Source organism: Phodopus roborovskii, unplaced genomic scaffold, assembly GCF_943737965.1.
Source record: "Phodopus roborovskii unplaced genomic scaffold, PHOROB, whole genome shotgun sequence".
NCBI lineage: Eukaryota > Metazoa > Chordata > Mammalia > Rodentia > Cricetidae > Phodopus > Phodopus roborovskii.
The window spans coordinates 8497007-8637009 of NW_026126482.1; the positions used below are offsets into that span (position 1 = coordinate 8497007).

Genomic DNA, 140003 nt, shown 5'->3' on the forward strand with positions numbered 1-140003 from the left:
TCCAGAACAGGAGCTCCAAAGCTACAGAGAAACCCTGTCTCTCAAAAACCAAACCAACCAACCAACCAAACAAACAAACAAAAACAACCGGCCAGCTGCCTTTACAAACACCAATGTCCCCAGACACAGAGAAAGGGGAACCCTCGTGATTTGAGGGCGGCGGGATGCTGCACTCGGTCCTGGGCTCTGGTGCACGGACCGGGCACGCAAGCCCTTCCCAGCCTGAGTTCCTCCTCCCACGCAGGAGGACGGTCATGTCACGCCGCTCATAAAATCGGCTCCGGAGAAACTTTCGGTGGATGGCCCCGGAGGCAGCTCGGCGCAGCCCGGGGTCCTGCAGCTGGCCAGGCGGGTCTCTGCCGCGGGGGCCTGCACCGCGGGAGGTGGAGGGGGGCGACCACCGAGCCTCGCGGGCCCCGCCCTCGGCCGCTGACGTCACCACATTCCCGCGGCGACTCCTCCCGCCGCCGCTGCAGCCGCAGTGACAGGCGAGCCGGGCGGGTGACGGGAAGTGCGGGCCGCGGGCGCGGGCGGGAGGTGACAGCAGCCACGCGGGGAAGATGGCTGAGGACTTCGGCTTCTTCTCGTCGTCGGAGAGCGGGGCCCCCGAGGCCGCCGAGGAGGACCCGGCGGCCGCCTTCCTGGCCCAGCAGGAGAGCGAGATTGCTGGCATCGAGAATGACCCGGGTTTCGGGGCACCTGCCGGCAGCCAGGTGGCCTCTGCGCAGCTGGGACTCGCGAGCGGGGGTGAGTCAGCGCAGCGGCCTGGAACCGGGGGCTGCGGCCAGCACCGGGGGCAGGAGGCCCAGTGTCGGTGAGACCCGGCCTGGGTCCCTGCAGTAGTCGTCTGGAGCCCGGCTGGCTATCTGGGGTGACCAGGGGCACCCCGGGGGCTGTGTGTCTCCGTGGGGCCTGGGAAAGCAGGGAGGAGCCGGGAAGTGAGCTGGTGTCTGGGCTGAGGCTGGATCCGCTGACTCTGGGGACAGGAATTTCGTCGTGACATTTTATCCCCAGGCCAGCTCCTCCACTGTGTGGCTCTGGAATCCTCCCCCTGCTCAGTTCTGAGAGTCATTTTCTGTCCCAGTGTCCTAGCTAAGAGGTACAGGTGTGGGACAAACGCAGTCTTCCTGACCCAGGGCTTAGCCTTCACTCTGCTGGGAAGCAGGGGGCACTCCAGGAACTACCGCTCTTCCTTGGGGACCACCTGCTGTCCTGCAGCGCTGGAGGAGACATGTTAATTACATTTAATAATTTCACACACGCGTTACTGAATCCATTTCAGAACTGGCCACAGGAAGCCTCAAAAGGTACACTATTAAAACAACTAGGAGGTATGGATCAAGGATTTAAACCCCTCCTGTCCGATTCTGAGCCCTTCGTGTCCTGACCACACCATTTTCAGTATGTCGGGCTGTAAGTCTGGACAGGCGCACAAAGAGCCATGAGTCCTACCCTTCCTGTTTATAACTGTGTTTGGTGGGTTTACAAAGGTGGTCCAGGACCTTTGTGGATGGCTTCAGACATAAGGGGTCAGGACCTGTTTCCTGCAACGTTATGTTTGTCATTTATACTTCTGCCTCAAGGAAAACTTCTTATAAATATTTAGTGAAAAAACATGGACCTTCCTGGGTACACACCGAATTGACCTTATTTATTTTCTGTTGTAATTTTAGAAAGGTTTAGTGAGCTTCTTGCAAATAAATATTATATGTATATGTTCACGAGGCTCTTTAACAGTCAGATTTCTTTCATTCAACATTTTGCTGTGTTGCCTTCCCCACTGGGGATACAGAACGAAGGAACCGGATCTGTGGCTGAGGGGTTGAATCAATTCTGACATGAGAAATGTAGTAACCCTTTTGTAACACACAAGCAACTGGAGCTTGAGGGGCTATCACAATGGCTCAGTGGGTAAAGGTGAACTGGCCTAATGTACCTGAGTTTGGATCCTGGAACCGCATATAAGAGAGAACTGGCTGCCACAGTTGTCCTCAGTCCTCACATACATGTGCATCACACACACACACACACACACACACACACACACACACACACGTAAATAAAGTGTAAATAATAATAATTAAAAGAAAAAGAAACTGGAGCCGGTCGTTGGTGGTGCATGCTTTTAATACCAGCACTCAGGAGGCAGGGGCAGGTGGATCTCTGTGAGTTCGAGGCCAGCCTGATCTACAGAGCGAGTTCTAAGGGCAGGCTCCGAAGCTACAGAGAAACCCTATCTTGAAAAAACAAAACAAAACTGGAGTTTCAGTGTCTTGCTTAGGGTCACACAGGCATGAGTTATAGTTCCGGGGACTTGTTTTCAAGCCTCCTGGTTCTGTACTATGTTATTCCAAAGACACTGTGTAGGTCTGCCTAGAAGATGGCTGAATGTGGCAAGGGGAAGCAGGGGCCTAACAAAGCCAGCCCTGAGGCCTCTCAGCTCCTCACCATAGGCCCTTTATTTTCCCAGGGAACCTGCCCAGATTCTTCCGTGGAACTTGCCCAGTTCAGGAGGTTCCGGGTCTTTAGGAACTCATGGGAAAGACAGATGGAGTTCAGGCTGAGGATAGCCATAGGGCCTGGGGCTTAGCAAGCTGTGGTTTTCCCAGGACTTACAACTGGACGGGGAGGGCACTGACTGTCCCTAGATTTGATATGAGATGACAAGGAGAGAAACAGTGAGTGATAATCCTTGGGGAAGCTGCCAGGGACACAGCCCTCTGAGAATCTTCCAGACTCCTACATTTGATGTTGCAGGTGCTCAGCTTCCCTCCTGAGTGGCAGTTTGGGGAACAAGAAGGTACTTAAGGAGCGGAGCGAGCAGCGTGGAGCTCAGCAGGTGTTAAGGCACACACAGGATGGACCCGAGGCTCTTAAGTCAGGGTGGCAGCCATCCCTCTCTGAGCTGCAGGGAGCGGTAGGAGCCCAGGGGTCTGAGGGAAATGGCCCGGGCCTCCTGGGAGCTGGGAAGGCAGGCTCCAACAGCAGCCACCAAAGCAAACTCAGAGTCAAACTCAGGTAATGGGGTCTTCTGATGAGCAGCTCCCCTGCTGAGTTCACTAATGCCTGCTCCCAGGAAAGCCCTGTCTGGTGAAAGCCTGAGCCCAGAGCCCCACTGAGCCTACTCTTCGAGCAGATAGATCTGCAGCGGGCTTGGGGCACGGACACTTTGTTTCCATTCATCAGCCTTGGGTAGGGCCCAGATGAGCTACGCTTTCACACCCAGAGTTCCGGGCTCTTGGCCTGACTGACTTATGGGCCAGCTCTGTGTAATCCTGTTGCCCCTGCTGGGCCTCAGTAAGCTCACAGGAATGTTCTGGATTCCCAAACGGGTCAGGCATCTGAAGAGGCCCATGGAACAGCTTATCCTTGGGTCTTGTGTTTGCCTTGCTGTATTTGTTCTGTGGGCTCTGTTGTGGACTTGGGATCATAAGGGTGTGAGAGCCAGAGAACGCTGGAATAGACATTGGTGGTTCTGTGAGAGGGTTTGTGTGTCAGGAGGCTGACAATGCTCCCTCTTCTGGAGGCTGAGTTGGGCACCAGGAAACTCATGTGGCCTTGCCAGGAACAGCTCCCGAGGCTGTTCCCACAGGCACACAGCATCAGGAATACCCGTTTGGACTCACCCTCATTTAGGGAGCTAGCTTCCTGTACAGTAGAAACCCTACCTGAGTGGGTGAGGTGAGAGCTGTCATAGCAGATCAGGACTAATCACTGCTTGACTGACTCTGTGAATAAGTTATGATTTATATCAGTGGCAGATGACTGACATGAACCTTTCAGGCTCAGGCCAGAAGTTCTGTTGTTCTACAGCCCTGTCTAACTTGTTATAGGGCTGATTGTCCTTCTGTGGTGACTGCCAAGGCCTGCTATGGCTCACGCAAGGAGGCATGACAGTTCCAGAGAGGCCTTGCCGATTACAGTGAGCCCCAAAGAGCAATTCAATCCTCATTTGGCCTCTGTTCGCCTATTCTATGCAGGAGCCCTTAGTTGGGGGAAAATATGCTTTCAGAGCCTGGTAAGGAGTACATGCCCCTAGGCATGCCAAGTCATTGCACGAGAGTGGAGCATCCCATGTAGTACCCTGGATATCCCAGAGATGAGACCTCTTTCAGAGCCTCAGGGACGCAGCAGAAGCGGTCTAAGGCCCCCCGTAGGAGGTGACTTGCACACCATTAAAAAATAAAAAGAGCAGGACCATGGTGGCGCACACCTTTCATCCCAGCACTCGGGAGGCAGAGGCAGAGGCAGGAGGAGCTCTGTGAGTTCCAGGCCAGCCTGGTCTACAGGGTGAGTTCCAGGACAGGCTACAAAGCTACATGGAGAAACCCTGTCTCAAAACCAAACAAAACCAAACCAGGATTCATTTGTTTATCTAGTGATAACCTGTACAAAGGCCCAGGCCCCACACATAAGCATGGCTTTGAAGAAGACAGCCATGGTGCTCGTCCAGGTGTTTGCCCTAGCAGGACAGACCACCCAAAGCAGGTGTGTAGGTATGAGATGGTGAGGGCACAGGTTGGGTGGGCATAGGAGTGAGGGGAAGGCAACTTTGAGGGTCACTGTTGCAGCAGAAGCTACAGGTAATTTGTGACTAACTGGATGTTGGACAAGGGGATTGGGAGGAGTCACTGTGAAGGCAAAGTGCTCCTGGGAGGAGCACAGAGGGGAAAATAGGCCAAGTGTTGCCCAGGGGGAGCTGTGTGTCCTGCTCTCCCAGGCAAACAAAGCGGTTGCTCAAGGTTCCACCAGGACATGTAGAGACACAGACCCCTGTCTTCCTCATCCCTGGTGGCCTCTCCCTAAACCTGAAGTACCCCCGTCTACTTACCAGGTCCCAGCTCCACAATTAACTTCATGCAGGTAAGGAACAGTGCACTGGCTAGGTGATCTTGATCAGAGTAGCCTTTCTTGAGTAGCCCTACTTGAGAATCTGTAAAATGGGTCACTAAGTTTTCTTATAGGGCACACAGGGAACAGTCAGGGCCTGGGCCTCAGTTGTTTATAGATCCATTATGTCTGTGGTGGAGGTGTCAGTATACCCACGGGTGTATGCACAGGGGTCACCGTAGGACCATCCTGTGCCTGTCAGCTGGACCCTGAATGACGCTGTCTCCTTGCTCTTTCCAGCTGGCTCCGAGGACATGGGGACCACAGTCAACGGAGATGCGTTTCAGGTAAGCAGAGAGGTGAGACTGCCTGCCTCAGGCTCAGGGTAGCTTCTGTCTCCACTGGAGGTCATTTAGGGCTCACTGTGCGTTCGCTGTCTTCTTGTCATGTTGGAAGGGAGCCTTTGGAGACAGGGACTGATGAGTTGCTCAGGCTGTCCTCTAGCTTCAGGAAGGAGTGGCACAGGATAAAGGAAATTAGAGTTCTGCCCAAAAAGGTATTTCTGGTGGGAGGCTGGCCTGACTGGCTATCTCCACTTTAACTGGGTGGCCTCTTTGACTGGGAGATTAAATTTGGAATTTCTCCTAAGTGGATAATTGGAAAAGGATACTTAGACTCTCTACAGAATGACTTCTAACACAGAGAAACTAGAAATAGCCTAAATGGCCAGAATCAGGGGCCTAATAGATGGGAAATCAGCTCTAGTTACAAAGGGCGGTCAGAGCTTCCTGTCCTTATAGGCATACACGCTCATTAAAGCAGCTTACAGGATGAGTGATGTGCCATCATGACATATCACTTTCAAGTGTTTTGGGTGTTTGCATGAAATATGTGGAAAAGGCTTTCCAATTGTTAACGATGGTAGCCCTGAGAACGAGAGGCCCTGGTCTCCTATTTCCACCACAGGATGGGAAAGGGGCGGATGAGGGTTGAGGGTGTTGCAGTTAAAGATGAGGGATGGAGTTTAGTGGAGAAGCTCCAGGTTAAATCCCCAGCACCACAAAAACACACAGACTGAGAGAGTGCAGATGCTAAATCACCCCCAGAACCCCGAATAGGTATAGAGCCCCAGATGTGTGAGCTTTGGTAAAACACCGATGTCAGGGCCTACAGCTTCCTGATCTCCTGAGCCCCACCCTGTGGAGGAGTTGGCCTCTTGGATCCTGGGAGGATAAACAATACTTTCTTATGTAAGTGGGATGGGCTGGTCCTAACACAGGAAAACTGGCCTTGCCCCATTTCTGAAAAATGACTCAACATCAGGGAGTTAGCAAAGTATCCCTAGGACTCCCCAGCTTCATTCCCAGTTGAGTATAGCAGAACTAAGGGATAAGTGTTACTCTTGTACTGTTAGAACTTTTGACAGGCCAGTTCTGGGCTCCAAGAGACTCATGAGGTCTCTGATGGCTCAAAGGGCCTCTGTTCTAAAGTGGACATGCTGGGGCAGCACTTGGGACCGCAGGAGTATCTAGAACATTCTGAGCAGCAGACTTTCACTTCAGTTGACAGAAGCTTGAGAATCACAGATAGATGTTGAAGAGATTTATATGAAGTCACAGAGTGATGCCAGCTATTGCTGGGGTTTTCCTCACCTGGATGACCTGGCTCTCCTGGCCCCGAACCCCCCCACCCCCCCCCAACATCACTTTCCACTTGGGGCCCTGAAGAGCACAGTCTGGGCAGTGATTTTCATTCTCTGCTCTCAGGAGGCACATTGCTTGCCCGTGAATCCCCCTGGGCAAGGGAGGCTCATGGAAGAGAAGATTCACTTAGTTTAGTAGCAGAGCTGCTTCCTACCTGGATGGGCGTACACTCTGGACTGTGCCGCACTCACACAGAGAACTATCTTTGGGTCGAGCTCAGCAGCATTTGTCATGCACTGTGCGGGTGGGAGCCTTGGCCTGTGCAAACCCAGCCTTTGTGCTGCAGTCTTTCCTGGTAGACGATGTGGGTGACCAGCTACACACCTCACCCCAGCACAGGCTCGGGTTAGCCTACCAGCACCTATTCCATCCAGCTGCTTTGGCCGCATGGGGGACAGGGGCAGGGATGGAGGGCCTTGCAGGGCTCCTCTTCTCCCCCCAGCACCGGTTCTCTCCCCCACCCTTGCATCTCCTCCCCTCTTCTCTCCCTTCCCCTCCCCTCTCCTTCCCTGTGAGCTACTTAAAGGAATCAGCAGCTCAGCCCAGCTTACCCTGAGCTGCTCAATCCTAAGGCGGATATGCCTCATCGTCCTGGCTATCTCTGGGGTTTTAGCATGCGCTTGGCCAGCAAGGACTACCTGGCAGGAGGCTGGGTGGAGATCAGCTGGTTTTCTGCTCCTGGCCATAACCAGTCTTTTCCGCTATGGAGCTTTGGAGGAGTTCAGAGTGCTTCTTCAGCCACTAGTGTGGCCACTATAGCCCTGAGCTGCTACACCTTCTGGAACTGACCCCATGCCCCACCTAGGAGGCTCAAATGGATATGGATGAGCCTCAGTGTGGCCTCTGATGTTTACTGGCACGGACAGGAAAATAAATCCAAAGCAACCAGGAGAAAAGCCAGTGAAGTATTTCTCAGGACCTGCCTGCCAGCAGCCCTGCTGTGCTCACCCTGTCTGGCAGTGAGGGCCCTAGCCACATGGTGACGGTGAGCTTCAGTGGTCATACTTTCTTTATGTGAGTGGCCATGGGGTGATTCTATGGCTCTTGCTGTATACGAGTCTTACTAGGTTCCTTGAGTGGGATACTGTCACTCTTATGTCACAGGTTTGAAATCAAAGTTGCCCAGGGAAGGGATTTTTCTCAACAGTGGCAGAATAGGCACTTTAAGCCAGGCCTCTCTGATACAGTGCCCAGCGTCTCTCCTGGGTCCTCCCCCGTCTTTATAATCAGCTATTTGTTCATTCATTTCTCAGCTCACATTCTTTGTGGGCCAGGCCTGTGCTGTGGTGGTGGATGTGAAGACAGAGCCAATGGAGTGTTTGTCCCCAGAGTTCATTTCTAATGGAGTACAGAAACCGGGGGAGAAGTCACCATAGCCTACGAGCTTGGATTTGAGGGTAATGAGACAGGAGGGTCATAAGTTCAAGGGTAGCGTGAGGCATATTTTGAAGGCCTTAAAAAAAAAATCTTTAAAAAAATCTAACAGCTTGAGTGTTTTTTGTGTCTAAAACCAACTGAAAGCGTTGCAGGATTAACCCACTTAACCCTCCCAATACCTCATTATGCAGTTGCTTTTATTATCCCCATTTTGCTCAAGGAGATTTAATAGCTGTTCTAGTGACAGAGCTTCAGTAACTTCAGAAGCTGAAGTCTGGGAGCCCAGCAGGGAAGTGACACAGGGAGTGGGTTGCAAGGCTGGCTAGAGCCTGGCTGGCCTGGCTAAGGGGGCAGCATGTGTAAATGAACAGAAGGGAAGACATTTGTCTCAGGCAGGGCTCATGCAGAGTGCCTGTGGACTCTACCACATAGAGGGATGTCACACGAGGCCACAGATGCAGGGCTGATTGACTGCTTAAAGAGACACATAACTCCCGACCACAGCACATCAGTGGCCTCTTGTGTGGTGTAGGAGGCCGTCCCAGCTTGGGCAGACTTCATATCCTGGCCCTGGAACAGGCCAAATCTGCCCCCAGGTGTGGGAGGTGCTGTAGAGAGGGGACTGAGCCTCACGTGTCCCGGGTAAAGTAAAACTGTTCCAAGGGCTGCCCAGGCTTCATACCCAGACCACAGACAGCAGTGGATGCCTACAATTCATTTTCTGGGTTTTCCCAGCTGGGGGACCTTGGATTAGTAACTTAACCTTTCTGAGCTCAGTCTCTCCTTTGTAAAATGGGGATTCAAGGCCCTAGCCTGCTGTCCCCACAGGGTTGTTGGGAAAAGTACTCTGTAACCATGAGTTTCTTATAAATTACTGACATGTCCACTAAATGAGCTGAGTAGCCTGGAGGCAGTGGTGTGTGTGTGTGTGTGTGTGTGTGTGTGTGTGTGTGTCTGTGTGTGTGTAGGCAGGGACCACAAGGGACAAAGTGTCTAATCTTGAGAAGGTCACTAAGCAGCAGCCATGTGTTTGTCCAGCATGCACAGGCCCTGACTCAGTCCCCAGCCCCGGGCGATGGTGGGCACGGGACCAATGAGACAAACGGCGGTGTAGGAGTCATGGGACAGAAGGGCAGTGTTCCCGTCAGGCGTTTTGTGACGAGGACGTTCACGCCCAGTTACTCACTTTGAGCCTGGCTCTGTCTCTTGCTTGACAACCTTGGCACTTTGGCACTACGGTCCTCTTACCTATAAAACAAGGGTAGTAAACCCTTCTAAGTGGAGCTGTAAAGACCAAAGCCACCCATTTAGTCACAAGTGCTCTGGGACCCTGACTTTAGGTGAGATTTCTGGAGATGATGGAAGTAATGATACAAAGTAATGATCCAGAACCATCTAAGAATTCAAGTTATTGTAATAAAATGGTAAAGTAGTGGGGTTGTGGTATGGCTTAGTAAAACAATCCCAATTCCAGCAGTGTGTGTGTGTGTGTGTGTGTGTGTGTGTGTGTGTGTGTGAAATAGCATGGTATTTGTATATAACTTATACATATCCTCCCGTGTACTTTAAATTATCTCTGGGTTATGATAATGCTAATACAGTGTAACAGTGTAATTGCTTTGTAAACAGTTGTTACACAGTAATATTTAGGAAATAGAGACAAGCAACAAAACTGAATATCTTCAATACAGAGGCCACCATTGTGGAAAAACTTCAAAGTTCAGAGTCAGTGACTATTTGAGGAAGGCTAACTGGAGAGAGATTGCTTAAAGTGCTATAGCTCATGGCGGTGGCAAATGCCTGGAGTCTCAGTTCCCTGGAGACTGAGGCAGGAGGATCAAGGACATGACCCTCAAATAGGAAAAAGGGAGGGGGGTGGTAAGGAAGCAGGGGTGGGGGGGGGGGAGGGAAGAGAAGTAATACAGCTCACAGGAGGGAACTGTCCTCAACCCTGAGGGCCTACATGGTGGAAGGAGAGAATGGGTTCCTGAAGTTGTCTCTGACTTTAGAGCTACACCATGGTGTGTGCATATACACATAAATTAAATAAGTGTAATTTAAAACGAAAGTGGATGGAGCAGGCCTGAGACACAGGACTGTGGACCTGAGTTTATTCTACTAGTAATAAAACAAAACAAGCCAGGCAGTGGTGGCGCACACCTTTAATCCCAGCACTGAGGAGGCAGAGGCTGGTGGATCCCTGTGAGTTCGAGGCCAGCCTGGACTACAGAGTGAATTCCAGAACTGGCTCCAAAGCTACAGAGAAACCCTGTCTCAAAAAATCAAATCAAGACAAAGCAAAAAAAGAAAACAAAGGAACAATGGTGGCCACGGGAGTGGAGGCCTCTTTCAGAGCACTGGCCTGACTTACACACAGGAAGAGAGTGAGGATGGAAACCCTGGCTCTAAGGGACGGGAGCTCCAGGCCAGCACACTTAGGGGTGGGGAGGAACCACATGAGTTGTTCAAGGACAGTGTGTCAAGGGTGCACTGTCCAAAACAGAAGTCAGGGAACAGGAGAGTGGAGACTGGATTTTTATTCAAATTATAGCGGAAAGACTTTGGGTTTTTGTTGTTGTTGTTGTTGGTGTGTGTGTGTGTGTGTGTGCGCGCGCGCGCAGCGCTTCCTTTGGTTTTTGAGACAGGCTTTCTCTGTGTGTCCCTGGCTGTCCTAGAACTCACTCTGTAGACCAGGCTGGCCTTGGACTCAGAGATCCACCTGCCTCTGCCTCCTGAGTGATGGGATTAAAGGTGTGTGACACCGTGCCTGGCTTTTGGGTCATTTTAAAAGTGGACAGGACATTATTTTAATTAGGCTTTGCATGGGTCATTTTATTTTGTATCTGGGATTGAATCTAGGACAAGGTCATCGGTGGCTGAAAGGGGGAGACATAAACAACAGCAATACTGACAGCTGGGCAAACGATTGGAGGGCAGGGAGCCACGGACTGAGGGAATGTAGGGAGCTGCAATGTAAGTAGGTCCTGCCCTGCCCACTAGGAGCTTTGGGTAGATAGCAGAGGTAGAGAAGACTGTGGCAGGAGGTGCTGGGATGGAGGAGTCTGGGATGGAGGAGTCTGCGATGGAGGAGTCTGCGATGGAGGAGTCTGGGATGGAGGAGTCTGGGATGGAGGAGTCTGGGATGGAGGAGTCTGCGATGGAGGAGTCTGGGATGGAGGAGTCTGCGATGGAGGAGTCTGGGATGGAGGAGTCTGCGATGGAGGAGTCTGCGATGGAGGAGTCTGGGATGGAGGAGTCTGGGATGTGAGGGCCTGGAACATGCTGGGTGGAGGTAGATCCCAAGGTGGACATGTCTGTGGTGGAATAAGGAGACAGGGCACATTGCAGTCGGAGCTCTGTGGGGTCAGTGCCCACAGGAAACAAGGAGGGCAGAGCACCAGCCAAGCATGGTGGCAGGGCCCACTCTCATCTTCCAGGAAGAGTCTCTCAGACTAGAGATGCCCCATCCATACTGACTCCAAGTACACAACCCCCAACATTTCTGTCCCACGCTCTAGCAACTCTGTCACCAGATCTGAATCCCACTACATCTATCCCCCTCTCTTGACCTTGGTTCTCTTCTGTATAATGGGGATGAAAAACGACAGTGATGGCTGGTGAGATGACAAAGTGGCAAGGGCATTTGTTGCCAAACCTGAGGACCTGAGTTCAATCCCAGAACTCACACAGTGGAAGGGGAGGACCAACTCCTTCCAACTGCTCCCTGACCTCCACACTCAGGTCATCTCTGGCACATACAAGTAAGTAAGTAGAGTGATCCTAATACCACCCACTGAGCCATCTCTCTGTAGCAGGGGCTCTGTGCCTTACAAAAGGCTGGGAATGTAACTTTGCTGGAAGAGTGCTTGCTTAGTCTACACAGAGCTTTGAGTTTCATCCACAACACTGAGTACACCTGATTCCTGCACTCACTAAGTTCAAGGTTATCTTCCATTAGACCAAGTTCTAGGCCATTCCTGTTTCTACACAGAGAAATCAATACTTTACAAACACCACTGCATCAGATCTGAGAGGCCATCTTACTATGAGTCCCATTTTCAGTGAGGAAAACAGGCTGGGTATGTTCAGGAACTCACCCAGCCAAACACACATCTTCCAGCTCTCAGCAATGTGATTGTATGTCTTTAGAGTCCAAGTTTACCAGAGCAATGTTTTGTTATTTTATGTATATGGGTATTTTGCCCGTGTCTTCTTACTTTTCTATTGCTGTAATAATATATCACACCAAGGCAACATAGAGAAGAAAGAGTTTATTTGGGGCTTACAGTTTCAGAGGTCAGAGTCCATGACCACGGAAGGTAATGAGCATGGTAGCAGGCAGGCAGGCATGGTGCTGGAGGAGTAGCAGGGAGTTTGCATCCTGGGCCACTAGCGTGAGACACAGAGAGCTAATTAGCAATGGGGTGAGCTCTGAAATGTCCATGCCAGCCCCCAGGGACACAACTCCTCCTAACAAGGCCACACCTTCTAATCCTTCCTATACAGTTCTACCAAATGGGGACCGAGCATTTAAATATATGATAATATGGGGGCTGTTCTCACTCAAACCACCACAGCCTGCATGTATGCCTATGCCTGGAGCCTACAGAGACAAAAAGAGGGTGTCAGAGCCTCTGGAGCTGGAGTGACAGATAGTTGTGAGCTGCCCTGCGGGTGCTGGGAACCAAACCTGGGTCCCCTGAAAAAACAGTCATGCTCCTAACTGTAAGAAGTCTTTCTCTGTTCCGCCAACCAGCTCTCAAATAATGACATGGAGACTTCTTATTAATTACCAAAGCTTGTCCTACAGCTTAGGCTTGTTCCTAACTAGCCCTCATAACTGAAATTAACCTATTTATCTTAACCTGTGTTCTATCACGCGGCGTTACCTATCTTCCATCTTGCAGCTCTTGTCTCCTGGCTCCTGCATGCCTCAGTGCCTCCTCCTCTTCCTTTCTCTCCCTGGAAATCCCACCTATACTTCTTGTGTTGCTACTGGCCGTTCATCTTTGTGTTACAGCACTCACAACAAATACATCCTCACACAGTGTGCACCCTGTACAATGTCCCACAATACTTAACTCCTGTGCAGTCTCTCCAGCTGTTCCCTCCCCCACTGTCATGGCCGAGTTTTAGTCATGGTTGTGCTGCCTGTCTCTGGGCCGCACATTCACTGAGCAAATGTCTGCTGTCTCCTATGTGCCAGGCACTGTGGTGAGCTCTGTACACAAAGCAATGGAACACAACAGACAAGGTCCCTGCTGTCACAAAGGTAACACTCTGGCGGACAAATGAACACATTAGTAATGAGGTCAAGTTAGACTGTGTTAAGTTTTATCATGGAACACAACTGTAACAGCTTTTAATGATGGTAGCACAAGGGACTCCATGTGTGCAAAAACAGATGGCATCTATAGCTTGAAAAAAGATTTATTTTATGTGTATGAGTGTTTTGCTTATATGTATGTATGTATACCAGCAGCATGCACATTCTTTAGAGGCTAGACGTGGGCATCTGGTCTCCTGGAACTGGAGTTAGAGACAGTTGTGAGCCACCACATTGGTGCTGGAAACTGAACTAGGGTCCTCTGCAAGAGCAGCAAGTCTCTTCACCACGGAGCCATCTCTTCAGGCGCAAATTTAATTTTAATTCTCATTTCATTCTGTATCAGCTCTATGGGTTGACTTATCTTGTTTTATAATGAAAGGGTTTATGAGTCAATTGTCTGGGCTTGAGGCAATGGCCAGGCACTGGGAGGTTGAGTGGCCTGCCTGAGGCCACCTGGGAGCAGTCTGCTGTCAGCGGGAACAGAGTGTAAAGGTGTATCACTTGGTGGCAGAGTGGGTTGGGTGGCCTGATTTGAGGGCTGTCTTGGTTGCACTAAGAGCGGCACAAACAGCAGGGCAGGCATGATGGGCCGGGACACTGCTTGTGTTGTAGGAGGCTAATGGGCCTGCCGATGGCTATGCTGCAATTGCCCAGGCGGACAGGCTGACTCAGGAGCCTGAGAGCATCCGGAAGTGGAGAGAGGAACAGAAGAAAAGGCTGCAGGAGCTGGGTGAGCACATGCCAGGGAGAGCTGATCCTGCCCAGGGCTTCTGGGACACGGTGGGTGGGGCGGAGGGAGGCAGCCTTGGAGTCTGCGCAGGCCCACTTGGCTGAGGGTGGGCCCCTGGGCTGCTGGCTGGGGGCCAGGGGTGGGGCATCCAGGGTGGCTGCTCTCCACAGAAAAGTTGTTACTCACTCTCCTGCTGGGCTCCCAGACGCTGCCTCTAAGGTGACTGAACAGGAGTGGAGGGAGAAGGCCAAAAAGGACCTGGAGGAGTGGAACCAGCGCCAAAGCGAGCAAGTCGAGAAGAACAAGATCAACAATAGGCGAGTAAACCTGGGGGTCTGAGGGGAGCCCTGAGGGCGCGAGGGGAGCTGAGGAGCCCTGAAGGGGCTGTGAGGACAGAAAGGGGACCATGGAGGCGATGGAGGGAGTGGTGGTGTCCTAAGGCAGGTGATGTCGCAAGGACATGGAGGAAAGAGCTGCTGGGAGCGCGGGGCCCCTCGTAGCATGCCACCCCCATCCTCCATGGTGACAGGAAGCAGAATGGGAGCCACGGCCTGGAGTGTGCGCAGTCGCTCCGGGACCCTGAGCCCTCTGTAGGTGACTTAGAGGGCCCAGGCATGGCTGGCAGTGAAGAGGCAGCCTGAGAATCTGACTCCATTTCTTATAGAAACGCCAGTACTTCCACCCAGTGTGACTAAGGGATGAGAGGACATTAGCGGCCTGCATATGTGAAAGGGCCCTAGCAGTGGCCCTAGGGCGTAAACGAAGTCAGTGGGCATTCACTCTCCCCGCCACTCAGCTCTGCCTCCCTCTGTTCTGGCTTCCCTATGGGACACACACCCCTGCATGGGAACAGCAGCTTCAGGCTTCTGCTCCTCTCCGATGGCAAGCTCAGTGAGGACAGCAAGTATCTAGTGGCTCCTGCCAGAGTTGGCTTGGGCTATGGGCCCATGCCAGGCCCCTGACCGTAGGCACACGGAGGGCTGCTCCAATGGGACCCAGCCAGGGTCAAGTCCCATTCACTGGAGCAGCCTGTCCCATCTAAACTACAGGGACTGCAGTGGGAGCAGCTGACCCTGTAAGGCACAAGCTGGGCGGGACATGGGTGCAAACCAGGGGACACATTTGTGGAAATGGGTGTTCTCCTGCTCTGGACGCTGTGTCTTCCTGGGAGGGAAAGACAGTCAACATACTGCATGTCACCTGGGCACTGGGTGTCAGATGAGGACCCTTCTGTGTCCTCTAAGAGTTCAGAGGAGAGTATCACACAGGTACAGCTGAACTTGAATCCACTGGGGCCCTATATGTGAAGACCACAGAAGCAAGGAAGCAATTAGCGTGCCAGAGAAGGACCAGTGTCTAGAACAGTGAGTGGTTCTCCGTTTGTGGGTCACAGCCGTTATGAAGTAGCAGCAAACCACAACATGAGGAACTGTGTTCAAGGGTCACAGCGTTAGGAGGGCTGAGGGCCCTGGCCCAGAGCCGTGTGTCTGAGGGTTAGGGTTAGGGTTAGGGTTAGGAGGGCTGAGGGCCCTGGCCCAGAGCCGTGTGTCTGAGGGTTAGGGTTAGGAGGGCTGAGGGCCCTGGCCCAGAGCCGTGTGTCTGAGGGTTAGGGTTAGGGTTAGGGTTAGGAGGGCTGAGGGCCCTGGCCCAGAGCCGTGTGTCTGAGGGTTAGGGTTAGGGTTAGGGTTAGGGTTAGGGTTAGGAGGGCTGAGGGCCCTGGCCCAGAGCCGTGTGTCTGAGGGTTAGGGTTAGGAGGGCTGAGGGCCCTGGCCTAGAGCCGTGTGATGACTTCGGGTCAGGAAGGAACTGGTGTTAGGAGCGCATTTTAGACCTGGTCTGCAGGGAGTCTAAATGCAGAGGGAAGGGTTTTGGGAAATGGGTGGCACATGGGAGTGACACTGGAAGGGCCGTGGGAAGAGACCTCACTGAGCAGTAGGAAGCTGGCAAAGGTGCACAAACCTCTACTGTTAGCATTTAAACTGTACTTCCCTACCGTGTCTCCTGCGGAGTACTAACACTGTTTCTCTTTCTCTTTAACCCTTGCCTGCCTGTCCTGCTGCCTGTCCTCCCCCACCTAACTCCTCCTCCTAACTCTTTCTTCAAGGATTGCTGACAAAGCGTTCTACCAGCAGCCAGATGCTGATATCATTGGCTATGTGTACGTGTCTCCTTTGCTCTCTGCAGGGGCAGCTGTGGAGGGCAGCCCGGCGGTTTTTCAGTCTCTTGTCTGTGGTATAAACGAATGTGGCTGGGCTCAGAGCGATGACCAGAGCGGAGGGCAACTCCAGGACTGGTGCAGCCCTTGCCTCCCATCTTTCCATCTCTGTCCCTCCAGCAAACTGGGGGCAGCTTTGCCCATTAGAGTTCCCTAGTGGGGGTGGAGGAGGGAACGCACCCCCCAGCCTCACAGGGGAGGGGAAAAGGACACAGAGGCCCAGCTCCTCTCTGAGAAGTGTACTTTCATTGGACAGACACCAAGCATAGCTTGCTGAAGGCACAGGCGATAAGAGATGCCTTTATGTGTCTACGCCTGCCCCCGCCCCTAAGTACACCGACCTGACCATGAGCCCATGCCCACTCCGCAGCAGCCCTTCTCCTATGTATCTGGGTTTGGAGTCTGGCTCCATCTGTGCTGCTCTGGATTTGGAATGGCAAGCAGGTTTCTCTTACACCGGCCCCCGGTGACAGTACTATTGGGGAAGCCACAGGGAAGACAGTGACTTCTGAGAACTGTTTACTCATTTCACACATTTCCTTACTGTCCCTGCTGGAGCTGCGCCTTGCTGAACCACATGCCACTGTGGCCATCTGCACTGGCCCTGGCTTACACAGCACAGGCCACAGCAGTAGTCAGCAGCCTTCCCTTCCTTCGGCCCTTCCTTCTCCCATCTGGCCCTCACACAGGTACTGACCCTGTGCCAGTCACTGGTCAAACAGAGCGAAGAGACACATAGCCCTCCCCTGCAAGTTGCTCATGGGTTGGGAATACATTATATTACGAGCTCTGGAAGCCACCTTCTCTGCTGGGGACTCAGTGCATCCACTTATGACCCTTGGCTGCACCTTCAGATTTAAAAATGAATTTCTGGGTAGTAAGGGTGCAGAAGGACACTCTAGGTGGGAGAAGCAGCCGGGGCAGAGGCCTGGAGAGGACTGAAGGCTAAGTTTGTGGGGATGAATGGAAACTGAAGTCGGGAGGTCCCAGCTGGACTCTATTGTGCTAGGCTAAGAGATTTGGCCCTCCAGGCAGTAGGGAGCCATGGAGGCTCCCAACAGGGGAAGAGGAACTACCTGGCAGGTAGAACACTTCTGGGTTCAGTGCTCCTATTGGACCCAAGGAACTGGTCCAGAGAACCCAACAAGGCTCTGAAGGAGACAGAATTGGAACCGAGACTTCTCAGCCTTTCACCTGCCCACGCATATCCAAGGCAGCTTGAGCAAGGCAGACTCTGGTTCCGCAGGACTGAGGTGAGGCTCAGCCTGTTCCTAAGAAGCTCCATGGTGATGCCATGCTGCCGGGCGTGGGGTACTATTGTGGAATAGTAAGAATCGGGGAAAAACAGATAGGCTGAATAGATGTTTATTCAGGGAGAAATAACTTACAACAGAGACAGATGAACGCCAGTAGGTTCCCCTCCCAAGGATGCCTCCGGATGCTCTGTCTCTGTTCAGCAAGCAAGAGAGGGCTCTGGGGTCCCTACCCCAGACCTAGTTCCCTCAGGTCACATCTGCACCTGTCCCCACCCCCAATGGGCATGGTCAGTGTAACAGGTGTGGACAGAGTGGTTTTCTCACTATAGGGTACAGATTAGCAGTAAAGGCAGAGGGGAACCTCTTGACCCTGACAGGAATCGCCAAGGATAAAGCCTTTATCCACACCCACTGTCCAGTCCCACACAGCATAGACCCATCACTACACTGGCTACTCAGCTCAGAGAACAGATCAGAAGAGTAGAAGCCATGCTTCTCTCCTCACAGGTTAGTGGAGCACATGACAGAAAGGCAAGATCATGACAGACAGCCCAGCAGGACCACCTGGAGCTCCCTCCGCCATCACCCGGACCCACCTCCCAACTTCCCGGCAACTTTGTATCCTTTTCCCTCCCAAATAACTGAGTCCAATTTGTTCTGTTCATAAACTCTTCAGTGTGGAATGACTGGGAGCCATACACTTAAACAAGACTGACTTTCCCTTCCCCAGAAGCCATGGGCTGTATGTATACAGCTCCTCAGTCAGAGGGAGGGGCTCCTGAACCCCTCCCACTCCACGCTAGAATGTTGACTGATTTGATCTTGTAGAGGTAACCACAGCTTCTGTGGTTCATGACTGCTAGGGTCCTGTCATGTCCACAAGACGCTGTTTCTCTCCATTCCTCCTGACCTCTGGCTAAAATCTTTCTGCCACCTTTCCTCTATGGTCACTGAACCCTGGTATGTGTTATACATGTCCCATTTATGTCCGAGCACTTTAAATCAGTGACTTCCAAAACTGTCAACACAATTCTGAAGTGTGGTAAGAGTTCTTGCCTGTCATAGCCGACAGAAATTCAACCCAGTGTCATCAAAACAAGTAGATCCCTGAAGCAGAAACCACGCCCCACGTTATCCTAACGTGATTGTAACTGAAGCAATGCCTCCAACAGCCTCCCCAGGCTGTGGCTCCATCCAGATAGGGCTGTTGTGAGCTCGGAAGGTTTCTGGAGTCAGATACGCTTGTAGAGATTCTCCATCCATTCCACAGTTGTTTGGGTGGTTAGTCAGTGTCCTCTCTTGGTCAGGTCTTGGAGATGCTGACAATAGTTGAGGTAGAGACATTGCCCAGTGGTAGACTAACTACTCAGAATGTCTGAGGCCCAGGTTCAATCCCTAGGACTGAAAAAGAAGGAAAGAAAGGAAAAACGATGGAAAGATACAGGTGAGATTACACACCTGTAATCTCAGCAAGATCAGGAGTTCAAGGTCAACCCTGGCTATGCATGTAGCCTGGCGTATGTGAGACCCCGTTTAAACAAATACAAACAAATACACAAAAACAAAAGGGAAGGTAGGAAGGGACAGACTGAGCACAGAGTACCCTGGCTGGGAAGGTCTTTCTGAGGTGGTAAAGCCCATTCTGGGAATGAAATGACAAGCAACAAGCCAGCCAGGTGCAGTGATACACACCTGTAGTCTCAGGACCAGAGAGGCTGAGGCAGGAGGCTCTCCTGAGCTCGAGTTCAATAGCAGCTTGGCCTACATAGTGAGCCACGGGCTCAAACAAAAAGCGCCAGACCATGAGCTGGTGAAAAACCCTCTCAGGAAGAGGTGACAGAAAGTTCAAAAGCCCTGGGTCTAGATGACTTATGTATGCTTCCTCACTTATGTCCAGACCGTTTCTGGTGGCTGAAGCCATAGGGCACAGGGCTGGGAAGACTGGCTAATGTCCTAGAGTAGGCTACACACCACAGACTGATGGGAGCAGAACATTAGTGGCCCAGGAGAAGGCAACCATGAAAACCTTTGTCCTTCCTCCACCTTCAGGGCATCTGAAGAGGCTTTCGTGAAGGAATCCAAGGAGGAGACCCCAGGCACAGAGTGGGAGAAGGTAGCCCAGCTGTGTGACTTCAACCCCAAGAGCAGCAAGCAGTGCAAAGACGTGTCCCGCCTGCGCTCGGTGCTCATGTCACTGAAGCAGACACCACTGTCCCGCTAGGTGCCTGCCCTGAGAATGGCCACAAAGCATGGGCCTTGCTGAGGCGGAGGAGCGGCTGCTTCAGCCAGGGTGGAACTTCCTCTGGCAGCTGCCACACACAGCCTGTTCTGTTCCTCTGCATCTCTGGGAGCTGGGATGTGGGACCCTTACCCCTTTCAACCCCCACTCCCTCCTGGCCCTATGTTCCAGCCCCTCTTGACTCCTCTCAGCCCACTCAATTGTGACTGTCTCTCCTGATGTATTTTTTTTCTTGGCTTAAAGGGTATGTTAACTCTTTTTACACTTATTTATTATTATCCTCATTTCTCTGGAAGCTGCAACTGGTGTCAGGGCTTCATTTTGTGCTTAGAAGTTTTCCTAGTTTCATGCCCTTAAGTGGGGAGGATGTCCTCTTGGAAACTCAGGCGTTCCAAGCTGGAAGCAGGAACCCCAGACTGTGCCTGCTGTCTCGCCCAGTAAGAGGAAAGATGGGCTCTCACAGAACATTCTTGCAACCTTGCTCTCTGTGATTTTTTAAAAAGACTGAAGGTAGGATCTCTGCTAAGAAAACTAAGGCTCCCAGGACAGAATCAGCAGGTGAGGCCGGTGGCCTCTGCGGTGGTGTCTAAGACGGGAGACCTCATCTGCCAGACCTTCTTTCTTGGGAGTGACAGGGACCCTCTAAGATGCATCGCAGATGTGCCTTCCCTTCTCAGCCCTTCCCTCCTGTGGCGTTGGGATAAATTACACCATTTTCTCCTTCAGCAGAGGCTGTGAAACACGACATCTAAGCCATTATACTCTATATATGTTTGAAAAAGATTTGAGTAACTGCCAACATTTGTTCCCTAAGGTTGCCATAACAAAGTACCAAAGCCTGGGTGTCTCAGAGCACCAGAAGCTTATTGTCTCACAGTTTTGGAGGCTAAATTCCCAAATCAGGGACCCCACCAAGCCACACCCTCTGTAGATGGTAAGGCAAGATCTGTGCCTTTTTCTAACTTCCAGTAGCTAAGGCATTCCTTGGCTTGCAGATACAGCCCCCTAATTTTGCCTACATCCGGAAATGGCTGTCTTCTTCTTCCTCCTATGTCTTGTGTGTCCAATTTTTAAAAAACACGGATACTAGTCTTACTGGATTAAAGCCCACCTTAAAGACTTTAATTATTAGTGGCTATAAAGTCCCTATTGCCAAAATAATACCTAAAGAATTGAGAGTTGGAAACCAATTCTCAAATGTATTTTTAAGGGGTGGGCATCTTTTTTTCTTTCATCATCACAAATAACTTTTTATTTGTCACTATTAAAAATCTGGATTTTAAAAAGGGGTGGGCATCTTAACACTAACACAATGGACATGACTTTTAGAAATGGAGCCATCTTCCGCTCTTTATGTCCTGTCCTCACATCCTGTGGGCTTCACATTGCAGTGTTCGATCGACCCTGGCAATCTACCTCACAGCTAAGCTCATCATGGAGGTGCAAACACCTGGCTGTGGTCATGGAACTCTTCCACTCAGATCTAGGACGCGTCAGTCACAAGAAATGTATCTTCACTGTCTTCCCTTTTCCCAGCCGAGTCAGGGTGTTGAGAGGGTCAGAGTCACACATGGGAGGGGCCCGGTTCAAGTCAACAGTGCTGACCACAGACCACAAATGCCTGTTGAGACTTTCCTGTCAAAAGCTGGACGGTATAGATCAGCAGAGCCTGGGGGCTGCAGAGGAGGGAGAACTGGAGTAAGAAGGAGACAAAAACAGATGGTGGTCTGGGAGTTGAACACCTCATTCCACCAGGACCAAGACAAGACTCATCTAAAGGCTACAGAAACTTTAAAATTGCTGGCAAAGATCCCCCTACTCCACCAAACAGAACCAATTCTGGCCCACTGAACCAGAATCCCACGGATGAACATTTCAGGAACTCTATTTTTAATTAGTGAACAAATGACTGTTACCAGCAAAGTTTGGGTGGCACTATGCTCATTATTGGAGATTGAACCTAGGGCCTTACAAGGAACACATGCTATTCCACTAAGCTGTACCCCCAGACCATTTTAAATTTTGATATAGGGTCTCACTAACTTGCTCTCCTAGCTGACCCTGAACTCTTGAACTTACAGGAAAGATTCTTCTCCCCCAACCTTCACAACAGTTGAGGCTATAAGCACTATCAGGCCCGCTGATTTTTCTAAAGGCCAGTCCTACCAACAGCCTGCTCCTTCCTAAAAACATTGACCAGAAATCATGGTTTTGACCATGGGAATGAGACTAAGAAAGACTTCATCACATTACAAGCGTATTAAGGTTTTATTAAGTAGTTAAGGGGACGCATCACGAATTTTTAGTGTGCAACCCAATTGAAGAGAACCAGGGATTTCGGGTAGGGGTTGGAAATCAGTCACAAAAATCGGCCACTTCCTCAACCCGAATGACTACAGGATACTGTCAGAAAAGGAGGGAATAAGTCTGACAGGGCTGTTGGTTGCTCCTGGGTTTTTATAATGATTTCCATGGAGCTTTCAAGGCCCGGCCACACATTCAAGGTCGAGACTTCGTAGCAGATGCCGCTAACCCCAGCAAGATGGCTACGACCGTGAAACCCTGGGCAGCGATCCGGGTGCGCATCATTATCTGGGAGCGGTGGCTCTGGCCGCGGTGGAAGCAGTAAAGGCCATAGGAGAGGGCAGCCGCCGTACCCAGACAGCCTGGGGAGAGGATAACACACGGGGGGAACAGGTTGGGTCCTGCACTTTCCCAGAGCCACGATTTGTAGACCTCAACAGGAGGGCGGGAGTCCGCTTCTTCAGGCCCCGCAACACGTTCCGATCCTTTTCGGTCAACTCCCTTTCCCCTCCCCAAGGCGTGCTTGGTCCTCCCCTGTTTCATTCCCCCACGAAACCACAGTCACCTCGGTCTTCGGTTCCTGAAGCACACACTTACCTATGGGGACCATTGGGTTCTCACGGGTCTTGCGAATAAATTTGTCCTTGAAGCTCTCTGGGTTGCTGTAGACCGAGGGGCTGAAGCCCTCGATGACTGGGGTCTGGGACGGATCGAAAGGTGCCTCTGAACTCACAGGACGGGAAGCCGCCATACCCACCGGCACAGAAACTGGTAGGACAAAAATCCGGTCGCCGAACCACGCCTTCTGGCGATGACGTCACCACGAGGGCGGGGGAAATGCCTTGAGGGTACTACGCAGGCGTCACTGCCGGTTGCATTCTGGGAGTTGTATTAAGTCAATGTAGAGGCGCTGCTAAAAGACTACATTTCCCGAAAATCCCTGCGCGCACTGGGGCACAGAACCTGCTAACACGCGGCTCCGAGAGTGTGGTTCGGAGTTTGAGCTGCAGTTTCGGGAGTCCGCGCGATGCCCAAGGCCAAGGGAAAGACTCGCAGGCAGAAGTTCGGTTACAATGTCAACCGAAAGCGTCTGAATCGGAATGCTCGTCGGAAGGCTGCGCCTCGGATCGAGTGGTGAGATGCCAGTTAGGAGGCAGGGGGCCTCGCTGGGATCGACGACGAGGTGACAGAATCTCCATCTCTTTCTTTGCCGTTAGCTCCCACATCCGACATGCCTGGGACCACACCAAATCCGTGCGGCAGAACCTGGCGGAGATGGGGTTGGCCATGGACCCCAACAAGGCGGTTCCCCTCCGTAAGAGGAAGGTACTAATAATGATAAGCAGGTTCAGGCATTTTGCTCATCTCCACCCACCCCTTCCTTCATTGAGCTGAGTTTCAGAATTTGGTCTCTCCCCTCTCACCCCCCATCCTTCCCATAGTTTTCACAAACTTATTTTGCTTGCACTAATTCTGGTCAAACCCCACTAACGACTCACACACCCTCCGCAGCACACATATGGGCTTGGTTTGAGGTGTCCTTCCTCCTCCACTTAACATTTCTCCTCGGGCCTGTTTGGAAGCTCAGTGGAATTTTCTAGAATGTATCTTTTTTTTTCTGTCCTTAACTGTGCAGGGCTTGAGATCTTTGTTTCTTATACTGCCTTCAGTTATCCTTAACCCGAGACATCTAGTTACTTCCCAACAAATCTGAACCTTTCAAAAATAACGCCTCACTTCACCCACTAGCCTCTTTTCTGCTTTATTTTAATTCATAGTAATTGTAAGTACATGGCAGTATACTATTTATTTGTACATCTATATATTGAATGTGCCTCTTAATCCTTTAACATAATCTTGTGTTTTATTCTCTACTGAGTTCCCACGAAGTGAAAGATGTGACAGGTTAGTTAATAAATGGGCTTGCTGAGTGAATTTAGTCTATTGACTTTAGGCAAGTTTCTCTCTATTCCTTCATGCAAAAAATGAAGGAGGTTTTGGTTTCTCGAGACAGGGTTTCTCTGTGTAATAGTTCTGGCTGTCCTGGAACTTGCTCTGTAGACTAGGCTGTCCTTGAACTAAAGAGATCCGCCTGCCTCTGACTCCAGTGTGGAGTAAGAAAGGCATAGGTAATCACAGAAAGATGAATTGCTTGTTTTTAAAAAAAAAAAAATGGGTGTAATATCTGAGTGTGGGCGTGAGTATACCGTGGTGCTTGCCGTGGGTGGAGGTCCGAGGACCTTTCAGGAGTTGGTTTTCTTTCCACTGTGGGTTCTAGGGATCTAACTCTGCTGGTCCATCTTGATAACCCTGCTGTGTTTCTCTTGGTAAAGTTGCTGGGGCTTCAGGGGTTAGTTCTTGTTACCTAATTCTGCCTGACCTCAGGATTTCCTTATACTGAGTATAGTTGTATTGTGGTGGGCAGTGTTCTTCATTAATCCCAGTCAGACCTCTCTGATCAAAGGTGCTTGTCTACTGGTCTCATAGGCTTTGTTCTGTACAGGTAAAGGCCATGGAGGTAGACATGGTGGAGAGACCCAAGGACCTTGTGCGGAAGCCCTATGTGCTGAATGGTGAGTGTGAACTGTGTTCTAGGCTACTAGACTGCCCTGACAAATCAGAAAAGGGCATTCAGTCTCTTCAATACAAGGAGAGAGACCAAGATTCAGTGAGGAGAAGCAATCTGGTCCAGGACTCAGAAATAGTACCGTGTCATAGCTGAGACATTTTCCAGCTAAAATTAATGACATTTAAATGTATGAACCAAGGTAAGGCAGAGACATTCACAGAAGATAAAATCAGGTGTGTCTGCAAGGATGAAGAAGAAAGCATTAAATTTCAGGTTTGTTCCCAGTTTCTCATGAATTTAAAGATGGTCTGGTTTGTAGCAATTCTGCTGTCATTAATCTCTCCAGTGACTAAAATCTGTTCCCTGTGTTTGACCCTGCAGAAAAAAAGAATATTCTGAAATCCTTTTTTTTTTTGTTTGTTTGTTTGTTTTGGTTTTGGTTTTTTCGAGACAGGGTTTCTCTGGCTTTGCAGGCTGTCCTGGAATTATCTCTTGTAGACCAGGCTGGCCTTGAACTCACAGAGATCCACCTGCCTCTATTTTCTAAGTTCTGGAATTAAAGGCATATGCCACCATGTCTGGTAAGAATTATTATTATTTTTTTTTAAGTTTTAAATTGTAGCTAAAAAATTACATAAAATTCACCTCCTTGGCTGTTGTTCCTTTGATACAGTTATAAGACTAAAAGCTGGAGAAGGGGGAGGGGTGGTCCCGAGTGAGGGTCCCAAGTGAGTGGAGTCCCAAGGTAAGGAACCACGTGGGAGAGCATAGCAGGTTCCATAGCAGGTGAGGGTGACCGAGGTGGTAAGGCGGAGGGAACAACACGCCAGGCAGAGCTTAAATGAGGAGTTTATTGAGAAAGGGGAGTGAGGGAGAAGGGAAGAGACATAGAGGCACCGGAACAGAAGAGGAGGGGGGTGGAGGAGAAGGGGGGGTAACCTGGTGGCAACCGAAAGCAGGAGAGAGAGAGAACGCAAAAGAACATACGTGGGCAGGGGTCTGACTTTTTGTTTTTTCGAGACAGGGTTTCTCTATGGTTTTGGAAGCTGTCCTGGAACTAGCTCTTGTAGATCAGGCTGGCTTGAAACACAGAGATCTGCCTGCCTCTGCCTCCCAAGTGCTGGGATTAAAAGCATGCACCACCTCTGCCCAGCTGGGGTCTGACTTTTAAAGGGGTCCTTTACACCTGCCTGCAGACTAGTTCTCATGGAACCCTGGGCTGACCAGAGCACTGCCTGAGTGCATTCTGCCAGGTGACGGGCAGGCCAGCGTAATGCCTGAATCCCTACATTGGCCTTTTAAAAATGTACAGTTTGGTCAGGCAGTGGTGGCTCATGCCTTTGATCCCAGCACTTGGGAGGCAGAGGCAGGCAGATCTCTGTGTTTGAAGCCAGCCTGGTTTACAGAGTGAGTTCCAGGACAGCCAGAACTACACAGGAAACCCTGTCTTGAAAAACCAAGAAACAGACAAACGAATAAATAAAGTGTACAGTTCAATCATGTTGAATATCTCATACTGCTATATACCAGTTCTCCTGAAGTTTGCTTTTGTGAAGCTGAGGCTGCCTTTGACACCCAGGTCAAAGACGATTTTGACTGTAAGAAATTTCAGTGCCTCACACTTAGATCAGATTTGACTACATCATGTCTATATTTTGCCCCATTTACCTAGCTTTTTTTTCTCCTAGCTGTGCTGAGATTGAATTCAGGGTCTTGTTGTTGCTGGGAAAGCATGCTTTGCTACTGTCTGCAGACAGTATGTCTGACTTTTACTTGTGGGTTTTGTTTGCTTGGACAGAGTCTTGTTATACAGCTGAGGTTAGACATGAACTTGAGACCAAGAGTCTGGTTATTGTAGCCAAGGCTGGCCATGAACTTGAGATTGTTTTGTTTTAGCCTCCTAAGTGATTGGTTCCATGGTCCCGATTTTCCCTTCATATGGAGCAGTGAGGGATCTGGGTCTAGCCGTGTAGCTTTAATGTTCAGCAGTTCTTGCCTTTCCATTGCAAATACACCAAGAGTTCTTCAGGTGGCAGTGGGGCTCGAGGGCAGCCCAGCCTCCCCTCTTTTGGCCCTGGAGCCTGGTATTGGTTAAGACTGGTAAGCTTAGAATATTTCATTTTAAACCATAACTTGAGAATTGCTTTTCAGAGAGTTGCCACATTGATGGATGGGTAGTGGTGGGAGGCAGACTTTGGGATTCTAGGGCCTGAAAAAGAGTTCTGGTTTTGAATATGGGAATGTGCTGTTAGTACAATTCTTGTGTCATGGGTTTGGATGGAGGGGTGTTTGGGCAGCTCAAATAATGCCTTCCGTCATTTCTGGCTTCTTTTACTCCAGACCTGGAGGCAGAAGCCAGCCTCCCAGAGAAGAAAGGAAATACCTTGTCTCGGGACCTCATTGAATATGTTCAATACATGGTGGCAAATCATGGGGAGGACTATAAGGTGAGGCCTGCTGGGAGGAACCGCTTGGACTTAGTGGGAAAGTACAATGCACTGTTTCAGCCGGACCTTCGACTGAATAGCGTGAAAGAGGCGCCTAGGAAAGCGTTGTTTAAAGATTCTTAGTGTATGGCTGCTTTCCCTGTATGTGTGTGCATGCCTGGGACCTGGGGGTGAGGGGTCGGGAAAAAAGGTATTGTAACTAGTTAACAATTATGAGATGCCATGTGAATGAGAACTCCTAACTGCTGAGCTATCTGTCCAGCCCTTTGGGCTGTCTTTGAAGTGTGTGGGTGTGAGGGGTGTGTGTCAGAAGACATCACATTATGGAGGCAGGGTTTCCATTTTTGCTGCTGTGCTTTGTGTAATCCAGGTTAGCTGGCCTTGTAGTGGATTCCCCTCCATCAGCCTCCCATCACACTAAGCGTTCTGGGATTACAGATGCACACCACTGCATTTGACTCTTATATGGGTTCTGGGGGGTGAATTCAGAACATCAGGCTTACATACTGTGCTGACTAGGGTTACGTCAGCTTGACAAAAACTAGAGTCATTGGAGAGGGAGCTGCAATTGAGAAAATGCCTCCATATAATTAGGCTATAGGCAACCTATGGGGCATTCTTTCTCTCTCCATTTCTCTCTCTTTTCCTTGATCTCTCTCTTACTCTATTGGTTTTATTGTCTCTTTTAGACAGGGTTTATCTGTATAGTCGTGGCCTAAAACTTGTTCTGTAGACCAGGCTGGTCTTGAACTCACAGAGATCCACCTGCCTCTGCTTCCTGAGTGCTGGGATTAAAGCCATGTGCTACCACACCAGGATGGGACATTTCTTTCTTTCTTTCTTTGTTATTCTGTGTAGCTCTAGCTGTCCTGGAACAGACCAGGCTGGCCTTGAACTCACAGAGATCTGCCTGCCACAGCCTCCCAAGTGCTGGGATTAAAGGAATGTGCCACCATGCCCAGCTCAAATTTTGTTAGTGATTGAGATCGGGGAGGGCCCAGCCCACTGTGGCCCTGGGTTCTACAAGAAAGCAGGCTGAGCAGGTCAGTAAGCAGCACTCCTGTGTCCTGTGCATTAGCTCCTGCTTGCAAGGACCGTGACTCCAGGACATATAAGCCAAGTGAACTCTTTCCTCCCCAAATTGCTTTTGGTCATGCTGTTTTGTTGCAGTCATAGAAACCATAACCAAGATACTCTAGCAAATGCTTTTCCTTCCTGAGCCATTTCCCTGTTTATTAATGTTAACTGTTGCTCCATTTTGCAAATTTATCCGATTGAATTCCAGCCTCCCGTACAAAGGCACAGTGTTAGGAATTTCCCTGGCATTTTAAAATGATCTGGGTTGCCCAGCCTGCTGGCACACATTTTTTTGTTTGTTTGTTTGTTTTTTTCAAGACAGGGTTTCTCTGTGCGACAGCCTTGGTTGTTCTGGAACTTGCCTTGTAGACAAGGCTGGCCTTGAATTCACAGACATCTGTCTGCCTCTGCTTCCTGAATGGTGGGATTAAAGGCGAATGCCGCAATAGCCAGGGTAGTAGAGAGACCCTGTTTCAAAAAACTCCAATAAATAAAAGATCTGGTTATGCTGGGTCTCTGCATATGGAAATAATTGATTATGATGGAGCACGAACTCCCTGACTGGCCCCAGCTCCTTAAAGGGCCACTGCCTTCTCAGGCTTGCCTGGCCCTTCCTAAGGAGGATGGGCACCCTTTTCCCAGCCCTTCAGTGCAAGAAGGGCTCCGTGTGTCTGGCTGGTTTTTTGTTTGTTTGTTTTGTTTTGAAGACAGGGTCTATCTATGTAGCCCTGGCTGTCTGGAACTCAAAGTGCAGACCAGGCTGGCTTCGAACTCACAGATACCTGCCTGCCTCTGCCTCCCTTCTTTCTTTGTTTCCCCTTTATTATTTTATGTGTGCTTTGCCTGCATGTATTATGTGCACCATATGTGTGTCAGGTATGGAGGTCAGAAGAGGGCATCAGATCCCTTAGGGCCAGAGTTATAGATGGTGTGAGCCATGCTGGGTCCCCTCTAAGAGCACAGTGCTCTTAATCACGGAACCAGTTCTCCAGCCCTTCAGTAGCTTTTGAGGGGAGAAATCTGGACCTCCAGGGTAGGAAGTAGCATGCTCATTTTCAGCAAAGCTAGGAATTAGATTTGGCCCTCCTCATGTTGTCTTTCTTTCTTAATGTAGGCTATGGCCCGGGATGAGAAGAATTACTATCAAGATACTCCAAAACAGATTCGGAATAAGGTCAATGTCTATAAACGCTTTTACCCAACAGAGTGGCAAACCTTCATCGATTCTTTGCAGAATAAGAAGATGGAAGTTGACTGAGTGGTGGGCACCCCATACTCAGGTCTACTGGACTAAAGAAACCAGAGCCAGGTTTTAAGGCAAGGGTTATATTATTTCAGATGATGCTGGCAAAGTTCTATAGAATAAGGTTTTATACACACACACACACACACACACACACTCTTTCTCTCTCTCTCTTTCTCTCTCTCTCTCTCTCCATGAGGAGGAACTTTTTTTTTTGAGAGAGAGAAAGAGGATCTCTCTAATAGCCCTAGATGTTCTGGAACTCAGCTTTGGCCTCAAATCCACAGAGATCCAGCTGTCTTTGCTCCGAGTGCTGGGATTAAGGGGAAGGTGTGCACCCCCACACTGAGCAGGAGCAGGAAATCTTTAGAGGCCATGGCTTATGCTCTCTGGGGCTCACAGAAAAGCCAGCGCTTGCTGTTCAGTGTCCAGAGGTGATGCTTTGTTTGAATATGATCTGTACGTGATAAAAGCATTTTACCTGTGTGACGGGGTTCTTGTTTTGAGACAGGGTTTCTCTGTGTAGGACTGACTGGGATTAAAGGCATGTGCCACTACTTGTGTAAGGGTTCTGTGTTTACTATGCCCAGCTAAACTCTGCTCCATGAAAAACTTTTATTAGGGCAGATGGATCATCAGGCTTAGCAACTACTGCAGTCAGGGGCATTTGTAGGCACCACCTTCTTCCTCTTGAGAGCTCTCAGCCTTGGTTTCCTCCAGGAACTTGCCAGAAGCCTAGGTTGCCTGCAGAAGGGTAAGGAGCCAGGTCCTGTTTGCTCTCTTTTGTTGGTCTAGGGACCTAAAACTGCCTCCGGGACTGGCAGACCACTAGGTACCGCTCCATTGTGTCACCCGCTACCCTCCATGACGTGGCCATTCTCTGCTGCATGCTTTGGCCTGAGAAGGTGACACCTATTTTGCAACAGGATCATGGGCATGGGGTGAGGTGGGCATTTTAAGATCTAACTGCCACCAACTATGAATCATGTAAAAACTTCTTAAATTGCCAAGAACTTTTCTTGGGAATACCTATAGTCTGTCTGTGTTCAGCATACTTGAAAAGCACGTCTTTAAACACTGCCTGTGACATTTGTTAACATGTGCTTCTTTTTAAAAGTTTTATTTATATTTTGAGTGCTCTGCGTGCCAGAAGAGGGCATCAGATATCATTACAGTTGGTTGTGAGCCACCATGTGGTTGTTGCTGGGAATTGAACTCAGGACCTCTGGAAGACTAGCCAGTGCTCTTAGCCTCTGAGCTATCTCTTCCAACCAGTAATCCTGGCTAGCCTGAAAACCCACTCTGTAAACAAGGCTAGCCTTAAACTCATAGATCCGCCAGTCTCTGCTTCCAGAATGCTGGAATTAAAGGCACCACCACTGCCTGGCTAGGATGCACTTTTATCTGTGTTATAGGGAAGGAAACAGGTCAGAGGTATCCAAAGTGGGGGTGGGGTGTGACATCGAGTCTGTTCTGAGGGCAGCAGCTCATCCTTTCCACAGTATCGAGGGCCAAGAATCTCATTTGGTGCCTGCAACAGTGAGTGTACAGGAGCTCCTGTCATCTGACTTTGCATTTCTGACCTCTACAAAATTCAAATTTGTGTCATTGGCTAGCAGGCCTCCTTAACTCTATGTAGTCTGGGTGCCATCTTCCAGAAGCCACCTCCGCGGTGTTCCTTGCTCACAGGGCATGTAAGCTTCCTGCACCCTTTTAACTGTTATGGCCAGAGTTACCTGGTTTGCAGTTGCTGAACATGAAGTCACTGCAAGCTTTGTCTGAGCTGTGCTGTCACTCAGGTTACCTTTAATCTTGCCTGATGTCCATTGCCAAACTGGGCTTCTCACAAGGTCTGTCTGGGACTCCATTGTCTTGCCCAAGGCATGTGCTTGGTACATGTTTCCGGAATGTTCTCTGTGTGTGGCCTCCTGGCCTTGAGTGTGGAGGGAGAACTCTGTCTTGAAACTCTATGTAGACTAGGCTAGCCTCTAACTCACAGGGATCCATCTGTCTCTGCCTCCCCTCTGTTGCCATTAAAGGCCTGCTCCACTATGCCCAGTTGGCAGGAGACTTCTGAGCTGGTTTCTAGCCCCCTCACTCTGGTTCCATCAAGTAGAAAGCTTTAGGTCATTGTCTCAGAGGTCAGGGGGGTAAGGGACTAGAACTTGCTGTCAAATAACTCACTTTCCAGAGCTGCCCTGACAGGAACAAGCAGAAAGCACACCTTCCCTCAGGATGAAGGTTCACTTAACAAAGCCATTTGGGCATCGTGTGCCTCAGAAAGCTGCTGACAGTCCAGTGTACACAGTTGCCCTTTGTGGCCCTGTGTATCTGGGCTGGTGGGTGACAGAAAGACCCTTTCCACACATTGAGGAACTCCACCCCTGGTCCCTTCATGTTCATCTTTAGGTGTAGCAGTGGGGGGAAGGTTGGAGACTCCTTCTCCATAGCAACTAGAAAGGCTGGGAGGTAAGTGTGTGTTCAGCCTGAATCTGAGGTCTGGACCCATGACAGGTAGATGCCATAGACAGTCCATAACTGGCTTGTAATGTCAGTTCCTCCCAAACTATTAAATGAAGAATGCCCAGAAAGTGGTTATTTGATTTGTTGCTTTTTTCCTAGTACTGGGGGTTTGAACCTAGTACATACTAAGGAAGCACTCTATCAAACTCAGATTGTTAGGCTTTCATGGCAAGTTGCCTGCTAAGGCATCTCACAGGCCTGTCTGGCTTTTTATTTTTGAGTCAAGGTCTCACCTAATTGTCCAGGCTGGCGTTGAACTCACTCTGAAAACAAGGCAGACCTTAACTGTGCCTTCTCCCAAGTAGCTGGGATCACAGACCACTAGGCCTGGCTTCACATAAAGCTGCTTCAATAGACACAGTGAAACTCTTTATTCTGAAATCCATCCCTCCACCTGGGGGACTATGACAATTGTACAGGATGATATTCATTAGACAAAGGACTTTAAATCAGAAAAAAGGGTCCCTCTCTGTAACAAGTCTGGTTCCAAGTAAGTTTTAAGCACTGGAGAATAAGGTGGAATCCTTAGAACAATGACACAGGGTTTCTCAACTTCCTAATGACAAGATGAGAAGTTGCCAAACAATTCCAAGTCATTCCTTAAATATTTAGTACAAAAGCAGAAAACTCATTTCTAGTGAGGCTGACTTGTCTTGTGGTGATTCCAAGGACACAGAGGGTCCCTCTTGTGATGACTGCTCACTTCAGCTTGGAAGCTCTCCACTTCCCAGGCGGTATGTTGGGCAATTGGCAAATAGCCTATTCTCAAAATGCAAACCGAGAGCCAGGCATGATGGCTCAATGCTTCCTGTAATCCCAGCACATGGGAGGTCGAGGAAGGACAGCTTCCATAAATTCAAGGCCTGCCTGGGCTAGAGTAACAGCTTGTCTCAAAAAAAAAAAAAAGATAGGGGGTGGGGGCAGGAGTAAAGCCTTAAAGAAAACCAGTCCAAAGATGCTCTCCTTCAGTAGTCCAGGCACACCACAGGCTCTTTGCGTGCATCAGTGTCAAGACGACGACAGTCTGCATTGCCAGTCATGGAATGTCCACTGCAGAGAACAGAGTTTCATTCTGTTTTGCTGACGAATAAATTATCCCAGAGGGCTTGATGTACCCAAAGCCACACTGATGGCTCTTCTACTAGTCCTGTCCTATATCCTGGGCCATACAGTAGAACCAAAGTCCTGGGTTCCCTTGAAGTACTTGTCTCCAGTTACGGTCTCAAGGCTGGGGCAGGGGAAGGGAGAGGGAGCTATAGTTCTGTCTCCAATGATACCCGTAGGTTACTTAAGTGTCCATCATGATTCCAGACAATTTTCAAAGCTTCAAGTTTTCTATGACAATCTAGGGTTTTGATTACAGCACCTATAAACAGAACCTAGAACTTTGGCCTATTCTTTTGATAAATAAATAAATAATGATACCCCTCCCCCCAGCTCCAGTCTTGTTCCAGTACTCAGGTCTCTTCCTTCTCTAGACTTATGTAAACATGGGCATTGGCACAGTTAATACAAAAGCAGCAGGTTGTCCAGACCTGGGGTGAAGCCTCCTTCACCCTGTGTGGTGAACTGCACTTTGTGGTCAATGAAGGCTGGCAGGCTAGGCCTTAACGGCAGGGAGGTGGTCAGAGTATTCTTTGCTAAAGACTTCAGGTTGGTCCTCATTTGGCATCGCTAGGACTGGCATTTAGAAAAAACTAGGAAATCACCTCCCTTTAAAAACCATGGCCCTGGGGCCAGAAAGGCAGAAACACAAGGCTACAGACAAAGCAGGGGTTAGAGGATGATGAGGGCCTGGGAGGAAGGATTTACTGTGCTCCACCCAGAACGTTCCCCCATGGAAGATGCACGATGTCACCAGGAGTACCTGTGATACCCACACCTCGGGGAAGGAGCATTAAGCCAGCTGAGCATCACACTATAGGAAGGCAAGGGGAGCTGGAGCTACACTATGGCCTAAGGTGAAACAGTCACCATCTCTCCTCCTGCCCCAAGTCCGCCTCATCAGGAACGCTTCTGCGTGATTCTGGCCTTGCTCTTGAGGGGACAAAGGAGGTGTTGCTACGGTGCTCCTGCCCAAGGCCTAGGCTGGCAATGAAGATGCAGGAGGAAGCAGAACTGTGGTCTCCAAGGCTGGGCAGCAAGCAGGTGGCTCCAGCTTAGGACAGAAGCTCCAAGAGCAGTTTCCAGATGTGTACAGTGCCAGGTTCCTTGAAGGTAGACCCTGCAGGGGCAATGCTGGCTGCCAAGAGGAAAACCTCCCTCTGGTTGTTACTAGCAAGCAAGCCCAGCTCCTGCTGAAGCTCCACCATAGTCATGGCTCCACTCAGGTCCTGCAGGGACACAAGCATGGCTGTCAGACAATGCTAGCAGTGTGATTCCACCCATGTCATCCTCGAAGCACATAAATGTTCAGCTAGTATTCTGGGAAAAGCAGGACCCTACATCCCAGCAGGCACCTCTACATCTTAGGAATAGACTGAGTGTCAACCTTCATCCTGACTCTTGTGGCACCCTCTTTTCACAGAACCATCCACCAGTGTGGTAAGAAGCAACTCTTCTGCCCTTCCTACGATGGGCATCTGCCTACCAAGTCTCTGATCCTCACAGCCCATGTAAGTGATGAGGAAGTTGGTTCAGTGAAGTCATTTAGCTCCAGTAACAGTGATAAATGGCAGAGCTAGGTTCCAAATTCATGTTGATGGTCAAACTTTTAAACCTTTTGGAATCCCTACTCCATTTCTTCTTTCTCTCTCTCTCTTTTTTTGAGACAGGTTCTGTGTAGCTCTGGCTGTCCTGGAACTCACTCTGTAGCCCAGGCTGGCCTCGAACTCAGTGATCTGCCTGCCTGTGTGTCCTGAGTGCGGGAACTGAAAGTATGTATCACCGGTACCCATTTCTTATACCTACTATGTAAGGTCATACAGTGGGGTAACTTCCAGACAGTCTAGCTAGATACTGTAGCTGGCGATGGTACCTTTAAGTTTTATCAATGACTCACAATTCTTGAAGCAATTCATATGAGGTAAGCCCTCACTTGTTGCCTACTGTGGCGGTCTGAATGAAAACGTCTCTCTTAGGCTCATATATTTGAATGCTTGGTTCAAGGTTAGTAGAAACTGTTTTGGATAGATTAGGAGGCTTTGTAGGAGGAAGTGTGGTGGTAGTAGTCTTCAGAGTTTCAAAAGTGAAATTAAGCAAGCCACCAACATACTCTTAAGTCACCTTGATCATAGTGTCTCTTCATAGAAACATAAAAGGAACTGAAATGCTATAAAATTTATTTTAAAGAAAACAGTATTTCTACGGCTCCAAAACACCATTAACAGTGGCACTAGGGCTGGGCTTGGTAGCACATGCCTTTAATCTCAGCACTTGGGAGACAGAGGCAGGTGGATCTCCATAGGTTTGAGACCAACCTGGTCTACATATCGAGCTCCAGGACAGCCAGGGCCGTCTCAAAAAAAAAAAAAAAAAAAAAAAAAAGGTTAGACTAGAACAGGCATAAATGGAACTGTCCCAGGTAGACCAGGACAAATGGTGGCCGTACAAATCTGAGGTCAGAGGGACAAGTGAGAATGTTGGTACTAGCCCTAAGGTACTCTGACTGTGGCAGTCCTCATGGAGCCGAGGATGACACATAAAGTCTGTCTCTGATCCTGAGGGCTGCTGGGCCCAAGACAGCCCTCTGGACCCAGCAAAGGTATAATGGCAATCTTTCTTTGCAGGGGAGTTGTGGGGGTTGGGAGTTCAGAACCTAGGGCGTCATGCATACGAAACAAGCAACTTACCCCTGAGTTCTACTCCAGCCCTACAACACTAACTCTGAGGAAGATCTCTGGTAACTACAGGCATTTAGAGACAGCAGGCCTTTCATGCACACCAGTCAGACTGCAGTGGAGTGATGGCTGTCACGTGTCCACACTGTGCCCCAATGCTGTGCAATTATTAATGTACCCAACTTGTCACTTCTCAGCTTAGTGCAGGGGTAGAATGGTTCTAGAAGCAGGCATTCCAGCTCCACCACCCTGTCCCTGTGGAGATCATTATCCCACCCTCCCCTGCCCCCACCCCGGCTGCAGGCGTGGTGTTGCACAACTACAATCCCAGCACTCAAGCAGAACAATCACGAATCCAGGCCGGTCTGGGCTGCATAGTGCACCTATATCTAAGTGCTTGAGATTCTGTCTCGAAAATCCAAAAACCCAAAGCATTCAAAAGTATACCTGGCATATAGTAAGTACTTAGTAGCTCCTGGTTACAGAAGGCAACAAGAGAGACGCAAGTTAGGGTGGGAAAGATGACGGGTGGGAGGGGTAGAGGCCATTTCAGGCCCTCTGCACATGGAGCTCAAGCTCTAGTCCTGTGCACCCCCTTCCCCAGGTATTAGTGAGAAGTCCAGCTGGCTGCTGCCCACATTCTCACCTGCTTGTTGGCCACTATAACAACAGGCAGATCAGGGTCCTTGTCCAGCAGTTTCTGTAGCTCCTGCCGAGCCCGGGGCAACCGTAGCCGATCAGATGAGTCCACCATGAACACCAGCACATCTACCTCATTCACAAACTCCTTCCAGTAGAAGCGCAGATTCTGGCTGCCGCCAACTGAAGAGAGAGAGAGGCCGAAGGCCAGGTCAGAGCCCAGAGCTCGCTGTGGCCTGGCTCAACCCACAGCAACCCCTTCCCCCACCTCCAGCTCCTAGGGTTCCACTAGCCAGGGACAAAGAAAGCACCATGGTCCAGTGCCAGTCAGCTTTCTTAAGAGCTACCTTTGTGTGCCAGTCTCTTCTTACTGAGCAAAGAGGTTCCAGCAGACCCCAAAGGCACCATCTACCAGCACACGGTGTGCTATGAGTGGTAGTCATCAGTTGTCTGTCTGGGGCTGCTTTGTCTCTTACCAGTTTCTAGTTTCCTTCCTGGTCAGCGAGAACTACAATCAGAAGTCAGGGGTCGCGATGCCTAGAAAAGCCAGAGTCCCTTGCCTTGCCATTCTCAACTCATTCCCCATTCATTGTCATCCCTCTCTCTTCCCTTGGAAACACTGTGCAGAATCCCCCAAAGCCTCAGCACAATGCCTTGGCACAGAGCAGGCACTCATCAAGTGTTTACTGAGTGCTCACCAGGTGCCAAGCACTGATCTGGGTGCCGGGGACACAGAAACAAGTGGCCTGGAACCCTGCTCTGAGAACTCCCTCCCTTACCAGAATGTGCCAGGCAATCAGATGAGACGTATTCTAGAAAGCAAGGAATCAGAACATAGGAATGTGTAGAGGCTGGGGCTGGTCTTGGATCTGGTGGTCTGCGGATGTCTCTTTAAGGGGGCTGGATGTGAGCTGAGTAGAGGCTGAGGAGGAGCTGGCCACGGAAGAAGCAAAAGAGAGCATTCGGTCAAAGCAAAGAATAAGTCCCATGTATGTGAGCGAAAGAAAGCCATGTGGCAGGGCACCTCCAGACAGCAAGAGAAGGGACAGGGCTGGCCCTTAATGGTCTGGAATAGCAGCTGACACAGGACAGGAGCAGGAAGATCTATATGGAAGCAATTGTAGTCCTGATGGGGGAGGCAGAAGTGGCTTGAACCAGGGAGCAACAGAGGGAGCGGGAGGCAGCCTCTGTCCAAGCTCAGCTGACAGAGCCAGTACACCGCCTTCCACAGGCGAGCTAAGGGAAGTATCGCCAGTATCACATCCCCCTTATCACCTCTGCCCGAAGGGAGCATTCTCAGTAGGACCCCAGGCCAGAATGCTGAGACCATGTGAAGGATGGCTGAGGGGAGGGACGCTCTCTCTAGGACTTAACTGGAAATCTGGGATATTTTGTCGTTGAGTTTTTTGAGATGAGACTAGACCTCATTATATAGACCAGGCTGGACCGAAACGTGTGGCAATCTTCCTGCCATGGTGTGACCATCATACCTGACAGCAATCTGGGTTTGGATCCCAGATGAGACCCCACTGAGCCTGGATTGTTATCCGTCAGAACATAGACACATGAAAACTCCTCACATGGGTGGGGGAGAGGGATACTGTTTCTGTCAGACCCTTGCTGGATTCACATCTCTCACACAAGGAAAGCCACAGAAAACTTGATGGGAGATCCAAAACCCTAAGTAAACATCAGTGTTTGCTCAACCAGGGAGAAAAGGTATGGCCAGGCCTGGCCAGTCCACAATGCCTATGAACAGAAGAATGAAGGCCACTTAGGCCAAGAGCTAGGCTCCCAAAACTCAACCCTCTCACCCAGTATTTAAAACACATCTAGTCCTCACGGTTGTAGTCCTGGGGCTAGAAGCCTTCCACTGTTTCTTCAAGACTGAGGCCACCATCTCCTTATTGTCACCCCTTCCAAAATCCCAAGAAGCCTAGGACAATCCTGTCTCTGATCACTCACTCAGTAAACCCTCTCAGATACCTACTGAAGGTCTGAGCCTTTGGGCAAGAATGGATCCCATCAGCCTGTGACCAAGGTACTCACAGCCTCATCGGGGCAGAGAGGGATGTGACAAATACTGTAGCAGAACAGGGACCAGAGTCAGGAGGAGCCAGGGGACAGCTTCAAAGGATGTCAGTCACAAACTACAACTGAGACTGGTCATGGTGGTATGTATGTTACTGTACCCCAACTCAGAAGGTGGAGCAGGAGGGTTTGTGTTCAAGACCAGCCTCAATGTCATGAGACCATCTCAAAACAAACAACAAAAACCCCAACTAATGGATGAGTTGACAGTAGTTATTAATCATTCCAACAACAACAACAAAAATAAGAAACCCCTAAATAATGGAAGAAAAGAAGCCATTTAAAGGATGAGTAGCAGTAGCATATCTAGCATTCCAAACAAAGGGAACAGTGCATGCCAAGGAGAGACAAGTGCCCTCATAAAGGCCTCGAGACCCTTCTGCAGTAGACAGCGGAAAGCTGGCTCTGTCCGTGATTTACCCATTTCCACAGCTGTCTCATGAGAAGACCGACTGACTGTAATTTTATGGAGTTGTTTGGGATATTTTATCAGCAATGCCTGTCAAGCGCTTGGCATATGAACCCTCAGCTGTGAGTCTGTCAGTACGAGGCATCTGTGAGTCTGTCAGTATGAGGCATGTGTAGTGAAGGGCAGGAAGACCCATTTGCAGACACTTTAAGGAAGAACCCGAAGTGCCAGAATGTCCTCTATCTTGTGCCCTGGAGAGGAGCAAGAAGGATTTCACAAAGGGGAAATGTCCTGCCTAGGTATGCATTTTATAGACTCCGCCAAAGAATCTAGGCCCGGCCAGCGGAGATGATGGGGAGAAGGGGTCCCTTGCTCACTCTCTAACAGGTCCACCTCGAAATTCTTGGTGGGCAGCCGCACAGAGTTGAAGCCCCAGGTGGGGACATGGCCCTCCAGCGGTGGCTTTCCAGACAGCATGCGCAGGAATGTGCTTTTCCCAGAGCCATCCAATCCCAGCACCAGTACTTCGCGCTGCTCCAGCTCCTCCAAAGCCGGCTCATCTTCCTCGTCCTCGGGCTGTGGGACAGAGATTCAAGGCTGCAGTCTCTAACACCCCTTCCGACCCTTCCTTCCCTAGGAACAGCGAAGGCACGGCGGTACCCATGCACGCATCCCAGGGCAGGCAGGAGTCCTGAACTGAAAAAAAACCTCACTTTTCTGTCTGACTCCCAGTGATCTCGGACACAGTCTTCCCCATCGCAGACCACCGGCTTCCTCAGACTATAACCCCAAGCCATTCCCAAGACCTCAGGGTCTGCTGCATCTGGCCTGAGGGATCTACCCGGCATCCCCCGGGGCGGTGCCACTGCGCTCACTGCGCAGGTGCCAGGCTGGCTCCTGCCGCGCCCTCAGGGCTCACGAGCCCCGACGACTGTCTGGCGCGATCCAGACCCTCGCACGAGCACCCTGCGCTGCTGGCATGCCTAGGCCGCCCAGCCCCGGGCGCCGTTCCACACTCACCTCCCATTCGTCCCACTGAGGGAGGCGGGCGGTCTCCGCGCCCCACCAGGCCTCGCCCCGGTCCCAGCGCCGCTCCCGGCCGCGGCCGAAGTAAGCTTTCCAGAGGATAAAGAGCACCGAGCCCAGCACGGCCGCGGCGCCACCCAGAGCCAGCACCAATGGGCCCAGCGGCCGCGGCGCCATCTGGCCAGGGAGGGTCGCTGAGGCCCGCGCAAAGCCAGCCGACCAGCCAGCCGCGGAAGATGGTGCCGTGGCCGCGCCCACCCGCCCGACCCCGCCACACTACAAGCCCCACAATGCACCGCTCCCCGCGACGGCGGCAGGGATGGGGGGCCTCGGGTGGGGGCGGGCCTTCCGGGCAGGGGACGAGGTCTGAGGTTTCTGATAGTGGGCTGGGTCAGGTGTGGATCTTCCGCTCCCTCGGCCAGGGTGCCAGGCGCGAGGCTGTAGAGCCCCGTCAGTTCTTCGAGAACGAAACTCTGAGACTTAGGAGGTGTTAGGGCCGCGCTTACTCCATTCAAAAGCAAGCTGGTATCATTTGCGTGTCTCTCAGAACCACGAAGACGAACACCGAAGAAGCTACTCACGTAGAGCCAAACGCCAGTGGGGTGGCAGAAGGAGCTAGAACCCGAGCTCCAGACTCGACGCGGCTTCTGCCCCTCCTTTGGTGGCCTCCTAGAGGCCGAGGCCTCCGCCAGTGCTCTGCGCTGCTGTGCGCGGCGATGAAGTGCGCAGAGCCAGACAGTTCAGAGCAACCACTCGTCAGCGACTTGTAGAGGCTGCAGGGTTTCCAGGTGCCGCGTTAGGAGGGGAAGCAGACCAAGCTACGGCAGGCGGTCCCTGGCCCTCCGTGTGGCTGCAGGAGGATGGGAAAGAGCCGGCGTCTCAGTGTCCAGCTGTGCCTACCTTTCTCGTTAAGTGTCCCCCCATACACACACACTCCTTACAGTGCTAATTTCTCTGTGTCCTGGGACCTGGGGAATTAGGTTTCACCCACGGTCCGCACCGTAGGAGCGCTGCTCCCTCCCCTCTGCTCCCCCTGCTAGTCCGTGATCGCTAGCAGCCAGCCTCTCTGCCCCCCCCCCCGCACCCCCTCCTCCCGCGGCCCCCCCCCCGTAATTTGCTCATTGCGCTTCTGAGCTGCAGTTTCCCCAGCAGAGGCCTAGCAAGCAAGCTCGCAGGCACTCCAGCTCGCCGGCGCGCGTGCTCGCTCTGCTTCCCTGGCGGTGCTGCTGGCCGCTCGGCACCTGCGGTTTGAGCTCTGATTTCGCTCACGACAGTGGTCTGATCCACCGCTCCGTGGGTGCTAACACGACTGATCTATTCGCACAGTTCCTGGGGCCTGTTGACTCCATGGATCCCTGCGATTCTCATGAGCCTTGCCTTTCTCCTTTTCTGACAAAATTTCATTTGATTTGAATTTGCCGAAAGTTTTGCTTAGAATTTACAGATTCTAACAAATTAGAAACCAGGCGGAGAGCATCTAGCCGCTGTACACGGTTTGGCTGTACACCTCCGCCACCTGCTGGCCAACCATAGTTACTACAAGTTGAGACTCACTCAAAGTAGAACACCAGGTTTCTACTGAAAGTAAGTACTGCATTCTTTGCATATTAACTCGACACCAATGGTGGATAATTGCACAATGTAGGACGTTAGAAATCTTTTTGTTTCTTATATGGATGGGGTTTTAGAAGAGGATTGTTACCTACCCAGAATATAACTACTCTTAATAATGGTGATTAGTCTCATAATCCATGTAATATCCTTAAAGAAAGGGTTTGAAAATAGAGCGAAGAATAAGGAATTTGTACAAACTATACATATTTTACAAGCAAATGAGAAATTAAAAAAATCCAGAATATTGAAAGTGGAAATTTGACAAACAATGCAAAACATGGAACATAAACTAATAGAAACAATGGAACATAACATTAGAATACTAGCAGAAGCAATTCGTTCCGTGTCTGATGACTAGACAAGCAAAATACAAAGACTGGAACATCTGAGTGAAAAATTGGCAGATGGAATTTGTTCCATGTCTGAGGATAATGACAAGCTGGCAGATAGAACATTGTTCCTGGAAGGCAGTTTACATGCAATTTAGATAAGAGGAGATTCTATCAGTTACTTAGGATATAAAATAGGTCTACAGAAAATTAGACCACAAAAAGTACAGATTAGGAGCTACCAGACTCTTAATGATCTTCAAAAATTACTAGGAGAGATTTCTCAACTATAGACCATCATGAAGTAGAAGGACATGATTTGAAAAACTTGGAAATGGTCCTAAAAGGCAACGAGGCCTTAAATAATCCATTAATATTATCAGCTGAAGCTGAAAAGGAATCAGAATGGGTAGAAAAGAGGATACTAGAAGCACATGTGGATCTAAAACTGGAGTGTATTCTGGTTATATTACCATCTAGAGAATATCCTTCAGGGATTTTGATTCAGAGGGGAGATATCACATTAGAATGGATATTTCTACCACATAAACATAATAAAAAACTAAAGACATATATTGAAAAGATCTCTGATTTGATTTTAAAAGGTAAATTAAGACTTCATCAATTGACAGGAAGGGACCCAGCAGAAATTATAGTACCTTTAACAAATGAGGAAATTTCCTCCTTATGGAAAAATAATGAATATTGGCAGAGAGTTGCAGTAACTTTTTTGGGAATATTAGCAACAAATATCCCAAAAGTGAGAGAATCAAATTCATAAAGAAAATAATTTGAATCCTTCCACGCATTGTAAGGCAAGCACCAATCTCTGGAGTCCCCACATTCTGCACTGATGCAAACAAATCAGGTAAGGCAGGATATAAACCAGGAAATATAAGTAAAGTGGTCCAAAGCCCTTATAACTCTGTACAAAAAGGCAGAATTGTATGCCATTCTGTATGGATTTTACAGAACCTCTCAATATAGCTACTGACTCTCAATATACAGAGAGAGTCTTCTTACACATTGAGACTGCAGAATTTATTCCTGATGATACAAAATTAACTTCATTGTTTATACAGTTATAAGAAACAATCAGGAATAGGACTCATCCTAGATATATATAGCACACATCAGATCCCATGTGATCTGTCAGGTCCTCTAGCATGAGGCAATGATGACATTGATCAGTTATTAATACAAACTGTGCTGGAGGCCTAGGAATTTCATAAAAAACACCATGTGAACAGCAAAGGTTTAAAAAAGGATTTTTCTGTCACTTGGAAAGAAGCTAAGGAAATGGTACGGAAATGTCCTACTTGTTCATTCTATAACCAAACCCCTCTACTACCAGGTTGTAACCCTAAAAGTATACATAGGAATGAAATATGGCAAATGGATGTGTTTCACTTTGTAGAATTTGGAAAATTAAAATACGTACATCATACTATAGATACATTTTCAGGGTTTCAATGGGCCACTGCTCTGAGCTCTGAAAAGGCTGATTCTGTTATCACACACCTATTAGAGGTAATGGCCATTATGGGCATTCCTGCACAAATAAAAACTGACAATGCTCCAGCATATGTCTCCAGCAAATTGAAACAGTTTTTAAAATATTATAATATAAAGCACATAACTGGTATACCACACAGTCATATAGGACAAGCAGTAGTTTAGAGATCTAATTGTACTTTAAAGGAAATGCTCTATAAATAGGCAGTAGTTTAGAGATCTAATTGTACTTTAAAGGAAATGCTCTATAAATAGGCAGGGGGAGCCAAGACACCCAAACACAGATTACATAATGCTGTATTAACATTAAACTTCTTTCCTTCCTTCCTTCCTTCCTTCCTTCCTTCCTTCCTTCCTTCCTTCCTTCCTTCCTTCTTTTGGAACCTGTACTGGAACTAGCTGTGTAGACCAGACTGGCCTTGAACTCACAGAGATCTGCCTGCCTCTGCCTCCCAAATGCTGGGAATAAATGTGTGGGCCACCAATGCCCAGCCATTAAACTTTCTTAATGCTAATGGGAAAGGAAAAACAGCTGCAGAAAGACACCGAATAATAGAAAAACCTGAACTAAACCAGCCGGTGTACTTCAAAGACTATTGACTTCAGTATGGAAACCAAGACATATGTTATGTTGGGGTAGGAGTTTCGCCTTTGTTTCTACAGGAGAAGAAAAGCTTTGGATACCATCAAAGTTGATCAGGATCCTATTTGAACAAGAGAAACCTCTTGATGAGGAGAAATGATGGGTCATCCACCAAGGTATTTCTCACGAGTTGTATGGAGACCACTCAAAGGTAGGGGAAGTGTTCTGTTCTTGTCTTTACAGGAAAACAGAAAACACCCATCTTCAAATAGCCAAAAGACAATGAACATGTAAGTACCTAGAAAAGATAGCTCTCCAGAAAGAACCATCAAACTAACAAGAATCTGATATATGGTACCAATACCTAATTCTGGTGAACTATTTCTGTACAAAAATCTATTTCTTTACTTTCTAGTACACTTTTAGTCCCAATTCATGTAAACCAATGCTGGCGTTGGAGCTGGATTTGGCTTTCCTCCTCTAAATTCAAGCATGTTGCTAAAATAAAATTCAGAGTTTCTGTCTTACAAGAAGCCAATTGGTGTGAGACAGAAGAAAACAAAACCTAGGGACTGTCGTTTGTCTGAATTCGGTTCTCTCTTTGAAATCCTAATTCCCTCATACTTATCTTCATCCTTGCTGTTGCCTTTTCCAGTATGCATAGCTATAAAAGCTGAAGTTTCTGTGTTGATATTAATGTTTACGTTTCCACAAGGAACAGTAACAATTCCTAACAGCAATCTTTGAACTCTCTGGAAAGAAGATGGGGCCCCACGTCATCATTTCCACTTGATTCAACCTGATGCATCTGGACTACAAACATCACCATGAAACCAGTTGGGACTGTCATGCTGGAAACAGCTGCAGACTGGCTAGCTGAAATAGTGCACCTTCTTATTACACTCTGGCCAGAGTTTCAGATAGAACTTCAGTCAAGCATTTCCTGTCACAAGTGTTATAGCTACTCCCCTCGAGAAATTTGTTGCCTTAATTTTTTTTCCCTACAGGATCCCATGGAAGTCATTGTCATGCCATTTCAGCAGGAAGTAATCCTAAGAAAACAATGTCCCCTTTCCCTACTGTTGGCCTTAAGGGATGATATACACCTGCATGAGGTTGGTTTTTAATTGCTTAGGGTTGGGTATGGAAGGTGATGTTCAGACTCAGGTATCTCTTTTAGATAAGTTTAGGGTATGGTTGGAAAAGGTATGGTTAGGATGGGATATAGGTAGATTTTTTTTATAATTTCTAGTATACTAATTTTAGCAACTGTTAGCTATAGATAAGTTAAATTGCTAGATTCTTATATGTTGAATGTTTAGGGTCTTCTTTCTGTTTATTATGTTTTGTACACAAATATAAAACTATTTTGATGTATATACATTTTGTATATTGATACAACTTAGGATATTTTATCATATTGCATTTTACAGTTCTACCTCTAGCTTTATCTCTGTTAGTGAGGAATATAGATATGTATATAGTTACATTTTTTTTGAAGTCTTTGTCCTTGCTAAATTTATTTTGGGAAGCTTCAGCTATTGAACAACTAGATCTCTGAGAATTGCAGATATTTTTACCCACATTTCTTATACCTATGAGATTAGTCAGACACAGATTTTGGTTTTCAAACACTTCATAGACCTGCAGAATATGGCATTTAAATGTTTTAATATTAATACTCCGCTGACATGAGACACAATTGCTCCTGACAGCACCAAGCTATTCCTGAAAAAATGTTGGGCACTAAAGTCACCCCTTCTGGAGTCCATACTTGCTTCAGCTATGGCCTCTTGGGCAAAGAACTGCCCCTACCCTGACCGCTGACTTTGGACATGCTGTCCTACTGTGCTTGCAGGAGACAAACATAGAAGACTGCTGAGCCTTGCCAAGTCAGGGTAAGGCAGCTTTTCTACCTCCCTGCTTCTGTGTTGGTCTGTCAGATACTCTAGGCCTTAGCCAAAGCTGGCTGCCCCTGCTGCTGTGAGACTCTGGGTGACTGTCCAGGTAGCCTGCTGTTTCTGTCTTCGCTGCACCTTTTGGAAGCTGCTCGCCTGTACTTCCTGGCTACCCTAGTATTGTCATCTTCCTTCTCAGGTCTTTGATGAGATTGAAGATTAGACTGTCAAAATTATTGTTCTCTCTTTTTAGGTAGAAATTTTAGATACAAGACTTAAACTTTTCCAGCTTAGGACAACTCTATAGTGATCTCTGTTATTCCTTCACCTGGGATTGGATATGTAGTTCTTGCCATTTGCTCTTGTTGCTTCACTGGCAATAGGTCTTTAGTGTGTGTGTTCTGACATTTTCTTCTCCTAAAGCACACTTGATATTTGCTATCTTTGTATATAGTCTTGTATTAAGCCTAAATCTTTTCTTTAGACTAAAAGGGGAATTGTAGTGAGCTATCCACCCTGCCCACACCTGTAGCATTGACCACACCCATTTGGGTGTGGGCACAGGTGCAGACATGACTGGGAAGATGAGGTCTGGGGTCCCAGACCCCAGCTTGCTCTCTTGCTTCCTGGTTGGGTTGCAGAGAGCAACTGGATGACATCCGTGGTGTGGGAACCCGTGGTGGTCATCTGTTTCATGTGTAAATGAATTCTCCCTGAATAAACCATGCTTTATCCTAAAGTGAGCCCAGTGAACCTTATTGCCCACACTTTCCCCCTCTGCAGAAACTGAAGCAGGAAACAGAGAAATTAGTCAGTTAGACTGGTCCCAGTAACACCTGACTGCTATATTCTGTTCAGATGCTCTTGACTTGGGTTGAAAACAGCCAGTGGATCAAAGGCCTTTGCTTGATGGCCTTTAGATAATGGTGCTACCTCAGGAGAGAACTCTGGTCCTGGGGTGGGAGAGTCATCACTTTGTATACCAGGAACAGATGAGCTATCTCTTTGCCTCCTACCCCTATTGTTTGCTTTGTTCCGTAATCATTTTAAACACCTCACCCTTGCCACTTTAAGCATGCCCTCTCATGGAAGCCCTCCAACTTTGATGAAAGTTTCTCTGTCTTTAAAAAAAATATGCATCAGGGCAGGAGAGATGATGGCTCAGCAGTTAAGAGCACTGGCTGCTCCTCCAGAAGACCTGGTTTCAATTCCCAACACCCACATGGCAGCTCTCAACTGTAACTCCAGTTTTAGGGACCCAACGCTTCCACACAGACACATGCAGACATAATATGAATGTACAAAAAATAAAAATAACTTTTAAAAATGATCACATTTACCAGGCAGTGGTGGCGCATGCCTTTAATCCCAGCAGTCGGGAAGCAGGGGCAGGATGTATGTATATTTTGCATGCCTGGTACCTGCAAAGACCAGAACAGGGTGTGGGAACTGGGGTTACAGAGGGTTGGAGCTGGCATGTGGGTACATCACTGGATATGGAACCCGAGTCCTCTGGAAAAGGATTCCCAACACTGAGCCATCTCTCCAACTCCTCTTTTCTCATTCTAATAGATGGTGTTAAAGCACTGGACTCTTGACTCATTCCTTCTCTACAGACCAATACCCTGGAGCTACAGCGGTTTGCAGCAGTAACCACTGGTACCGCCTATTCCCTCATGTTCAGTGAAGAAAAGATGGAAACCCAGTGCTATAAGCTTGCAACTTTTCCAGACCTCCTCAGAGGGGACAGTACTGTAGCTAAAATGAAGCTTCACTTGATGGGTGGGACTATATTTGACCAGACTATTTTACCACTTTTCTTTGTCTTTTAGAGTCTGGGTCTTACTCTATGACCTTGGTTGGCCTGGAGCTTGCTCTGTAGACTAGGCTGTTCTCAAACTCAGGAAGATGGTCCTGCCTCTGCCTCCTTGGTGCTGGGATTAAAGGCGTGCACGTCTTCCCAGGATCCTGAAGATGTACTCCAGGGGGTCATTATGAAGCAGAATAAAGGAGAAGAGATTGATTGTTAGGAACAAGAATGAGCTGAAGAAATAACTAAAACACAGTAAGTTGTTGCCCATGGTAACATAACAACAAAGCTTAGACCTGTCAATGTAACACATGCCTTGGAAACCCAAAAGCCCCCAAAGCTAACTGACACCTTGTAGTCAAACTTCTTTGTTGGGACTGTCAGTTCCCCAGTAATGACACGGAGACTTATTAATTATAAAAGCTCTTCCTTCGGACTGTCAGCTCCCCAGTAATGACACGGAGACTTATTAATTATGAAAGCTCTTCCTTCGGACTGTCAGCTCCCCAATAATGACTTGGAGACTTATTATTAATTATGAAAGCTCAGCCCATAACTTAAAATTGCCCACTAGCTCTTATAAAATTAACCCATTTCTACTCATCTATACGTTGCTATGTGACTTGTGGCTTTTACCTCTCCTACAGCATGTCTTGCTCTCTGTGTCCAGCTGGTGACTCTGCCTTTCTTCTTCCCAGAACTCTCTGTCCCCACAAGTCCCACCTAACCTCGTCCTACCTAGCTAATGGCCATTCCACTCTTTATTAAACCAACCACAGTGAAACCAATCACTGTGGTGATATCTTGCTCTTAGACATAAAACATGTCTGAAGGTCAAAGAATGGAGCTTGCCGCTAGCTTACCATAGAGGCCTGAAGGATCACACAGACAGACAGATGTCTGGGTAGAGAGAGGATCTAAGCGGGAAGGAACAGGAGCTCACACACCAGTCTGCTGAGAGGCTATTGAGGTAAAGGTGGCTGTGGCTCGCTCCTTCTCTCTCTGACCTCAGCATTTTCCTCTGTATCTGACTCCGGGTTTTTATTATTCAGAATAATTAAGATCTTCTTTTACATCACAGTGATATATCTTCACAGAGTGTAAAGGAATATCCCACAACACCACCTTATGCTTCTGTCTGCTTGCCTGCCTGCCCCCACCTTGTGATTTCATAGTATAAAATGAGAATGTAAACTGGCCCTGAAGCTGGGCTGTGGTGGTGTGAGCTTTAATCCCAGCACTGGGAGCCAGAGGCAGGCAGATCTCTGAGTTCAAGGCCAGGGCTACACAGAGAACTCAAAAAACCCAAACCCAAACCCAAATAGAAAAAAAAATAAACAAACAAAAAAACAAAACACAAAACTGTCCCTGAGACTAAAGACTTTCAGGGGTTATCATGTCTTCCATCCACTGATGACATCTCTCGGATCTCACCTTATTATGGCTAAAGAAACTCCATTTTTATGCTAGGCATCCATCTTGGTACCCAGCAGCTTTTTGTCACTGACTCCAGTCCCTGGAAGATAAGTTCCTAGTAACCCTGACTCAGTGACCCCCCCAATGTAAATCCATGGTTATCTACTTGCTATGATTTGACTTTTTTCGCTTCTGTAACTTGCTTACACAGATACCCAAAGATGGTTTTGAGTTGCCTTAGCTACTTAACTTGGCAGAACAGAACAGTTTTTACTTGCTTACAAAGATACTGAAGGTCTTCATGTGGTGTCCCCTTCTAAAGTCCTCCTCCAAACCCTTCCTGCATAGAAATCTCAAATTTGACGCAGAACATGTTTGTCCTGCTGGCAGTTAATCAATACATCTTCTAATTATAATCGTATTGACTCTGTGCCCAGGGGTCACAAACTCCACAACAGCCTCACTGACAAGACAGGCATAAGGCTTCAAAAAGAAGATGGCCAGCATATGTAGTTTTTCTTTTCTTTCTTTCTTTCTTTTTTCTTTTTTTGCTTGTTTGTTTACTCTTTCTTTTGGGGGCCCACCACCCAGCTTTCAAATAAATACACAGAGACTTATTCTTACTTATGAATGCCTGGCCTTAGCTTGGCTTGTTTCTAGTCAGCTTTTCTTAACTTAAAATGCCCATTTACCGTTTGCTTCTGGACTTTACCTTTCTCTATTCTATATGTATTTCTTTACTCCTTACTCCCCCTTGCTGGCTGTGTGGCTGTGTGGCTGGCCCCTGGCATCCCCCTCTCCTCCTGTTCTTTATCCTCTCTGCCTGCTGGATCCACCTATTTCTCTCTCCTGCCTAGCTATTGACGATTCAGCTCTTCATTAAATCAATCAGGTGTTTTAGGCAGGCAGAGTTACTCAGCTTCACCGAGTTGAACAAATGCAACATGAAGAATGCAACACATCTTTATAGCATTAAATATTCCACAGCATAAAGAATGTAACACTCTTAACTAATGTTCCACAACAAGCACCATTACCTAAAGAGGCTGGAAAAGGGCACTGCATTCTCTAGGATTGGAGTCACAGAGGCTGTGAGCTGCCATGTGGGTGCTGGGAACCAAACCTGTGTCCTCTGCGACAGCAACAGATGCTCCCCTGTTCTCCAGCCCCCTGAACTACCTTAAAAAATCTCTCTCTCTCTCTGTTTGTTTTAGGGAACAAGTTTGGCTGTGCAGCCTGACCTGGAACTCAGTATGTAGATCACATTGGCCTCAAATCACAAAGATCCTCCTTCCTTTACTGGGATTAAAAGTGTGTGCAACTTTTTAACAAGCTTGTCTGGCAAAAAAAGTTGTGTTTTACCTGGGTGTAGTAGAGTAGGACTTTAGCCCATCCTTGGTAAATTGCTGTAAGTTAGAGGCCAACCTGGTCTACATAGTGAGACCCTGCCTCAGGACAAAAATAAACAAAAACTTACATTTTATTTAGTTATTTTGTATTTGTGCGGGTGCACATGTGGTCAGAGGGATAAAACTCAGTGCTCTTCTAGGGGTATCAAACCCAAGAGGACAGCCAGTGCTCTTAACTGTTGAGCCATCTCTCCAGCCCTCATCTGCTATTTCTGTAGGTAAGCATGTTAACCACTCAAAGAAAACGAAGCACAGAAATATGAAGGCAGGGTTTAAATGAGTTCACCAGACCCAAGATAAATGATAAATATGTGTTTATTAGAAAGGACTTACACAGATAAGAGTAAAAAATCCCCGAGGTCTTCCTGCTCCAGAGGATACATTCTCTGCTCTTCTGATGCTCTCTGTAACCCAAGAGATCGAGAGCCAGCCCCTCCTTTATGTTATAATGGGTCAATTCTGCACCTGAAACCACACCCAAAGGGTGTGGCCACCACTACAAATGCAAGGCAAGATGCCACTACTGAGATAAGTCGTTTTCTTAATCCTGCATTCAGACTAGAGTCCAGACAGTCCCTATATGAGAGAGATTACCATGGCAGTAAGGTTGCACCCTGTAGCCTCAGCAGCCCTGTCCTGAGAAGCAGCTCCTTTGCCCAGAAACATGGACTTTTGGTCCCTCTTGAAGAGCCAGGCCTAAGGTAATGATCAACTAGCTGATCTGGACCAAGATTACTCAGCTATGAATGCTTCTTGTCCTCTACTTTAATTATCTTTTGAAAAGATTTGTTTTACAGGGCTAGAGAGATGGTTCACCACTAAGAGCATCTGAAGCTCTTCCGGTTGACCCAGTTTGACCTGGAAGCGGCTTGCACTTGTCTGTAACTCCACTTTCAGGGATTCCAATGCCCTCTTCTGGCCGCCATGGGTACAATACACACATGTGGTACAAGACATATAAAATAAAACAAATAAAATGTTAAAATAGCATGCCGGTCAGTGGTATCGCACGTCTTTAATCCCAGCACTTGGGAGGAAGAGGCAGTCAGATCTCTGTGAGTTCTAGGCCAGCCTGGTCTACAGCACGAGTTCCAGGATAGCCAAGGCTACCCTGAGAAACCCTGTCTTGAAAAACAAAAACAAAGTAATTATTTATTGGGGGGGTTGGAGAGATGACTAAGCCATCAGCCAAACAGTTTATAATTGTAGAATCTTCTGTGTGTTTATTTGGGACTGAATGGCTGCGAGACCAGGCAGGATAGAAATTGCTGTCCACAAATGACTATCTGTTCAGTGGGTTTCCTAGGGGCAAGGCACCCATGGAAAAGGACTCCCAGTAGACTGAGGGACAGTGTAAGGATTTGCAAAATTCGTGCAGCTTGCAAGCTCTTTTCTCTGTCATTATATTGTTGCTTCTTTTGTTGGTTTTAGTTTTATTTTGTCATCACACATGCAACAGCTATAACTTTACCTGGAAATTCTGTCCTTTCTTGAATATTTTCCCCTTAGTTTCAGCAGGGGGCTGACGCTTCTCAAATCTTTTCTCTGGAATTACTAACTACAGCTCCCAATTCTGGAACTTTTCTGACTCAATAGAGACAGGTAGGTACATATGAGAAAACGACACGTGGAGCATTAGCCATGTCTCACAGTTCTGGAAAGGAGAATAAGGCATGCGCACACAGAACAGGGAAAAGGCCTCAGGAACACACGTAGTGCCAACTGTTGAGAGTAAGTGCCCTGGACACCAAGCATATGAAATCCACGACAGGATCTAGTATGATCCAATGGGGAGAAACGCGATGTAAAATACGGAACGGATAGATCCATCTTTACACAGGAGCGTATGTTGGTGGATGAAGTGTGGTATAGTGGGCTGGGGAGAGAGTGCCTTATGAAGGTCTGCCTTTTACAGAGAGATTGTGACACGGGACCCTCACGTAGAAAAGGGAACGGTATAAAAGCGTATCTTGCAGGCGTTGGGGTTCGAGTATTGTTGTCTTTTAAGCATTGAACCCATTCTATTACTGTTTAACCTCGTAGCTGCCAGCTGACGTAAGCGCTGCAAGAACAGGATGTGTCTGGCTCGATATTAGTGAAGCCTGCAAAAATGGTGGATTGTATGTCTAGAATAAGGTGATGTAGGGGATGCGAAAGTGTATTTGGGGGAGCATAAAAGGGAACAAAGGGGGCTTTTATAGTGATTATGATATATTTCTTCTTTTTTTTCCTCCCTTCCTCCCTCCCTCTTTCTTTCTTTCTTTTTTCATGACAAGGTTTCTTCCTCTGTGTAACAGCCCTAGCTGTCCTGGAACTCTGTCCACCAGGCTGGCCTCTGTTTCCTGAGTGGTGGGACTAAAGGTGTTTGCTATCACCATTCGGGTATGATGTATTTCTTAAAAGTAAAAAATAGGAGCCAGTAATAAAGCTGTTTATGTAAACCTGGTAGAAAAAACTCTGTTAAAGTATAAATAAAGGGGGATGGGGAGATGCTCAGTGGTTAAGAGCACTGCTGCTCTTCCAGAGGACCTGGGTTCAATCCCCAGCACCCACATTGAAAGTGGGGTTTAAATGAGTCCACCAGACCCAAGGGAAATGATAAGTAGGTGTTTCCTAGGGAAGCACTTACACAGATGAGAGGAAATAACCGCCGAGGTCTCCTGCTCCAGAAGATGCAGTGCCTGCCCTTCCCATGCTCTCTGCAACCCAAGAGAGCACAGCCAGCCCCTCCTCTACCTTAATGGTCACATCTGCACCCGAAACCACGCCCAAAGGGTGTGGCCACTGCTACAAGTTCATGGCAAGGCAAGATGCCAGTGCACCTCAAGGCAGCTCACAACTGTCTGTAACTCCTGTTCCAGGGGACCCAATTCCCTCATACAGACATGGATGCAGGCAAAACACCCATATAGATACAATAAAAATAAATAATTTAAAAAGTATAAATAAAGATAGCTCAAGCTGTTGGGGCCACTTGAGTGCAATCTACCTGGTGACCAGCAGTTTTCCTTGTACAGGCATTCCTTCTCTGTCTCAGGACCTGAACCTGAGCCAGGGCTGGACCCCAGCACTGGCTGCTGTTCCTAAGGACCCAGGTTCAATTCCTAACACCCACATGGCGGCTCACAACTGCTTGTACTCCAGTTTCAAGGGATCCAATGCCCTCTATGGCCTCTTGGGACCCCAGGCCTTCATGTGCTGCACATACATTTGTGCAGACACTCACACATACACATAAAACAATAAAGCTGGGTGAGTGCGCATCTTTAACACTGGCATTTGGGAGGCAATAGCAGAGAGATCTCTGAGTTGGAGGCCAGCAAAGTATACACAGAATTCCAGGCCAGGCAGGTTTACATTGCAAGACACTGTCTTAGAAAAAAGTTTATAAAATTTCAGAAAATTGTGTGTATTGTATGGATATGTACACTCGAATGCAGGTGTTTGCAAAGTTCAGAAGAGGACATCAGATTCTCTAGGGCTAGCTAGAGTTTGCAGCCTGACGTTGGTGCTGGGCTCTGAACTGCTGCTGTATCTGTAGGCTGCATTTGAATTTTGTGTTAAAATTTAAAGTTCATGTCAGAGCTCTGCAGATGACCCTGGTCAGACTTTTGTTTGCTAAGTTTGTTCCCCTTAACGGAGCTACCCTGAGCAGGTTCTCCTAGTTTCACTACGGTCTCTTTAAAGAGTATATCCAGACGGGTGGCTGAGCAAAGTTTATTGGGGTTGTGAAAGCCAGGACTTTCGCTTTGAAATTCCTATTGTAGTGTGAAGTGAACGGAGTCAGGACGAACTTAACGCCTTCAGTTTATGTGAGCACTAACTTATAAGACAGTTTGGTACCATATACAGGACACGGCAAATGATCATGCATGTAGACAATGCATGAACACCTGCAGACTACACGAAGTTGGGCCAAATGGTTTGCAGTCTTTTGTTTAGTGTTCATTGGTTAATTTTAAGTTGTTTCTATTGATCTGATTATTTTCTCTACAGCATTAAGTAACACTTATTTTAAAATCTGCATGTCCAAAGCTATGACTGTTAGAGATAAGGTATATTTTAGAACATTTTAAAATTAAAAAAAGATTTATTTTTTAAATGTGTGTGGGTGTTTTGCCTGAATGTGTATCTGTATGCTATTTGCATGCTGAGGCCATACGATAGAGTTGGATCCTCTTGAAATGGAGTTACAGTTGTGAACTGCCATGTGGGTGCTGAGAATTGAACCCAGGTCCTCTGGAAGGACTCTTAATCTTCGGTGCTCTTAATTGCAGAGCTTTTTCCCCAGTCCCTGTTTTAACTTGTCTGTGCTTTGTGATTGAATGAAAACAAAGGAAAGGAAAAGAAAGGAAAGGAAAGGGAAGGGAAGGAATGTGCTGTTCCTAGGTATGGTGGAGGAGAAAGTCTATTGTAGATAAAAGGCAGAGCCTAGCCAGAGGTACCTGGGAGAGTCCAGAGTGGACACGGCCAGGCTGAGCCGGGCTGCGTGGAGTGAGGGGTCGTGGAAGGGGGAAAGGAGAGAGGGGAACAAGGTGCAGCAGTCAGGAGGCCAAAGGTACAAAAGGGGTGCGCGGCCAAAATATCTGGATTTTTAAAGGAAGAACCTCTGCGGGAAAGGCAGACCAGCCCTTGGGCTGGAGAGTTCAGGGTAGAGGCCAGCCATACCCTGCAATAGGCAGTGACTGAGGGATGCTGGGAGAACCTGGAGGCTAGGTCCATTTGCTATGTTAAAGAGGTACCTCCACCTTTTGTTTCTGGCTTGAAACTCAATAGTGATATGTACTCCTTCCCAACAGTAGAAGCAGGCAAGAGTTTAAACATTTACAAGAGTTAAACAGGGCAGTGGTTCAAACTTTTAATTCCAGCACTTGGGAGGCAGAGTCAGGTGGATCTCTCTAAGTTCAAGGCCAGCCTGGTCTACAGAGTTCCAGGACAGTCAGGACTGATGGGGTATGTTCTTCTGTATATATGTTTCTCTTATTGGTGATGAATAAAACACCAATTGGCCAGGAGAGGCAGGAAGATAGATGGGACTAGGAGAGGAGGAGAATTCTGGAAAAAGGAAGGTAGATGAGATCATGAAAGAGACACATGTAGAGACTGGGAAGATAGGACGCACCATGTATTCCCTGGAAAGATAAGGCCATGTAGAAATACATAGACCAGTAGTTATGGGTTAAATGAGAGCTAGCCAGTAAGAAGCCCTAACCATCAGCCGACAGTGTTATAATTAATATAGCATTCCTGTGTTTATTTGGGACAAAGAGCCTTGGGACCAGGCAGGACAGAAACCTCGATCTTCACAGGACTGTTACAAAGAGAAAAACCCTGTCTTGAAAAGCCAAATCAATCATCAATCAATCAATCAATCAATCCAAATAAAAACAATTTACAAGAGTTAAAAAGTTGGGCATATTTTCTCAAAAGTCGCACTGAAACTCAGTTGTGCTATTCACAAACCAAGTACAGAATTTATAGAAGACCTTAATTCCTCGAGCATACATGGCCCTAACAGAAGGCCGCCAAAGTCCAATGCTGAGTTCTGGATATAAGTTTAAGATTCCCCTCCTTTCAACAACCACTACTCTCCCCTGAGGTGACTGCAAGCCTTGGACTTGGAGCAGAATTGAAGGCAGGTGTTCTCAGCTTTTTTTTTTTTTTTTTTTTCCAGGAGCTTAGAAGGTCTTTTGAGACATCTGTGTGACTACCTCTCCAGCTCCATTTTCTTCAGTTACCTTCCCCCTGCGCTGGGGAGGCAAGGTGGTGGTGTGCTCCTGTGTGGTCCAGGGCTGCTGCTGGTGTGTGTGTGTGTGTGTGTGTGTGTGGTGTGCTCCTGTGTGGTCCAGGGCTGCTGGAGTGTGTGTGTGGTGTGCTCCTGTGTGGTCCAGGGCTGCTGCTGGTGTGTGTGTGTGTGTGTGTGTGTGTGTGGTGTGCTCCTGTGTGGTCCAGGGCTGCTGGAGTGTGTGTGTGTGTGTGTGTGTGTGTGTGTGTGTGTGTGTGTGGTGTGCTCCTGTGTGGTTCAGGGCTGCTGGTGTGTGTGTGTGTGTGAAGTCCGCAGTGAGATTTTTGGCTTTGATTTCAAGGTGTATTTACTATGCCATCTCCGTGTTCTTTTTAACAAAGACTGACTTTATTTTTATATGTATTACGTGTGTGGGGATGTGCGTGTGTATGTAGTGTCCTCGGAAGCCAGAAGAGGGAGGCAGATCGTGTGGGGCTGCAGTTACAGGCGGCAGTGAGATACTGAAAGCGGGTGCTAGGAACAAGCTCAGCTCCTCTCCAAGTGCGGATCATCTCCATCTATCTTCATTCTTTCCCCCTCCTCCCTCTCACCACGTTCCTGTCTCGTCTCAGCCTTCCAGTGTTGGGAGTAGGGGAGCAGAGGAATCGCTGGTAACAGGTGACCCTCCCTCCGGGAAGCCGGAGAGATTTCCGATGAGTCCAACCTGCGGGGCAGGTGAAGATGGTGAGGCTCCCCGATCGTGGACTACAGCTCCCGGCACGCCCCGCAAATCTCCGAGTCAAGTCTCGCGAGACGCGCTGTGCCGCGGCCTCGGGTTGGGCTGTGGTTCGGCTGCCGGCAGTTCTCCGTCGGGGAGCGTGAGTCGCGCTCTCACGATGGCTCTGCTCTGCTCATCTCCGCAGCCCCGTGAGCCGTCGGGAGCCTCGGAGCCTCTTTAGTGTCGGAGTTCGGGCCGCAGGCGGCGGGCGAGCAGGTGACGGACCGCGGCCTGGCGCTGCTGGGTTTGCAGCCCGAGCCCGGGGCGCCGCGGCCTGGGGGCCGGGTGGGGGCCTCGAACCCCTCCGAGATCGCCAGCGGGCCTCCGCCACCGGCGGGCGGGCGGGCGGGCGCGGGCTCGAGGGGTGGGGCCGTGAGGGTCTGGCCAGGCCGCACACACCCCAGCGGCTTTGTTTGGTGCCTCTGGAAGGAGAGGCGAGGGCGTGCGTCTGTGCGCGGACGCTCCCTCCGGGCTGCGGTCAGCGGCCCCTGGGAACTTGAACAAAATCGGGGTCAGTGATGCCCGCCGCGCAGTGCGGCGCTAGGGCTGCAGAGACACGCTTTGTGTGAAGGCGGTCACTGTTACCGGCGTTAGGTTGGTCTGCTCTGTTGCACAGCCGGTTTCTGTCAAGGGGAAGTGCTATGTAATGCTTGGTGTGAGGCTGACAAGTGGGGAATGAGCGAATGTACAGGGCTTCGCTTGGTTGGACTTGGGAGCGCTGTGCCGTGCCAACCCTGGGTGTTTATTACTAGAACGTCTGGATGGACTCTTCCTCGGAAGCTTTGCTAATTTGCAGCAGCGGGGCAATGCTCCTCACTACCATCTGTCCGTCATCGTAGTCCCGCGTCATTTCACTGTGGTAAGGTGTCTTCACCGTGTCTTGTCTCTACCCTCTCAGTTGTTAAGATGAGCCACCGTTGAACTTTATCCTTTAGGGGTGTGTTTGTCACACATTGGGTCTAGTGGATGTACGTTTCAGCCTTGTTAACGAGCCATACATAAATCGCTGTGTCTCAAAAGAGCTGCATTGGAGTCCTCCTCTGCTGTTCAGCATAAGAAAATGCCCTTTGTTATTTTCATTAGGTGGCAGGGACTGAGCTCCGCGTTCTGTATAGGAAAAGCACCCGGATCCCAGTCTTTCAATGGCTTCGAGACAACCAGAAGTGCCTGGTAAACTGAGTTCTTTTTGGTTAAGTCTGTTTTGCCCTTACTGATCAAAACTTAATTTTCTCCAAATCATATATTGGTGTTTCCTTTTTGCCACTAGGGAAGCAGTTAGTTTGGCATCATTTTAGTGTTATCTCATTACCCTCCTAGCCATGGTAGAAATCCAGATCTTAACTTAAAGCCACTGCCCTTAAGTGTAGGTACGGCAAATACATTATTTATACCAAAGGAGAAGAATTAAAAGTGTGTTTGTAGGGTGAGTCAGTGTGATTAGATTACCCTGTTCAGAGCGTGGTTAGTGTAGGATGGAGATCTGGGCAGAAGGTACAGTCACTGTTAAATCTAACTTAGTTGTAAAAATGTTTGAATCAACATTTAGTGTGTTTTTGGTTGCATTGCACCGTAGTTTCTGAGTTGCTGAAGTCGTTGATTCCCGCAGAAAGGAAGGTGAGTTTTAAGTCAGTCTGAATCACCTCGTCTCTGATTCTCAGAAGTGGAGATGGTGTTGCTTGTTCATCTAGTGTGAAGATTAAATGTTTTGTTTGTTTGAGTTTTCAGGGATAGGGCTCTCTGTGTAGCTTGTAGTTCTGGCTGTCTTGGAACTCTTTATATAGACCAGAAGGGCCTTAAACTCACAGAGATTCTCCTGTCTCTGCCTCCCAAGCGCTGAGATTAAAGGCATGAGCCACTACACCATCTTAAATAAAACAAGTTTTGCAAATGGAGTTAAAAGTTGCTGCTAAATCTGTATTTACTTCTCAAAAAAAGTGTTTTTTGCTTTGCAACAGTCTCACTTTGTAGATCTGGCTGTCCTGGAACTCACAGGAATCCTCCTGCCTCTGCCTCCTGAGTGCTAGGATTAAAACGTTTGTGATGTCTTTGTAGGAACATGTGTCGTAGAAGAGGTTAGCTGGCTTTAGTGTCATGTTTTTATAAAGCCATTGGGAGAAATTGCTCCCCAGTTAGGTAGGTTCCTGATGTGTCTACCATTATTGTCTGTGTGTCTGTCTGCCATTATGTGTGTCTGTCATTCATACAGCATTGCCAAACACTCACTGTGACCATGTAGAGCTGTGGTGTTGCACTCCTTGGGCTAATGCTTTGTGGCATGGGAACATGGCGTGGGCGTGGTGGGCATAAGGTGGGCCGAAGCCTGGCTTCCGGTGTCTGCTGTACGTTTGCTGCTGTGTGAAACTGCCCATGTTTTCTACCAGGCCCTGATCTGGGAAGTGGGGAGAGAATTTGTTTAGTGAGGGCTAGATACAAGAAAGGATATAAGTGCCTGATAGTGTTTATTTGTGTGTCTATTTTAGTTGAGACACAATGCACATACTGTATATAAATGGTTGTGGTCATAAGGCTGTGCGTCCATCAAATTAATCTCCTTACAGAGCATTTTCATTCTCTCAGAAAGACTTTGTTCCCATTAGGAGCTACATCTCATTGCCCTCTCTCCCTGGCCCCTGGTTTTGTTAGTGGTTGTTAATATTTGTAATAATCACATGGTAGCTCTGGGTCCCCTTGCTGTTAAGTGAAACTTCCCGGGGTTTGAGACTTGCTGCCAGGCAGGTTGATGTCTTGAAGGAAGGTATCACCTTGAAAGCAGGTTCTGGATCAGTGAACCAAACAGATGAACCTTGCTCCCTGCTCTGGCACAGCTGAGAGTGCCCTTGGGGCGTGGTGCTTGCGTCACAGCTGGGCAGTCACTTCCGTGGACAGGAGTGGAGGATTGAGCTGGCAGTGTTGAAGAGAGGCTGTCAGTACTGTCTGATGGATGCGTTTAGTCCTCACAACACTAGGAGTTAGAGGTGTGCTCTGCTGCTTGTAGTTTCTCTGTGGGGAGACACAGGCGTAGGGCTTCTCATAGGCTTGCTCAGAGCTCAGCACACGTTTGCTCTATGAACTGAGGCAAATGCGTTCATCACTAGGGTTTAGTTCTTCATCAAATGAGACAGTGACCAGCTAGAGTGGGGGGGGGGAAGAGAGACGATTCCCTCCGTCTCTTTATGTCCACCTTAGTCTTGCATGACTGACAGTTTAGTGTATGGAGTTTTGAAATGAGATAGGTTTGAGTTTTGACTGGAATTTGTTTTTTGAAGTTGAGACTTTGCCTAGGTAAATTTCAATTGAGCTTAAGGTTCTTTAGTCTATAATGTGGATTAGGGGCTGGGGTGGTGTGTGCTGTAGTCCCAGCACTTGGGAAGAGCTGAGGCAGGAGGACTGACAGAATTTGAGTCCAGCTGTGTAAGGTACATAGTGAGTGCCAGCCAGGCAGGGCTACATACCCAGGGCCTGTCTTAAAGAGGAGGGATGAAACAGGGTAGTGTGGCTCAGTGGGCATAGTGGAGACTCAAGAAGGCAATTACACTGCAACTACCCTCCCTTGAGTGGATTAGGTGTCACAGAAAAACTGTTCCTAAGTAAGTTTCACAGCTTTCTTGTCTACAGACTAACTTAAAGCCACTAGTATGTTCAGTTAATGTCCCATATTGACAGGTGTCTCTGTTCTTAGCTCTTACGCCCAGTGGGCCTCTAGACAAGATGTCCCTGCCCATCGGGATGTGCCGCCGGGCATTCAGCTATGATGATGCCCTGGAGGACCCTGCACCCATGACTCCTCCCCCATCGGACATGGGCAGCATCCCCTGGAAGCCAGTGATCCCAGAGCGCAAGTATCAGCATCTTGACAAGGTACCTTACCCTGCTGACAGCTCCCGGCAAACCCACCCCCTTTGTTCTCCTGCTCCAGAAGCCTTCAGTGATCCTCTGTCCCCGCAAGATAGGGTGCAATTGTTCCCTTTGCATATCTTTTGTACTTTTTAAAAGTTCAAAATGTGAACAGAGTGTCATCTGCCTGAGAGTCTACTTCCCCAACTAGAGAGCCAGACTCCAGAAGCCCTCAATACCTGAGTCCTGATGAGTCCTGCTCGGCTTTGTAGCTTCTCTGTTATCGAGCCAGAGAATCATTGGAATATTTGTATAAACACAATGAGCTAGTGGGGTATAGGACCCAAACCTAAATATGAAATTACCTATGTTGTATACATCCTTCTCCTCATAGCCTGTTATGTACAAAATGAGGTTTTACATTGTGGGATGTTTTATCTCCTCCTGTGTCATGGCAGCGTGCGAAAGGCTTCAGGGAATGTTCTGCTCAGGCTGAATAAGGCTCAGTGCGTGGCACATGGTCAGTGCTTTGTAAGAGGTGTCTCTTCCATTTTATCTCTGTTCTCCCTGTTTGTCCTTTCTTTCCTCTGTCCCTCATTAGTTTTTCCTCACTTCTGGAGACAGGATTTTGGTAGGTAGTCCATCCTTGCCTCGAATTCACTGGTAGCCCAGACTAGAATTGAGTCACACTGACACCCCTGCCTCAGCCTCTCTAGCACTGGGATTACACGTGTGTGCCACCAAGCCCAGTTTTGCATCTGTAGTCTTACAGGCAGACAGGTCGAAAGTTAGGCCTCAGGGCTCCAAACCCTGCCTTTCCTTTGGTGATTCCAGGCTCTTCCCATAAAGTACTTTCCTGTTGTCACCATGGGCTAGTGGATCTTACCACTGTCCCTTTCTAGTATTTCTTCACTGTCTGTCTCAGATTCTTGTAACTCTTGTCTAAAGAGGTAAGTGTAGGTGTGCAGCTCCCTGCCCTGCTCACGTGCTTCCTTACCTCTCTTGGACAGACAGAGGAAGGACCGACCAGTGTCTCTTCCCTTGCTGTGACGCCAGCGACAGCTACTGACAGTTCAGACAAGGCCCCTGTGGTGAAGGCTAAAGCTACCCATGTCATCATGAATTCCCTGATCACAAGTAAGCACCCTTCAGTCTCAGCAGAGTAAAGCCAGTGAGGGAGAGCTTGAGCCTCGGCTGCTCGGTTGTCAGATCTGCTTTTGTGGGGCCCCACGTTCGACTGGCTGCTGAATCTCATCAAGGAGGTCGATTTGCTGCCTGTTAAGGATCTTATTGGCTTAGATATAGTCCTGCTGTTGCTTGATACAGTCTGTCATTTTCCTGTATTGACAAGTGTGGTGATGTTGGGCAAGTTACTTAATATTAGATATGGCACCCCATTTTCTGAAATAGGGGCTCTAGCTGGCAGGTTGATGTTAGGGTTGAACAGTTCATTAGCAGGAACTTTGGGTCTGCCGCCGTTACTGGCCGAGGTGTGCTGCTAGAGAAGATGGCCCTGGTGGGCAGCCCTCTGGCCTTGCACTATTAACACGTTTGGTTTGTTTGGAGACAGGGTCTTGCTGTGTGCTCATTAGCTTCAAACTCAAAGCAGTCCTTCCTCCTGCCTTAGTGTTCAGAGGGCTGGTATTGCTCATGCACTACCATCCCCAGCTACTTTAAAAAATTTACATATGCATTTATAAATAATTTATATATATTTTCACAAATTTTGCGTAGTGCTGTCCAAGGCCATGTACATGTTGATCCACCAAGACGATGACCAAGTTTGGTGCTTCAGTTTCTTTAGTTTTTAAAATGTGTCATTGATGGTCTAATGAGGCTTGATATGAGAGCTTTTTAAAATTTTTTTAAATTATGTATACACTATGTTTGCTGGGGAGTATTTGGAGGTGGTGAGGAGGCCAGAAGGTGACATCAGATCCCTTGGAGCTAGAGTTACAGACAGTTGTGAGCCATCCAGTGTGGATGCTGAGATCTGAACTTGGGTCCTCTGGAAGAGGAGGAAGTGCTTTTAACCACTGAGCCATCTCTCCAGCTCTTTTTAAACTTCTACCACGGCCCCCTAGCTTCTTCCTTCTCAAGGCCATTCTAGTTGGTGCGGGAAGTTAATTATTCAGTATGCACTCTGCATGTCAGCAGTAATACCATCCCAGGGCTGAGGTGCCAGACGTTCTTCTTGGTCGGCTCTTTTTCTGTCAAGCTCTTTACTTTCTCCTCCAGGAGGGCATTAGTTTGTCATGGCGCTTCTGGAAAGTTGACTGAGAAAGCCACAGTCCAGACCCACTGTTTCTCTGTGACTACATCGTTGGAAGCAGCAGCTACTGCTTTTATTCTGTAGCTTGACAATTATGTCGTTAAAGAACACAGCTGTGTGGCTTCTGAGGGCATCAGGCGTGCATGTGGTGTACAGTATACATGCAGGCAACACACACGTAACATGAAAACGGACGTGGACTGTCTAGATCCCAAAGTCTACCTGGTGTGGGAACTGTTCACACTACCATGATGTGTGTAGTGTGCCAAGTTTGTAGTTTAAGAAAAAAAATTATCTCTCGTTCATTCCATAGTGACTTGTGAAATACTAAACTAAGTTGAAAGAACATTAGCTAGGCCAGGAACAGCAACAGGCACATTATACCTAAGAAAAGTGGCGTCTATAGGCCTGGGCTAGTTCAGGGCCGGTGGCTGTGTGGTGACTGGGTTAGTTCAGGGCAGGTGACTGGGCTAGTTCAGGGCCGGTGGCTGTGTGGTGACTGGTCCTTGGTGCCAGCGGGCAGGAACGTGACCTGCTTGTGTGCAAGTGGGAAGTCTCTTAGGGAATTTCCTGTGTCTGGATGCCAGGTGCCTTCCGTTTGCTGTTGCTGTGAGAGGAGGTGAGGCATCCATCGTCCCTGTAGGGCAGGGACTTCTAGTGTGCTGTGAGGGAGGTGCTTCTGAGGGAACCTGTGTGTCCAGTCGCCATGCCCGTGCCCATCTGAGGCACCCTTGCTCTCCATGAGTCGGTGTGGCCTCTGGCTTCGGGGAAGAACAGCAGGCACTTCCTTGTCCTGGCTGGTTTTTGACTGATTAGAGCATGACTGTTCTCTCTTTTCAGAACAGACCCAGGAGAGCATCCAGCGTTTTGAGCAACAGGCAGGACTAAGAGATGCTGGCTACACACCCCACAAGGGCCTCACCACCGAGGAGACCAAGTACCTCCGCGTGGCAGAAGCACTCCATGTAAGCAACCAGAATCATTCATGGCTTCAATTATGGCTGTAGTTTAGACGTTTACAGCTTAGGTGTCTGACAGCTGTGAAGAGTTACAAGAAGATAATGGGCAAAGGGACCAGGACTGTCCTGCTAAAGTGGCATTCCTAGATGAAGGCCTGAAGGTCTTAGCTGCAGACACTTTGCTTGCTTGTATATAAAGTGAGAGCACGTTTTGTTTATGTGTGATGTGTATGAGAGCTCTGCTTTGTGAATTTTTATATGCCAGCATGCTTGGCTATTGTTTATGTGTGATGTGTATGAGAGGTCTGCTTTGTGAATTTTTATATGCCAGCATGGTTGGCTATTGTTTATGTGTGATATGTATGAGAGCTCTGCTTTGTGAATTTTTATATGCCAGCATGGTTGGCTATTGTTTATGTGTGATGTGTATGAGAGCTCTGCTTTGTGAATTTTTATATGCCAGCATGCTTGGCTACGAGGAGTAAGAGGGGGATCCCACAGTTCAGCTGGGTAACATCATTCTCTGTTTACGCAGAGGAAGGGTCTTTGTATATAAACCCAGGCTAGCACATTCTTTTAATCACAGTGTGTATTAGAGCATGGGGGTTTCCAGGCTAGCCAGGGCTACATGCTCAGACCATTTCAAACAGAGCACTCAGGCTAGCCTGAACTTGTGACCCTTGTGCTCCTGGCTCCCATGTGTTGGGGTGATGGGTGTGCACTGCTATGCCCAGCTTATACTTAACTTTTGAAAATTAAACTCAGGGGCCTGCTTTGGCAGCACATATGCTACAATTGGAACGACACAGAGAAGATGGGCGTGGCCCCTGTGTAAGGGTGACACAAAAATTCGTGAAGCGCTTCATATCTTTAAAGAAATTAAGTTCAGGAGCTGTGTTTGGTGGCGTACATCTTTAATTCCAGCATTTGGGAGGCAGAGGCTGTAAGGAGTACGGTTTTTTCTCCCGCCGCTGGTCTTGTCCCACTGCTGTGCCAGCCCCAATTAACACACAGAGACTCTGTATTTGATACAATGCTGTTGGCCCGGTTACTTGTTTCTTATCGGCTAGCTCTGTCTTAAGTATTAACCCATTTCTGCTGATCTATGTATATTTCTCTTACCGGGGAGCCGGCGGCATACTGCTTTCTCCAGATTCTCCATCTTGACTCCTCCTTACTACTTCCTATTTCCTCCTTGTCTCCTAGTCCCTCCTATCTTCCTTTCCTATTGGCCAACAGTGCTTTATTCATTAACCAGTATGAAAAACATATACAGAATGACATCTCCCATCAAGAGACAGGCAGATCTTTGTGGGTTTGAGGCCAGCCTGGTCTGCATAGTGAGTTCCAGGCCAGCCAGTACTACATTGAGAGACCCTGTCTTGGGGGTTCGGAGATTATTTTGGTGAGGTTTTATTTAATGATGGTTAAAATTTGTACTTTGTGGCCATATGTAGTGTCACACACCTTTAATCCCAGCACTCAGGAGGCAGAGGCGGGTGGATGTCTGTGAGTTTGAGGCCAGTCTGGTCCACAAAATGAGGTTCAGGACAGGCAGGGATGTTACATAGAGAAACCATGTCTGGAAAACCAGAACCAAGCAAATCAACAAACAAAGTTGTTTTCCTTTGTGCTGCCAGTTACTGAACCCAGAGCTTCAAGCGTAGTGGGAAGTGTTCTACCACGGAGCTAATCTCCAGCCCCTCCCTCTCTCCCTTGTTTTTGTTTTATGTGTGTCTACATGTATGACAGAATGCCACTTTTGAACCTGGTACCTGCAGAGGCTAAAAGAGGGCATCTGATGGGGAACTGGGGTTTCAGATGGTTGTGAGCTTCCTACCGTGTGGGTGCTGGGAACCAAACTGGGGTCCTCTGGAAGAGCGAGCGCTCTTAACTGTTGAGCCAGTTTTCTAGCCCCCACCCTCTACCTTTTTTGAGATGCATCTTTCTGTGCAGTTAAGGCTGTTCTCAAAGTCCTGTCTTGAAAAAATCAAAACCAATCAACCAACAACAAAACCCAAGTAGCCATGACAAGTTCCTTTGGGCATAGGGAGAAGACAACAAGCAGGAGGAGATGGTGCTGTCTGTGTGTGTGTGTGTGTGTGTGTGTGTGTGTGTGTGTGTGTGTGTGTGTGTGTGTGGCGGTGAGGGAGATACAGGACACCATGGATGAGGGTTCCAGGTGAATCTGCAGGCTACATTTAGAAGCTACTGCTGTGAGAAATGAGTGTTGAGCTTAGACAAGACACATACTTCTTGAGGGGGTGCTCTGTTTTGCCCTTCATCTTGTAACGATTGTCAACTTACACAAATTGATGTGTAGAGAGAAAGTCAGCTTAGATCCAGCAGAGGCATGTCCCTTATGGAGGACAGACATACTACTCTGGAGCTAGAGCGCTGACTCTCCCCGCTAGACTGCCAGCATGTTGGCAGTGTTTTAACAATGCTGTGGAGGTGGTTGGTTATGGGAGAGGCGGGAGAAGGAGGTACATTTCTTAGAGGAAACATTCGAGGAGGGCAGACAGCAAGCCCGAGTCTTAGCTTTGAAAGCCTGAGCATGGCAGGGGTTGTGCTGAATGTCGAGCAGAACTGAAGGCAGGGCTAAGGGGTTTGTAACTTGGTGCCTCTTCCACTAAATAACTTTTTCAGACACATGAGTTGTTGTGCATAGCTTGTATCACAAGAGTGTGAGGTGCTGTAGGAGCACAGCTCTATAATCACGGAGTCCATCCGGTATGAGAGAAACAAGCCCATTCCCGCCTGGTTGGGATGTGCATCAGAGTGCTTGTGCCAGACTGCATTGCTCTGTGCTGTCCTCTCAAAGTCTCTTGTCACCCATGAGCAGAAACTAAAGCTGCAGAGTGGAGAGACAACCAGAGAAGAGAAGCCTCCTGCATCGGAGCAGTCTACCCCGAGCAGCACCCCTCACTCCTCCCCCAGGCAGAAGTCCAGGTGAGTCCTTCCTTCAGGGAAGCTGGTACTGAGGTGGTACTGGCTTCCAGCCTGTGGAAGACACTTCTTACGACACAGGAAAAGGACATTCAGAAATATCTATATACTGCTATGTTCCAGAGGCTGGTTCCCCTCTGGCTCCTCCACAGCCCTACCTGGCTCAAATCCTCACACCATGGATCCTGGGAGTGGAAATGACAAGGACTCATCAGACAAGTGGACCCTCTTTGGAGCTCGGCCCCTGCAGAGGTCTGACTCTGGTAAGGCAGTGCCTTCAGAAAGCACAGTGAGGCTCTGGCTACTGTTGGGGTGGGGGGCTGTAATCGTTTGTATTTCCTTGGTAGGTTTTGCTGTCCAGGCTTACAAAGGTGCCCCGAAACCCTCTCCTATGGAGCTAATGCGTGCCCAGGCCACAAGAGGGGGTAAAGACTCAGCAACCTTCAAGCCGCCTAAGATGGATGTCCCAGTGGTAGAAGGGAAGAAACCACCACCTCGAACCCATAATCTCAAACCCCGTGACCTGAATGTGCTCACACCCACTGGCTTCTAGAATGCTTTCTGCCCAGGGTCTGCAACTTTCCCTGGGCTCTGACATAGGAGTGATGTAGTTAATTGGAAGCCTGAGTGACCTTGTGCAGCTTGTCCTTGTGTGAGAAACCATTTTGCATTGCTTTCAGGTTGGTAGAAAATGTCAGTGGTGCTGAGTGGGGACCTCTTGCTTTTAATAATTTTCCTAGAGAAGGACTTTGACCCTTGCTCTCCTAGGTAAATAGTGCTGCTGTGCTTCCAAAACTAAGTCCTCTTGGTTCTTTTTCCTTGATCAACATGAACAGTTACAAATCATGATAGAGGTGCCCACCAATTCGTTTGGACAGCCATGGCTGCCTGATGTGCATGTGTTAGCCTTATGGGTGGGCCTGGACTTGTCTGAGAACTGGTCAGCTCATGAGCACAGTTGGCAGGACCCTGGCTCTCTAAGCTGGACCCCGGGTTCTTTTCATCATTTGTCCAGGGCAGTTTGCCCGGGCCCTGCAGTTGGAGGGCTGCTTATCTACTGTGTCACAGAGCAAACACTAGTCTCCCACTGCCTCTCTTGCACTTTACGTAAACTTAATTGAACTCCTAATTGAGTCTACTGGTCTCGTACTGATAATGATTCCTTTTCCTCCCCTTCCCTTACTGGGGTGAAGCCAGGTTTTGCTCATGCTAGGCAAGTGCTCCACCACTGAGCTTCATCCCTGGTTCCTGGATCTTTTTTCAGTTGTGTGTGTTTTGTTTTTTTGAGACAGGGTCTCACTATGTAGTCTTGGCTAGGCTGGAACTTGCTCAGTACTCACAGAGAAGATCTGCCTGCCCCTGCCTCCCAGTGCTGGGATTAAAGGCATACACAACCACTCCCAGCTTAAGCTTTTGTCAGAGTAAAGAAGATGATAGTTACAATTGGATTATAGTCTTGAGATTCACCCGAACTTGGTATCACCTTATTCTGATAACTTTGAGGCCATTTCCCACCAAGTTAGCCTCATACGTTCAATAACACATCTTATTGAGCAAAGGAAGCAAGAAAATGCCCTTGTTCACAGGTCTGTTGGTCTTGCACACTGTCACATACGCTTGCTAGATCATTTTAGATAGTCTGTTTACATAATGAGATAACCTTGTCACAGAGAAGCTCTGGAGTCTTAAGATTGTTGTAAAAATTAATTTATTTGTGTTATCTTGTATTGACAATAAAAATCTTTACTACTTTCTCAAACCTGGGTCTCTCTTGTCCATTCTGCCTGCCCTCTAGTGGAGCTGGAACTTTGTAAACTTAGTTCCTTTTGTTGTATCTTTTTGACATTAGATGCTTCATTAACAGGCTCTAGTATTTGTTTCTTTACCTGCTTTGTTTTATTAGCTTTAATTAACTGGCCACAGAGTCATTCATATTTATAGGCAATATGAAAAGTCTAATATAGAATGTGCTCTATTCAGGAAAAACTCTTTCCAGAAACAGGCCGTCAGTATCTTGACAGACGTAACACTGATGGAGATGGTTTAGCAGAAGGGGTCTTTCACATCTTGAATGGAAATGTTGGACATATAGTGCAATATCGTATTGCCTGTTTCAAAAGCATAGATAAATAATTTAATAAAAAATATATACACCTTGTATATTTAAGCCACGTTTGAATAGGTGAGGATAAGGATTATAAAAAAAGATAGACTGAAGAGTTACAAAGTTATTAGAGCCTACAGATAAATAAGATATGTTTGGTCCTATGGTATTCCACTCAGAGCTTCTGTGTAGCTGGCAACAGTCAGGAGGTATTCTCGGTACTCAGTGCTTACAAGTGTGGCTGCCTCAATGCTGTGAGGCAGCCTCTGTGTCGGGGTTCAAGTCCGCAGCATAGAAGAGCAGCAGCTTCAACAAGTGCACTTTGTCTTGGAGCTGGGGGACTAGAGGTTCCCCCAATATGTGGGTCAGGCGGCTGCGGAAGGCCTCTATCTGCTTCTCCACGTCCACCACTGTGATGTCGTCTCCTTGCTGGGGCTTGGGTTTGATTCTTTTGATGATCAAGTCTTTTCGATCAATCACTGAGCTCCGTAGGTGCTCTGCAAGAGGGAAGGAAGCAAATGAAGTCAAATTTAAAAGTAAGGCCTGGGTCTGGCTACTAGACAACAAGTCAAAAGTTACTGTGGGAACCCTGCTTCCTAAAGGTTTGTGTTCTTGCCTCAACACTGACTGTCAAGAAAAACCATTCCTGGGCAAGGCAGTCATGACTAAATAGACCCTGTCTCAAAACAAAACAAGAAAATGCACACAGTGTGTACTGTGGCCCGACAACACACCCTTTGACATCTAGTAACAAGGACTGGAGTACAGTTAAGTGGAAAGTGCTTGTCTAGCATGCAGGAGGCTTGGGTTCACTCCCTAGCACCACAACCCCAGACCTCTGAAGTTTTAGTGGTAAGAATATGAAACAGGAAAGACCGGTCTGCCCTGACCAGGCAGACAGGCAGGCTGAAATTAAGATATCGGTGATGGAAGATTTACTACTTTTTCTCATACAAGATCAATCAGTTCTAAGTTATGTATCAGCAGCATTGTAGAGAAGTGGACCTAGAAGTCTATGTGTAGCTCACTCTATAGTCTAGGACTTAGGAGGCCAAGGCAGGAGGATAGCCACGAGTTCGGGGCCAGCCTGGGAGAGGGGGGAGAGGGAAAGAGTGAAAGGCAGAGATTTTATTTTAGTGCTAGTATTAAAAAAAAAAAAAAAAAAAAAAAAAAAAAAAAAAGTCCTGTGCAGCATTCTGGACCCAGAGCTGAGCAGGTCTATGAGGTCTCTTTACTTTCTATGTAACATCACTGAGTTAAAATCAACCTCAACATAAGCATGGGCAGGTAAAATTTCCTCATTACTACGGAGGCTAATCTACAGACACCATGATCAATAATGCAGCAAAGATTTCCTAAGATCAAGGACATTTACTATTGTAAACTGGTGTAATTAATACAAATAAACAACATTAACACAACATAAATGGTCTCTGTCCCAGCAAGTTTAGAGTCAACTTGACACTACAGTCATTTGGGAGGAGAAAATGCCTCTAACATCGGTCTGTGGGGCATTTTCTTTAGTGATCATTGTGGGTGATGCCATCCCTGGGCAGATGGTCCTGGGTGTTGTAAGAAAGCAGGCTGAAGCAGGTTGTGGTGGCGCACACCTTTAGTCCCATCACTTGGGGAGGCAGAGGCAGGCGGATCTCTGTAAGTTTGAGGCCATCCTGGTCTACAGTCAAGTTCCAGGACAGCCTGGGCTGCGGTAATCATTCCATGGATTCTGCTTCAGTGCCTGTTTCCAGGTTCCTCTGGATGATGGGCTGTGATACAATGTGTAAGTCAAATAAGCCCTTCCTCCACAAGCTGCTATTGGTCATGGAGTTGTAGCCCAGCAATAGAAACCCTGACTAGGGCAGCCATCATTCTGGGTTTGTGGGGTGTTTCCTTGAGGTCAGAACAAGGTCACAGGCTGTGGGAAGAACAGCATTTGAGGCTGTGTTCTCCATCTAACATGTCCAGGGGAAATGCCCCATTTCTCTCTGTGATGTTACTATTTTTGTCAGTCGTGGTGTATTCCTGTAAAACTAGCACCTGGGAGCTGAGGCAGAAGAATAAATTCAGGCCAATCTGGGATACATAGTAGGTTTCAGACCATCTTGAATTACAAAACTAAGTCCAATCTCAAAACGGGAAAATAAAAAACAAAAAAACTCAAAAACCTATACACTTAGTGCTTCGACTTAAACTTTTTCAGTGACAAGATCTCCTGTACTGCTGGATGGCTATTGCTTAAGTAGCCAAGGGAGCCTTCACCTGAGAGCTCAACCAGCTGAGCTATAGCCCAGCCTTTCTAGGTATTTATTAATCTGCCAGTTCTTCAGCTTAATGAGGTCCTCAATAATCTCTGCCTAATAGTCATTCTCACTATGAAGTTATGACTATGATCCTTGCCAAAACGTGTGGCCTGATACTACCCAGTCTAACTCCACCAGCAACTCTGAACAGCACTATTTCAGACTTTAAAGTTTCCCTTGCCACAGTCCTGGGGACCAGACATTCAAGGCAAATGCTCTGACCGAGAGCTACAACCCCATCCATTTTAAGGTCCTTGGAATCTTCTTCAGGATGCGTGTCCATCTTGCTGCAGGTGTACTCTACCTACAGCTGTACTTCATTGACAGCTGATGATAATGGGGCCAGTCTGTGAACAATTGCCTCAGCAAAGGTGCTATGAGAAGCCAGGGCTCGCGATGGGGCTTTTGCTTATCTACACAACCTCCTAACTAGGGAGACCCCTGTATCATTACCAGCTGTAACAAAATAACAAGGTTTGCACATCACCACAGTGATTCCAGCTATGTTCCTAGTAGTTGTCATTAAAGAACAGTGCTCCAGAGTTTTTATTTTGTTGTTATTTTTATTACTGGTTTTTGAGACAAGGCTTCACTGTGTAGCCCAGGTTGCCCAAGAACTTGCTCTGTAGACCAGGCTAGCCTCTAATTCAGAGATCCCCCTGCCTCTGCCTCCTGAGTTTGGGATTAAAGGTGTGTACCACCACCACCTGGCTCCTATTTTTAAAAATTAAAAAAAATATATACTTGCCGGCGTTGGTGGCGCATGCCTTTAATCCCAGCACTGGGGAGGCAAAGGCAGGAGGATCTCTGTGAGTTTGAGACCAGGACAGGCTCCAAAGCAATACAGAGAAACAAAAACAAAGAAAAAACAAACAAACAAAAAGCCCCAAAACATACGTGTGCTTATTTTTGTGTGTGAAAACATATGTGTGCTTATTTTTGTGTGTGGGTGTTTTGCTTTCATCTCTATTTACCACATGTGTGCAGTGCCCATGGAGGACTGAAGAGGGTCCCCTGAAACTGGGGTTACAGTTGTTAGTTACCATGTGGGTGCTGGGAATCGAACTTGGGTCCTCTATAGGAGCAGCAAGTGCTCTTAATTATTAAGCCACCTTTTTGTTTGTTTGGTTTGTTTTTTGAGAAATGGTTTCTCTGTATTACTTTGGAGCCTGTCCTGGAACTCTCTTTGTAAACCAGGCTGGCCTTGAACTCAGAGATCCACCTGCCTCTGCCTCCCAAGTGCCACATTAAAGGTGTGTGCCACCAATGCTCGGCCTCATTAAGCCATCTTTCCAGCTTGTATTATTATTATTTTTGATACACAGTGTTACTATACAGCCTTCAGCTCTTCATCCTTCTGCCTCAGTTTCCTGGGTTACACCTGCCTAGAACAGGGCTTTACGTAGGTAACAAGTGAGAATGGGCTGAGAGACTGTGCTTTGTGTAACGTCCACTGGGAGACCTCTCACTGGACCTGCTTGTGAGTAAGCGCACCTTACCTCTCAGCACATGCTGGTAACTGGACAACAGGAACTGCAGATGCTCAACCAGCTCATCCCATGTCTGCCACTGGGTTTTATCTGACTGCAGAGATAGTAAAAGCAGCAGGTAATGAATGCTTGCCATGATGCTCAGACAGCAGGGTTGGGGGAAGAGCTCTGGTCCAGGAACTGAATGAGAAAGGGAAGTACCTGACACTTGAGCAGTGACGTGGAGTTGTTCAGGAAGTAGAGGGCCTGGGCCAGAGACAAGGGAAGGCGGGTGGGTGTCTCACAACTGTGCAGGAATATGATCTCTAACACTTTGCAGCGCAGAAGGTGGCTTTCCATAGTAGTGAAGAACATCTCCCTGTGTGGAGAAGAGGGAATTAGGCAGGACATTCACAGGCATGTTTCTCCTGAGTGTTCTGACATAACGGAGGTCTACACAACCACATGCCGTAACACAAGTGACTTACAGGACGAGGAACAGCCTGACACTAGAAAAAGACAAATCCAGGGAGGAGGCAGGAGGCCGGAGCTTGAGGCTGGCCATCCTAGCACTTGAGTCAGTCTACACAGAAAGCCAGGCTACACAGAAAAACCCTGTCTCAATCCTCCCAACCCTGCAAACATCAACAACAATCAGGCGTAAGTGCTGAGATCAAAGGCCTCAAACACCAGGCCTGACTCTCATTTACTTTTTGATACACACTATATCTTGGAAATCAGTTAATTAATAGAAATTTTGTTATTTATATAGCTACATAATATTCCATCATGTACAGGCATCATGTTGTAGGTATTTATTCATATTCCATGTATGGACATTTGTAAACACCATTGTAGTGAATATCTTCAAGCACAAGTTTCAATATTATCCTAGCACTCAGAAGGCAGAAGCCAGCAGATCTGAGTTTGAGTCCAGCCTTGTCTCTAGGGACACAGAGAAACCAAAAACAAAGGCATTCTCTAGAATGCACATGTAATTCTGTTAGACACTGTCAAATACCCTTACAGTTTTAAGGCTCTTATCATTTTTTGCCTTTTTATATTCTCATTAGCAATGAATAAGCACCTGTTTTCTCATAACCTTTTTTTTGGAGACAGGGTTTCTCTGTGTAACAGTCCTGGCTGTCCTGTACACCAGGCTGGCCTGTGACTCACAGAGATCCACCTGCTTCTGCCTCCCAAGTGCCTCCTGCCAAGGCTGCAATATTTTAGATACTATCAACAAGCCACTGGAAAATGACAAGGCAGGCATTTGTCAGGACTTGTGAATACTACCCTATGTAAAACTGTATAGTTTAACAGTAAAAAAATCCCACAAAACTACAAACTGTATCCGAATTAATAATGAATAAAAGTAAAGGGTACTTCATATATCTTCTGGTATAATTTGGGTGGGTGGCTAATTTACCCCTTTTGAGAAAATATTAATGTTAGCTTTTATTTAGTTATTTTTGTCTATTCCAAGTCTAAGCCTGAAGGATGACCTGTTAATCAAATCAGTATGATGGCGAGACTCAGGGTACCCTGCCAGTGTCCCTGCTTCTTCCCAAGGGACTGTGCCTCGACCGCCCTGATTGTTTGGGAACCCCCTCCTTTCATCTCAAAGGCATGAGTAGTCCCCTTACTCCTTTCTCCCTGTTTCAACTAGTCTGTGGTCTTTCTCTTGTGAAATTCTGTTTCTGTCAGGTAGAGATAAAAAGAAATTAATAAGAAATGACTTGTTAGTACTCCGTATAGTGGAGAAACCAACAAACCAAAGCAAACTGCTCCAACTAGACTTACCTCTGACTCCTCTCAGGGATGTCCAGCACAAACCCAAACATCATCTCAGCTATTTTATTAGAGCTGCAGGTAGGAGTCCTGTCCACCTCTACAGCGATGGACAACATCCTCTGAAGTTGACACACGATCCTGGAGCCAGAACACAGGACACCAGTGAGTGACTTGGTGAGAGGCTTCCTGAAGCTGGAGGTCCCTACCCACCAATGTATACCACGAACAGACTGCTGGGTATGGAGGTGCACTCAGAAAGCAGAGGCAGGCAGGCCTCTGTGAGTTCAAAGCTAGCCTCATCTACATAGTGAATTTCAGGCTAGCCAGAGTTACATGGTGAGACTCTGACACAAACAAAATAAAACAACTCCAAGCAAACAGCAACAACAATACAACAAAAGAACAGACTATTAGAGGGTTGGCAAAACACACAACAGGCCAAGGAGGCTAATCAAGTTATTAGCTTGTTCTCATTGAACAATTCATCTACCTGAAACCTTTCAGAATGTGAGGGTGCATTGAATAAGAAAGATGCTTTCAAATTAAAAGCAGAGCCACACAATCTGAAGGGTCAAGAGAACTTCAAAGACATAGTAACTTCCCTTATTTTGTAAATGAAGAAACAGGTCCAAAGTGACCAACTTCATCTCTTTGTTTTGGAAGAAGGCATGCATCTGCCATTTAATTTTTTAAAAATTAAGTTTACTTAATTACTTTTACATATGAATATTTTTTTTGGGCAAGTAGGTCTATGTACTGTGTGCATGCCTGGCTAGGCAGTTAAGAGCACTGGCTGCTCTTCCGAAGGACCCAGGTTCAATTCCAGGCACCCACATGGCGGTTCAAAACCACCTGTAACTCCAGTTGCAAGGGATCTAGAACCAATTCTGTGTCCCTACCAGGAGAATGTTCTAGCAGTTCTAGTATCTGATTTCAGAATGTCCCCTTACTGGACCTTCACCTTCTTTCCCACCAGACGAAAATATAGGAGAAAGGCAGAGACACAGCTGGGAAACTGGGCAACACTTCAGAAGGGTGAGTCTGGTTTGACACCAGTCATTAACACATACAATTTGATGTAAGGACATTGTTTTCAGAAAAAAGAAAAAAAAAAAAACCCAAAATAACAGTAAAACAGAACTGCAGGCAGCGACAAAATAATGGACAAGGGTAGGCCACACTGGCTGCCCAGATCTAATCATGAGGACAACTTTATCTTATTAGAGTTTGAGAGAAAACAGGGCATGCGAGCTAGAGTTCTTGGCAGCTGGCCAGCTGGGAGTAGGAGACGGATCAGAGTTAGAAGGCTCATCGAGGAAAGGGAGCTGCTGCCCTGAGGGTCGGCAAAGCAGGCTTAGGACTTGGGTTAGTACCCACAAAAGGGAGCTGGAAAGAGGGGAGGTGACACTCTGAATGACAACTGGAAGGCTCACAAGGTTCCACCATAATTACACTCCTAGTCTGTACTAACACAATTAGTCTGCTACAAGAGTAGGTAATCTGGAGCAGGCTGCTCTGTGGGACCAGTCTTAATCTTTAAATACCAAATCCTCAGAGCCCTGGAAGACAACTCTTTGCTTGCTCCTTACAGCTGATTGGTGTTCCTGGTCAGGTTAGGCTGGGGAGACAGATGGTCACTGCCAGCTTTCAAGACTCCTGTTCCTGAAGAAGACTGAGTACCATCTGGGAGCTTCGCTGATTCGTTTTCGGTCACCGCTTTGACCAGCCACTTGATAACATCTCTGGAACACAGAAGAGGTAAGAAAGGAAATGTACGCACTGCTGTTGTATCTATAATGTTCAGACCTGCATAATTATACTGGGCTCCCAGACTAGGAGACTCCTCAAAGGCAGCCAAGGACATACATACTAATATGTATGTCCTTGGTTTCTCTGTGTAGCCCTGGCTGTCCAGCAGCTCATTTTGTAGATGAGGTTGGACTCAAACTCATAGAGGTCTGCCTCTGCCTCCCAAGTGCTAGGATTAAAGGAGTGCACCATCACTGCTCAGCTATTGTCAGTGTTTAAATAAGTCTAATGAAAATCACACACTTAATTAATTACAGCCTGGTTATAAAAGCAAACTGAAATATAAACCTTCTTTTTCTTCTTCTGTGGTCCTGGGGACTGAGCCTAGGGCCTTGTGCGTGCAGGTTCGCCGAGCACTCTACCCCTGGGCTGTATCTCCAGCCCTCAACACTTTCCTAGAAGTTATATATTAGTTATGTTTACCATTGTGTGGCAAATCCCTGACAGAAATACCTCACGGAAGAAGGGGATTATTTCAGCTCCCAGTTTTAGAGGGTTAGTCAATGGGTGCTTGGACATGTGCAGTCAGGCAGAGCATCCTGGGAAGGGACATGTGGCAGAGGCTGTTCTTCACTTCTTAGTAGAAACAAAACAAACAAACAAATGGAGAAAAGGGGAATGTAGCGAGTAGCCAGTATGAGTGTAATGTCCAGGACAGCTCCACCCCATGACCTACTTCCCCCAATTAGGCCAACACTTCTAAATAATACCAGTGTACTGTGAATTCATAAAAGCATTAACACATTCATTAGGGCAGAACCCCCAAGATCGATCTCTGGAAATACCTTCACAGACCACGGAGGTGTGCTTTACATATCCCTTCAAACGAACAATCAAAAGTGGCTACGTAAATTTTAACTACAGAGAAGCACCTCTGGGGTAAAGACGATGTTCCAACCAGCAATACTATCTAACTAGGTGGAAAGCAGGACCTGATGACCAGAGAGGTCTTCACCAGCTCTCTACTACCACGTATCATCTACAAAGGTAAGGACTAGGACTGGAGGTTGTGCAAACTCGCTTTATATAGATAGGGCTTAGGCTCTATCAGTAAGGCAAAAAAAAAAAAAAAAAGATTATTTTGTTGTTTTGTTGTTTTTTTCTGTGTAACAGCACTGGCTGTCCTGGAACTTGCTTTGTAGATCAGGCTGACCTCAATTCATTGAGATTTGCTTTTGTTTGCCTCTGCCTCCCAAGTGCTCAAAATTTATTTTGATGATTACTGATGACTTAAGTAACCAAGATAAAATAGTTGTATTGGATACACATAATTGTTTTCCTCTTAAAACCACAGTAACTCTAGAGAAAATAAAATTATAAAGTATTGAGCTGGGTGCAGTGGCATACACCTTTAATCCCAGAACTCAGGAGGCAGAGGCAGGCAGATGTTATCAGTTTGAAGCCAGCCCGGTCTACACTGTGAGTTCCAGGCCAGTCAGGGCTACACAGAGAGACCATGTCTCAAAAACAAAAAACAAAAAAAAGGAACCAGAGACCCAAATAACCAAAATAACCCCACTCCCCTGCCAAAGGCAACCAACTTGGGGAAAACAGATGTCATGTACAAAACAGAGAACAATTATCAAAGATAAGACGTGTGAGCTGTGGCCCCTTTCTTTTGTTTTTCTCTATACATTATTACTGATGGAATTTATTTTTTAATCTTATGTGTATGCTTATTTTACCTACATGTGTGTCTGTTCACCACATATGTATGGGCCTGGTGCCCACAAAGGCTAGAAGGTGGTGTCCTATCTTCTAGAACTGGAATTATTTATGGTTGTAAGCTGCCGTGTAGATGATGGGAATTGAACCCAGGTCCTCTAGAAGAGCAGTCAGTGCTCTTAACTGCTGAACCATCTCTCCAGCCCTGCTTCTGATTTCTAAAGATATATTTATTTACATGTATGAGTACTCTATTTGCATGTATGCCTGCATAACAGAAGAGAGCATCAGATCATCAGATCCCAATTTGGATGGTTGTGAGCCACAATGTGGATGCTGGGAATTGAACTCAGGACCTCTAGAAGAGCAGCCAGTGCTCTTAACCTCTGCTCCATCTCTCCAGGCCTGCTTCTGATTTCTTACCAGCACTTCTGACAGCTAGAAGGCAATTTCTTTAAAGTTCTTCACAAAACTTAATTCTAACTATGTAAACTAAACTAAAATAATTAAGCCTACTTATTAATCAATGCATAAGCAAAAAGATACTTCCAGACATATGAGATCTCAAAACTAACTTTCCATAGACTCTTCAGAACAAGGGAGTAACCCTGCCACTTAGCCACACGGTCAGTTCAGTTCTACTGATTTCTCAGCGTTTTGGTATTGAGCAATGAGGACACTCTCATTCCCTCATAGTCTCTGGGCTTGCAGTGAGTGACTGGGGACTGTAGTGAGATATTCACACAGAGAAAAGTAACTGACACACTGCCAATGCAGGCGGACAGTTTAAAGTTCCCTGTTTTGCTGAGGAGGAGTCTGCCAGACACACTAAGGCCTATGGCTGAAGACAGAACATTACAGAAGAACTTTGGGTGACTGACCAGGAGAGTTGTCTCTGTCATTTCTAGAGTTTATATATTATCCTTCTGTGACCTTTGATGGAGTTGAAGACAGATAGTTATGGTTATAGTTTTCCTTAGTTAGGATTAAAGATAAGTTACATATAGGACTTTAGACTCACAAAGATAGGATAGATGATAGGACATTTTCTTTAAATCTTGCTAAATGTTAATGGAATAAATATTGTTAACTGTGGTCCTTATTTGATAACTGTTTTGTTACATATTTTGCTATGTTAAGGTTAAAAACCCTTTTCACTTAGAAAAGAGGAGATGATGGGAGATGTCATTCTATAAATATGTTTCTCTTATTGGTTAATGAATAAAGCACTGTTGGCCAATAGGAAAGCAAGATAGGCGGGACTAGGAGACTAGGGAGGAAGTAGTTGGGTGGAGTTCAAAGATGGTGGACTGAGAGAGCAGAATGTCAGCCCCTCTCTCTGGTAAGATGAGACCACGTGGAAATACTTAGATTAATAGAAATGGGTTAATAATTAAGACAGAGCTAGCCGATAAGAAACTAGTACCTGGCCAACAGCATTATATCAAATACAGAGTCTCTGTGTATTATTTGGGGCTGGCGTGGTGGTGAGTCCAGACCGGCAAGGAAAAAACCTACTCATAACGGGACACCCAGCACATTAAAGAGTGTCTGTGAGAGAACTTCCTAAAACAATTAGGCTTCAAAATCAGGAAGGCCCTTCTCTAATGAATGGCCAACCTCCTGATGAACTCATATCTGAGTAGACTCAGTTGAGAGATGGTGAAGCTGTGGACGGGAACCCTGGTTGGAAAAGCAGATCACTGGGGAGAGGCCCTGGGGCTGCATTCTGCTTCGGCCCCTTCCTTTACTGGGCCCCTTGGCTTCCTGGCTGCCACACGTCAAATAGCTCTGCTCCTGCCATGACAGTTTGAACACCTCTGAAACTATGAGCTTAAATAAATCCTCTTTCCTCAAATTGTCTTTTCTCATGGTTGTCAGTAATGAAATGACTAGCACGCTGCCTTTGTTACTCACAACAGTCCCTATTCTTGTCATACCAGAGTCTAGTATCTGATTACCTGACATTGTGAGGCTGTTTGTCACATGACAGAACAGTGTTTGCAATGGATTGCTGTAGGTGCTGCCGCTGTCTCCTCAAGATCTGCTGGAAGTCATCTTCCAGCGTCTGCACTACGTAACGTAGAAAGAGGACTCGTCCAGGCAGAGTCTGTCCCTGTGGAAGAATAAGAAGTCAGGTTGGTTTCTCAGTTTCTTGGATGTCAGGAAACCATAGGCTGTCATAAACAAAAGTCTAAGAAAATGCCACGAGTCAGCAAGTTTATCTGTATCACGGGGAGATTTGTGGGAGACAGCAGGAATTCTGAGTCATGGCCACAGAAACTACCAACTGTTTTCCAAAGTCTGTGCCATTTGCATTCTCACTGGCAATGACAACCTTACTCATTCTTCACATTCTTGCCTAAAAAATGTGTGGTAAATTGATATGATATTAAATTTCTATCTTAGCCCTTTTAATAGTGTTACACTTTGAATGTGTGTCCTCTATCGACTGGTATTCTGGAGGATAACACCTCAGCGGGTATTATTTTAAGAGCTTTGGTACCTTAGGAGGCGGGGCCTAGGTGGATGAAACAGGTCACCGGGAGCCCACTTTTCTCCCTGCTTTCTGAATGCTATAGAGAAGGGAGTTTTCTTCACCCACATACCTTCTAGTGGGATGTTTGACTCATTACAGTTTGGAATAGAGCCAGCCAGCCATGGACTGGAATCTCCGAAATCAAGAGCCCAAATAAATCTGTCCTTTCAAATTCCTTCAAGTATTCTTCACCGTGAGGAAGTCAGCTTATTCACAGTCACCACACCCTGCCAAACGTATTAAAGACTCTGCGCCTCTCATTTCTCCCACCCTCTGCCAATTACTGTTTCCTTTCTTCTCATTTCTCTTGGCTTTTGCTCCTTGGCAAGGAAGAAGATCATGGCCAACATGATCCATGGCCAAACAGAGATCCAGGGAGAATATAACATCCTTGAGTGCTTCTAGGAGTCAGCTGCCTCCATCCAGTACCAACCTCTCTAATGCCATCAACCATGAAACCACCAACGGACTAGCGCCCTCATTCAGTCACACTCCACCTTTTTTGAGACAGGGTATCTGTGTAACCCAGATTGGCTTTGAACTCAGACATCTGTCTGCTTCTGCCCCCTCCCCAGATGCTGGGATTAAAGGTGTGCACCACCTCTGCCCTCTATTTAGTAACCTTTTATCAACTAAATCTATATGCTGGGGACAAAGACAGTTTACAGTACATGAGCATTTATAGAAGCACAGGAGGTAGTGTATATATATACATATATATATATATATATATATATTTTATATATGTGTATAATTTTTTTGTGATTTACTCATGGTAAGATATACATGTTTAGAAATTTATCCATTTCTTCTATATTATTATTTTTTTGGCATGCATTTCTTTAATCTCTAATTTTTCCTTTTCTTTCTTTTTCTTTTTTCTTTTTTTAAGACAGGGTTCCTGTGTTTTCTTTGTAACAGCCCCGGAACTCACTCTGTAGACCAGGCTGGCTTCAAACTCACAGAGATCCGCCTGCCTCTGCCTCTGCCTCCCGAGTGCTGGGGTTAAAGGAGTATGCCACCACTCCTAGCTTCTCCAATGATCTCTTATGTTTATCTTCTTTAACATCTCTTGTTTATTTAAATACTGTCCTTCTTCTTAAGTCTAGCTAACAGCTTTATTTATATTTTTTGGAGAATAAACTCAGGTTGTAATTTTTTTCTGAGAATTAGGTATTTGAAGAAAGTACCTTTTCTAGTATGTACAGATTGGATTTATTTAGGGCAAGCCATTTAGCAAACAGCGTGGCTTAAAATTCTGGACCTGTCCGTTTTCTACTAATGCCTACTTTAGGTATGTACATACACTGTCCTTATTCTGTTGTTTTGTGTGTGTCAGTACACACGTGCATATACACAGTAAGTTCTGGGTTGGTTTGGTTTTGTTGAGACAGGGTTTCTCTGTGTACCACTGTCTGTCCTGGAACTCACTCTGTAGACCAGGCTGACCTCAAACTCAGAAATCTGCTTGCCTCTGCCTCCTGAGTACTTGGATTAAAGGTGTGTACCATTACGGCCCAGCAGCCACCACTGACCATAATAAAAAGTTTTCTTTTCTGTTCTTTTTCTTTTTTTTTTTCTCTTGGTTATTTTGAGCATGGTAAATACTACAAAATTGCTACCTCTACTGATGGAGCACATTCATGGTCATGAGGTAGACTGTTTCTGCAGCTACTCTGGTCTCTGGCGTTCTCACAAATCTTGTGGTCCCTATATTGTCTGGTGGTTTGAATAAGATGCTCTCCCACATAAGTCTCAGGCATTTGAATACTTGGTGTTTGTTTGGGAAGGATTGGGAGGTGTTGCCCTCTTAGAGGGGGTGTGTCACTGGGGGTGGATTCAGGTTTCAAAGTTTCCCATCATCCCCATTCTGTGCCTCCTGCTTTTGGATCAAGATGTGAACTATCAGGTGTTCCTGCTGTCAGCTCGGACTCTCTGGAACCGAAAGTCACTCTATAAGGAGTGTTGATGTGGTCATGTTTTAGCTTTGTTGTGTATATGGGACTGAGTTAATTATCACCAGGAAACTTTTCCCCAAATTGTGCTTCATTTAAATTTGCCTAAAATAAATTACCAAGTGTCGGACTCTCAAAGTTGTTGAACCAAATATTCTCCTTGCCTGCTCTGGATCTATATTCTGTTGGCCTTGGTGCACCCAGAAACCCTCTCCCTCAGTCTGACAGAGACCCACATTCTGCTGGCCTTGGTGCATGCAGAGATCCCTCAGCCACTATGACTCTGTGGTGTTTTGGATGAATGTGGATGACTTTGGAACTTTGAACTAAAAGAGTGATTAAATGCTGTAAGAGTTTAATGGGCCAATGCAGACAGCCATGTGGACTTTGGAGGCCCATTCAGAGATTTCAAAAGGGAACATATTTCCAACTGGGCTTGAGACTGTTCTTATGATATTTTGGCAAAGAACATGGCTGCTTTTTGACCTTGTCCTAAGAATCTGCCTGAGGCCACCTTGTGAAGTATTAGGTTAGTTTCCTTGGAAGAGATCCGTAAACCGCCCCTTACACACTCTGTACTGTGGCTATTAGTGGTCACTCTTTCTCAGGTCTACAATGTTGTGAGACAGGGTGGGGCAGCAGGAAGAAATACAAATGTGCAGCTGAACAAGAGGCCCAGCCCAGGAAACTGAAGCGCTGGAGCTAGCTTGGGCCATAAATACACCCTTCCTTCTTTTACTGTTCTTTTTCAAGACAAGGCTTTTCTGTATAACAGCCTTGGCTGTCCTGGAACTTACTTTGTAGAGCAGGCTGGCCTCTGCCTCCCAAAAGGCATATGCCATCATGCCCTAAACTCTCTTTCTTCTAAGTTGTCGTTGGTTATGGTGTTTCATCACAGCAACAGAACAGTAACTAATATGTGTTGTTGATACAGTGTGTACTGGACAGCAAGAGTCTGGAGCATCTTAGCTTGCCATCTCTCTGGTGTCCCTATTACTGTCACAATGCTTTGTTACTCCACTCCATTCTGGAATTACTGTTCCCTTGGTTTTCTAGTCATTGTCACTTTAGAATTTCTCTTTAATATTCTTTTGGATTCCATCTTATGTTCCTAGGATTGCATACTTCCCTTTTTCGTTGGTACTCAATCTCCTGAGAAACATGAGCTATACTTTCAAGTTCCTACATATCTGGAAATTTATTTAATGTGTATGGATATTTTGCCTGCATGTATGTGTGTCCCTCATATGTTCCTGTTGCCCCCAGAGGGCAGAAGAGAGAGCCAGATCCCTTGGAACTGGAGTCACAGATGGATATGAGCTACTATGTACCCACATTGGAAATTGAACCTGGATCCTCCACCAGACCAGCCAGTGCTCTTAACCACTGAGCCATCTTTCTAGCCCACATCTTTATTTCATCCTCATACCTAACTCATACTTTGTCTGAGTATAGAATTTTAAGTAAAGAAAAAAAAATCACTTGTTTGATTACTGTAGGGTGAGCAGATAGAGTAACTCCAGCAGTTAAAGTTGGAGGTCACTAAAGGCAGAATATGGAAAGTATTTTTTCTGGATTACTAACTTTATAGCATCTGCTTTTGTTTATTACAGATGGTTCATGCCATTTCTTTAGACTTTTTGCCTACTGTGTTCCAGAATGTAGGAGTTAGCATCTCCATATAATGATTTTCAGCAGATACTCATCATCCATGCTAGACTCATCCATCCTGTCAGCATATACCCTGCCTTTCCGAGTGGAGAACTTACTGGTGCTCTAATGCGAAGATTTCCGTCCCTGGCTGTGGCCCCCTCCGCGTGTGCTCTAGCTCACTGCTGTCTCTGCCCAGCTTCACTGCTCATCACTTCCATGTTTTCCTTGGACTTTGCATCTTGACTCACACACATCGTCCTTCCCTTTACTTTCATAGCTATGGAGTATAACTGCATTTACTATTTATTCATTTGCAGTACTAGGGACTGAATTCAGGATCTCATGCAGGGTTGGTAAGTGCCCCACCCCTGAACTGTATCACTAACCCTTTTACTAATCTTTTTAGTTTGATCTCAAGGAGAGAAGACATGAGTATATTAGTATTTGAGTTGGAGATGGCATTTTTTTAAAGTCAGTTTTTGGTGAGGTAGGACTGTCAGCAGGGAACAATGGCTTGGTGGTAAAGGTGCTTGCTGACAAGCCTGACAACATGAGTCAGTCCCCAAGACCCACAGGATGGATGGGAGAACCAACTCCTGCAAGTTGTTTTCACTTCACACAACATGGTGCCTTCACATATGCAACCATACTCACAACCATACCCACACCCACACCCGCACACAAATAAATGTAATTTAAAATTCCTCTGCAAAAGATCTATCCTCACAATTTATGTTACCTCTTCCTCCATGACATAGGTGAGCAGTTTCCAGTCCCACTCCACTGTCTTGGCATTGGCTGGATGCAGCCTGAAAGTCAAGTGACATCAATCAGAACTGTGGAGAATTTAGAGGCAGAAGGGATAGGGTCTGTAAGGTGACAGGAGACAAAGCATCTTCTTACCCTGAGCACTCTGCCCTGCCCTCCAGTGCCACACCATGCCAGTCTCTGGCACCATAGTTATTGAGCTTTACCTACCAGGACTACATGATTTGAGTTAACTATAATATCCTATCATTCAATTCTTTGTGTTTATCTCAAAAATGGATTCATGTCATGTCGAGTTACAATTTGACTCAGTTTCAGAATGGTTGTGTAATTATGGAAGTTGATTTTCTAACTCAAAGTACCATAAAAATCTGAAGCTGAAGACTACAGTGTAGAGCCCCAAAGCCAGAACTAAGGCAGAGTTGAACACTGGGTCCCAGTAGCCACTTATGAAAACAGCATCAAATAACATTTTATTCCCAGTCTCTAGTAAAAATAAGTCACTAAATTATTTTACCAGCAATTGAAGCCAGTTTTGATTGGGTTTCCTGCAGTTGCAGTCAACATTGCTAAGAAACCCCCAAGTCAGCTTAATAAAGCTTAGACAAGGAAAGCTGTGCCCTGAGTCTACATTCCCTACAAGACTTGGTCAACCAGCAATAATGACTCCTACTGTTGAATTTTCATGAGAAGCATGTAGGCCTCCTTGAGGACATCCACAGTCTCAGAGCCACTGAGCAGGATTTTCTGGATGATGTGAGCCACAATTTCTCTGGGTGGGTAATGTTGGGGTGAAACAAAGTCCATTAAAAACTGCACAGTCCCCAAAGGAAAGTTTTCTTCAATAGTGTTTGTCACCATTCTTAGTCTTCGATGAGGGATGGGTTCTAATTTCTGACCCTTGCTCTGTAGAGACAAAGAGATAGACAGACATCAGGATGGGTTCTATAGTTCCTACAAGCAAGAGGTTTAGCAATAGGTTGAAAACAGCAAAGTTTTCTATGCATTTGAAATATTTTATTAAAGAGAGAAAGAAAGCCCTACTTAAAAAAAAAGAAAAAAGAACTCTTAATGATGGTTGGATGTAGGGAAGTTAAAAGACAAGAATTCTAAATTTTATATACAACATGATTTCATCTATATTAAAATATAACAAAATTGGGTACCCCAGCACTTGGGAGGCAGAGGCAGGTGGTTCTCTGTGAGTTCGAGGCCAGCTTGGTCTACAGAGTGAGTTCCAGGACAGACAAGGTTACATGGAGAAACCATGTCTCAAAAAACAAACAACAGAAAAGTAACAGAAAGGCAAATACCAAAGAGCCAAGAACAGTCAGAGAGGGCTTTGAGTTCTTGATCTTCCTGCTTCTACCTTCTAAGTGCTAGGATTATGAGGGCAGTATAGTAGACATTTTTAGATATACGAAGACTTGAGTTGGGCTGCAGAGATAGCTCAGCAGTTAAAAGCAGTGGCTGCTCTTCCAGAGGTCTTGAGTTCAATTCCCAGCAACTACTTGGTGGCTCACAACCTTCAATAGTGGGATCTGACTCCCTCTTCGGGCATGAAGTTGTACATGCACATAGAGCATTCATATACATTAAAAAACAAAACAAAAACTAGGACTTTGTGTTGCTAGAAGAATGAATACCATTTCTTCCCCCTCCTTTTCTCCCAATCTTTCTCTTTTGATTTTGAGAGGGTACCACATAGCCCAGGTTGATAGGGAATTTACTATGTTTACAGCAGACACTGGCCTTGAACTCCCGATCCTTCTGCCTCCAGCTCCTAAGCACTAGCATTACAGGCACGTGCCATCATGCATGGTTTTTAAGCGTTATAGTCTATAAACAAAAAAACCAATAACAAATACATGTTAAAAAACACCAATTAATAAAAATTAAAATGGTTATGTATAAAAGGCAATTGGAAAGGGACTACATAGAATTACAGCAATGTTGTCTGATAGCACTATAGGTGACTTTAAATACATTAAATTTTTTTTTTTTTTAAGAAAGCACTTTTTACAAAAATCTAGTTCAACTCTGTGTATGCATGTGTGGGTCTGTGCATGTGAGGGTGGGTGCTGCAAGTCCAGGAGGTTCTGCCCCACCCTATATGGGTGCTAGAAACTAAACCATGTTCCTCTGGAAAAGTAGCAGACAAGCACTGAGTTGTCTTCCAGCCCTGCCCTTTTGACTTTTAAAATTACATTTTGTTTAATTTTTCACTTTATTTGTTTGTATGTGTCTATGCCATGGTGCAAATATGAGGGTTCGAGGACGTTTGTATGAGTCAGTCCTCTACTCCCACCATGTGGGCTCAGTCTACCGAGTACAGGTTGCCAGACTTGGCAGCAAGTGCCTTTACCTACTGAGCCATTTTGCCAGCCTGCCTACCTTATGACCTTTGCTTGTTGGGTTTTTTTTTTTTTTTTTTGCGACAGCGTTTCTCTGTGTAGCCCTGTCTGTCCTGGAAAACTCTGTAGTTCAGGCTGGCCTTGAACTCAGAGATCCACCTGCCTCCTCTGCCTCTGAAGTGCTGGAACCTTCTTAAGGTTGAGGGTGCAGTTTGGGATAACCAAAAAAGCTTCATACTATGAGACTGTCACAACATTTTTATCCATATATATCTAATTTAGTTCTCATAGGTCAATGAAGACAAATGGAAAATGGTATCTACATCAAAGTTTTTAAATTGAATTTCTACATCCAAATTCTAAGCAATTTTTTGAGGCACTGAAGTGACAAGTCTCTCTGTGACATAGAAACTGTATGGGTACCAAGAAGAGAAGGATAAAGGGATGGAAAACAAGAATTTAATGAACATTTACATTTTACACACATCTCATTCATCGGCCCTCTGAGGTGTGTTTTAACCTCTGCTTTACAGACAGGGAGACTAAGGCTCACAAAGGAAAGTTGACATGAGCAGGGCATGTGTGGGCTGAGATCTGAACACAGACCTAACTTCAACTTTAAGTGGGGGAAAGAGAAAAATATCATTTCTATTGGCCCATTCTCTAATGCATGGATTCTAGTCATAGTAACTTTATCTAGGGCCTATAGGAAGGAGATACACTCCCCAAGGGGAGTGAGTATGCTACCTTACCTCCCGTGTGTCTTTATCTGGTATTAATGTCTGGAAGAAGAGATGATGTACTGGAGGTCGTAAGAAGTATTTCAGTCTATGCAGGCAAGGTCTATTGTATACCCCAACTTGTGGTATTTGTCCTTGTATCTGGGCAGATCCAGGGTTGGCAAGCTGTGGCAACGATCTCTCTTTTCTGGCTAAGCTGTCTGTGACAGACAGCCAAGGGACTTTTTCTAAGGAAAATTCAGACTGTGGAGACAGTGGGCTCGCAGAGCAATTTGGAGAGGATGGAGCAGAGATATCCATAGGAGTGTCATGATTCTGAACTTCATCCGGAGAAGACTTTGGCTTGTCTCTGGCTAAGTTCAATAACCCTTGTGGTGAGTGCGACGCATCTCCTGGTAAGGGTGGTGTATCTTCAGCTGATTGCGGTACATCTCCTGGTGACGGCATCACATCTCCTGATGACCGTGATGTACCTTCTGGTGATTTTATCACATCTCCAGCTGACTGTGGCACACTTGGTGACGACATCACATCTCCTGATGATTGTGGCATACCTCCTGGTGATTGCATCACATCTGATGACTGTGACATACTTCCTGGTGACTGCATCACATCTCCTGATGACTGCGACACACCTCCTGGGGACTGTGACACCCCTGATAGCTTTATCACACCTCCTAGTGACTGCGGTACACCTCCTAGTGATTGTGTCACACCTCCTGATGACCGCAGCACATTTCCTAGTGACTGTGTTATACCTGTTGATGACTTCATCATACCTCCTGATGAGTGTGTCACAGCTCCTGATGAGTGTGTCACAGCTCCTGATGAGGGTGTCACACCTCCTGATACCCGAATCACATTTCCTGATGAGTGTGTCACATTTCCTGATGAGTGAGTCACATTTCCTGATGAGTGTGTCACATTTCCTGACGAGTGTGTCACATTTCCTGACGAGTGTGTCACATTTCCTGACGAGTGTGTCACAGCTCCTGATGAGTGTGTCACAGCTCCTGATGAGTGTGTCACAGCTCCTGGTACCCGCATCACATTTCCTGATGAGTGTGTCACAGCTCCTGATGAGTGTGTCACAGCTCCTGATGAGTGTGTCACATACCCTGGTAACTGCATCACGTCTGGTGACTGTGGCACATCTCCCAGCAGTGGCGGCACATCTTGCAGTGACTGCAGCACATCTTGTAGTGACAGTGGCATGTCTTGTAGCGACCATGCCATGTCTTGCAGTTGCGTTATATCTTGTGGATAAGACAGGTTTTGAGATTGGCCTGGAACATCTTGAGGTAGGCCCAGAGTGTCTTGGGGTGGGTATAGTGGGTGTTGAGGATGCCACGATAAGTTTTGACGTGTGCTTGACATATTCTGCTGAGGGCATGGCACTTCTTGAGGAGGGCATGGCACTTCTTGAGGAGGATGAGGCAAAGCTTGGAGTTGGCACTGCACAGTTTGTGATGGGCATGACAAGGCTTGTGGTGGACATGACAAGGCTTGTGGTGGACACGAGGAAGCTCGTGGTGGACATGGTGAAGCTCTTAGTGGGCATGATAAGGCTTGTAGTGGACACAGTAAGCCTTGTGGTTGGCAAGGCATATCTTGCTGTGGGCATGGCAAAGAGGCCCTCTGATTGCTGCTGCTACTGTTATTGCTTGTCGAGGAGAAGGAGCTAACATCTGAAGAGAGCTGTAGGCTTGTCAAGAAGCTGAGGTCACCTTTGTATGTGATCGAGCTACAGTTTGGTTCTGATGGATACACAGAGTTCTGGTTGATAGATGTAGGAGGCCGAGAACCTTCCAACATGTTTTCCTCCAACAAATCCAAATCTACAGGATCACTGTTGACGATTCTCGGTGCTGCAGGCTGAGAGCCTCTGTCTCCATGGGCTTCTACCACCTCTTTGCCTGAAAGACTGGGACACGTCTGAAGACTGGGTGCCTCCTTCTGAGAGGAACCTACAGGTTCTAAAGTCAAATCAAGAGTGGCAATAGGTCTATTTTCTTCCTCATTTCTTGTCAGGTCAATCACACAGAGTCCATTACGATCTTTTGCCCTTGTTCTGGTCTCTCTAGTTAGGTCAATGAAGTCCTGTTAAAGATCGTGAGAGAAGGGCACATTAACTTCACGTGAGAAGACTGAGGTTTTAGCTTTCAACAATGGACATCACTTTACTTTCTCATTTCATTGATATTTTTTTCTTTCCTTTTTTTTTTTTGAAGCTGATTTTTTTAAATTATTTTTTTCCTTATTTTACATATCGATCGCAGTTCCTTCTCCCTCCTATGCCCCCTGACTGCTACTCCCCTCCCATTCCCCCCCCCCACTCCACAGGGAGGGTGATGCCTTCAGGAGGGATCATCAAAATCTGTCAAGTCATTTGGAGTAGGGTCTAGACCCTCCCTCCTGTCTCTAGCCTAAGGGAGTGTCCCTCCAAGGGGAATGTGCTCCCAAAGTCCTTTTGTGCACCAGGGATACATCCTGGTTCCACTGTCAGAGGTCCCTTAGACTGCTCAGGCCTTCTAACTGAGACCCATGTTCAGGGCGTCTGAGTTGGTCTAATGCTGGTTTCCCAGCTATCAGTCTGGGGGGTCCATGAGCTCCCCTTGTTCAGGTAAGCTGTCTCTGTGGGTTTCTGTAGCCTGGCCTTGACCCCTTTGCTTATCACTCCTCCCTCTCTGCAACTGGATTCCAGGAGTTTGGCTCAGTGTTTAGCTGTGGGTGTCTGCTTCTGTTTCCAAAAGCTACTAGACAAAGGTTTTAGGATAGCATATAACTTAGTTATCAATTTCATTATCAGGGATGGGCATTTAAGGTAGCCTCTCCACACTGTTGCTTAGATTGTTAGTTGGGGTCATCCTTGTAGGTCTCTGGACATTTTTCTAGAGTCAGTTTTCTCTTCAAACCTATAATGGTTTCATACACACACACACTGCTAGTGATTGAACTCAGGGCCTTGTGCATGCTAGATAAATATTCTACCTCTGAGCTAATTCTCAAGCTTCCTATACATCTGTAAGTATTAGTTTTTTTTCCCTTTACATAACATTTTGGTAGTATGTTATGGGATATTATTTTAACTAGGTAATCATGTGTTAACATTTGTTTATGCTGCATTTGTTTAATGATGAAAGGATGTGTTAAATTTGTGCTTGTGCTGCATGTTTTATTATGTTTTACCTTGCCTGCCTAAGGCACCTGATTGATCTAATAAAAAGCTGAACAGCCAACAGGTAGGCAGGAGAGGGATAAATGGGGCTGGTGGGCAGAGAGAATGACTAGGAGAAGAAACCCAGGCTCCGGAGAGAAGAAGGGGAAGAGAACAAGGGAGAAAGAGAAGGCCAGGTAACAGACAGCCAGACATGGAGACAGCAGGAAAGTAAGATAAGATATACAGAAAGCCCGGAGGCAAAAGGTAGATAAGAGAAATGACTTAAAATAAGAGCTAAGATAAGGCTGAACATTCATAACTAGTTAGTCTCTGTGTCATGATTTAGGAGCTGGTTGGTAGCCCCAAAAGAAAGCCTAGTACACTAATGTCAAACCTGTCAACTTCTTCTGTACAAATTCATAAATTATTTAAATGGCAGATGTATGTGAGAATGAGATTTTTTTTTCCTGATCCAAGAAAGACAGGTAAATAGTAGAGAATAGTCTATTCTTCACAAACAAAAAGCAACCTTTGCTTGAAAAGCAAATTTCCAGGATAATTTGCAACAGGAGTTAAGCAAGATGATAAGTTAATATGAGGACCTACATACTAAGAACACATTGAGTGTTTGTCACAGGATCCAGGAGTCCCAAAGATTCCTAGTTTCACCAGAGAAGGCTCTCAAAGGACACTCCTAAAAGGGAGAGAGACGTAGGTAACTTAGCTGGATAATTGAATTTTTAGGGGCTAGAGAAAAATATCCCATTAATTCTATGCATATGTAAGTGTAAATTTTTCTGGAGACTGGGAGGACATTGATAATCAGAGGAGAGGTTTGACTAAATACAAAATGTTTAGAGCCAAAGGCAGCATTTGTGTGAAAGTACAGCTATAATGAAATGCTAAAGTTGACAGGCTTTTAGGTCTCTGAGTCTTCTATAGAGCACACAGTTAAGAGCACTGGCTATGCTTCCAGAGGACTAGGTTAGACTCCCAGCATCCATAGGGTGGTTAAAAACATCTGTAGCTCCAGTTCCAAGGGACTGGATATCCTTTTCTGGTCTCCATGGACATAAGACACATAGCTGATACACAGACACAGGCAAACACCCATACATATAAAATAAAATTAAAAATATTTACATCCTGTTATCTTGTCTCCACAATTACTCATGCAATTTTTCTATGATTTCTTAAATTTTCACAATGGTGCTGCAGGATAGTATTGCCATATCCATTATATACAGGTAAAAATTAGTTTTGAGGGGCCAGGGTGCTTACCTAAGGATTAAACAGCTAAATAGCAGGGGCAGAGATTAAAATTCAACTGTCTGTCTTTCCTGTTGGGGGCCTAGGTAGGGATGCACAACTTTTTCCAGTATGTAATCAGCTTTATGTCTTTTTTTTTCTTTTTAAATTATTTATTTATTTTCATTTTATGTGCATTGGTGTTTGGCCTGTACACCTGTCTGTGAGGGTGTCAAATCCCTTGGGGCTGGAGTTACAGATAGGTGTGAGCTGCCATATAGGTGCTGGGAATTGAACCTGGGTCCTCTGTAAGAGCAGCCAGTGATCTTAACCACTGAACCATCTCTCCAGCTCCCTGCCTTTGTTTGAGACAGGAACCTTGTAGTTCTGGCTGGCCTGGAACTCACTATGTAGACTAGTCTGGCCTTGAACTAACCGACATCCTCTTGCTTCAGCCTCCTGAGTACGAGGATTAAAGGCATGCACCACCACATCTAGCCTGCAATCAGCTTTAAAAGAGATTGTTTCTAAAACAATAAAAGCAATGGTCTGAGTTTCAACTAATGGAAAACCACTAATCTTCATTCCCATTGCTCAGCAGGTTGAGCAAACAAATTGTAAAGCTTGATGATGCCAGCCAGAGGTGTTGTCAACACCTGTTGTGCCAGGAACCTGGAATAATAATACTGTGTTGGTCTCCAGGTGTCTTCTCACTGGGCTGGTTATGGTATATTATGGTCTGGCAACACTAACTATTGCCACCATAGCCAACATGCAATTTCTCTCACTTTTAAATGTTTTAAATATTTTAGTTAGCATACAAAGTGTTTCACTATGATGCTTTTATACAAATTTTTGCCTCTTGGTGGTCATGAACTGCTTTCTTCATCTCCCGCACTACTTTCTCTCTGCATGGATGCTGTTTCTCAATAGAGGTGAAAGTCACCACTGTCAACAGGTTCAAAGACATGGGGCTCTGAGTGGGTCAAGTACAAATCTGGTATGTACCTAGTCCTAGACTAGGAATTGTTCGGCAAATCAAAGGCCTCAGTTTCTAGGAAAGAACCAGACAGCATTGGTGACTTTGATGATACTCACTCAACAGCCAGCTGAACATATGGAGCTGAATGTCTACTCCAAAGGTCTGAATTTAACTCACCTCCTATAGCCAACTGTTAGAATGCAACATCACCAGGTTGGGGGTATAGCTCAGTGTTAGAGTACTTCTTTAGCTTGCAAAAGACCCTGGACTCAATTCCCAGCAACAGATGCACACATACACACATATACACACACACACATAAGCATATACATATCATATGTCACTCCTGTTTTCAACCGTTCCCAGTTTGATATGAATTTTAGGATTGAAGTTAAATGCCTTGGCAAGATTCATAAAGGTTCTTCATAAGCCTGGTACTTACTTCTAGTCTATCCATTCCTTATTACATGATGTATCCCCCAATGTGCTAAATTTCTCAAGAATCTTTTACATTGCTTCTGTTCTCTCTTTCTTTCACCTGTTATGGTCACTTTATTGATTTTCTAACTATCTCCTTTGAATTCCTCTTGTTTTTCTAGTTATACATCTTTTAATTCTATTTTCAGTGGCTGACCTGGGGATTATAGTCTAGAAATTCAGATGTTCTATTATGCTTGGGAAAAAATGCATTATTTAGGGTAAAAATATAGGTACCTTAAGAGATGTTCTTTATTTTGTTCCTCACCTATATTTTTATGGTAAATATTTGTAAACACTTTTATACTAATTTTATACTAATTTATGTATGTACATATGCAAGCTCCTCAATTTCTTACTCTGTATGGGGCACAGAGGTCTTTGTGCTCATAGACATGCAGTAGGGGAATCTGGAATGTTAAGCACACAAGGTTGCTCTTTCAAGGGAATATAGACAAAACCTATTTTCCACCCAGAAGGCTGGAGTGGATGTGCTTTCTAGTCTGATGACCTTTGCACTATCTGTGTGAACCAGGACTTCCTGGCACTGGACCCTCAAGACCCTTCTAATAGACTTGTCTTCTCAGTCAATCAATAGCATTTCTTTATGGAAGGTGGCACATGTACAGAGTTTTGATGTAATCACGTCTGATCTGTATTTAGTTTACTTTTCTTCAAAGAGATTTTAGATACATGGGATTGAGAAAGTTATCACAAGACCAGTTTTCACCAGACTATGCTATGCTTAAGTGAACCTCTTGGGCCAGACTCCCAAAGTTTGAATCATGTTACATTGAAGCCTCTTTCCTTCCACAGTTTGTCACTCTGCTGCCCAAGAAAGTCACAGAGATCACCACATTACTCCTGCTCATTTCTGTTCCTGCTTTTTTGAGACAGGTTCTAAAGCCAAAGCTAGCCTCAAATTTGTGGCAATCCTGTCTTAACCCTCCTGTAAGAAATAAAGATATTTATTATTATACTTTTCAAGCAAATTATTGTTAAAGAAACTATTTCTTTTCTTTTTTTTAAAGAAAGTATTTATGTGTGTGAGTGTTCTGTATGCATGTGTGTCCTGCTGCCTTCAGATCCCCAGGACTGGGGTTACAGATGGTTGTAAGCTACCAGGTGGGTACTGGGAATTGAACCCAAGACCTCTGGAAAAGCAGGCAGTGCTCTTAACCACAGAGCCATCTCTCCAGCTCCTATTTCTTAAAGTGTTAGTTTCTAAGCCTATATTTAGAATTTCTGATGCTCTCCATTTCTTTGTGACAATACATATTTCCACTTGATGTCATTTTTTTTTTGACCTAAATATCTTGCAATGCAGGAGTTCTAGTGAAAAGTTCAGTTTATATTTAAAAATGTTTTTAGTAGCCAGGTGGTGGTGGCCCGAGGGCCTTTAATCCCAGCACTCAGGAGGCAGAGGCAGGCTGATCTCTTGTGAGTTCAAGGCCAGTCTGGTCTTCAAAGAGAGTTCCAAGACCTACAGAGAAACACTGTCTTGAAAAAAAAAAGTTTTTAGTTTGCCCTTATTCTTTTTTAAAATTAATTTTTATTTAAATTAAAAACAATCTTATTTTACATACCAATCCCAGTTCCCTCTCCCTCCTGTCCTCACACCCCCTCCACCATCTCCTCATCCCAACCCGTCCACTCCCTAGGAAGGGTGAGGCCTCCCATGTGGGATCATCAAAATCTGTCACATCATTTGGGGCAGAATCTAGGCCTCCCCGTGTATCTAGGACGAGAGAATATCCGTCCATAGGGAATGGGCTCCCAAAGCTCATTCAAGCACTAAGGATAAAAATACTGGTTCCAGAGCCAGTGTGTCCCATCGACTGCCCAAGCCCCCCAACTGACTCCCACTTTCAGGGGGCCTGGTTTGGTCTCATACAGGTTCCCTTGATGTCAATCGACACAGAATTCTTAACTGAAAAGTTTCTTCCTTCCATTATTTGAACATGTCAACCCGCGTCTTTTGACCTCCATAATTATGTTAGCTGTTAACTGTATAGCTGTTTTCTATGTGTAACATATAAGTTTTCTCTGTGTAGATGAAAAAGGAGTTTTCTTTGTTTATTCTTCCATGTATCTTATTTTTGGGGTCTGTACGTTAGTTAATTCTCCGGCAGTCAAATCTGATATATATCATCAATTGTTTTTTCAAAAACATTTCTTTCTTCTACTTCTGCTCTGGTATTTTGAGACAGGGTTTCTTTGTGTAACAGTCCTTGGCTGTCCTGGAACTCACTCTGTAGACCAGGCTGGCCCCTAACTCCCTGAGACCCGCCTGCCTCTGCCTCTGCCTCCCGAGTGCTAGGGTTGGGGTGTGCGCCACCGCCTGGCGGTCCCTGCTCTTCAAGACTCCACAGCTCGCACTTTCGATTGCTTCATATTGCCCTATATAACTATGTGCTCATTCAGTTTATTTAATCTCCCTGCCCATTCTGTTTTTGAACTTGGTGATTTCTATTGATTTGCTGTGAGCTTCCATGCTTGCTCTGTTACTGTCTCTCACTTTTCTGATGAGCTCACTTAGTATATTTTAAAAAAACATTCAGTTATGGCAGATCTTCACCTCTCCCTCCTCCAAATCCAGTTGTCCTGTTTTTCAGCAGACAATCTGCTTCGGCTTCTCATCCACCACACTCCCATCTCCAGTGGATCACGCTGACCTTCCCCTCCTAACCTTCCTCCCATCACTCATTGCTTTATCCCAGCCCCCAACTCCAGCAGACAATCCCTGGGAACCTGAATGTGTCTCCAGCCAGAGAAGCAGTCCCCACCTCCAACAGGGTGTCAGAAGATTTTCAGCAGATGGAAAGATCTCCCATGCTCATGGATCAACAGGATTCATATAGTAAAAATTGGGCATCCTACCAAAAGCAATTTACAGATTCAGTGCAATTCCCATGAAAATTCTAACACAGTTCTTTACATATCTTGAAAGGACAATTCTCAATTTCATATGGAAAAACAACAACCCAGGATAGCTAAAACAATCCTGAACAAAACAAACAAACAAAAAACTGCTGAGGCATCACCATCCCTGATTTCAAGTTGTAGTCCAGAGCAATAGTAATAAAACCACACAGCACTGACACAAAACCAGGCACATACTGCTCAATGGGACTGAACTGAAGACCCACCCAGACATACATCACACACCTAACTTTTGATAAGGAAACCAGAAACACACACTGGAAAAAAGCCTCTTCGACATCGGTGTTGGTCTAACTGGATGATTGCAATGTGGAAGAATGCAAATAGATCGACTCACACTTACCACCCTGCACAAAACTGGCCTCCACATGGATTAAAGATCCCAATACAAAGCCAGACACATTGACCCTGACAGAAGGGAATGGCCTTGAACTCATTGGCACAAGGAGACTCTGAACAGAACACCATTAGCACAGGCACTAAGATAAACAATTAATAAATGGGACCTTATGAGACTGAGGAGCTTCTACACAGCAAAGAACACCATCATTCAGACAAAGTGGCAGCCTACAGAATGGGAAAAGATTTTTTTTTTTTTTACCAACTACACATCCAATAGAGGGTTAATTCCATGATACATTAAAAAAACAAAAAAACAAAAAACCCAACAACAACAACAACAAAACCCCACAAGAAACTAGTTATCAAGAAAATAAAAAAATCTGGTAGCACATATTTCATTGTAAAAAACTTGTCCTACAAATATCCCATCATAGTCTTCAATAGCAAAAGCAAAGCTGAATCATTTTTTAATGTTAAAATAACATAAAACTGATAAATTACTGTGTACCAGAATCCATACTATATATAGGGAATAACAATAACAACAAAATAGACTATAATCTGAATGAGGTAGAGATGTTTAATTTAAATGCCCAAAGTTATTATGGGAGTTTAAAAAGTCACTACAATTTCAAGGCTGGGGATATATCCCAGTTTGAATCATGCCTGCCTAAGAGACATGAGGCCCTAGGTTTGATCCCCAGCACCCCATACACCAAGTATGGCTGTACACACCTGCAATCTCAACACTCAGTAGGTGGATGAAGGGGAAATCAGAAGTCATGGTCATCGTGAGCTACCCAGCAAATCTGAGGCTAGTCTGAGCTACAGGAGACCCAGCCTCAAAAGATAAAGTCAGTACAACCCCATTAGAAAAGAATTAGATACTTACAAACATTTGTGCATACATATAGGGAGAGTTTTCTATAGCAATACACACAATAAGCTATAGCTTTCCAGTGGAGATAGGCAAGTTATAATCCAAAGTGGTGAAAATTCACTTCCCCAAACAGCGTTGTGGGCCTAAAGAAAAGCAACAAGGTATCCTTATGGTAAAGTAAATGATTTTATTAGCTGCCATGGCTGTACAATCAATCCAAGGTATTGTATGGATGAGTTTTATTATATGGAATCATACCATAATAAAGGTACTGAAAAGATCTATTAGAATAAAGATATATTTACAAGCTGGACAAAACAAAAATATAAAATTAAGTTCCTTTCTTAGACAGAATACCTACTGTGCAGGCTAGTCTCATGTCAACTTGTCACAGGCTAGAGTGGTCTGAGAAAAAGGAATCTCAATTGAGAAAATGCCTCCATAAGATGGGCTGTAGGCAATCACGAATCTCTTAATTCGTGATTGATGGGGGAAGGCCCTGCCCATTGTGGGTGGAGCCGCCCCTGGGCTGATGGTCCTGGGTTCTGTAAGAAAGCAGGCCGAGCAAGCCAGAGGGAGCAAGGCAGTATGCATCACTCCTCCATGGCCCCTGCATCAGCTCCTGCCTCCGGGATCCTGCGCCATTTGAGTTCCTGTCCAGTCTTCTTTCGACGTGTATGCTAAATAAGCCCTTTTCTCCACAGGTTGCTTTTGGTTATGGGCTTCATCACAGCAATGGCATCCCTAACTCAGACACCTATCGTTGGGTATAGGAAGACCCTCCACCTTCCCAAAGGTAACCTAGAATGAATGAACACTTCAAAAGTGATGTACAGGCTTATGCAGTAGCTGACTTTGATTTAGGACATATATTAGGAAGAACAGAGAATGACTCCTGGACTAACCGAAGCCACAGTATCTGGAGAACGGTAGGGCTTCACTAGATTTCTGTGGAGGGTGCCAGAAAGGCAGAGACCACAAATATTTTTATTCACCACTTCAGGAGCAAGGATAAAGCTAAAGGATACGCAGGAAAAACAAAGGTGCAAGTGCCCCGCCCTCGGGCTTTGTACGTGATTCGCATTTGCAAAGCAAAATAAACCGTCCTTCTCCACAACTCAAAAATCGGGCCCCTGTCTCAGGAACTAGGCCCTGGAGCGCAGTCGCCACCGTGCCAAGGGCGGCGCTTCCCTCGCTCGCAGTCGGGGCTCCTGTTACCTCCCTGCACACATCTGTGCCCATTACACGCCAAACAATTGCGCGCTCCCGCGCGCCCGCCTCGAGGTCCGGTGGCGGCTGCGGCCTGGCCAGGACCCCCACCTCCTCCCGCTGCCAAAGCTCTGGGGCCACCCCGGGCCGGAGGCCACCTCCGGCCACTGCACGGCAGCCCGCGCGGCTGCTCAGTGCGTCGCCCATGTGCTCGGCCCGCTCGCCCTGTAGGCTCTGCGCTGGCCAGCCCGAGGCCTGCCGTCCCGGCGGCGCCGCAGCGCTCCTCGAGGCCCGAGGCCGCCGAAGGCGGGAAGACGCGGCGGCGGGGAACCAGGGTCGCAGCGCCAAGGCCCCGAGGAGGCGACGCTCGGGTCCCGTGGGGCGTGGCGAGCGGCAGCGGGCTCACTCACCACGGTTCGGCGGGGCAGCGCGCCGGGGGTCCGGGACAGGGCCCGGCGCAGCCTCCGCGCCCTGCCCGAGCGGGTCCCGGCCGAGCTCTCGGAACCACTGTCGTCGGAGATCACGATGAAGTCCTCCATGGCTACGGGCCCGCCTGAGCCACGCGCGAGCAGCCAGCGCCCCCGGCGACTGCGACCTGGGTTCCAGCTGCTGAAGCGACTGCAGAGACTGCGTCGCCCACACCGGGGTTAGTAGCCCGCCTGCCCCGCCCCCTCCATTGCCCCGCCCCCGCCGCCCCGCCCCGCCCCGCCCCGAGCCCCGCCCACCGCGGGGCAGCGGCGCCCGGGCAAGGGCAGAGCCCGGGAGGCGCGGGTCTCCTTTTCCCTCAGAGAAAGAAAGGGAGGGAGGAGAGGGAGGGGGCAGGGGAAGGAAGGGAGGGAGAGAACTGAGAGGCTGGGCCGTGCGGTTTGCGGGCGTGAAAAAACGTTGATGTTGACGGGGTCACCGCGGCTCTCAACTGACCGCGGTGTGCGGGGCTGGCGCCTCGCCCCCGGCTGCAGGTGTGAGGAGGTGTGACTAGCCAGCTTGATGCTCACCGAGAGGGCTCACCTTAGGTGGGCTGACCTGGCCCCCCGACAGAACCTCTCATTGATGGGGTACCGGGGCCTCCAACCGACAGACAGTGGGTGATGGGGTCAGGAGGCCGCGAGTGGCCGAGAAGGGCGACCTGAATTTGGGTAGAAAGTGACCTGACTTCCGACCGAGGTAGGGCAGAGACCCCGCTTCTTCGTATGTGCAGGCAGATGGATCCGTAGGATAAATTCCCAGAAGTGGGATTATTGGATCAAATCTCCGTTTTTATTGTTATTTTGGCAAATGGTGCCAAATTACCCTAAGCTGTACCGATTTGCAGTCTCACCAACAACATGCATGTGTCTCAGGAACTTAAGCTGTCAGATGTAAGAGTCACTGAGTTGCTGCTAGTTGAATGAAAAGCGGAAAAGACACACAGTAGAGCTATGAGGTCCCAGAGTGCATGTCTACTCTGATGCTGTGAACAAGCAGAAAGTGTAAGGATAAAACTGTATCCCCAGCAGAGGGAAATGTGGGTAAGTAGTGAATTCTTTGGTTTGTTTGTTATAGGGCAGGGGCATTAAAATCAAAATAGGACCCATGGTTATTTTTTTAAAATGTGGGATATTGACAAAATTCTGCTGTTTGGGCTCAAATAACTTTGAAAAATAGAGTAATTGATTCAAATTAAAATGGCTTTAGAAAAAAGAGGTTTTTTTTTTTCTTACAGGAATAGCTGTTGGGTGCTATCTAAGCATTGTCTAGTACAGAGTTTTTTAATCTTTAATAAACTTCTGAATCAGCCAGAGAGTGTATAATAAAGATTGCAAGACCACACAGCAGCATTTTTGATTGAGAAACTGAATTTTGTGAGCGAGGCCCCCAAGTTGGCATTTCTTTCAGGTTCCTAGGTGGTTCTAGCAATGCCTGAAGTCTGGAGAGCACACTTTAAGGCTCACTGGCCTGAGCCAGGCATAGTGAGTGTGCACACCTTTAATCCTAGTACTTGGAAGGCTGAGGCCAGCCAGGTGAGAGAAAAAGAGAAAAGGAGAAGGAGGAAGAAGAAGAAAGAGGGGTGGGGGGAGGAAGGAGAGAGAACAGGCCACTGGCCTGCTGCTGGGCAGGGAGTTTATGACCCACAGACTTCAGATGTTTTGGTCCAGTTGGTGAATTGTTATAAAGGGATTCAGTAAGTTGAGATTCCTGTAATGCTATGAAACATTCATTTCAACGCGCACATGCTTGAGCACTAGGGATTGAATCTAGGATGCCATACAGGCTAAGCTAAATCCCTGGCTTTTTGGCCCAAAGTCGTCCTTTAAAAAACAAACCAAAACATTGTATTTCCTAGGCTTTGTGACTACCTTTCTCTCATCAGTTCTTTCTAGTCTCTAGCTGACTCCTGTCCCTCTAGGCAATCCTTGATTTTTTTTTTTCTCTTTTGGTTTTTCAAGACAGGGTTTTTCTGTGTATAGCCTTGGCTCTTCTGGCATTCTCTCTGTAGATCAGACTGGCCTCAAACTCAGAGATCTGCCTGCCTCTGCCTCCCATGCTGGGATCAAAGGCATTTCATACCACTGCCCAGTGAAAAATTTCCTTGTTTTTTAAAAATCTTTTTTAGATTTTTAAGTTTTATCTTATATGAATGAGTGCTTTGCTTACATGTATGTACGTGTGTGCACTACACAGATGCCTGGTGGCTTCAGAGGTCAGAAGAGTGCATTGAATCTCATGGAGTTAGAGTCAAGGGTGGTTGTGAGTCAACCGCTCAGCCATCTCTCCAGCTCCCAGGCCTTAAATCCTAATGTCCTTCAGCATTTTGACATGGGTCACTTTCGAATGTTACTTTCTCCTCATATAATTGTAGCTGTTCTGGTGGCTTCCGTGACCATCTTAATGCTAACAGCACGTGACACGTTTATCTCTAGTCCAGCCTGCCCTTAAATCTCCATTTGGAAATCTCAAAATGGAATTGACATTTCTAGGCATCTGGACTCACCTCTGTTTTCCCCAAAGAAACTCTTTTCTCTTTCAAACGAACAAACAAACAAACAAACAAACAAAAACCCCAAACAAAAACCAAACAAACAAAAAACCCCTAATTGCTTTCTTTTAGTATTTGCTGGCATTTTAGTACTTTCTAAATATTAGTATTTAGTATTAGTAAATGGTGGTATCATTAGCTAGCAACTGTTCACATGAACAACCTGCTTGATGTCTACTTCAAGTCCCATTTTACCTCCTATCTTTTGTATCCATTCACTTTTTTTGTTGTTGTTGTTTTGCTTTTGCTAATAGCCAAGTTACTGTCCCCTCTGTCCCAATCCTCCCGGAAGTACTTGGCCTCCACTCCTTTTTTTTTGCTCACTTTGCCAAAGGGGTCTTACAGAAAGTGTGTAATCGTAGCTGGTGGCATATGCCTGAAGTCCCAGCACTAGGGAAACAGAGGCAGGAAAATCAAGAGTTTGAGGCCAGTTTGGGCTCCACAGCAAGACCCTATCTTAAACAAAGTATGAATGCATCATTTTCCCTTCAGCCATTTCCTGTCAACTTCGTCTTAATTCTATCTGCCATAATGAAACAGCTCCTACTGTGTGGTTTAAACATCTGTTTCTCCAAGTCTTAGAAGGCTGGAATGCTGGTCCTGCTAGTGCCTGGTGAGGATTCTCTCTCGTTGCACGTGCTGAACTTCTCTGGCCTATCTGGGACACCTGGGAGGAGAGAGAGCTCCCCCTCTTCCTCTTGCCAAGCCACCAATCCCACTAAATCAGTTGCCCTGGACCCCTGTGCAGCTCAGTTTTTGACAGCTGGATACAAGCTAGAGTCACAGAGGAATTGTCTCTACCTGTCGGCGCATCCGTGGGGACATTTTCTTGTTTAATGATTGCTGTAGGTGGGTCCACCTTAAAATGGGCAGTGCTACCTCTGGGTGGGCTGTAAAGGAAAGCAGTTTGAACAAGCCATGGAGAGCAAGCCAGTAAGAGCATCCCTCCTTCCGTGGCCTCTGCTTCAGTCCCCGACTTCTTGATTCCCTGCCCTAAATTCCCTCAGCGATGAACTGTTACCTGGAAGTTATAAGATGAAATAAACCCTCTCCTCCCCCAGGTTGCTTTGGGTTATGATATTTACCAAAGCAGCAGAAAGCAAACTGGGTCACCTCCCAGGTGCTCTGTCTTCAAAGACCATCACATTGAAGGTTAGGGATTTAACATATGCATTTGGGGAAAATGCCAACACTCAGCCCCCAAACACACTCTGAACTAAATATTAAGATGAACATAGCTTACTATGTGCTTTTAGATCATATAAATGTTTAGCTGCTTCTAAATCTAGATATAGAGTAAATACATTTACTCACTCAAGGGCTATGCCAATGGAGCTGATTACCTTGGCCCTGGTCTCACAGTACTTATACTTTAAGGGGAACAGATTAGGGAATCCTGGTAAGTCTACCATCAGGGTGAGAGGTGTCAACCTGTGAATCATAAATATAAATCAGTTTTATCCCCCCTCAGTAACCACCACCACTGTCTCTAGAAACCCTTTTGTTTTCTGGGTATCGACTTCCCCAAGGACAGTCTACTGTAGCTACTTTCAAAAGAGTCATTCATGAGGTCTCCTTCCAGGTTTTAAAACTTCAGCCTGGCCCCTTAAATTTTTTCATCTCCTATTTAACACATGGCTTTTCCTGTTCTAGTACAGGTAAATTTGTGCCTACAATTGCTCTCAACGGAAGGGCTGATGATGTGTCCTCCCTTGCTCTTCCCTTTCTCTTCTCAAGAAAAACAAAGAAGAAAGAATGTTCTTTGCAAGGCTGTCCTTGACAGAGTGGCAGCTGCAGCTCTGCCTTCTTGAGTAACAGTTACTCCCTTGAGTAACAGTGTCCATGATGGCTCTCTCGCCTGCACTCTGCCCACGCAGGGCTGGGCTGCTTTCTGAGTCTCCCAAGTTAAGACACTGCAGGCTCAGCCTCCTTCCCCTGGATTCTCTCACCCATGTCTTCCAGGGACACGGAACAATCTTTCATTGTTGAGGGATCCAGAGGAGTGTCTTGAGAAATGCCAGCCACCTGCTGAGATATGCCAGGGGCTCACAAACTTGGAGAAGGGAACACAATTCAAGGAGGAGGGGAATGCAGGAAGCTCCCATCTTAGTGGGCTCTTTCCTTCCAGCCCTCTACTCCTGTGAGTATCGGGCACTCACTCGAGTCAATGAGTTCAGACAAGCTCTTAGCTTGGGGAGAGAAGAGAGGAAACACCTTGCTTAACCTTACTCTGTGTGAAGGGAACAGAAAAGGCAGAGCAGTCCCCGGTTCCCTTCAGCCGGGAGAAAGTAATGGCTGGTTGTCATCTGGTATGGAACAGTCACCCATAGATATATTAGCTAATAGTAAATTTTCAAATGTAATGGCTGGTTGTCATCTGGTATGGAACAGTAACCATAGATATATTAGCTAATTGGAAATTTTCAAATGCTCACTGTTTTGCTAAAGAGTTTATGATAAAATGATCAATATTAATAAATGACTTTGAAGCATGAAATGGGTCATATAACTGTAGTGGTACAGCAATGTTCTGATTGTATACATCTTTCTCTTCAACAATCCTGCCTAAAACTTGGGAAGCACAGAGTCCCTGACTGCATCATCTGAGAATTCTGCAGAAGACTTTGTCACCCAGCTGGGATGGATGCCGGCCTTGGAGTTCCTTCCCTTAACTGTAAGTCATATCACTAATGGTTTCTTGGTCATCCTGGGTTTGTCCTGAAACAACTTGTTAAACTAAGACTTCCAAATGATGTCTTTTTTCTGAAGTGTGTATTTTGTAAGGTGTTACTTCAATATAAATATAGATTTACTCCCCTTAAATAGTAAAATAATCTCATATCAACTGAGAGGCCAGTGTAGTCTTTTGTACTTAGTAAGAGTATTTATATATCCTTTCTGTTGTTGTTTGCTGTTGTTTTGTTTTTCTTTTATAAAAATTTATTTATTTATGCTTATTTATTATGTATACAATGTTCTGCCTACATGTATTCCTGCAGGCCAGAAGAGGGCACCAGATCTCATTACTGGTGGCTGTGAGCCTCCATATGGTTGCTGGGACTTGAACTCAGGACCTCTGGAAGAGCAGCCAGAGCTCTTAACCTCTGAGCCATCTCTCCAGCCCTTGTTTTGTTTTTCAAGACAGAGTTTCTCTGTGTAGCCCTGCTGTCCTTGAACTCTCTCTGTAGACCAGGCTGGCCTTGAGTTCACAGATCCGCCTGCCTCTGCCTCCTGATGTGGGACTAAAGGTGTGTGCCACCATTACCTGCATTATTTGTTTCTTCTTTATTGAGTGCCTGTTGTGTACCAGGTACCATGGAAGAAGCCAGGGCCAAAGCCATGAGCAGTCTGGGTGTAATGGTGAAAACGGTAGTGCCAGAGCTCGGGTGGCTGGGGTAGGAAGGCCACTGTAAATCTGAGGGCATCCTGGCCTACAAGGCAGGTGTCAAGCCAGGCAGTGCTGCCCAGTGATTCCCTGTTTCAACAAGCAAACAAAACAAATTGAAAAAATGAAAGCAGTAAGGCAGCTATTGCCTTCATCCAGAGCTCTGCAGCTGAGGAGTTGTCCCTGGTTTGTGATGAAGGAAAGAAAGCTCCCACCACCCCCAAAAATGCTAGACAGAGGTGGTGCACTCCTCAATCCCAGCAGAGGCAGGCAGGTCTCTGTGAGTTCGAGGCCAGCCTGGTCTACAGAGCTAGTTCCAGGACAGCCAGCGCTACATAGAGAAACCTGTCTTGAACCCAAGCCCCCACCCCTCAAAAAAGTTCCATTCCTGTACTTCTGTACTTTAAAAATAACAATAAATCTTAACTAAGTTAAAAATTACACTTGGGAAAACTATAAAATTCAAACTGAAGCCATACTTAGTTACTATTGCATACCCTTATGATTACTGGGTTTTTTTTTTTTGTTGTTGTTGTTGATGATATTTGTTTGTTTTTAGACAGGGCTTCTCTATGTAACAGCCCTGGCTGTCCTGGAATTCAGTCTGTAGGCCAGGCTGGCCTTGAATTCAGAGAGATCTGCCTGCCTCTGCCTCCCCAGTGCTGGGATCAAAGTTGTATGCCACCATCACCCTAAGATTTTTTTTGAGAGGTATTATTCCTTCATAGACTAAGCTGACCTTGAACTTGCTATGTAGCCCAGAATGGCCTCCAGCTTATAACAAACCTGTCTTAATCCTAGGAGTATCGGTATTGCAGATCTGCATATAACAGATAATTCAGCCATAAAAGGAATAAAGTTCTGATGTATGCAATAACACGGATGAACTTTAAAGTCACTGTGCCAAGCGAAATAAGACACACACACACACACACACACACACAATCTCACCAATGAGCACATCGCCCATCTTCCATATCTGAAATTGAACAGTGTTGTAGAACTCTGTTGTCTGGTTTGGGCTGCTGATTTTTTGCTTCATGGATGCTGATTTTTTGCTTCAGAGTGCTTACAAGATTGGCCCGCTAACATTCCCACACAGAAGATGGGGAGGTGTGGGCTACCTGGGCTAACGAGTCCAGCCCCTCCCCAGAACACGTAAGCCTGTAGCTATTGCTGGTGGGGAGACGCTTCAGTGGCATAGCTAGCTGCTCTTAAGTTGCCCATATTCTGTAGGTGACCCCAGCGACACTCATTGCTCACCCGAAGTTGGACTTTGAAGGACTGTTGTTCACTACCTGGTAGGAAGTGATATGTGTCCTCCCAGGACAGTCATGCAACAGGCTCTAAAGTTAAAAGAAACATGTCTCTGAGAGCAGGAAAGCTTTGCTTCACAAAGTTAGCAAAGTGAAAGACTAGCAGTTAAAAGCTGTAAATATTTGTCTGTCAAGCAACGGAAATGCCATTCTGTAGATGAAAGGGAAAACTTTATCCCAAACAGCCAAGGCTGACTGTTTATCTTGGAGGGGTGGGAGGAGCAGAGGGGAGCACAGCAGGGGGGAGGGGTCCCCAGGATTATAAGGGAGTGGGTACCTGGGAGGAAAGGAGCCTGTGAGTTGGGGTCAGGCCTTTGAGGTGGATAGCAGGTACTCGTGAGTCGGACCTGAGAGAGCCTGAAGGCTGTCATGGACCTAGACATGCCAATATGCACCACAGGTACATGTTAATGGGGGAGCCATATGTCCCTTTTGCTACGGATAAGGAGAATGACTCCTTCTGGCAAGTGGATACTAGCTTTCCAAGTCCCTGAGCAAAGCTGGTTTTGTTAATTGCCAGAGTCTGGGAAAAGGAGTTTCTATGGACCTGACAGACACAGGTCTTCACTATGTAGTCCTGGATAAGAACTCACTACATAGGCCAGACTTGCCTGGAACTCATTGTGTGGACCAGACTGGCCTGGAACTCACTATATAGAGTCTACATTGTAGATCAATATGCATTCAAATTTATAGAGATCTGCTTGCCTCTGTCTACTGAGTGTGGCCCAGCAAATAAATACATAAATTAATGAATTTAAAAAAAAGCTGTGCTTTTCTTACTTGGTGTTGTTGGTGCATCCGGGAAGTTCCTACACCTTGGCAACCAGGCTACAGGATATGTGTATGCCATCCTCACTGATAGAAATTCCAAATTGTCATCCAGAAAGTCTGTGCCAAATAGTATTTCAACAAAAAGTTTGAGGAAAATGCTTGTTCTCTAGCTCCTGAGCACTGGTTAGCTCATTCTCCAGGTGTTGCAGTCAAGAGATGTAAGACTGGCGCCTCGTTCTTACTAACATTTGCTTTGTTATGGAGGAAGACAAAGTACTTTTTAAATGTACACTGTCATTTGTAGTTTTGTTCTTTGAAGCTTTCATACATATTACCTCCCTCCCCCAGGCTAATCACCTTCTTCAACAGCAATCTATGGAATTCATGTGAATAGCTAGCATGTATTAAATAAAGTATTATGCTGCTTAGATAATTTATTCAACAGTCACCAAGTAGCAAACACTGGGAACACAGGATTACTGTGCCGCTGTAGGTGTACTGAGCTGTCTTTCCGTCATAGGCGGATACTTCAAATTAAATTTTTGAGGTGGAAATAAGCTAATTTGAAGTTGAATTATTTATCAAAATGTTTAATGTTTAAAATAGGATTATGTGATGGAGTAATGGTTCAAATTTGGGCATAGCCAACAATAAAGAGGAAGTAAACAGTTCCTTCTAACCGCAAAGTTAATCATGTCTGAGTGGGAGACCTAGCAGGCTGACTGATGATGAAGTTCCAAATTACCTTCTCTGTTTGAGTGTCAGACCCCGCTCTCCCCGGTCCCCTTGCTCAGAGTCTGTAAACTATAGGCTTAATAGAGAAAGACAATTTCAAGAGGATGATGGTATTAAAAAAATGATAAACCTATTCTGAATCATTTAAGTATATTGGTCTCTCCTGCCTTCAAATTGGATTCTTAGAGGTAGAAACAAATACTAATTTGAAGTTGAATTATTTATGTAAATGTTTAAAATAGTATTATATGATGGAGTACTGGTCCAAATTGGGGGGCATTTGGTGGCCATGCAATTCCAGCATGGAGCCACTTAGGTGCTGTTGGACTTAAGTCATGAGCAGAGCGCTAAAGAACCTGCACACAGACAACACATTGAACTAAAGGAATACAGGACTGGTTTGAAGAAGGCTAGACTGCCCACATTCTTTGTATATAAGTTCAGTATGGACTATAGAGTGAAATAATTTTGCATTTCTGATCTGAATGCTAATTGAACTGGGATGCCAACTCAGGGCCAATTGCACTAATGACCACAGAGCCAACCTTTTTGTTTGGCATGATTTATTGAGAACTGGACATTTCAAGAATACCAGGACAGTTTTGAGTAGCATGAGGTGTGCCTTGAGTTAACTGAGGATTGAAGTTACTAACACCATCTTGCAAACATAATTACCCAAATGGATATTTCCTGCATCTACATTACTGACAGGCCAAATGAATAGGACAAACACTTGTTTGTCAGCTGTCTTGTTACAGATACATGTTGTCAATTGATTTTTTTTCCTTCCTTCCAAAACAAAAATCTACTTCACTGTGTGAATATTAGTCATATATTTGCAATAATAGTATGGCTAGATGTCTGATCTTTTAATATTCATTTCACTTAACATATGTGGTGGGTTTTTTTTTGGGAGGGGGTTGAGACACAGTCTCACTATTTGCCTTGGCTGTCCTGGAACTCACTCTGTAGACCAGGCTGGCCTTTACACTCACAGAGATCGACCTGCCTCTACCTCCTGAGTGCTGGAATTAAATTAAAGGCATGAGCCACCACCACCTGATTCCCCATAGTCTTTATAAACCAGTGTATTACTTCCAGGTCAGGGATACAAGACTGAGAATTCCCATTCATTAGATCACACAAGCTTTGATGGTATTAGGAAGAGGGATTTACTAACTTGCCAGCACTGCCAAGGCTCCTGGGCGTTGAGGTGGGGTGGGGATGCATGGTTTCTGAGCTAATAGACACTGAGGGAGGAAATCCCTTTAATGTACTTTCTAAGTTTGTTATTTCAACTCTGATGTAAAATATAAAAAAATTCCAATAACTGTTTGTCCATTGTTTTATTGATAGGAAAGTATCACTTTTAGTACTCTTCCCCCTGAGTTCTGTTGGTTTCATTGATATTTCAATACAGGTGAAATGATCCTTTGTTTGGTGTGCTGACTTTGAAGGTCGAGTGTCTTTACCAGTGTATAACTGTTGTTCTACTCAGAATTAAGCTGTGAGTCATTCTGTGCCTTGAGGCTGCTGTGGCAGAACCAGAGCACCATGGAGGCGAGCTCTGGGGCTGAGGTTTCCCCCTGGCCCAGGCCTCAGAGCTCTGGAGCTGAGGTTTCCTCTGGCCCTGGCCACAGAGCTCTGGAGCTGAGGTTTCCCCTGGCCCAGGCCTCAGAGCTCTGGAGCTGAGGTTTCCCCTGGCCCAGGCCTCAGAGCTCTGGAGCTGAGGTTTCCCCTGGCCCAGGCCTCAGAGCTCTGGAGCTGAGGTTTCCCCCTGGCCCAGGCCTCAGAGCTCTGGAGCTGAGGTTTCCCCCTGGCCCAGGCCTCAGAGCTCTGGAGCTGAGGTTTCCCCAGGCCCAGGCCACAGAAGAGCCAGCTGTATTGTTTGCCCTTGTGGTGCCTCATCCTTAGATGCTGCTTCATTCCTTTTGGGGGCTTGGGGTTTATCATGACTGTGAGCGCTGGATTTGTTTCTCACACGCTGTGGCCAGTGGCTTAGGGGACTTTGTGTTCACTGCTGGATGAGGTATGCTAGTTCTGTCTGCCAGGACCATGAGCCTCATCCTTGCCAGAGTGCTGCGATGACTACTCTCCAGGCTTATCTGGAGGCAGAAACTTCTGCTGCTGTGTTGTAGATGAAGGCTGGGACGATACTCTGTTCACTGCTTCCGGGCTCTCTTACTTCCCGTGTCCACTGCTCTGAGATTGGAGAACCCCGAGGTTGCCTTCAGCCTTCATTTTTGCTCTCTCCCCTGAATATTTTGGGTAAGGATTTTTTTTTTCACCCTGATGACATTCAGCTTCTAAGTCTGGGTCATCAAAGACATCATGGCTTCAGCCTCTGCTTGGATTGCTCACTGTGGGGGAAAGTAGCTGTGCATGGGCCATCTTGATGAAGGGCCTCTTAGTTCCACAGCCATTCCGATGACCACAGCCTTGGTTGGCAACTTCAGCCCCTTCAGCCATTCTGAAGACTGAAGTCTTGGCTGGCTCTTGTGAGAGACATGGAGCCAAAACCACCCAACTCCTGGATTCCTTACATTAAAAATTACACGACACAATAACTACTTATTGTTCTAAGTTGTTAACAGATTAATATTTGACACAGGGTTAGCTACTGGGCATTTTCCAAATTGTCTTCTTCTTGTTACTTCAGCTAAATCTCTTAGAAGAAACTTATAAAGAACCAGCCAAGGTCACCAAACCACTCTGGCTAATTCTTTTAGGTGACTTAGAGTAAACACAACCATTATAACACCGAACTGAGCACGCACAGAAGCATTTGTTTCTCATGACTGACAGTGAATACAACCTCCAGTCACTTAATATAGAGGACAGTCTGATCAGCAGCATGTTCTGAGAAACACTCTGCCTTTGGGTATGGCATCAACATCTACCTACCGACCCCTCCTTCCTAGATTCCTCCGTAGATCCTTTCTTCAGTCTGGGCCATTAAATGTTGGGACCCTCCAGGTCCAGTCAGAGGCTTTTGTAATCTACTCTCTTTTCTGAAGAATTCTCACTCATCCTCTTGAGGGATAAGCAGCTGATGCCCAAACGAGTTCATCCAGCCCAGGCCTCTTTCTTGAGTTTCATCCATATTGCAGCACTTACCAGTGCTCTGTTCCTTTTATTGCTTAACGGTGTCACATTTTACGGACAGAGTATATCTTATCTGTCTGCAAACTGATGGATATTTGGTTTTGTGTACTTTTTTTTAGCAGTTATGAATAATGCTACTGTAACCATCTTCTTATAAGCCACGTGATCTGTCACTCCATTTTTCTTGGGTATGCACCTAGCAACGGAATGGCTGGACCAAATTCTGTGTATGTGAACGAAGTAAAGTGAGGACACGATGCTCTTTGGCATGGGTTGAGGAGGTTTGTTGTAGATGTGGGGGAAAGCACAGCCAGACTGAACTGGGCCGCAGATGGAGGGTGGGGAGAGAAGGGAGCACCTGGGCACCGAGGTCAAGAGCACACAGCCAAACTGGCTGAGGCTATACAGGGACCCGAGCCTGGGCAACGGGTGAAGCTCAGGGGCTGGAGAGGTTCAGGTAGGACCCAGGTATGCAGCAGGATGACCCTGTAAAGGGCACTTACTGAGAACCTGCAGGTCAGTGTCTGCTCTGATAAGTTAAAGGGGCACCTCATCTGTCCTGGGTTCGATACCCAACAGTGTATATACATAGAGGGAGAGACAGAGACAGAAAGATGACCAGTCATGGGGTGGTGATACTCTATCTTCAGCCACCGTCAAGTTCTGGAGGGTCTCTATTTCTAGTTTTTACATTTGGTTATTATTTTGTGTGTGGGGACATGTACACACACATGTAGAGACCAAGGAACGACTCTTGGGAGTCTGTTCTGTCCCCCGACTGTGTGGTCTCCAGGGATCATTTTATTCAGGTGTGCAGGCTGGGCACATGCTGGCCTGTGATGGCCCTGCACTCCAGGGCTCATGGGATAATAGCTGTACCCGTCCTTCCCGGTTATTAAGCAGATTGACTAAGTTAATGTAGGCAAGAACTTTATGAATAATCTCTCTTACTAGTAACACCACTTATTGATTCTTTTATACAGTATAATGATAGAGCAACGTGCCTTTGGAATGAAACTGTCATGTGACCATCACAGAGCCTACACGTAATAGTGTGTTCCTATGCTATGCAGCAGCCACCATTGTGTAAGGGTCTCACCACCGAAAGCAGTGTCATCATGCCACGGATGACAGCGTTGGTTTCTGTGAAGACAACCTGGAGAGACGTATAGTGAGTCCCTGACCTTAGCATGAGTTGTCACATCCTAAGGCTTCTCCTGGCCAAGATGGCAATAAGATAATGATGGTAAGCAGGGACTGTGAGGGTGTTGAGAGGCAGACCTAATGGAGGGAGAAGAGGCCCTGGCAGAAGCCCAGCTTCCTATGATTACTGAGGTCTATTTTCTGGGAGTTGGTAAGCATCATGGAGATTTGTAAACTGACTGCTTGGCCACGATTTCCAACAGCAGGAAATCATAGTCTTCCATTCCCCCAGGGCTGAGGAATTCCTGTTCCATCTGTGTCTCCCCAACCCCCCTTGGGAATGCAAAATAAATCTACTGCAGCTTCAGCAATTGCTTCTCTAGCTGCTCCAGGGCCTTTGAGGTTTTGCCCAGGGCTCTGTGAGACTGGTTTTGTTGGTTCCTCTAATCTCTTCCCACAGGAATTTATGATCTGTATAAAGCTTTGCGGTCCCATTTGCTTTCCAGAGAGTCCATATCACAACTAAAGAGTCCCTGGCAACATAAGAAGCCACTGTGTGGGTAATGTCAGTCACACGCCTTTGCCTCTGGGGTCTCTGACAAGCTTTGTTGGTCCTACTGATGCACTATCAGAATTCAGCAGATCAGTTAAAAAGGGCAGAGAGGGCAGAGCCTTTTATTCAGCTTTGTTTAGTCCATGTGCATGAGTGCTTTGCCTGCATGTTCATGCACAGCACTGGTGCAGGGCTCTCAGAGCTCCTGAAGCCAGGAGAGGGTGTTGTTGCGTGAAAAATAAATGACCCAGAGACTGATATTGGGGTTCAAGCTTCAAGCTGAAGATCAGAGAAGCAAAGCGGCTGAGCACTAGCTCTCACTCTACCTCAGACTGAAATGTGATCCTGGCTCCACCAAACCTCAGACTGTAACCTCAGCGTGGCTAGAGAATCCTGAGACTTCAATGTCTTCCTATCCTCAATGTGGCTGGAGAATGAATGCCTGATACTGACTCCTGAAGAGCCTGCTCCTATCTTTTATACCTTCTAGTGTTGGGATTAAAGGCGTGTGATCCCAGGTGCTGAGATCATCTTTGTGTGAGCTGTTTCTCTTTAGGACAGGATCAATCTTGTGTAGATCTGGGTGGCTTTGAACTCACAGAGCTCCGCCTACCTCTTAATCCTGAGTCCTAAAATTAAAGGTGTGCATCACTACTGCCTTATCTCTATAGCTTGAGGGTGACTTTGCTTTCTGAATCCTCAGGCAAGCTTTAATAAATTATAAATAACATATAACCATAGGGTGTCAGGTCCTCTGGAGCTGGAGTTGTGAGTTATGATCTGGGTGCTGGGACTCTATAACCTGGGTTCTTTGTAAGAGCAGTCAGCATCTCTCCAGCCCTAAGATAGTGGAGGTTTCTCCTCCTCCTCTTCTTCTTTTTCTTTGCTTTTGTTTTTTGAGACAGGGTCTCTTTGTGTAGCTTTGGAGCCTGTCCTGTAACTTGCTTTGTAGATCAGTCTGGCTTTGAACTCACAGAGATCTGCCTGACTCTGCCTCCTGAGGACTGGGATGAAAGGCGTGTGCCACCACCACCTGTCGAGATTTTTTTAAAGATTTACTTTATGTATGAATATTTTATCTGAATGTATGACTTTATGCCAAAAGAAGGCACCAGATCTCATTATAGGTGGTTGTGAGCCACCATGTGATTGCTGGGAATTGAACTCAAGACCTCTGGAAGAAGAGCCAGTGCTCTTAATCCCTAAGCCATCTCTCCAGCCCCTGATGGTAGAGATTTTTGTTTATTGTTGTTGTTTGTTTGTATGCTTTTTGTTTTTCAAGGCAAGGTTTCTCTGTTAGCTTTGTAGACCAGGCTGGCCTCAAACTCAGAGATTCCCCCTGCCTCTGCCTCCTGAGTGCTGGGATTAAAGGCATGCACCACCACTGTCTGACGAGGTTTTAATAATTAAAATGTATATAATTGTATGGCCAGGTGTGCACACTTTTAATCCTAGCACGCAGGAGGCAGAGGCAGGAAAATCTCTGTGAGTTTGAGGCCAGCCTTGTCTATATGATGAGTTCCAGGATAACCAGACCTATGTAGAGAGACCCTGTGTCAACAAACAAAAAATATATAATTGTGATACACACACACTCTCTCTCTCTCTCTCTCTCTCACACACACACACACACAAAAGAGAAGAGAGAGAACACTTCCAACTCTTACCAGAATAATTCCGCCTTCCCAAAAGCTTCTATTTATTTGTCCCATGTGCCATTTGGGTAATGGCCAGTTTTATCTGTGCTTTGTGTTATCTGAGCCTGTTGTCGCCCTGGCTGCTGTAATACCAGGCTGTGTTCTTAAACCAGCTTTACATCAAGTCTGTTGTAGATGTAGGGCCATGCAAATAGGAGCTTGTGCTATGTGGCAAAAATTTTCCTGGGGAGACTCAGCACACATGTTTACTCACCCCAGATGGGGACCCTTTGACAAACCACAGTATGGATACTACCAAAGTACAATTTGGTGAGCCAGTGAGTTTTATGGGTGAGGGGTTACTTACAGGAGCAGAAATGACTCAAAGACAGCTGCATCATCAAGGCCCATTCCAGCACGGTGACAGCTCCCAAAAGCTGGGAACTTGGACCACACTGCAGGCTGCTGGCAGATTAACAGTTGGAGAGTGTCCTTTCTGAGTGGTTTCTGCTTCTTCCAGGCCACTGGTCAGCTCTAAGTCTTCTGTGTAGCTCTGCTCTGTCGTCCTGAGAGACACTGAGATTTTCTGCTTACTCTCACGGGGAGGCCCTGGTAAGTCTGCTCAATTTCAGGGACTTTATAAAGTTATTTTGAGTCACTTACCTTCCCATTCACTGACTCAAAGGAAACTGCAATGGCTTTTCTTGGTTGTCAACTTCACTACGTCTGAAATTAACTAAAACCCAAATGACTGCAAACACCTATGAGAGATTTTTCTTAAATAATTTCTAAGTGGGAAGACCCACTATTTTGTTTTAATGTCTTTTTGAGACAGGGTTTCTCTGCATAACAGTCCTGACTGTCCTGGCATTCGCTCTATAGACTAGGCTGGTCTTGAACTCACTGAGGTCCACCTGTTTCTGCTTCCTGAGTTCTGGGTGTGTGCCACCAACACCTAGCTGGAATACCCACTTCTAAACTGGATCTTTGGTGTGGGAAGAGCCACCTTTAGTCTGGACCATACCTTCTGCTGGTAGCCTTTGTAAAAGACATGGAAGAAGGAAGCTTGTTCTGTCTTTGCCTGTTTGATCTCTCTCTACAAGCAAATCCATCCTTCACTGGCATGAGAGCCTGTTTCTTTGGGAGTCTGGAGTATACTGAAGACCAGCTGAGACATCCAGCCCTGTGCATTGAGCAAAATTACTGGATTCTTGAACTTTATGGTAGTAGATAGCCATTGCTGGACCAGCTGGAGCACAGCCTGTAAGCCAGTCTAATAAAACACACACACATACACACACGCACACACACACACACGCTTTTATAAGTTTTGTTTCTGTAGAGAACTTTGACTAATACAGCATTACAAAACAGCCGGGTAGGCAGAAGGTTAGTGATTTTTGGGAAAATGCAAGTGGTTATAGTTTTCCAGGATCCATAAGGATACCTAAGAAGTTCACTTTACTCACCAAGATGAACTTGAATAAGCTATTCTTTTGGCCATTGGTACCATCCCAGAAATGGAGCTGATGTTAGTTTTATGTATCTGACCAAATTTATACAATTATCATCTATCTATCTATCTATCTATCTATCTATCTATCTATCTATCCATCCATCCATCTATGGAGAGGGGCTATCTATCTATCTATCCATCCATCTATGGAGAGGGGGATGGAGGGAGAGAGAGAAGAGAGATAATTAGAAGGAGATATTGTCTTTTTACATGGAAAAAATCTCGTCAATATAAAGATTCTGTAATCCTTCCTTCCTTCCTTCCTTCCTCTCTCTCTCTCTCTTGTTTTTTTTGAGACAGGGTTTCTCTGTGTAGCTTTGGAACCTTCCTGATATTCACTCTGTAGGCCAGCCAGGCTAGCCTTAAACTCACCAGAGATCTGTCTGCCTCTGCCTCCCGAGTGCTGGCTTAAAGGTGTTTGGGTGCATCACTGCCTGACAAGATTCTATAATTCTATCATCCACATAGTAATCAAGAACTCTTTGAAATATATATATATGTCAAGACCAGATAAACATGAATTAGAGACTCAGAACCAGCACCAGAAACGAGACTGAAGAGACCTCTGCAAGACTTAAGGCATAATTCAATGCTTGGACTGAAATTTTGGCTTTGAAAGCCTCTTGGTGGCAAAGTGAAGACAGAGACAAGTCAGCTAATTCTTAAAAGGCAAACACAGGCTGGGAACTAGCTCCGTGGGTAAGAGTGCTTGCAGCACAGGCAGGGGCGCCTGAGTTCAGATCCCTACTACCCACATAAAGGCTGAGCATGGCACGGCATGCCTGAATTCTGGGGAGCAAGAACTGAGGAGGAAGAACCCCTGGGATGCTGGCCAGTCAGCATGGCTGGAAAATGAGCTTTGAAGGCTTGCCAGGGAAGTGACACGTGGCGGCGGAGACTTAACTGCTCCATTGCTTGGTCAGTTATTAATTTGTCAGTGCAGATGCCTCATGCAGTTCTTAACTGGCAGTAAGCAAGGCAGGATGGAGAGGTGAGTTATTGGCCAGTAACTGAGTTAGAATGGCCAAAGCCTAGGCTGTGCCAAGCTGTATCACTGTTGATTGTAGGGAGATCTGTATCAGCACATTTTCCATTGCTATAATGGAATCATGGACTTACAAAGTAACTTATAAAGAGGAGGGGTTTTAGCTCACACTTGTGCTGTGGAGAGCCCAAACTGCACGGCACAGCACTAGCTGCAGAGAAGAACCCCGTGCCCACATCGCACCACTGCAGAGGCAACATGAAGGCAGGGTGCATTTAAGCCCTATGGAGATTAAGCTCTCTTCAGACTGAGTTGTGAACACCAGAGAGGAAGTAGGAAAGGCCGACTCCAGAAAGTGGGCACATGTGAGTCCATTAAGAGATGACAGAAGTGTGATGTGTGAATAGACACAGTTTAAAAAGTAGTTAGGGGAGCCTGGCTGGGTTGGCGCACACCTTTAATGCCAGCACTTAGGAGCAGAGGCAGGTGGATCTCTGAGTTTGAGGCCAGCCTGGTCTACAGTGTGAATTCAGGACAGTCAGGAATATACAGAGAAACACTGCCTCAATTTTTTCTTTTTACAAAAAATAATAGTAATAAAAAAAGTGGTAGGTTTGTCCTGGAGTTTCCTAACAGTCTGAAAAACAAATTCTATTGCCAAAGGCATATTCTTTTAGTCAGTGGATGCTGATCCTCTGTGGAAGAAAGAAACCCTCACAGAGTAGAAAGGTTCGCCCTGTCTAAAGATCAGGGAGGGGGCTATCACACACATGCACACACACACATGTGTGCACACACACACGCACACGTACACACACACACGCACACGTACACACACACACACACACACACACACACACACACACACGAGCGCACTGCCGACTCGGCACACCTGTGTGGAGGAGAGCCCTTGCCTTTTCTCCCCTGACACTGGCACTGTCCAAATGACACCTCTCACTCTGAACCTGCCGGAAGTGACGGACCAGAGCCACTCTGCTGATGAAGCTGTGAGAGCACGGGCTGGCCGCAGAGACCTGCCATTTGTCCCCCCCTGTCCCTCAGCTTGTTGGTCCTTCCTCTCCCGACCCCACAGCTGAATGGGCCACATTAGTCCCCCGGGGTAGGTGCTGCGGAGAAGGCTCAGCCGGCACACCTGGCGCAGTGGCCATCTGTCCTGTGGTGGAGAAGGTGGTCAGGTGGGGAAGAGGGGACAGGAGGGGGAGGGGAGGGGAGTGTCAGGCCCTGGGTATGCAGGGTGCTGGCTGGGTAGGGAGAGATGGGACCTGGGCTCAAATCCTCTTTCTGGAGGGATCTGGACAAGCCACCTTCATGACTTTTAAACATTTTGAATTTTGTTTTGTAGTACTGGAGATCAAAGCCAGAGCCTCCCATACACTGGCAAGTGCTCTCCCACTGAGCCCATGGTGGTCTTCAAAGTGTGAATGATAGCAGAGTAACTGGGGAAGGGTTTGTGTTGTTAAAATGCCAGGCGCAGTGCTGATGTTTGGTAAAAAGCTCTTTCAGTCACTGAGATGCAGCGCGGGCAGCAGCAGCGTGGGCAGGAGCAGGAGCAGTGCGGGCAGAAGCAGCAGCAGGAGCAGGAGCAGCAGCAGCAGCAGGAGCAGCGATGGTGTGGAGTGGGAAGGGGTTTGTAAATGAACATTTAGTGTTTCTGTTTTAGTTACTGTCTAGTGCTCTGAAGAGACACCATGAGCAAGAGACATTATAGAAGAAAAAATTTAAGTGGTGCTGGCTTACAGAGTCCACCGCCATCATGGTGGGGAGCATGGCAGCACACAGGCAGGCAAGAGTCACACCCTGCCTGAAAGCAGCAGGGGGAGAAGGGGTGTGTGCTTGGCACAGGCTTTTGGAACTCCATAGTCCACTCCCAATGACAGGCCACGGATAACAAGGCCACACCTCCTCATCCTTCCTAAATAGTCCACCAACAGGAAACTGAATATTGGGGCCGTTCCTATCCAAACTGCCACATTCCACTTACTGCCCCCACAGGCTTATAGCTACACCATAATGTAAGACTCCCCAATCTATCACAGTCTCAAAAGTTTAGACGTCCAAAGTTTCTTCAGAGACCCAAGGCAATCTTGTAACTGTAACCCCCTTAAAAAAAAAACCAAAACTTACTGTGCATACCTTCAATACACAATGGCACAGTATATGTATATATATTCCCAAAGAGAGCAAAGGAAGCATAATTAGGAAATACTGGACCAAAGCAAGACCAAAACCCAGCAGGGCAAACTCAGATCTCCAATTCCATCCAGCTTTGCTCACTCAACAACACTCTCCCTCAGGTTGGCTCTACACCCTGTTTGCAGCTCTCCTTGGCAGATTTCCCACAGCTCTGGCATCTCCAAAATCTTTAAATTCTAAAATTACCATGGGTAAACTGGTCCTGTAGACCAGCCGTACGTTTCTATACAGTGTCTCTGACTTTGAGGTTATGAGAACAGCTTGACTCTAAATGGCTGCCTTTCTGCTTCTGTACCAGCGCTTGCTTGCTTCCTGCAGATTTCACAGCCACCTTTCTGAATATGACACAATTATGGCCTTTGTCTGTAAAAGCTCAAGCAAATTGGAGGCCAGCTGCTTTCCTGCACTCTGTAGGGGACATCCCTGCTTTCCTGCACTCTGTAAGGGACAGCCCTGCAGTAGTAAATAAAGGTCCCATATCACCCGACTAATTCAGGCCTCTCGGGTGCTCTCTCTTCAGCATCCTGTAACATCTGGAGGTCCCACTGAGATCTCTGAGGTGGAGCCTTTCCTAGGCAAGGGTAAAGATCCAAGTAGAGACCACTGAGAACATTACTCAGCTCCAGGAAGAGACTACCCCCTCACCAACTTGCCCCCTAAAACTTCTGGAAGAAGTCCACATGTGTACTTGTACTTGGAACCTCTGGAGGTAAGATTAACCTGGGTTTACTTGGAACCTCTAGATGTAAGATTAACCTGGGTTTCTGGCCAATCTGGGGCACCAGCTGGTGGCATGGGGGGAGGGTGTGTGTGTGTGGTGGGCTTGTGGGGAAACTGAGTCTTGGATGTGGCTGGTATACTTCCATCACATTCTCAGGTGATGGAGTTGAAGACAGATAGGGTTATAGTTTCCCTTAGTTAGGATTAAAGATAAGTTACATATAAGACTTTAGACTCATAAAGATAGATAGGTGATGGAATATTTTCTTTAATTCCTGATAACATTAATGGACTAAATATTAACTATAGTTCTTATTTGATAACTGTTCTGTTATATATTTTACTATGTTAAAGTTAAAGTCCTTTTTATTTGGACAGAAAAGAGGAGATGATGCAGAGATGTCATTCTGTAAATATGTTTCTCTTATTGGTTGATGAATAAAGCACTGTTGACCAATAGGGAAGCAAGATGGGTGGGACTAGGAGAGGTGGAGGATTCTGGGAAATGTAGGAGGAGTCGTGATGTGATCTTGGGAAGAGAGGATGCATGAGTCTGGTGTTCTCGGTAAGACAGGACCATAAAGAAATACATATATTAGTAATTATGGGTTAATAATTTAGACAGAGCTAGCCAATAAGAAACTCTAGTAACTAGCCAACAGTTTCATAATTAATACAGTGTCTCTGTGTGTTATTTGTGGCAGATGCGGCTGTGGGACCAGGCTGGCAGGAATGTGCTTGTAACACTCAGGACCTGATTTGTCTTCGTGTTCACCAATCTGTGTCTTGTGTCCATAGGTTTCAGGTTTGTTTTTTCCAAGATTAGGTTTCTCTGTGTAGCCCTGGCTATTCTGGAATTTGCTCTGTAGATCAGGCTGTCGTCAAACTCAGAGATCTGCCTGCCTCTGCCTCTCGAGTGCTGGGATTAAAGCCTGCACACCACCTGACATGTAGGCTCTCTTTGTCTCTGTCCCTTGTCTGTGCTTGTGCATTCTCTTTACTTTTATAGGCAGACATGGGAAACTGAACCTCATTGATGCTTTCCACCAAACTTTAAATTAGGCTTTAAAACAGGGGACTCTGAGTTTGAGTCCACCTCTTCAAGGGTACTCCATTGGCCAGCTTTCAGTGTGTGTTGGCTAGACACCTGGTTACTCAACATCAAAGCTGTTGCCAGGGGTTAGTCTACGTTTTCAGAATGACCTGGGCACCTGGATCAGTTTCCCTACATTTGAGCGTGGCTAGACATTCTGGGAACATGACCTTTCTGGCTGCTGGAGACCATAAACACGGTATCCAGAAGGTTTTAGCAATGTGGGAGAAAAAAGTCTTTGGTGCTTCTAGAGAACTCTGACTCTGAGTTTCTGCTGCCACCTATGCTCTGCCTGTGACCCCGAAACTACTGCCCCTGACTCTGCCCTTAGCCCTTCCCACACCCACAGTGGGCCTCCTGTGCCCTACCTCCCTGCCCTTGCTTGTATCCAAGGCTTCTCTCCTCTGACTTGTCCTCACAGGACCCTCTGGGTCCTTGGTCCCCTCCCCCAAGGGAAGCCACAGGTTATGATGACGCCTCTTCTGCAGCTAGCTCCTTTTATGGCTATGTCCCCATTTCCACCACCAATCTTCATAACTGGGGAATCAAACCCCTCCCTCTCTGACAAACCCCAAAGCTGAATGTCTATTCCAGAGACAGCGTTTTACAGATACCAGCCTACCTGGGATATCTGCTCTTAGCAGCCTCTGAGGAACCCCTGGCTCTGGGAACCATCTCTCCTCCCAGATCTGTCACTGAACAAAGTAAGGGAGCTCTAGATACCTACCACCAGACTCTACTGAGTGGTCTCCTCAAAGGTGAACCGAAGGCCACAGATTTTCTAAAGTTAGTGAAGTTTTGCAAGGCTGAAATCCCTGCCAAGTCTGTAAAGGCTGCTGGATGCCTCTCTGACTTATATACCCACTGATCTGAAAGCTCCAGAGAACAGCGGGTGATTAACATAGCCTCTGCCACCCCATTGGCCCTGAGTAGTAGTAGGAGTCTCCAGAGGCTAGAGTGATTTGAAGGAGAGGTGTTGTCGGAATTGGCTAGATTAGCTCAGAAAGTCTTTAATAACCAAGACTTGCCAGAAGATAGACAGGAAGAAGGCTTAGAAAAGGCAGCCGTGTTAGCACTGAGAAACAGGGATGGATGATCTTCCAGAGATAGTGAAGCCTACAGAGGTGACCAGGGAATATACCAAGACCACTCAGACCCCCTCTATTTAAAAATCAATGTGCATACTGTAAAAGAGAAGGGCATTGGGAAAATGTCCAAACCAGCAGGTTGGAATACCCAAGGCAAAGGTGCTCCAATTACAAACTGAAACCACCTGACAGCCAGGGCTTGATTCCATTAAGCATTACGCCCCCATGACCCAGGGCTACCTGAGAGTGGGCAGAGGGGTGTGGAGGGGTTGGGGGGCAATCCACTCAGCTTCCTGGTGGACACTGGGATGATTTTGTTAGTCCTAAATTACCTGATGGACCCCTGGCAAAAAGAAATTCAAGTCCAAGGTATAATGGGATAATCCTGGACAGCTGATCAGGTTGTGGACTTAGGAAGAAGCAACGTCACCCATATGTTTCTGGTTATCTGGGATGCCTCTACCCCCTACTGGACCAAGACCTGTCACACAAACGACAGGCTACTATCACCCTTAAGGAAGACAAGACAGAATTAGACTACAAACTCCCCACTGAAATCCTAGTTACTTGTCCAAATGTAGAAGAATACCTGTTACTGTCTGAGCTATCCCTAGCCCAGCTGGGATCCATCTCACATCTGGCTGAATTACAGGCCAAGATTCCAGGGGTGTGGGCAGAAACAGATCTACCAGGGCCAGCAAAACATCAAGCCCCAACAGCAGTTCAGCTGACTACTACCCAACCTCGGTCAGAGAGAAACAATATCCTATTGGGAGGGAAGCAAAACTGGACTGCAATTCACACCCAGAGACTCAGGGAGGCTGACATTTTAGTGCTTGCCAGCCGGTCACCTTGGAACACTCCCTCCTCCAGTCCATAAGCCCAGCACTAATAATCTCAGGCCTATACACCGTCATCAGATGGTGTACAAGTTGTGCCCAGACGACCCCTGAGCCACCATCTGCAGTACCCACAGGGTGAGGACCCAAGGTGAGATGCCTGGAGAACATTGGGAGGTGGACTTCACTGAGATAAACCAGGTCAACATGAGTAAGTACGTCCTTGTATTTGTAGATTCAGTCTAGTGTTGGGTAGAGGCTTTCCCCATCAGATTGGAAATGGCACGGGTTACTGTAAAGAAGCTGTTAGAGGAATTAGCGCCCCCCCCCAATTGGTGCCCATTGTCAATGGGGTCAGACAATGGCCTGGCTTTCCTAGCTGGAATCTCTCAATTACTGACTAAGGTCTTAGGTATAACATGGCAATTACACTGTGCCTGCAGACCTCAAAGCTCAGCACCATTTCCTTTTCTAGTCCCTGAAACTGGGTTCTTCAGCATGTCTCAAGCCAAAGGACTCTGAACTCACTCCCCATCCTTACCAGGCCAATGATGTTTTCTCCTTCTGGGTTATGAGTCATCGTCCGAAGACACTTGTGTCTCGATGGACCATATCTCATGGTCCACCCCACACCCACAGCTGTTGAGGTGGCTGGGACCCCTCCCTGGATTCATCACACCCAGCTCAAGTGGGCAACAGACACACTTGCCCTGTGGACCATCACTTGTTCAGAGGAACCTTTAAAGGTTAAACTCACCTGGCATGTTTCCAGAGGTGGATCCAGGTCCACAATGTCCAGATAAAACACAAAAATTCCTGAGTAGTATCAAAGCTGCCTTCCCTTTCCACTGTGTCTTCTCTGTATCCAATACTACACTGGATAGCTTTGTGTCAACTTGAAACAAGCTAAAGTCATCTGAGAGGAAGGAACCTCAATTAAGAAAATGCCTCCCTAAGATCAGGCTACAGTGGTTTGGTGGCACATGCCTTTGATCCCAGCACTTGGGAGGCAGAGGCAGGTGGATCTCTGAGTTCAAGGCCAGCCTGGTCTAGTTTCAGTATAGCCAGGGATACATAGAGAAAACCTCTTGACAAAAAAAAAAAAAAAAAAAAAAAAAAAAAAAAAAAAAAAAAAAAAAAAAAAAAAAAAAAAAAAAAAAAAACAGGTGTAGGCAAGCCCTGAGGGGCATTTTATTTTCTTAATTAGTGATTGATTGAGGAGGGCCTGGTCTATGTGGGTGTTTCCATCCCTGGGCTCGTGGTCTTGGTTTTATAAGAAAGCAGGCTGAACAAGCCATGGGGAGCTGCAAGCCAGTAAGCAGCACCCTCCATGGCTTCTACATCAGCTCCTGCCTCCAGTCGGTGTCATTTGAGATTCTGTCCCCCCAGGTCTTCCCCAAGGGACAATTAAATTGTTCCCATACTAAGGCTATCCTCTATCTGATGGCCATATTCCTTTACCTGAAGAATGTTTTTACACTTGTGAACAATACAGCTATATTATATTCTTGCTAACTTGTCCCACATTACCCGCTGTTGTTTAGGCAGAAAGCCCTGCTAGGCAGGTGGTGGTGCACGACTTTAATCCCAGCACTTGGGAGGCAGAGGCACAAGGATCTCTGTGAGTGTGAGTCTGAGGTCAGCCTGGCTTACAGAGTGAGTTCTAGGACAACTGGGCCTACACAGAGAAACCCTGTCTAGAAAAACTGAATACTTTGCTCTGTCGTGTTAGTCCTGTGACTTGGGATAGACCACTTTGCCTCTAACACAAGGAGGTATAAGTTCTCAGTGCATGTAAAAATATGTAACCACATAAAATATTTGAAAAAGAAATGTGAGGAGGGAAAATTAGATAGCAAATAGCTTTCTACCCAAAAGATTCCAGTGATTTCATTGACACTTTTAATATAAAATCTTCGTAGTTTCCAAAAATGCCTGATTGCAGTGAGATCAGAAAGAGACTGTAGAAGCAGGAGCTACATGCACATGTGGCTTCATTTATTACTTAGGACTTATATTCCTCACATGGCTAGATGCAGATTCTTAGAAACTCCTCATTAACTGTTTTGGCAGAATTACCTGAATAAAGTGTGACACTCATAATGAAGTTTGTATAGAAATTTTTCAAATTTTTTTTTTTAATTTTACATATGGATCCCAGTTCCCTCTCCCTCTCCTCCCTTCCCCCCTCTCCTCCCTCCCTCCCATGCCCCTCACCACTCTCCCATCCCATTCCCCCCTCCACTCCACAGGGAGGGTGATGCCTTCCAGGAGGGATCAACAAAATCTGCCAAGTCATTTGGAGTAGGGATTATATATAGAAATTTTTACTGCAACATTGTTAAGAGAATAACATTAGGAAATATTAGGGAAACAAAAGAATGAATGGTTATACATCTCTACAATTTGAAAGTGCACCCACCCTTGAAGAAGAGACATCTGTATATCCCAGCAGGAAATGCCCTTCTGTCTGGGTGTAGTAATACATGCTCAGAATCCAGCACTGGGAGTTCAAGGCCAGTTTGGACTATCTCGTTAGTCTCAAACCAGCCTGAGCTACATTGCAAGTCTCTTTCTCAAGGAAAAAAGAAAGGCAAAAAGCAATCCCCAAACAATTAGAAGTCTGTGTCTATGAGTTACAAGCCTGTGATACCACAGTTGGCTTCATATGGACATTTCACACAAGTATATATTATATGGTGAGCATTCCTTCTGTGATCCCTATCCCAAGCTCACAGCTCTTCTACAGTGCCTGAGCTCATCCTGGAAGCTCACCATTGATTCTTATCCAGCTGGATACTCTTGTTCTAAGAGAGATGTAAGAAGTGGGAGGATCTGAGATGTGAGTGGCATACACAAATGGTCATTTTACTTTGCACTTTTTAAAAATTTACTGTCATGCTTATGCAGTATATTCTAAAAACCAAGGTCAAAAGACAAAACAAAAAACCCAAACCAAACCCCAAATCAACCAAGCAACCTTGCTCAACCCAAATCCACACCTGTTATCAACCAACTCCTTATTTCCACAAACAGCTGACCTTACTTCTGGAGTGATTCTGCTTTAAGGGGAGCAGGTGGTGGGTGGGTGGGGGGTAAGGGCCTTGTAGTGAAAAAACAACTCTAGAAAAAGGGTATTTTTAGCCTGGCAATGGTGTACACGCCTTTAATCCCGCCACTGGGGAAACAAGAGCAGGAGTATCCAAGTTCAAGGCCAGCCTGGTCTACAACGTGAGTTGCAGGGCAGCCAGTGCTGCACAGAGAAACCCTATCTCCAGGGGGAAAAAGATAATAAAAGATATTTTACTGGTTAAGTAAACGAGAGGCTTCATCTTGGTCTTCGAATAAGCGAGGCTATCAAGAAACTGGTAAGAAGACCATTAAAAAAGTCGAACTCTTGCAAAACGCTACTCGAAAAGTTAGAGGTGGATACGCGTTGCATGTCGGGATTTGCAGTCCCTTGGGGCAGGTGAGACGCGCGCGCCTGCGCAGAGTGACGCGGCGCCGTTCCCGGCGCATGCGCGCCGCAGCGGCGCCAGGCCCAGTTGTCGCTAGCAGCCGGTACGCGGTCTCTGCTGAGAGAGAGAGAGAGAGAGAGAAAGAGAGACAGGCATGGCGGTGCCCACGTCGATCCTGGGGCCCCCGCCGGTCAGCCAGAGCGGCCCCGGCTCGATGGCGCCCTGGTGCTCTATGAGCAGTGGCCCGTCTCGCTACGTGCTCGGGATGCAGGAGCTGTTCCGAGGCCACAGCAAGACGCGCGAGTTCCCGGCGCACAGTGCCAAGGTGCACTCGGTGGCCTGGAGCTGCGACGGCCGTCGCTTGGCCTCGGGGTCCTTCGACAAGACTGCCAGCGTGTTCCTGCTGGAGAAGGACCGGCTGGTGAGCTTGCAGGGCTTAGCCCTGGCCGGGAAGAGGGATGTGTGTGGAGGAAGAGGGGGCCGGGGTGGGGGTGGGGACGAATGGATCGGAGCGTGACCCGTTGGTGGTGATGAGGAAGGGTGCGGTGGGGCTGCCTGGAGGACGGCGGATGTGAACCTGGTGGCAGGAAAGAGGTGTGGCGAAGGGGCTGCGGGACAGGGGCGGTGAATCAGGTGGCCTGGAGCGGCGAGAGTCTGGAAGCCCTGGGAAGGACTCCCCGGCGGGGAGTGAGTAGGAACTGATGGGGTGAGTGGTAGCGTGCCCATGGTGTCGAGGAGGTTTTATTTGAAAATGATGGCACATCCTTTGGGAGTGGAGAGGTGGACTGGGATGACGGTGGTGGTAAAAGAGAAAAGAAGGAAAGGAAGGCAGGAAGGGCAAGCGTAAGAGCCAGGGTCGAAGCTCAGAGCAATTCACAGGGGCTGACGTTTTGGAAAGGACTGGATTGTTTTGAATTGTCCAGATCTTTGCTGGTTCCAGGGTACGAAGTTGCCGGTGGAGGCAGGTGCATCTGTGTGAAGTGTCATCTGGATTCTGTTCTTTTTAAGGTCAAAGAAAACAACTACCGGGGGCACGGAGATAGTGTGGATCAGCTTTGCTGGCATCCAAGCAACCCTGACCTCTTTGTCACCGCGTCTGGCGATAAAACCATTCGCATCTGGGATGTGAGGACTACAAAGTGCATTGCCACTGTGAACACTAAAGGTAACTTGAGAGGGGAACCTTAGGTGGAAAAGCTAATGTAATTTCCAGCATACGTATGTCCGTCTGGAGGAGACAAGGAAGAGAGAATTTGAACACTTTTTTTTTTAATCATCTATAGTAGTTTCTGTCCAGAGTGAGTGGGTGAGCATTGGAAACAATACAAAGAGGAATAGTGTGTGTGAAGGCATGGAGAATTTGGGAGATTCTGACAGGCTAGAATGGCTGAAACTTGGATTGACTTTGGTTTCAGAGAAATGATTGGGAAGTTGTGTATTAAGTTCAAATGCTGTGTTTGTGTTATATAGTACCCTGTAAATCTTGAGTCTAGCATTATTGACTCTAAGAGGTCATTTACAACTTTTTTTAAGAAGCATTTTTGGTTTTAGATTTTTAAATTTTCCTTTTTATATAATTTATTTGCTTTTATTTTAATTTCATTTGCATTGGTATTTTGCCGGCATGTATGTCTGTGTGAGGGTGCCAGATCTTGGAGTTAGAGACAGTTGTGAGTTGCCACATGGGTGTTGGGAATTGAACCCCTGTCCTCTGGAAGAGCAGTCAGTGTTCTTAACTGCTGAGCTATCTCTCCAGCCCCACCACAACAAAATTCTTTTTATTTTATTTTTTTAAACAAAGCTTTTTTGTTTTGGTTTTTTTGAGACAGGGTTTCTCAGTGTAGCCCTGGATGTTCTAGAACTCTCTCTATAAACTAGGCTGACCTCTCAGAGATCCGACTCTCTCTCTTTGCCTCTGCCTCCTGGCTGCTGGAGTTAAAGGTGTGTGCCATCACCACCCAGCTCCTGCAACAAATTCTGATAGATTTTAAAATGCAGTATAGATATTGTAGTATAAAATGCAGTATAGATAGTAAAGTGAAAAGGCGGTGTTTTTGATTCAATGGAGTTGAAGATTTTAATTTAATGTGTGTAACGTGGACTCCTGGACTTTGGTGACAAGACTGGTACCCGGAAGTGGATGGCGTGGTGCTTTTCGACAAAGGTTTAGACTCGAGATTACTGCTTGGCCGGTGGCGGCAACAGCATCCTTCCATTGACTTGGTGATTTGAGCGCTGAAGAGAGCTCTGATCTTCTTTCTAGGATAGCACAATGAGCTTCTGGAGGAGGATGGGCAAGGATGATGTTGCTGATGGCTTGTATCTGGGTTCCCAGGGGAGAACATTAATATCTGCTGGAGTCCCGATGGGCAGACCATTGCTGTGGGCAACAAGGATGATGTTGTGACCTTTATTGATGCTAAGACACACCGTTCCAAAGCAGAAGAACAGTTCAAGTTTGAGGTCAATGAAATCTCCTGGAATAATGATAATAACATGTTCTTCCTGACCAATGGCAATGGTTGTATCAACATTCTCAGGTGAGGGGTTCTGGCTTGGGGGACTGTCATACCTCTGCCAGGTATATAGATGAGTTAGGTGCGTGCCTAACTAAAAGATTTGAAAGAACGAGTATTTAAAAAATCCTAGTTTCTTATAGGCACATTTGAGCCAGATATTATAGATTTTATTGAGTTCTTACTGATATTGACTGTAAATGTTCACTGTTCACTTAATTATCAGATAACTTGGGCCAGGGACCTTGAGTTGCTAATTCACTCCCTTAAAATTTTGCTTAAATATTATTTTCCTTCTAGCACAGTCACTTCTATCCACCTTTTTGTTTTTGTTTTTTTAGGGTTTCTTTGACTGTCCTGGAACTCACTTTGTAAACTTTCATTCTTCTATCCTGCTTTCTTTCCAGGATTGGAGGAGGGTTTTAGTGTATCTTAATGCATTTCCTATAAGCTCTTTTTTTTTTTTTTTTTTTTTTTTTTTTTTTGATATAGGGTTTTTTGTGGTAGTTTTGGAGCCTGTCCTGGAACTCATTCTGTAGACCAGGCTGGCCTCGAACTCATAGAGATGCCTGCTTCTGCCTCTGCCTCCCGAATGCTGGGACTAAAGGTGTGCACCACCACTGCCTTATCAGGAAGCATTTCTTAATTCTGTATTATAACGTGTACTTATTTATCTCTACCTCTCATTATACTATAATGTCATGGTGGAAAGGACTATGCTTACCTTGTTTTCCACTGAATTGTTAACTTAATGCCTGCCTTAGCAGTGGAATCTCAGTAAACATTTGTTCTCTAAGTAAATGAAAATGAACTAAAATTCATAAGAGCCTGTGCTTATTTCTGTGCCAGTGAGTAATGCAAAGCAGAGGAGGGCATACATTCTGTGTGGAGAGGTTGGAGTTTGCTGTGAATCCCAAGTTAAACAAAATAGAACAAAGCAAAATTCATCATATTGGCTGTGGACGTTGAAGTAGTTATATGTTTAAAAACTTGTAGATACTTTATTGTGCTTTCTTGTGTTTCCTGTATTGGATAGTTTTGCTAGGTATAACAGTCCTGGATTCATTTTCTTGCTTGTGTCTTAGGTGTGCCACTCTTACTTTTTTCTTTTGCTACAAGGCGGTGCTCTCAGAGAATCCAGAGAGGATGTAATTTTCTGTGATGTCACTAGTTTATCTTGTTGTTAAGTGGTGTAGTTCATATACTTAGGCCTGTGCTGTGCTTGTTTTTTTCTTTCGGTGTTTTAGTGCCACAGTCCTCTTCTGAACACTAATGGCCAGGTGTCTTGTTTCTTAGCTACCCCGAGCTAAAGCCTGTGCAGTCCATCAATGCCCATCCTTCTAACTGCATCTGTATCAAGTTTGACCCCATGGGGAAGTATTTCGCCACAGGAAGTGCAGATGCTTTGGTTAGCCTCTGGGATGTCGATGAGTTAGTGTGTGTGCGCTGCTTCTCCAGGTAAGTGACTATCAGCCTTTCCTGTTAGATAAATTAACTGTTCCTTCCTCTGTTGGGGTATTTCTGATGCTTCTGTCCATCCTGTCATAGACTGGACTGGCCTGTGAGGACCCTCAGTTTCAGCCACGATGGGAAAATGCTGGCGTCGGCCTCAGAGGATCATTTCATTGACATAGCCGAAGTCGAGACAGGTGACTCACTTTGAACCCGCTGTGTCTGATGTCTGGCCTCAGGCCTCCTCTTGACACGTTTTAGCTCTGCATGCTGCTACTTCACCAGCATGATCAGAAATGGGTTTGTCTTGTTGAGACAGGCGTGTTGATGTGACTGTCAGTTTCATGCAGTGAGGGGATGGGAGGGCAGGAAGAGTTGCCAGGTTTGAAGGGGAGTGGCGGAGGAAAGCACTTTGCAGTGCATTACTTCTTCATTGTAAAAAGTGTGTGTTTTCCTGAGATAGGGCCTCACTTTGGAGCTCTCACTGGCCTGGGATTCTAATGTATTTGAGGCTGGCCTTGAACTTACAGACATCTGTCTGTCTCTGCTTCCTGAGTGCTGAGATTAAAGTGATACACCATCATGTCTCAATGGCAGGTTTTTAAATATGAGATAGAGCTGGGCATTTGTGCTTGCTCCCTCCCACATCTTACTGCCCCCTTTCTGGCCCCTCCCATCAGTCTTCTGGGTTCCTCAGTTTTGCTTCTACTTTGAAGTGATTTGTAAATACATGATTTTATGTGTCTCTAAAATCTAGGGCCCCCAAATGAGAGGAAACATGGAGAATCCATTTTTCTGCTGAATTTTGCATGATTGTCACCACGTTGTGATCATCTCTGTTTTGGCTCCTTTCCTGTAGCTGTGATAAAATGCCTTTAGGAAAGCGGCTTGCGGGAGAAAGGAAGGTCTGGCTCACAGTCAGGTTACAGCTTATCACGGCCGAGAGCAGAGAGCTATGCATGCATGAATGCCTGGGCTCAGCTTCCCTTCCCCTTTCACTCGGTCCAGAGCCAGCCCCTGAAACTCGCATGCTGGTGGGTCTTCCTGCCTCATGGGACCCAGTTAGAGCCTCTCACAGGCATGCCTCATCTAGACAGACAGTTCACGCTGGCCAGCACAGTCCTAATGGGACCATCTACAGCATGTAGACTACAGCAGAGAGGACCATGGACCTGGGTGTTAAAGAGCTGGTTATTAATCTTGGGTGAGCATTGCCAGCCATTTGCAATCAGGGCCTTTAGGGCAGGCTGCTAAAACTTTCCAGTCGTGGCCCAAAGGGGTCAGGTACAAAGGTGCCTGAGAATTTTCATGTGACCTTGGGTATAGGTGTGTTAGGTGTGTAGAGCAGGTGTACAAACCAGTTAAGGGTAATAAGTGTCCCAGGGTTGAGCTCAGGTCACCAGGCTTGCTTGGTAAATGCCATTATCTGATAAGCTACTTCGCCAGCTTCACTTTTTTAGGTCTAACTATTGCTAATTTTTTTGTACATTTCTTTTTAGTCTTTTTTTTTATGTCTTTGCATTTCTTTTATTGGAGTAAATAACATTAGACATATTTCCTGAAATATTTTTGATAGTTAAGTTTAGAACAAGGTAAGAATGAATTTTGATTTTGTTCCTGATAAGGTATAGAATAGAACTTCATTTTAATAGAGTTATTTCAGTTTTTGGACATACCACACATTTTGCATTAGTCTGAGCTAGTAGCCTGGAATTGTAATATCAGTCTCACACAGTCAGCGCTATATGTTGTTTAGTGATTAATCTTTGCAGTAAATTATTGGGGTATTTATCCTAGTTAGAGTTACTATTGCTATGATTAAACAATGTAACTAAATAGGTTTGGGGCTTATGACATACTTCTATATCACTGTTGATCACCAAAGGAAGTCAGGACAGGGACTCAAAGGGGCAGGAATCTGGAAGCAGGAGCTGATGCAGTGGCCATGGAGGATGCTGCTTACTGGCTTGTTCCCTATGACTTGCCCAGCCTGCTTTCTTACAGAAACTGGGACCTTCAACGCAGGGATGGCCCCACCCAAAGTGTGTGGGGCCCTTCCCCATCAATCACTAATTAAGAATATGCCCCATAGGTCTGCCTACAGTCAGATCTTCTGCAGGCATTTTCTCAGTAGAAGCCCCTCCTCTCCAGTGACTCTAGCTTGTGTCAAGTTGACATAAACTAGCCAGCACAGTACTCATTTGTAAGGCTGCATGGTTACTTGGGAAACATTTCAGGCTTTTATTTTTCACTTTTCTTTCTTTCTTTCTTTCTTTCTTTCTTTCTTTCTTTCTTTCTTCCTTTCTTTCTTTCTTTTATGTGCATTGGTGTTTGGTCTGCATGTGTGTCTGTGTGGGGGTGTCAGATCCATCAGATCCCCTGGAACCAAAGTCACAGACAGGTGTGAGCTGCCATGTGAGTGCTGGGAATTGAACCCAGGTCCTCTGGAAGAACAGCTAGTGCTCTTAACCCCTGAGCCATCTCTCCAGCCCTCAGGCTTTTTCATGATTGCTTTGGTCTTCTTGGGTTGTGTGAATTTTTTATCTTAACCAAACCCATAACAAATGATACAGAATTAAACACCTAAAGAAAAGTCGTCGTGGAGTAGTGAGTGCCCAAACCACTGGGTATGTCCACATAGGTTAGAAATTATTCAGATAAGTTGTAGATAGCTGTCGCTGACGTAGAGTTACTTTAGATATACATGCTTACATCTTTATAGTATACAGTGTAATTTGTTGGCCATGTTTTGACCTGCTAACACTGTCTTTTGTAAACATTTCTTTAAAAAGCACTTATTTGCCATGTGTGGCTATTTTTTCCTGCATTCATATCTATGTCCTGTGTGTGCCTTTTGGTCATAGTGGATCCCTGGGTGTTGGATCCCTTTAGACTGGTGTTAAACAGACGGCTGTGAGCTGCCATGGAGGTGCTGGGAATTGAACCCGGGTCCTTTAGAAGAACAGTCAGTGAGTGCCTCTTAGCTGCTAAGAGCATCACCCAATCTCCTGATATTATAAATCTTAACTCAAGCTGTGGGGTGTGTGTGGGGAATTGGAGCAGAACTGAAAGAAATCATGTATCATATCAACAAATTAGAAAAGTAAACTTTTGGAAGAAATTATTTGCAAGGCTTTGTGGTGTACAGAGTCTGTTTGTTTGGAGACAGACAGACGGCCTCATTTCCTGTGTGTGTCGTTTATGTGTCCCTTTGTTAAGACACTGCTCCCCCCTCATTCATAGTTTAAAAAGCTGCCTCGCAGGGAGAGGGCTGTCATTGGCATTCAGTACAGGACAGGCTGTCTGTAAGTTGCTCCCTGTAGATTGTTTTTCTAGGGAGTATAGAGCCCGTCACCGCCTTGTGTGTGGCATCTCTGCCTTTGTGTCCTCTGTGAGTACCTAATGAGTGTGCTACTTAATAGCATTCTTTATGTTGGTTTCTATAGGCGACAAGCTGTGGGAGGTGCAGTGTGAGTCCCCGACTTTCACCGTGGCTTGGCACCCCAAGAGGCCTCTACTGGCATTTGCCTGTGATGACAAAGATGGCAAATACGACAGCAGTCGGGAAGCCGGAACTGTGAAGCTGTTTGGGCTTCCAAATGACTCCTGAGAGGGAGAGGCAAAGGCCTTCGCTTGTATCATTTGATCACTTCTCTTGGACTTTGTGGGCACTCAGTGTTTATAAATTGTTAGAAATTACAAAAAACTTTGGTCAGACTGTGCATCCCTAGTCCTGTCTGTGGTGCTGAGACTGAACTGACCTTACTGTGGTAAACAAGGGCTTGTATTAGCTGTTTTCCATCCTTACCCCATTGCCAGTTACCTATTGGGGACCCATTTTATGGGTCTTTAGGGGACCAGAACTGATAGAACGCACGCATGCACGCACTCACTCACTCATGTGGGATTTATCAGAATGGCTTACAGCCTCTTTTTGAATACTGCAATGACGAATGTCTCCGGAGGGAAAGGCCAAGACTGGGTAGATGTCTCAGCAGAGCTGATCTGGTGCTGGAGTCCTGAGGAATCCCTAGAGAGCTGCAGCTATGTTGGAATCCTGAAGAAGTAGGTTCTAATACTAGCGAAGGAATGTCTCAGCAGCAGGACAGATGAACCCGGCAATGAGAGAGAGGACAAGCAGGCAAAAAGCAAAAGCTTCCCTTTTCCATGTCTTTTTATAGGCTGCCACTGGAATGTGTGGCCCAGGTTTGGGGTTAGGTCTGATAGGTTTGCCCAGCTGGTTAGGTTTCACTGGTTGCCAGATACAGTCAAGTTGACACCCAAGAGTAACCATCACATGACTGGCACAGCATGTCCCCTGGGAGGGCCCTGTCTGCTGGATTTTATGTATACGGCAGAGTTTGTTGTGCATGATGCTGCATAGGCAGTATTTATTTAGAGGGAGCACAGGATCGGGATGGGATTTTTAAAAATAATTTTAAGGGTTGAGCGTTTAATAAAACTGGCTTTTATTATGAAACTTCTGAAGTTACGATGTTTCTCTTTTCATCCCAGGAAGATTCTGCAGTTTTAAACTTTGTTTTAAGTCTGAGAGGTGGAGTTTATTACCCTGTTTAACACCTTAACTAAGAACTCGGAACTGCAGTGTTGGGCTGCTGCAGTATGTTTGTTTGTTTGTTTGTTTTGGGTCTTGATACAGGTTTCTCGGTGTAACGGTCCTGGCGTCTTGGTACTCACTTTGTAGACCAGACTGGCCTCGAACTCACAGATGTGTGCCTGCCTCTGCCTCCTAAGTGCTGGTACTAAAGGCTTGTGCCATCACTATCCTGTTGCAGTATTTTAAAGTCATTTGATTACAGGGTGTATGTCTGGCTTCATTCTGCCTGGTGTTGTGTATAACAAATTAGGGCAAACATAGAGAAACATTGTAAAACAGAAATAAATACAAAATCAAATTGAGACAAATACAAATTAGAAAGTTAAGGTATATGAAATGTAATAGAAATGTGGAGAGATGGCTCAGAGGTTAAGAGCACTGGCTGCTCTTCAGAGGACCCCGGTTCAATTCCTACAACTGTATTTCCAGTTCCGGGGTATCCATCAACCTCAGATAGACTTACATGCAAGCAAATCACCAGTGCACATAAATAAAAAGGAATATTTAAAAAAATAAATACGTGAAGAGTGAGGACCTACATGGATGACTTAAGTAACATGACTTTGAATTCCTTGACAGCAAACAAGGTGGAGGTAAGTCTGTGGTAATTCTTTGTTTTTGACACAAGTTCTCATCATGTTGTCCAGGCTAGTCTGGGACTCGCTATTTAGTCCAGGTTGGCTTTGAACTCACAATCCTCCTGAATGCTGTTACAGGCAAATATCACAATTGTGGGTAGGGATCTTTCTAGAGGAAGCCCTGGGACATGAGTGAAAGGAAGAGAGATGTCACTAGAGAACCACAGCCAGGGTCCAGTTTGCACCCTCAGTTTACACTTGAAAGCCACTTGGTGGGGTGGCCGGAGGGAAGAAGCAGTTCAGAAGCATACTGGCAGTCAGGTTGTTAGGGCAACCGCCCATTGTTCCCGTTCTTAGTCCAGGTCGCTCCGTTCCCGGGAGTTAAGTGAAGGCATGCTTGGCAAACAGACAGGACAAGCGGTGCTTTACATACAACACTGAAGAAGTCAGTCAATCAGCATCTAATAATTGGTCTTTCTACCTTATTCTAGTTTAGTTTTCATTTCACATACCAACCCCAGTTCCCCCTCCCATCCCTTCTACCACCCCCTTTCCCCACCCCCATTCCTCCCTCCCCACTCCCCAGTCCACTCCTCAGGATGGGAAAGGCCTTCCTTGGGGAGTCAACAATGTCTGGCAAACAGAGTTGAGGCAGGACCAAGGCCCTCCCCCTTGTATCAAGGCTGAGCAAGGTATCCCACCATAGGGAATGCACTCCAAAAAGCCAGTTCATGCCCCTGGGATAGGTCCTGGTGCCACTGCCAGCCCCTTGCTCCCCACCCCCCAAACAGGTCAAGTCACATAACACCCACATTCAGAGGATCTAGTCCCATGCAGGTTCTCCAGCGGTCAGTCCATAGTCTGAGCTCCCACCAGCTCGGGTCACATGCCTAGCTTAAGAGAATGCTTGGTAGGGCTGGCGAGATGGCTCAGTAAGGACACTTGATTCCAAACCTGATGGCCTGTGTTCAGTCCTTAGGACTTATGTGGAGGAAGGAACTCACCAGCTCTAGAATGTTGTCCTCTGGCCTCCCATGTACTATTAACAATTAGGCACTGCCAAACACTATGTTGGGTGTATTATTAACAGTAAGTCCTTGCATTTTTAAATTTTTACTGTTTTGAGACAAGGTCTTGTGGTATAACCTGTCTGGACTAGTGCTCACCAGCGTAGCCTCTAACTCTAATCAGTCTTCCTGCCTCAGTCTCCTGAGTGCTGGGGTTACAGATAATGCCTGACTTAAGTCTTAAAGACAGTTTTAGTTACGGCCTTCCCTGTGTATGAGCATTTTGGCTGTTACCAGTTCTTGTTGCCTTCTGAGGTTATTTTCAGCTTTATAATCTTGGGAATTATAGGTAACTCACTGCTAGTCATCACGAGGTCATGTTCAGATCCAGGTTTGCTGGGAGGCCCATTTCTGCAGATTGCCATTCGTGTTTCACAGGAAGGAGGCCATGATTCTAAAACCTTGAGCTGACCCAGGTTAGTGAGGTGATTTGCTGGTCTCAGTCTTGGGCTTGGTAACGTTTCTGCAGCTTCCCAGCAGCCTGAGCCTGACCTGTACCTTCCTTGCCGCTGTTACGTTATTTAAGTCCAGTACTGTTCATGTCATAGCACTGGAAAAGGATGTTAAGGGTGTGTGCAGTTGATTTCCCCTTCATCTATGTGGGTTTTCTCCCTCAGTTGGTAAAGTGGTGCAACTGTCTCAGAGATTAGCTGTCATCTACACTGGTCTACTGGGGAAGAGCTCCCCCTAGTGACAGTCTGTGCACAGCGCTTGACCCGCCCCCCCCCCCACCTCCCCTGCCTAGGAAAATTTGGAAGTCAAGTGCATCCAGGAACAATGACATCATGTGTCCTAGACTTGATGCTTCTCATGGTTTGAGTGCATTCTGTAGTAAGAGCTAGTGGAAGACTGCAGGCCAGCCGAGGACTGGATTTTACTTGGCAAGGTAAAACTGGGATTTGCTATGCCCTGACCTATTATGGTGTTGGCCTAAGGTGGGGGGGGGGGGAGCTAAAGTGTAGGTACCTTTATCTGAGTGTGGTGGCTGGCACCTTTAATTCTAGCACACAGAATTTCGGTCTAGCCGGGACTGCAGTGCCTGTGTGGCAGCTCTGGTACTTTGATGGCATGTGATGCCAGGAGAGTGTCCTCTTGCCACAACGTAAGGTTGCATGGGGTGTGTGTGAGGAGGTTTGTCCTCTCCAACTATACAAGGACAAGGCTTGGTAGACACGTTGGCAGGGGATTAGAAAAAGGGCAGGGAGTCCTGATCATATGCTGGTGTCCCTAAGGATGGAGAAATGGATCAGAGGACCAGGCTGAGCCCAGCGAATTTCACACTGCTCACAGATGACAGGTGTGGTGTATCACAAGGGAAGCAGGAAACACCAACCCTGCAAGGCCTGTGTGTGCCCACATGCACGGTGTGTTAGGAGCTGGCTGGAGTAGGGTGATATGTGGATGGGCTCAGTTTGGGTGGGGGGCTGGAGAGAGGGCTCAGTAGCTAAGAGCATTTGCTGCCCATGCAGGGACCCAGGTTCTGTTCCATGCACCCATGTAGTGGTTCACAACTCCCTGTAATTCCAGTTCCAGCAGGCTCACACCATCATTAAATACATGAATGTAATAAGTATTAGGTATGTTCTTGAGTCCCTTAACTCTCTGAAGGGCAGATTCCATTCCATTAATCCTGGAAAGAAAGAACCATGGGATGCCGACCCTCAGCAGAAGGAAGAAACCCTCACAGAGTAGAAAGGTTCGCCCTGTCTAAAGATCAGGGAGGGGGATATCACACACACACACACACACACACACACACACACACACACACACGCGCGCGTGCACACAGGCACATGCACACATGCACACACGCACACACAACGCACATGTACACATGCATGCACGCAGTGCACACACACGCATACATGCACACGCACGCACAAGCACACAAACACACATGCACACAATGCACACACTTGCGCGCACATGCACACATGTGCACACGCACACACACACACACACACACACACACACACACGAGCGCACTGCCGACTCGGCACACCTGTGTGGAGGAGAGCCCTTGCCTTTTCTCCCCTGACACTGGCACTGTCCAAATGACACCTCTCACTCTGAACCTGCCGGAAGTGATGACGGACCAGAGCCACTCTGCTGATGAAGCTGTGAGAGCACGGGCTGGCCGCAGAGACCTGCCACTTGGCCCCCCCTGTCCCTCAGCTTGTTGGTCCTTCCTCTCCAGACCCCACAGCTGAATGGGCCACATTAGTCCCCCGGGGTAGGTGCTGCGGAGAAGGCTCAGCCGGCACACCTGGTGCAGTGGCCGTCTGTCCTGTGGTGGAGAAGGTGGTCAGGTGGGGAAGAGGGGACAGGACGGGGAGGGGAGGGGAGTGTCAGGCCCTGGGTATGCAGGGTGCTGGCTGGGTAGGGAGAGATGGGACCTGGGCTCAAATCCTCTTTCTGGAGGGATCTGGACAAGCCACCTTCATGACTTTTAAACATTTTGAATTTTGTTTTGTAGTACTGGAGATCAAAGCCAGAGCCTCCCATACACTGGCAAGTGCTCTCCCACTGAGCCCATGGTGGTCTTCAAAGTGTGAATGATAGCAGAGTAACTGGGGAAGGGTTTGTGTTGTTAAAATGCCAGGCGCAGTGCTGATGTTTGGTAAAAAGCTCTTTCAGTCACTGAGATGCAGCGCGGGCAGCAGCAGCGCGGGCAGGAGCAGCAGCAGGAGCAGGAGCAGGAGCAGCAGCAGCACTGGCAGGAGCAGCGCGGGCAGCAGCAGCGCGGGCAGCAGCAGCGCAGGCAGGAGCAGCAGCAGGAGCAGCAGCAGCGCGGGCAGGAGCAGCGATGCTATGCTATGCTGTGCGGTGCAGACTTTGCAGCCATAGGAAAGGCGTTCACTGTGGCCTGGGCTCATCACCTGAGCAAGGAGACATGGAAGATAGTCTAAGGATGGTGTGGAGTGGGA

At 46.7% G+C, this 140003-nt stretch overlaps 7 protein-coding genes and 1 non-coding gene across 11 annotated transcripts; 5 read left to right on the forward strand and 3 right to left on the reverse strand.

Moving 5' to 3' along the window:
* Positions 1 to 449: 449 nt before the first annotated feature.
* Positions 450 to 19947, forward strand: Cltb (clathrin light chain B). 2 transcript variants are annotated; one of them, XM_051194253.1, is made up of 6 exons: positions 450 to 747; positions 5131 to 5177; positions 13852 to 13969; positions 14175 to 14286; positions 16074 to 16127; positions 19490 to 19947. In XM_051194253.1, the coding sequence occupies exons 1-6, from the start codon at positions 561 to 563 to the stop codon at positions 19659 to 19661; spliced, it is 690 nt and encodes a 229-aa protein (XP_051050210.1). In that variant the 5' UTR covers positions 450 to 560; the 3' UTR covers positions 19662 to 19947. The 2 variants fall into 2 exon arrangements, with proteins under 2 accessions (XP_051050210.1, XP_051050211.1); XM_051194254.1 differs by lacking the exon at positions 16074 to 16127 and having other exon boundaries at positions 452 to 747.
* A 1981-nt stretch (positions 19948 to 21928) lies between these two features.
* On the reverse strand, positions 21929 to 22764 carry Higd2a (HIG1 hypoxia inducible domain family member 2A). The gene is made up of 2 exons (XM_051194256.1): positions 22581 to 22764; positions 21929 to 22345 (listed from the first exon to the last, which is right to left on the reverse strand). Exons 1-2 carry the CDS (start codon positions 22732 to 22734, stop codon positions 22179 to 22181), a joined length of 321 nt encoding a protein of 106 aa, XP_051050213.1. The 5' UTR covers positions 22735 to 22764; the 3' UTR covers positions 21929 to 22178.
* A 174-nt stretch (positions 22765 to 22938) lies between these two features.
* Nop16 (NOP16 nucleolar protein) lies at positions 22939 to 29454 on the forward strand. Its single transcript, XM_051194257.1, has 5 exons — positions 22939 to 23117; positions 23201 to 23309; positions 24487 to 24556; positions 26893 to 26999; positions 29191 to 29454. Exons 1-5 carry the CDS (start codon positions 23011 to 23013, stop codon positions 29332 to 29334), a joined length of 537 nt encoding a protein of 178 aa, XP_051050214.1. The 5' UTR covers positions 22939 to 23010; the 3' UTR covers positions 29335 to 29454.
* A 2735-nt stretch (positions 29455 to 32189) lies between these two features.
* On the reverse strand, positions 32190 to 40047 carry Arl10 (ADP ribosylation factor like GTPase 10). 2 transcript variants are annotated; one of them, XM_051194258.1, is made up of 4 exons: positions 39781 to 40047; positions 39138 to 39336; positions 36268 to 36443; positions 32190 to 34175 (listed from the first exon to the last, which is right to left on the reverse strand). In XM_051194258.1, the coding sequence occupies exons 1-4, from the start codon at positions 39961 to 39963 to the stop codon at positions 34002 to 34004; spliced, it is 732 nt and encodes a 243-aa protein (XP_051050215.1). In that variant the 5' UTR covers positions 39964 to 40047; the 3' UTR covers positions 32190 to 34001. The 2 variants fall into 2 exon arrangements, with proteins under 2 accessions (XP_051050215.1, XP_051050216.1); XM_051194259.1 differs by lacking the exon at positions 39781 to 40047 and adding an exon at positions 39474 to 39592.
* Positions 40048 to 56921: 16874 nt separating this feature from the next.
* On the forward strand, positions 56922 to 68636 carry Kiaa1191 (KIAA1191 ortholog). Of its 2 annotated transcripts, XM_051194261.1 has the most exons (9): positions 56922 to 57107; positions 57616 to 57722; positions 57947 to 58033; positions 60543 to 60721; positions 61708 to 61834; positions 63810 to 63934; positions 66774 to 66880; positions 67001 to 67140; positions 67225 to 68636. In XM_051194261.1, the coding sequence occupies exons 3-9, from the start codon at positions 58006 to 58008 to the stop codon at positions 67428 to 67430; spliced, it is 912 nt and encodes a 303-aa protein (XP_051050218.1). In that variant the 5' UTR covers positions 56922 to 57107; positions 57616 to 57722; positions 57947 to 58005; the 3' UTR covers positions 67431 to 68636. The 2 variants fall into 2 exon arrangements, with proteins under 2 accessions (XP_051050218.1, XP_051050219.1); XM_051194262.1 differs by lacking the exons at positions 57616 to 57722; positions 57947 to 58033.
* Positions 64698 to 64800, forward strand: LOC127229435 (U6 spliceosomal RNA). Its single transcript, XR_007835129.1, has one exon. It is a non-coding gene; the product is annotated as a U6 spliceosomal RNA (small nuclear RNA).
* Positions 68569 to 99930, reverse strand: Simc1 (SUMO interacting motifs containing 1). The gene is made up of 10 exons (XM_051194260.1): positions 99679 to 99930; positions 88040 to 90127; positions 85607 to 85839; positions 84905 to 84974; positions 79980 to 80134; positions 76134 to 76286; positions 74554 to 74682; positions 72973 to 73129; positions 72781 to 72865; positions 68569 to 69478 (listed from the first exon to the last, which is right to left on the reverse strand). Exons 1-10 carry the CDS (start codon positions 99805 to 99807, stop codon positions 69228 to 69230), a joined length of 3450 nt encoding a protein of 1149 aa, XP_051050217.1. The 5' UTR covers positions 99808 to 99930; the 3' UTR covers positions 68569 to 69227.
* A 27045-nt stretch (positions 99931 to 126975) lies between these two features.
* Thoc3 (THO complex subunit 3) lies at positions 126976 to 135293 on the forward strand. The gene is made up of 6 exons (XM_051194263.1): positions 126976 to 127266; positions 127854 to 128010; positions 129181 to 129385; positions 130658 to 130819; positions 130910 to 131010; positions 134260 to 135293. Exons 1-6 carry the CDS (start codon positions 127000 to 127002, stop codon positions 134421 to 134423), a joined length of 1056 nt encoding a protein of 351 aa, XP_051050220.1. The 5' UTR covers positions 126976 to 126999; the 3' UTR covers positions 134424 to 135293.
* Positions 135294 to 140003: the final 4710 nt, after the last annotated feature.

What these genes read in the sequence shown, in the direction of transcription:
- Cltb (XM_051194253.1), top strand. Translation starts at nt 561, where the DNA reads ATGGCTGAGGACTTCGGCTTCTTCTCGTCGTCGGAGAGCGGGGCCCCC. An exon ending in GAAAAGGCTGCAGGAGCTGG is followed by an intron (nt 13,970 to 14,174) that starts GTGAGCACATGC and finishes CTGGGCTCCCAG; the next exon opens with ACGCTGCCTCTAAGGTGACT. An exon ending in AAGAACAAGATCAACAATAG is followed by an intron (nt 14,287 to 16,073) that starts GCGAGTAAACCT and finishes TCTTTCTTCAAG; the next exon opens with GATTGCTGACAAAGCGTTCT.
- Higd2a (XM_051194256.1), bottom strand. Translation starts at nt 22,734, where the DNA reads ATGGCGGCTTCCCGTCCTGTGAGTTCAGAGGCACCTTTCGATCCGTCC. An exon ending in GAACCCAATGGTCCCCATAG is followed by an intron (nt 22,346 to 22,580) that starts GTAAGTGTGTGC and finishes TCCTCTCCCCAG; the next exon opens with GCTGTCTGGGTACGGCGGCT.
- Nop16 (XM_051194257.1), top strand. Translation starts at nt 23,011, where the DNA reads ATGCCCAAGGCCAAGGGAAAGACTCGCAGGCAGAAGTTCGGTTACAAT. An exon ending in TTCCCCTCCGTAAGAGGAAG is followed by an intron (nt 23,310 to 24,486) that starts GTACTAATAATG and finishes TGTTCTGTACAG; the next exon opens with GTAAAGGCCATGGAGGTAGA. An exon ending in ATCATGGGGAGGACTATAAG is followed by an intron (nt 27,000 to 29,190) that starts GTGAGGCCTGCT and finishes TTCTTAATGTAG; the next exon opens with GCTATGGCCCGGGATGAGAA.
- Arl10 (XM_051194258.1), bottom strand. Translation starts at nt 39,963, where the DNA reads ATGGCGCCGCGGCCGCTGGGCCCATTGGTGCTGGCTCTGGGTGGCGCC. An exon ending in CTCAGTGGGACGAATGGGAG is followed by an intron (nt 39,337 to 39,780) that starts GTGAGTGTGGAA and finishes TCTGTCCCACAG; the next exon opens with CCCGAGGACGAGGAAGATGA. An exon ending in CGAGGTGGACCTGTTAGAGA is followed by an intron (nt 36,444 to 39,137) that starts GTGAGCAAGGGA and finishes CTCTCTCTTCAG; the next exon opens with TTGGCGGCAGCCAGAATCTG.
- Kiaa1191 (XM_051194261.1), top strand. Translation starts at nt 58,006, where the DNA reads ATGGCTTCGAGACAACCAGAAGTGCCTG. An exon ending in AGTATCAGCATCTTGACAAG is followed by an intron (nt 60,722 to 61,707) that starts GTACCTTACCCT and finishes TCTCTTGGACAG; the next exon opens with ACAGAGGAAGGACCGACCAG. An exon ending in GCGTGGCAGAAGCACTCCAT is followed by an intron (nt 63,935 to 66,773) that starts GTAAGCAACCAG and finishes ACCCATGAGCAG; the next exon opens with AAACTAAAGCTGCAGAGTGG.
- Simc1 (XM_051194260.1), bottom strand. Translation starts at nt 99,807, where the DNA reads ATGGAGGACTTCATCGTGATCTCCGACGACAGTGGTTCCGAGAGCTCG. An exon ending in CTTCTCATGAAAATTCAACA is followed by an intron (nt 84,975 to 85,606) that starts GTAGGAGTCATT and finishes CTTGACTTTCAG; the next exon opens with GCTGCATCCAGCCAATGCCA. An exon ending in CGTCACTGCTCAAGTGTCAG is followed by an intron (nt 72,866 to 72,972) that starts GTACTTCCCTTT and finishes CTATCTCTGCAG; the next exon opens with TCAGATAAAACCCAGTGGCA.
- Thoc3 (XM_051194263.1), top strand. Translation starts at nt 127,000, where the DNA reads ATGGCGGTGCCCACGTCGATCCTGGGGCCCCCGCCGGTCAGCCAGAGC. An exon ending in GGTTGTATCAACATTCTCAG is followed by an intron (nt 129,386 to 130,657) that starts GTGAGGGGTTCT and finishes CTTGTTTCTTAG; the next exon opens with CTACCCCGAGCTAAAGCCTG. An exon ending in TGTGTGCGCTGCTTCTCCAG is followed by an intron (nt 130,820 to 130,909) that starts GTAAGTGACTAT and finishes ATCCTGTCATAG; the next exon opens with ACTGGACTGGCCTGTGAGGA.